This window comes from Symphalangus syndactylus, chromosome 20 (assembly GCF_028878055.3).
Source record: "Symphalangus syndactylus isolate Jambi chromosome 20, NHGRI_mSymSyn1-v2.1_pri, whole genome shotgun sequence".
Taxonomy (NCBI): domain Eukaryota; kingdom Metazoa; phylum Chordata; class Mammalia; order Primates; family Hylobatidae; genus Symphalangus; species Symphalangus syndactylus.
This window is the reverse complement of record NC_072442.2, coordinates 66,514,487-66,658,665: the sequence shown is the minus strand read 5'-3', so window position 1 is coordinate 66,658,665 and position 144,179 is coordinate 66,514,487. Positions and strand designations below refer to the sequence as shown.

The window sequence follows — 144,179 nt, the reverse complement described above, 5'->3', positions numbered from 1 at the left end:
CAATCCTTGCATCTCAGCCTCCCGAGTAGCTGGGACTACAGGAATCTTAGTCCCAGCTATTGGGGAAGGTGAGGCAGGAGAATCGCTTGACTTGGAAGGCAGAGGCTGCAGTGAGCCAAGATCGCACCACTACACTCCAGCCTGGGTGACAGAGCGAGACTTGGTCTCAAAAAAAAAAACAAAACAGACCCGGCGTGGTGGCTCACGCCTGTAATCCCAGCACTTTGGGAGGCTGAGGCAGGCAGATCACTTGAGGTCAGGAGTTTGAGACCAGGCTGGCCAACACGGTGAAACCCCATCTCCACTAAAAATACAAAAATTAGCCGGGCATGGTGGTGTGCACCTGTAATCCCAGCTACTCGGGAGGCTGAGGCAGGAGAATCCTTGAACCTGGGAGACAGAGGTTGCAGTGAGCTGAGATGATGCAGATGATGCCACTCCACTACAGCCTGGGCGACAGAACAAAACTCCATCTTAAAAAAAAACAGCATCTGCAGCCCTGTCTGTCTGAAGAAGATGGGACTGTCAGAGCTTCGGGGCTGAGGGCAGGGCAGTGGCAGGAGTTCTTTCCTGCCTTAGAAGTCATAGTCATTCAGCCTGCATGGGCAGGGTGTCCCGTTCTGTCACTGTGCTTGACAACAGTGTGGTCCAACCAAGATCAGCCCATGTAGCAGGGATCCTTTTGACATCACCAGAAAGAGAAAGCCAAAGCATTGCCACATCTTTTTTCTGGTTATTGGAGGGCATTTGTTTAAATGACATTTAATTTTTTTTTTTTGAGACAGAGCGTTGCCCTTCCTCCCAGGTTGGAGTGCAGCGGCTTGATCTTGGCTCACTGCAACCTCCACCTCCCGGGTTCCAGCGATTCTCACACCTCAGCCTCCCAAGCAGCTGGGATTACAGGCGCCTGCCACCATGCCCAGCTAATTTTTGTATTTTTAGTAGGGACAGGGTTTTGCCATGTTGACCAGGCTGTTCTTGAACTCCTGATCTCAAATGATCCACCTGCCTCAATCTCCCAAAGTGCTGGGATTACAGGCGTGAGCCACTGCACCTGGCCAAAATTTTTTTATCTTTAATAAAATAATATAGGAACAGAGCTTTTAAAGAGTCCAATAGAAGAAAAAGGCTTACAGGAAAGACAGCCGAATTCTGCTCCCCAACTCCCTACCCAAGTCCTGCTTCTCGGATCCAACCACTTTGAACTCCTTTTTAGCTATTTTTTTCTGGTATTTATCCCCATATCTCCAGTAACAGGTTTATATCAGCACTTCTTAAAATTTCAATTGCAGATATTACCCATGGGCTTCCTTGAAGGAACTTGAGGATTTATGAACTTGGAAGATTTAACTGTCTTACCTCACCTCTTCCCCTGCCTTCTCAATGTCTTTTTTTTTTTTTTTTTGAGACGGAGTTTTGCTCTTGTTGCATAGGCTGGAGTGCAATGGCGTAATCTTGGCTCACCACAACCTCCGAGGCCTCCCGGGCTCAAGCAATTCTCCTGCCTCAGCCTCCTGAGTAGCTGGGATTAGAGACATGCGCCACCACGTCTGGCTAATTTTGTATTTTTGGTAGACACAGGGTTTCTCCATGTTGGCCAGGCTGGTCTTGAACATCCGACCTCAGGTGATCCGCCTGCCTCAGCCTCCCAAAGTGCTGGGATTACAAGCGTGAGCCACCGAGCCCTGCCCTTCTCAAGGTCTTTGAATACAATTTTGGCTAAAGCCTTATTTAATGTCTTCCTTAAGATGGCTATGTAGATATCAGTGACAACTACATGTATTTCCCTTTTGTTTTCCCTGGAGTGAATGTCTTCTTTTTTTCATGTGCTCAGCTTTGTTGGAACCTGTGAGTCTTCCCACACTCTCCAGCGACTCTGTAAACCCGTCCTAATCCAATTTTCTGCATAGTCAAACTTGCTGGCTAGTTCCTCAGTTCTGTGTTTTCTTTGTGGACCCCTCTGCGGCCCCTCACCCCACCTGGACAGGCTGCTCTCCTGGCTGCTGCAAGGTTCCCTTTCTGAAACTTTCCTTTGCTGTCCTCCTAGGAATGCCATAGAGAATTGTTTTATAACTATTTTTATACCTTTCAAAAGCCCTACCTGTTCATTGTAGAAAAACTAAAAAGGCACAAGAAAGAAAAATAAAGGTGATACATAATTTTTCTCCCCAAACATAACCATTGACATTTTGGTAGATACCTTCTTGGTCTTTTCCTACACTTCAGTCTACATCAAAGAGGGGAGAGCGTGGGGGAAGCAGCGGGGACATGCTATTTTGAAAACAAAGCTCAGGGGCGCTGCATTCCTGCCCCTGGAAGAGCAGCAGGAAGATTCCGCTGTGGAGGAAAATAGCTTGCTGGGCCTCATCGGTTGATGAATAGCAAAAGTACCGCTTGCCCCAGGACACGGTTAACAGAGCACAGGAGAGAAAATGTTTTTGAAACAACAGAGGAATCAAATGCTTTGCCAGGAGGCAGTGGTAGGAATTAAGACGTTGAAGACGCACAGCACGCAAGGGAAGAAGTGTCTAGAGTCTCACAGTCCACTACGGTAGTCACTGGCCTCACGAAGCGATTTATTTATTATTATTAATTAATTATTATTATTTTTTTTTGAGATGGAGTTTCACTCCTGTTGCCCAGGCTGCAGTGCAATAGCATGATCTCGGCTCACTGCAACCTCCGCCTCCCGGGTTCAAGCGATTCTCCTGCCTCAGCCTCCTGAGTAGCTGGGATTACAGGCACCCGCCACCACACCCGGCTAATTTTGTATTTTTTTAAGTATTTTTAGTAGAGATGGGGTTTCACCATATTGGCCAAGCTGGTCTCGAACTCCAGACCTCAGGTGATCCACCCGCCTCAGCCTCCCAAAGTGCTGGGATTACAGGCATGAGCCACCGCGCCCAGCCTATTTTTTAAAGATAGAATCTCACTCTGTCAACCAGGATGGAGTGCAATAGCACAATCTTGGCTAACTGTAGCCTCCGCCTCCCAGGTTCAAGCGATTCTCCTGCCTCAGCCTCCAGATTGGCTGGGATTACAGGCCCGTGTCACCACGCCCAGCTGATTTTTTTTATTTTTAGTAGAGATGGGGTTTTGCCATGTTGGCCAGGCTGGTCTCGAACTCCTGACCTGAAGTGATCCGCCCTTGAGGTGGAAATATCTTTATTTGACACAGCAGGCATGTGAAAAAATAAATAGGCCTGGCACAGTGGCTCATGCCTGTAATCCCAGCACTTTGGGAGGCGAAGTGGGAGGTACGATTGAGCCCAAGAGTTCAAGACCAGCCTGGGCAACATGGTGAAACCCCATTTTTACCCAGGAGGACGAGGCTGCAGTGAGTGAGCAACACCTGGGCACTCGAATCTGGGTGGCAGAGCAAGACTCTGTCGCAAATAACTAACTAAATAAGACATATCTTCAGGCAAGCGAATGGCAGGTGGTTATTTAGGACAGTGATATCCAATGTTCAGTTTTGGGCTGTATTGCACACTGTAGTGTATTGTGGTTCTCTACCTCAAATCTTCAGTAAAGGCCAGGCGCGGTGGCTCACGACTGTAATCCCAGCACATTGGGAGGCCAAGGCGGGCGGATCACTTGAGGTCAGGAGATCGAGACCAGCCTGGCCAACATGGTGAAACCCCATCTGTACTAAAAATACAAAAATTTGCTGGGTGTGGTGGCAGGTGCGTGTAATCCCAGCTACTCGGGAGGCTGAGGCAGGAGAATCGCTTGAATCCGGGAGGTGGAGGTTGCAGTGAACCAAGATCTCGCCATTGTGCTCTAGCCTGGTGACAGAATGAGACTCCATCGCAAAAAAAAAAAAAAAAAAAGAAAAAAATCTTCAATAAAGTCTGCTGCACACCCGGTTTGAAAGAAATGGTAGAGTATTTTGGAGAAATGAAGGAATGAGGTGGCACAGTGTGGAACAGCATGGTGGGAAAGCAGAATAGGAGTGACAGAGTAAAGACTGAGAACCTCGAAGCATTCAACAATGAGCTAGCTCCTTGAAAAATCTTAGGAATTTTTTTTTTCTTTGTAGAGACAGGGTCTTGCTCTGTCACCCAGGCTGGACTGCAGTGGTGCCATCACAACTCACTGGAGCCTTGACCTCCCGGGCTCAAGTGATCTTCCCACCTCAGCCTCCTAAGCAGCTGAGACTACAGGTGTGTGCCACCACTCTCGGCTAAATAAAAAAAAATTTTTTTTTGTGGACATGGGGTCTCACTGTGCTTCCCAGGCTGGTCTCTAACTCCTAGGCCAAAGCGATCCTCCCACCTCGGCCCCCCAAAGTGTGGGGATTACAGGCATTAGCCACTGTGCCTGTTCTAGGCACACATAATCTATGCAACTGAAAGATTACCAAGTCCCTGGAAGGGCGGGAGGAGCAGACTCAAGGTTTGCTTTCGGGAATGACTCCCAGAACACTCCCAATGGAGTCATTATCTGCCACCCACAGGAACGCTGAGTTGTAGGACATTCTGTCCTAGTGACAATCCAGGTACCAGGAAGCCGGGCCCAAGAGGTTGCTGCCACCCACCGTCCACACCTATACACTAGAATGTGGAATTCTGCCACTGCTACCTCCACAGTGTGCTCTCAATATCCTCAAACCTGGAGACTTGATGTGGGCATCATGTGGCCTTGCCAAAAGCAAACAGCTAAGAACAACAAGAACACTGCATGACCCCCTCCCCTCCGCTCCCCTCCTCTCTTCTCTTCTCTCTTTTTCTGAGACGGAATTTCACTCTTGTTGTCCAGGCTGCAGTGCAGTGGTGCCATCTTGGCTCACCACAACCTCCGCCTCCTGGGTTTAAGTGATTCTCCTGCCTCAGCCTCCCGAGTAGCTGGGATTACAGGTGCCTGCCACCACACCCGGCTAATCTGTGTATTTTTAGTAGAGGTGGAGTTTCACCATGTTGGCCAGGCTGGTCTTGAACTCCTGACCTCAGGTGATCCACCTGCCTCGGCCTCCCAAAGTGCTGGGATTACCGGCCTGAGCCACTGCATCCAGCCCACTTTCACTTTTCAAATCTCGAAGAAATGCATTTATTAATAAGTAGCAACCTAGAACCCAGTTGTGCCCAGAATCCGAGCTGCATGCAATCTGGGAAGTGCAGCTTTCTCCTTCCAGCCTCCATAGCACAGAAAGGCCCGCTGGAATAGCTGCTGAGGCTCCCCCTACGCTCTCCAGCAGAGGCTGGTGGCTTCTGGGAATCTCATGGTCTCTGTTATGCGCAGAGCTAGCTTTGCCCTTCCTGCTCTCTGTAGTCCTTTCTTCTAATAATAGAAGGTTTTCCTTTGAGGAGCCACCTCTCCTACTTGCAATGCATATGGCTGGGTGCGGCTGACCCCAGGCCCTAGTTCCAGGGGAGGGCACATGTACCTACCCTGGGTAACTAGTATACTCCATCTCCTGCCTGTAATCCCAGCATTTTGGGAGGCCAAGGCAGGTGGACCACTTGAGGTCAGGAGTTCGAGACCAGCCTGACCAACATGGTGAAACCCTGTCTCTACTAAAATACAAAAATTAGCTGGGCATGGTGGCAGGTGCCTGTAATCCCAGCTACTCAGGAGGCTGAGGCAGGAGAATCACTTGAACCCAGGAGAAGGAGGTTCCAGGGTGCAGAGTTCGCACCACTGCACTCCAGCCTGGGCGACAGAGCAAAACTCTGTCCCCTAAAAAAAAAAAAAAAAATTAGCCAGGTGTGGTGGCACATGTCTGTAATCCCTGCTACTCAAGAGGCTGAGACACGAGAATCGCTTGAACCTGGGACGTGGAGGTTGCAGTGAGCTGAGATTGCACCATTGCACTCCAGCCTGAGCAATGGAGCGAGACTCTGTCTCAAAAATAAATAAATAAACAAACTGTAGCAGGAAAAGCTGCAGACAAAACCCCTCAGACATCAAGTTAAAGAAGGAAGCGCTTTATTCGGCCAGGAGCTTCTGCAAGACTAACGTCTCCAATAACCGAGCTCCCCGAGTGAGCAATTCCTGTCCCTTTTAAGGGCTCAAAACCCTAAGGGGGTCTGCGTGAGATGGTCGTGATAGATTGAGCAAGTAGGGGGTACGTGACTGGGGTCTGCATGCACTGGTAATTAGAACAGAACAGAACAGGACAGGGATTTTCACAGTGCTTTTCTATATAATATCTGTAATCTATAGATAACATAACCGATTAGGTCAGGGGTCGATCTTCAACCAGGCCCAGGGTGTGGCGCTGGGCTGTCTGCCTGTGGATTTCATTTCTGCCTTTTAGTTTTTACTTCTTCTTTCTTTGGAGGCAGAAATTGGGCATAAGACAATATGAGGGGTGGTCTCCTCCCTTAAAACTAGTATACTCCATCTCCTGTTCTTGCTTGGTGTGTAATTCCTTAGAGAACATGTGAAGGGACATGATAGCATATCCCTGGAGGCAGCCAAGAAGGGCAGGGATAGCCATTCATCTTGGACTGCTGGGATATTTACCAACCTAGAAGCCAGGGGCAGAATACTATGATTCATTGTCATTTTCTGCTCTAAGATTTGGCAATTGTCCGGTCTCAGTGATCCAGATGAGCCAATTATTCAACAGCTATCTTTTAGAATTTGTTTTTTTTTTTTGAGATGGCGTTTCACTCTTATTGCCCAGGCTGGAGTGCAGTGGTGTGATCTCGGCTCACTGCAACCTCCGCCTCCTGGGTTCAAGCAATTCTCCTGCCTCAGCCTCTCCAGTAGCTGGGATTATAGGTGCGCACCACCATGCCTGGCTAATTTTTTGTATTTTTAGTAGAAACGGGGTTTCACCATATTAGACAGGCTGGTCTCGAACTCCAGACCTCAGGTGATCCGCCTGCCTTCGCCTTCAAAATTGCTGGGATTACAGGCGTGAGCCACTGCACCTGGCCTCTTTCAGAATTTCAAATTGTCTACAAAGAAGACAGTCCTGATTTTATTTTTTAGAGGCAGTGTCTCATTCTCTTGCCCAGGTTGGAGCGCAGTGGTGTGACCATAGCTCATTGTAACCTTGAACTCCTGGGCTCAAGCCATCCTCCTGCCTCAGCCTCCTGAGTACCTGTGACCACATGTGTACACTGCTGCATTGGCTAATTTTTTTTTTTTTTTTCTGAGACAGAGTCTCGCTGTGTCGCCCAGGCTGGAGTGCAGTGGTGTGATCTCAGCTCACTGCAAGCTCCACCTCCCGGGTTCATGCCCTTCTCCCGCCTCAGCCTCCCGAGTAGCTGGGACTACAGGTGCCCGCCACCATGCCCAGCTAATTTTGTTTTTGCATTTTTAGTAGAGACAGGTTTCACCGTGTTAGCCAGGATGGTCTCGATCTCCTGACCTCGTGATCCGCCCGCCTCAGCCTCCCAAAGTGCTGGGATTACAGAAGTGAGCCACTGCGCCCGGCCTATTTTATTTTATTTTTGAGACGGAGTCTCGCCCTGTTATGCAGGCTGGAGTGCAATGGCATGATTTCGGCTCACTGCAACCTCCGCCTCCGGGTTAAAATGATTCTCCTGCCTCAGCCTCCCAAGTAGCTGGGATTACAGGCGCCCACCACCACGCCCAGTTAATTTTTGTATTTTTAGTAGAGACGAGGTTTCACTGTATTGGCCAGGCTGGTCTCAAACACCTGAACTTGTGATCTGCCTGCCTCAGACTCCGAAAGTGCTGGGATTACAGACGTGAGCCACCATGCCCAGCCTAATTTTTGTATTTGTAGTAGAGATGGGGTTTCACCAAGTTGGCCAGACTGGTCTCAAACTCCTCGCCTCAAGTAATCCACCCCCCTTGGCCTCTCAAAGTCCTGGGATTATAGGCATGAGCCACCTCGCCAGCCAGGACAAATGATCTCTAACGGCAAAGCTCTGAGATCCTGTCTGAGCTCGTGATCCAAAGTCACCAAGAAGGCGTCAGCCCTAATGTTTTTCTGGGGGGAGTAAATCAGAAGGGAAAGTGAATGCTCTCAGTTAAAGAAGGGGCTGCTCCTGAGATCTTTGGGCGCTTCCTGTATTCATGGAAGTCTTCCTGGCCATTTGTTCCTGTCTTGCTCTCAAACTTAAGGCTTCAGGGCAGGAACTGGCACATGTGAGACCCGAAGCCAGCCTCATGATCAGGACCTTGAATTCTGCTGAGTCTTGCCACAGTTGGAGTCCAAGGGTTGAAGACCAGCCTTTCCCAGCAGCTGATCAGGGCCTTTTACCGGCCCAGCCCAAGCGACTACTTGGCAGTGGACTTTGTGTGATCTATTGTTAGGTGCCCCAAAAGTGACACCCTCATCCACACCAGGCCCCACACCCCACGGGGCCTGTGATCTCTGAGTCTGTCTGTCGTCAAGGGCAACTCTCCTAGGGGATTTTCCAGGCTGAGCCACTTAACAGAGGTGTCACCAGGGCAAGCCTCACTTCTGAAAAGATTGTTGACTAGGGAAGCCTGGTGGGAAGAGAAGAGGGGCATGTGGGAAGAAGCAGAGGCAATGAGTAGGGGAGGAGAGTGAGGAATTCTGGAGTTACCCAAAAGGAAGAAAAAGGCTTGAACTTACGAAATGAAGCAAAGCATGGCTTCCAAGAAATCTAGTTTGGCACAGGCAGATCCTTAAGTGAATAATAGATTAAAACGTGGTTGGGTGAGGTGGCTCATGCCTGTAATCCCAGCACGTTGGGAGGCTGAGGCAGGCAGATCACCTGAGGTCGAGAGTTCAAGACCAGCCTGGCCAACATGATGAAACCCCCTTCTCTACTAAAAATACAAAAAAAATTAGCCAGACATGGTGACACGCACCTGTAATCCCAGCTACTTGGGAGACTGAGGCAGGAGAATCTCTTGAACCCAGGAGGTGGAGGTTGCAGTGCACTGAGATCATGCTACTGCACTCAGTCTGGGCGACAGAGCTTCGTCTCAAAATAGATAAATAAAAAAATATTAAAATGTACAGAATGTCACATCATGTTGTACACAATAAGTACATACAATTTGTTACTTGTTTTGCTTTTTATCTTTTTATTTCTTCAAAGTCATTTTTTTTTTGTTTTTTGTTTTGTTGTTGTTTTTTTTTTTTTTTGGTTTTTTTTTTTTTAGACAGAGTCTTGCTCTGTCGCCCAGACTGCAGTGCAGTGGCGAGATCTCAGCTCACTGCAACCTCCATCTGCCGGGTTCAAGTGATTTTCCTGCCTCAGCCTCCTGAGTAGCTGGGACAACAGGCGCATACCACCACTCCCAGCTAATTTTTGTATTTTTAGTAGAGGCGGAGTTTCACCATATTGGCCAGGCTGGTCTCGAACTCCTGACCTCATGATCTGCCCACCTCAGCCTCCCAAAGTGCTGGGATTACAGCCGTGAGCCACCACGCCCAGCCTTGTCATAATTTTTAATGACTGTATGATATTTGATTATGTGAATGTACTATACATATATATGTATATGTGTGTGTGTATATATATATATATATACACATATGTGTATATATAGACAGAGTTTCGCTCTTATTGCCCGGGCTGGAGTGCAATGGCACGATCTTGGCTCACAGCAACCTCTGCCTCCCAGGTTCAAGCGAATCTCTTACTTCAGCCTCCTGAGTAGCTGGGATTACCGGTATGCGCCACCCTGCCCGGCTTATTTTGTAATTTTAGTAGAGACGGGGTTTCTCCATGTTGGTCAGGCTGGTCTCAAACTCTCAACCTCAGGTGATGTGCCTGCCTCGGCCTCCCAAAGTGCTGGGATTACAGGTGTGAGCCACTGTGCCTGGCCGGAAGTACTATTTTTAACAATCTTCTGTTGCTAGATATTTAAATCATGTCTATTTTCTACTACTATAAACATGCTTCTTTGAACTTCCTGGCATATATATATCTTTGCACATCTGTCCAATTATTGCCTTCAGATAAATTCCTAAAAGTAGAGGTGCTAGGTTAAATTTTTTTTATGCATATTGACATATTGACCACTTTTCCTGCAGAAAGATTGCACCAATTTATTCTCCACCACCATCACTCATGCCTGATCACCCTTTAAGTTAACAGCTTTGGTACTTTTTGTATTAAGACCATGGCTGGCTGGGCGCCGTGGCTCATGCCTGTAATCCCAGCATTTTGGGAGGCTGAAGCGGGAGAATCGCTTGAGGCCAGCAGTTTGAGACCAGCCTGGCTGACATCTTGAGATCCTGTATTTACAATAAGTTTAAAAATTAGCTCAGCTTGGCAGCCCGTGCCTACAGCCCCAATTGCTCAGGAGGCTCAGGTGGGAGGATCCCTTGTGCTCAGGAGTTCCAGGCTGCAGTGAGCTATGATGGCACCAGTGAACTTCAGCCCCTAGGGGACAAAGCCCCTCCTCAGCCTCCGGAAGAGCTGGGACCACAGACGCCAGCCACCACGCCCGGCTAATTTTTCTTTTTTTTTCGCATTTTTAGTAGAGACCGGGTTTCACCATGTTAGCCAGGATGGTCTCTATCTCCTGACCTCCTGATCCGCCCGCCTCAGCCTCCCAAAGTGCTGGGATCATAGGCGTGAGCCACCGACCTTTCTTTTTTAACATCATAATTGCATAAGTTTTACCCTTTGGCTCAGTAATTCTACTAATGGGAAAAATTTTAAAGAAAATATCCACATTACATGCACAAAAAGAGTTTATACTGAGGTTCACTGCAAATTGTAATCACTTTGTATATGAGTATATATACATAAAGAGTTTATACAGTCGTGGTGGCTCAAACCTGTAATCCCAGCACTTTGGGAGGGTAAGGCAGGTGGATTGCTTGAGGTCAGTAGTTCGAGACCAGCCTGACCAACACGGTGAGACCCCGTCTCTACTAAAAAAATACAAAATTAGCCAGGCATAGTGGCTCACAACTGTAATCCCACCTACTTGGGGAGGCTGAGGCAGGAGAATCACTTGAACCCAGGAGGCAGAGGTTGCAGTGAGCCAAGATGGCGCCACTGCACTCCAGCCTGGTCAACAAGGGTGAAACTCCATCTCAAAAAACAAAACAAAAAAAACAAACAGTTTATGCCGATAGACTAGATTTTTTTCTGGCTGTCTGAGCAAGCCAATTGCTTTGGACAATCATCACTGTGTCCAGGTGGATTGGAAAGGCCGCCCTTAATTGTCTGAGTCTGTGCTCCAACTTTCTTACTAGGGAGGAGGGGCGGGCAATGACTTGCAGCTCTGCAGACAGTACCAACCACCGTTGTTCAGACACCCACAGTCCGCACCCTTCTCCTTTTTCACAGGGTGAACCACCTGCCTATGCTGCTGTCTTTACCATCAGCCTCCCCAACCTCACTTTACCTTCCTCAATGACATCAGGTCTTGGCTCATACACAGCTGTCTGCCCCACCCTGTCTGCCAAAGGTCACTGGTGACATGTGCCCAGATATTTTTGCTGCATTATTTATGAGGCAGGATAATAATTCAAGATGATAACGAGTTTCTTCTTTCCCTTTCTCAAAATCCCTTTTAATCCAAGGCCACCATCCCTCCTAGGATAGAACCAGAGCAAAAAGTCAACAACATCTTGGCTTTTAAACTCACAAGCTGTTCATTCAAGAGTGAGACCAAAAGACTCAGGAAGAGGTATGATGGCCAGAAATAATTCTCCGCACCTCCGCTCCAGATAAGGTTTTATTAGAGAGGGAAGACAGGTGGGGCATTGGAAGAGGAAGCAAAAGAACAGGAACTGTGCATCCAGCCTCATCTGAAGTTCAATGAACCTCTTTTAAGTGGATATTGAAAAGATCTTGATTCCTGTGCAAGCCCCAGAGGCAAATCTCCTACCACGATGGCATGGACACTATGGAGTAGAAATGGTAGCTTGGCATGTCTAGGCTTGAGATTAGAAACAGATTCTTGGCCAGGCGCAGTGACTCACGCCTGTAATCCCAGCACTTTGGGAGACCGAGGCAGGTGGATCACGAGGTCAGGAGTTCGAGACCAACCTCGCCAACATGGTGAAACCCCATCTCTACTAAAAAATACAAAAATTAGTTGGGCATGGTGGCAGGTGCCTGTAATCCCATTTACTGGGGAGGCTGAGGCAGGAGGATCACTTGAACCCAGGAGGCAGAGGTTGCAGTGAGCCAAGATCATGCCACGGCACTCCAGCCTGGGCGACAGAGCAAGACTCTGTCTCAAAACAAAAACAAAAAGAAACAGATTCTTCCAGCTTCTACACTCTACTCCTTTAGAGAGGGGGGATCTCATGGCTGTGATAAGAGAATGCCACATGGATGGATGAGGATGTGGCTACACAGCAGGTTATCCACACTCAGGGCAGACCCTTCCTGCCTCCACTCACACATTCCCTCAATGCTGCCTTCCTACCTTCCTCTACCCCAGCCTGAGACAGACAGGGATGGCTCACCTGGTACACCTGGAACAGGAGACCACCATGGAACGAGGCCGACCGAGATTAAGAAGCATGTCCCCTCCCCACTGGCTCTTTGGTGACATTTACATAACTCCCTCAGCAACAGAGAGGTGAGGACTTGAGAACAGCAGAATCTGATTAAGACAGTTTACCTGGGCTGAGCACGGTGGCTCACGCCTGTAATCCCAGCACTTTGGGAGGCCGAGGCGGTGGATCACCTGAGGTCAGGAGTTGGAGACCAGCCTGGCCAGCGTGGTGAAACCCCATCCCTACTAAAAATACAAAAATTAGCCAGGCATAGTGGTGCATGCCTGTAATCCCAGCTACTCGGGAGGCTGAGGCAGGAAAATTGCTTTAACTCAGGAGGCAGAGATTGCAGTGAGCTGAGATCATGCCACTGTGCTCTAGCCTGGGGCGACACAGCAAGACTCCGTTTAAAAATATATATATATATTTTATATATATATATTAAATATATATATATATAAACATATATTATATATATATTAAATATATATTTTATATATATAAAATATATATTTATAATATATATTAAATATATATTTTATATATAAATATATTATTATATATATATAATATATATATATATATTTTATGCCGTGTGCAGTGGCTCACGCTTGTAATCCCAGCTACACGGGAGGCTGAGGCACAAGAATGGCATGAACCCGGGAGGCAGAGCTTGCAGTGAGCCGACATTGCGCCACTGCACTCCAGCCTGGGTGACAGAGTGAGACTCTATCTCAAAAAAAAAAAAAGAAAAAAATATATATATACATATATATATATATACACACACAAACACTGAGTTTACTTGGAAGTGACTTGATTATGTTCTTTGCTTCCAGAGACCTGGGGCTTAAGAAAGACATTTAGTTCAGTTACAGAAAAATAACGTCCATGCAACTGTGAAATTTGAGTCTCCTTTGATGACAGTGAACAGATGGAAAAGCGGGGATCTAGCAATAACCCTGCAGTATTATGCAAGGTTTTTTGTTGTTGTTGTTTTCGTTGAGATGAGGTCTCATTCTGTCACTCAGGCTGGACTGCAGTGGCACCATCTCAGATGACTGCAGCCCTGAGGCTTCCCAGGCTGAAGTGATTCTCCCGCCTCAGCCTCATGTGTAGCTGGGATTACAGGCATGAGCCACCATGCCCAGCCCATGTATTTCTTTTTGCAGGTTGAGTATCCCTTATCTGCAATGTTTGCAACCAGAAGTGTTTCAGATTTCAGATTTTTTTTTCAGATTTTGGAATATTTGCATTATATTTATGTGTTGAACATCCCAAATCCAAAAATTCAAAATCTGAAATGTTCCAATGAGCATTTTCCTTGAGTGTCATGTTGGTGCTCAAAAGTTTTGGATTTTGAAACATTTCGGGTTTCAGATTTTGGGATTTGGGATGCTCAACCTGTAATGAAATGTATGCATAAAATATATATGTATTATATATTTAACATATACATATTTAAATATGTACTTGTGTGTTATTTTAAGCATGGTTTGGCCTAAAGCTTTGAAGAGGCTGGAGAAAAGCAGGGTAAAAGGGATTATGCAGGCCCCGTTTAGTATCGTCCTGCTCAGTCACTCATCAGTTGTCTCCTTCCTCTTGCCTCGTAGGTAAATGTTGGGTGATGTCACAGACAGCACGAACCAAGAAATGGCAGACCGTGATGAATAGGAGCCTTTGTTCATAGCAAAGGCAGGAAACCCACTCACTACTTTACATTTTAAGTCAGCAGTTCTCAAAGTGTCATCCTCAGATCAGCAGCTTCAGCACTGCTTGTTCCAAACGCAACTTCTCGGCAGGGCACAGTGGCTCGTGCCTGTAATCCCAGCTCGTTGGGAGGCCGACGCAGGTGGATCACGAGGTCAGGAGATTGAGACAAGCCTGGCCAACATGGAGAAACCTCATCTCTACTAAAAATATAAAATTAGCCAGGTGTAGTGGCACATGCCTGTAATCCCAGCTACTCAGGAGGCTGAGGCAGAAGAATCGCTTGAACCCAGGAGGCGGAGGTTGCAGTGAGCCAAGATCGCACCACTGCACTCCAGCCTGGGCAACAGACCAAGACTCCGTCTCAAAAAAAAAAAAAAAAAGAAATGCAAGTTCTCTGGCTCCACCCCAGACCCACTGAATCAGCAACTCTGGGGCTGGGACCCAGCAATGTGTATTTAATATTTAATAAGCCTTCCAGAGAATTCTGCTAAAGTTTGACAATGACATTCTTTTTTTTGATCAAGTTTTTTTCAGTAAACTTACTTTTTTCAGTAAACAGTTTTATATTTACAGAAAAATGGCAAAGATAGTAAGTACAGAAAGTTCCATATCCTCTGCACTCAGTTTCCCTATTAACATCTTACAATAATATGGTACATTTGGATAACTGCTTTTCTGATTAATAATCACGGAAGAGCTGGCTTTAGTCACTGGAGTAGATACCACTATGGAGGCTGGAAGGAACTAAGAACTGTGTTTATCACCATTTTTACCATCACTTCTACCATGAAGTGGTGATATATTATATTATTCATATGATTATTTCTATTTTATTTGAATTATTTATTTCATTTGATTCTCAATATATGTCTGTGAAGTAGGCCAAGGAAGTTATCCCCACCTTACAGCTGAAAAAAAAAACTGAGGACCAGAAAGATCACACAATTACTAATAATCATGGCTGATATATTTTTGTCTATTTGATTGTTTTTGTTTGTTTTGTTTTGTTTTGAGACAGGGTCTCATTCAGTTGCCCAGACTGGAGCGTAGTGGCACAATCTTGGATCACTGCAGCCTCAACCTCCTGGACTCAAGTGATCCTCTTGCCTCAGCCTCCTGAGTAGCTGGGACTACAGGTGTGCACCACCACGTCCTGCTAATTTTAAATTTTTTTGTAGAAACAGGGTCTCCCTATGTTGCCCAGGCTGGTCCCAAAACTCCTGGACTCAAGCAATCCTCCTGCCTCAGCCTCCCAAAGTACTGGCATTACAGGTGTGAGTCACTGCGCCTGGCCGACATGGCTGATGTTTATTAAACGTTTCCAACAAGGCAAGTCTTATTGATAATATACCAATAATACGTTAACAATTTCTTTTTTTTTTTTTTTTTTTTTTGAGACAGAGTCTCGCTGTTGCCCAGGCTGGAGTGCAGTGGCATGATCTCGGCTCACTGCAGCCTCCGCCCCCCGGGGTTCACGCCATTCTCCTGCCTCAGCCTCCCGCGTAGCTGGGACTACAGGCGCCCGCCATCTCGCCCGGCTAATTTTTTGTGTTTTTAGTAGAGACGGGGTTTCACTGTGTTAGCCAGGATGGTCTCGATCTCCTGACCTCGTGATCCACCCGCCTCTGCCTCCCAAAGTGCTGGGATTACAGGCGTGAGCCACTGCGCCCAGCCTCGTTAACAATTTCTATGTATTATCTCATTTAAACCTCAAACTAGCATAGAAATTTTTATATAAATAAAAATTTTAAATGGGCCAGTCGTGGTGGCTCACGCCTGTAATCCCAGCACTTTGGGAGGCCAAGGCGGGCGGATCACCTGAAGTCAGCAGTTAAAGACCAGCCTGACCAACATGGACAAACCCCGTCTCTACTAAAAATACAAAATTAGTCAGGCGTGGTGGCGCATGCCTGTAATCCCGGCTACTCAGGAGGCTGAGGCAGGAGAATCGCTTGAACCCGGGAGGCAGAAGTTGTGGTGAGCCAAGATTGTGCCCCTGCACTCCAGCCTGGGCAACAAGAGCGAAACTCTGTCTCAAAAACAACAAAAACAAAAACAAAACAAAAAATTAAAAGGAAATAAAAATAATTTTAAAAAACCTCAAACTAATCTTCAATGCTACTATTACATCTTCATTTTACAGACAAGCAAACTGAGGCCCAGAAAGACTAAGAAACTTACCCTCGGACATATGACTTGAAATAAAGGAAACAAATCAAATCTGAGAAGTCTGACTTCGAGCCCTCCATGCACAGCCATTAAACTATATGGTAATTATGGTGGCTGAATTCCCTTTCCCAGAATCCCCTTTCCCAGAGTTCCCTTTCCTGTGCATTTCCAGTTAGCATGGGCCACAAATGATTCTTGTTTTTTTTTTTTCACCCCTGAACCCAATTGAAGACTACACAAGAGAGTCCTGTGAGAGACTGGAGGGCTGAATTGAAGCAGCAGCCATTCCGCAGCTGACACTTGGTGCTGGTTATCTGATGCCTCAACTCATTGGCAAGAGGCAGCAGCTACACCTGTAATTGCTTCACCTTCTCCTGAATCTTCCTTCACGTCTCTGACTCCTGGACCGGGTGTCAGTGTTTATCTCTGGGCAAAGAGCCCTGGTTTCTCCTGGACGCCCACATCACCACCATTAGAAGCAACAAGAACTGACACGGTCTACAGCCTGCCCTCATGGGCTCCAGTTTATGCTAGTGAGTTCCAGTTCGTTCTCCACTTTACCAACTGCCTGCCCCGGGGACCTCAAACTCCAGCATCAGATGTGAAGACAACAACTGTGAAGAAACTGCTTAACCAGCAGCCTTCACTTTGCATGGCCATGCAGGACCACAAATAGGACTGTGCAAGCTGAAACCATGCAAAGCAAACTTTTTTTTCTTTTTTTTTTTGACACAGAGTCTCACTCTGTCGCCCATGCTGGAGTGCAGTGGCGCAATCTCAGCTCACTGCAACCTCTGCCTCCTGGGTTCAAGTGATTCTTCTGCCTCAGCCTTCCAAGTAGCTGGGATTACAGGCGAGTGCCACCACGCCCAGTTAATTTTTGTATTTTTAGTAGAGATGGGGTTTCACTATATTCGCCAGGCTGATCTTGAACTCCTAACATTGTGATCCACCCACCTTGGCCTCCCAAAGTGCTACGATTACACCACGCCTGGCCTTTTTTTTTTTTTTTTTTGAGACGGAGTCTCGCTCTGTCGCCCAGACTGGAATGCGGTGGCACCATCTCGGCTCACCACAACCTCCGCCTCCCAGGTTCAAGCGATTCTCCTGCCTCTGCCTCCTGAGTAGCGGGACTACAGGTTGGCGCCCCCACGCCTGGCTAATTTTCTGTATTTTTAGTAGAGACGGGGTTTCACCGTGCTAGCCAGGATGGTCTCCATCTCCTGACCTTGTGATCCGCCTGCCTCGGCCTCCCAAAGTGCTGGGATTACAGGCATGAGCCACCACGCCCGGCCACAAAGCAATCTTAATAATCAGTGAGAAAATGTATGATTGCTCTGTGACCTTTAAATATTTTGATCAAAACATTAAAAACTCTCTTACTGTCAGTTGTAAATATATAGGAATTTTTTCTTTGATTAAGAAAAATAGAGATAGAGGTTTCACCATGTTGTCCAGCCTGGTCTCGAACTCCTGAGCTCAAGTGATCTGCCCACCTCGGCCTCCCAGAGTGCTGGGATTACAGGCGTGAGCATGCTTGGCTGGAAAAAATTTTTAACTGCAGCCGATATTTATTTAGGACCTCTTTTCATTCATGATAAAGGTTATTTAAACCTTTTGTCTTTTTCTTGGCCAGGCACGGTGGCCTACGTCTGTAATCCCAGCAATTTGGGAGGCTGAGGCAGGTGGATCACTTGAGATCAGGAGTTTGAGACCAGCCTGGCCAACATAGTGAAACCCCGTCTACTAAAAACAAAATACAAAAGTTAGCTGGGCATGGTGGCACGCACCTGTAATCCCAACTACTGGGGAGGTTGAGGCAGGAGAATTGCTTGAACCCAGGAGGCAGAGGTTGCAGTGAGCCGAGATCATGCCACTGCACTCCAGCCTGAGTGACAGAGTGAGACTCCATCTCAAAAAAAAAAAACTCCAAAAAACGTTTTGTCTTTTTCTTAACCAGCTATGCCAGGGGGTTGGCAATTAGTCTTTTCAAAATACGAGATGCGGTTGTTTTCAGATATATCCACAAATCTTTTTCTTTTTTTTGAGACAGAGTCTCGCTCTGTCGCCCAGGCTGGAGTGCAGTGAGCCACCGCTTCTTACAATATACACCTTAAATATAAGGATGCAGAAAGGCACATCATTCACTTAAAAACAGAAAAAATAATAATAATAATTTAAAACTGGACAAGGCTGGATGCGGTGGCTCACACCTGTAATCCCAGCACTTTGGGAGTCCAAGGCAGGCAGATCACGAGGTCAGGAGATTGAGACCATCCTGGCTAACACGGTGAAACCCTGTCTCTACTAAAAATATAAAAAATTAGCTGGGCGTGGTGGCGGGCACCTGTAGTCCCAGCTACTCGGGAGGCTGAGGCAGGAGAATGGTGTAAACCTGGGAGGCGGAGCTTGCAGTGAGCCAAGATCTGGCCAGTGCACTCCAGCCTGGGTGACAGAGCGAGACTCTGTCTCAAAAACAAAACAAAACAAAAAAAAGAAAAAGGCTTCACAATTCTGTGGTTTGGTATGGCCGGGTGCGGTGGCTCATGCCTGTAATCCCAGCACTTTCGGAGGCCAAGGTGGGAGGATCGCTTGAGCCCAGAAGTTCAAGACCAGCCTGGGCAACATAGTGAAACCCCGTCTGAAAAAAAAACATTGTGTGGTTCGGTGCTGGCTGATCATCAGTGGATGAGTGAAAGCTGCCTGGGCTCTGTTCTCCATGGTCTGTAATCTGCCATAGATGTTCCCATGTGAACTGAAGTGGGTCCTTCTCCAGGGGTCCTATTGAGAGGTGACAGCATGCTGGCAGCCCTAGCTCGTGCTCGGTGCCTCCTCGGCCTCAGTGCCCATTCTGGCCGTGCTTGAGGAGCCCTTCAGCCCGCCGCTGCACCGTGGGAGCCCTTCTCTGGGCTGGCCAAGGCTGGAGCTGGCTCCCTCAGCTTGTGGAGAGGTGTGGACGGAGAGGTGCCGGCGGGAACTGGGGCTGCAGGCTGTGCTTGTGGGTCAGCGTGAGTTCCGGGTGGGCATGGGCTCGGCGGGCCCGGCACTCGGAGCCACTGGCTGGCCCCACCGGCCCGGGCTGTGAGGGGCTTAACACCTGGGCCAGCAGCTGCTGTGCTCGGTTTCTCGCTGGGCCTTAGCTGCCTCCCTGCAGTGCAGGGCTCGGGACCTGCAGCCTGCCATGCCTGAGTCTCCACCCCACCCCCACCCTGGGCTCCTGCGTGGCCTGAGCCTCCCCGAAACAAGCACCACTCCCTGCTCCACGCGCCCAGTCCCATCGACCGCCCAAGGGCTGAGGAATGCGGGCGCAGGGCACGGGACTGGTAGGCAGCTCCACCTGCGGCCCCCGTGCGAGATCCACTGGGAGAGGCCAGCTGGGCTCCTGAGTCTAGTGGGGACTTGGAGAACCTTTGTGTCTAGCTAATGGATTGTGAGTGCACAAATCAGCACTCTGTGTCTAGCTCAAGGTTTATAAACACACCAATCAGCACCCTGTGTCTAGCTAAGGGATTGTGAATGCACCAATCAGCACTCTGTGTCTAGTTCAAGGTTTGTGAACACACCAATCAGCACCCTGTGTATAGCGCAGGGTTTGTGGATGCACCAATCAGCACTCTGTATCTAGCTAGTCTGTTGGGGACTTGGAGAATCTTTATGTCTAGCTAAGGGATTGTGAATGCACCAATCAGCACTCTGTGTCTAGCTCAAGGTTTGTAAATGCACCCCAATCAGTGCTCTGTGTCTAGCTAACCTGGTGGGGACTTGGAGAATCTTTATGTCTAGCTAAGGGATTATGAATGCACCAATCAGCACTCCGTATCTAGCTCAAGGTTTGTAAATGCACCAATCAGCACTCTGTGTCTTCAGGGTTTGTAAATACACCAATCAGCACTCTGTATCTAGCTAATCTAGTGGGGACGTGGAGAACTTTTGTGTCTAGCTCAGGGATTGTAAAGGCACCAATCAGCACCCTGTCAAAACGGACCAATCAGCTCTCTGTAAAACAAACCAATCAGCTCTCTGTAAAATGGACCAATCAGCAGTATGTGGGTGGGGTCAGATAAGAGAATAAAAGCAGGCTGCCTTAACCCGCAGTGACAACTTGCTTGGGTAGTCTTCCACACTGTGGAAACTTTGTTCTTTTGCTCTTTGTGGTAAATCTTGCTACTGCTCACTCTTTGGGTCCACGCTTTTTATGAGCTGTAATGCTCACCACAAAGGTGTGCAGCTTTGCTCCTGAAGCCAGCGAGACCACAAACCCACTGAGAGTGAACGAACAACTCCAGACGTGCCGCCTTAAGAGCTGTTAACACTCACCGTGATAGGTCTGCAGCTTTACTCCTGAGCCAGCGTCAGACCACAAACCCACCAGAAGGAAAAAACTCTGAACAAATCTGAACATCAGAAGGAAACTCTGGACACGCTGCCTTTAAGAACTGTAACACTCACCGCGAGGGTCCACAGCTTCATTCTTGAAGTCGGTGAGACCGAGAACCCACCAATTCTGGACACACTATGATCTCCACCACCTCCTTTTCCTCCTAGGGGAGCATAGGAAACTTAAAAGCATCCTGTAAGAAGGCTGGGCGCAGTGGCTCACGCCTGTAATCCCAGCACTTTGGGAGGCTAAGGCAGGCAGATGACCTGAGGTTAGGAGTTCGAGACCAGCTTGGCCAATGTGTGAGCCGAGATCGTGCTACTGTACTCCCGGCGGGAGACAGAGCGAGACTCCTTCTCAAAAACAAAAAGGATCCTGTAAGAAGAACCCCAGGATTAAGGGCAGATGGGGTCTTGAGTGTGATATTAATTTCAAAACTTCAACTATCCAGAACCTACAGATTTACCTCTCTAAGCACCAAAACTTTATATTTTTACCATCTTGCTTGGAAATTGCTAAATATATTCTATCCATCTCTCCTTCTCTTTCTTCCTAGGTACAGGTTAACAAATCTATGTTCTCTGGCTTTTTCTTCAGAATATAGGGTTATAGTGATAAATATCAGTTATTGTGATGTCAGAGAAGCAGTTGGGGAAATTAAAATACATATAATTATCTGCTCCTATGCCAACTAAATCTTTCCTTTTTTTTTTTTTTTTTTTTTTTTTTTTTTGAGATAGAGTCCTGCTCTGTCGACCCTGAGTGCTGGAGTGCAGGGGCAGGATCATGGCTCATCACAGCCTTTATCTCCCAGGGTCAGTAATCCTCCCACTTCAGCCTCCCCAATAGCTGGAACTACAGGCTCATACCACCATGCCCAGCTAATTTATATATATATAAAATTTTTTTTTGTAGGGATGGGGTTTTATCCATGTTGCCCAGGCTTTTCCAATTTTCTGTTATTTTTGATTTCTCATCTGCCATTAAAATATATATGTATATATATATATATATATCTCTTCAGCTGGACGTGGTGGCTAATCCCAGCACTTTGGGAGGCCGAGGCAGGTGGGTCACTTGAGGTCAGGAGTTTGAGACTAGCCTGGCCAGCATGGCGAAACCCCATCTGTACTAAAAATACAAAAAGAATTAGCCTGGTGTTGTGGTGCATGCCTGCAATACCAGCTACTTGGGAGGCTGAGGCAGGAGAATCGCTTGAACCCAGGAAGCAGAGGTTTCGGTGAGCTGAGATCGCGCCACTGCGCTCCAGCATGGATGACAGAGTGATATGTCTCAAACAAAACAAAACAAAAACAAAAACCTTCTGTATGTTTCAGGGTGTTTTCAGTTATCTTAGGCATTAGGTGTTATTTATTTTTATTATTGTTTGTTTGTTTGTTTGTTTTGAAACAGAATCTCGCTCTTATCTCCCAGGCTGGAGTGCAGTGGTGTGATCTTGGCTCACTGCAACCTCCACCTCCCGGGTTCAAGGGATTCTCCTGCCTCAGCCTCCTGAGCAGCTGAGATTACAGGCGCCCGCCACCACGCCCAGCTAATTTTTGTACTTTTAGTAGAGATGGGGTTTCTCCATGTTGGCCAGGCTGGTCTGGAACTCCTTATCACTCAGGTGATCTGCCCGCCTCGACCTCCCAAAGTGCTGGGATTACAGGCATGAGCCACTGCGCCCAGCCATTTTTTTTTTTTTTTTTTGACAGAGTCTCGCTCCGTGGCCCAGGCTGGAGTACAGTGGCACAGTGGCGCAATCTCGGCTCACTGCAAGCTCCGCCTTCCAGGTTCACGCCATTCTCCTGCCTCAGCCTCCCGAGTAGCTGGAACTACAGGCACCCACCACCGTGCCCGGCTAATTTTTTTTTTATTTTTAGTAGACAGAGTTTCACCGTGTTAGCCAGGATAGTCTCGATCTCCTGACCTTGTGATCCGCCCACCTCGGTCTCCCAAAGTGCTGGGATTACAGGCGTGAGCCACTGTACCCGGCCATTTTTATTGCTTTTTTGAGACAGGGTCTTGCTGTCTTGGCCATATCAATGGCACAATGATAGCTTGCTGCAGCCTCGAACTTCTGGGATCAAGCAATCCTCCCCCCTTGGCCTCTCAAGTACCTAGAATTACAGGTGCATGCCACCACACTCAGCTAGTTGTTTTTTTTTTTTTTAATTTTTTTTGTGGAGACAGGGGTCTCGCTATATTGCCCACGCTGGTCTTCAACTCCTGGCCTCATGCAATCCTCCCACCTCAGGTTCCCAAAGTGCTGGGATTACAGGTGTGAGCCACCATGCCCAGCCTCAGTATTATGTGTTTTTTTAGCAGCTGCTGATCAGACTTTTCTAATCTGCTGCTTCTATTTTCCTGTGAGTTAAGAAAAGAGATAGGGCCGGGTGCGGTGGCTCATGCCTGTAATCCCAGCACTTTGGGAGGTCGAGGTGGGTGGATCATGAGGTCAGGAGTTTGAGACCAGCCTGACCAACATGGCGAAACCCCGTCTCTACTAAAAATAGAAAAATTAGCCAGGTGTGGTGGTGCATGCCTGTAATCCCAGCTACTCAAGCGGGTGAGGTAGGAGAATCGCTTGAACCTGGGAGGCAGAGGTTGCAGTTAGCCAAGATCACGCCACTGCACCCCAGCCTGGGCGACAGAGGGAGATTCCATCTCAAAAAAAGAAAAAAAAAGATTATTTGTGAGCCCAGGAGTTCAAGGCGGCAGTGAGCTATGATCATGCCACTGCATTCTGGTGTGGGCAACAGGGCCAGACTCCATTTCAAAAAGGGGAGGGGAGGGCAGGGGAGATGACTAGGCATGTTAGGATTGTGTGTAAACGCTATAAAGGTAACATGGGAAAATGATATATTGAGATATTGACCATCAGTGGCTCCCACCTATCCACTCATGGTCAGAGAGCACCAAACCACAGAATTCTGAAATCTTTTCCAATCAAAGCCAAATGTCCTCCACTTTGCCCTTGGACTGGGGCCTGCCAGAGGGAGCCCAGAGACACATCAAGGGCTGACACTGGGTGAGAACTGCGCCCCCACCCTCTCTCGCTCTTCCTTCAAGCAAGTAAAAGATCTTGGGCTACTTGTCTCTGGAGGCCTTGTGACTCCTATGGGAGCGTTTGGGATTGAGAAGGGATGAATTTCTTGTGGCCAGGATTTCTTATGACCTGGGGTCCTTGAATATGGATGGGAAAAACAATTACATCTTTTTTATTATTGAGATGGAGTCTTGCTCTGTCACCAGGCTGGAGTGCAGTGGCATGATCTCAGCTTACTGCAACCTGGGCCTCCAGGGTTGAAGTGATTCTCCTGCCTCAGCCTCCTGAGTAGCTGTGACTACAGGTGCCCGCCACCACACCCGGCTAATTTTTGTATTTTTAGTAGAGATGGGGTTTCACCATGTTGGCCAGGATGGTCTGGATCTCTTGACCTCGTGATTCACCCGCCAAAGTGTTGGGATTACAGGCGTGAGCTACCACGCCAGGCCAAAAAATTACATCTTTATATTCACTAATTTGTATCTAAAATATAGATTTCTGGCTGGGCGAGTATAATACAAAGAGGGGTTCTTTTTTCATTTAATGTTTTTTTTTTTTTTTTTTTTTTTGAGACGGAGTCTTTCTCTGTCCCCCAGGCTGGAGTGCAGTGGCGCGATCTCGGCTCACCACAACCTCCACCTCCTGGGTTCACACCATTCTCCTGCCTCAGCCTCCCGAGTAGCTGGGACCACAGGCGCCCGCCAACACGCCCGGCTAATTTTTTGTATTTTTTAGTAGAGATGGGGTTTCACTGTGTTAGCCAGGATGGTCTCGATCTCCTGACCTCGTGATCCACCTGCCTCGGCCTCCCAAAGTGCTGGGATTACAGGCTTGAGCCACCGCGCCCGGCCCTTTCATTTAATGTTACAGCGTACACGGCAAGTCCGAACTGGACCTCACCACGGGAACACAGGTATTTGACTTTTCCGTGCTGTTGATATCTACAAGGCACAGAAGTCTGTAACTAAAGCCAGGCCTTCAGTCACCAGAGAGGCCTCTGTAGCTGCCACAAACTTCAACCCCAAAACTCAGTTGCATAGGAAGTACGTTGGGTTTTGGGGATCCCGTATTTCTATGGGTTGTGTACAGTTTTGGGAGTGCTTCTGTGGGAGGGCCTTATATATGATATATGTATAATATATATCATATATTATATACTATTTATTATATATTATATACTATATATTATATATAATATACACATATATGTGGTCTTATATATGATAAACAGTTGGATAATTTAAAAAAACAAAACCAGGCCGGGAGTGGTGGCTCACGCCTGTAATCCCAGCACCTTGGGAGGCCAAGGCAGGTGGATCACTTGAAGTAAGGAGTTTGAGATCAACCTGGCCAACTTGGTGAAACTGTGTCTCTACTAAAATACAAAAATTAGCCAGGTGTGGTGGCACGTGACTGTGATCCCAGCTGCTCAGGAGGCTGAGGCATAAGAATTGCTTGAACCCAGGAGGGGGAAGGTTGCAGTGGGCCGAGATCATGCCACTGCACTCCAGCCAGGGTGACAGAGCAAGACTCAGTCTCCAAAAAAACAAAAACAAAAGCAAAAGCCTCTCATTGGATTGCTCAGAGGCTGTGATGGAATTGCTGAACAGTGGCTAAGTATGGCCATCTTCATGGCACAGCTGAGAAAGGCCATGGCCCTGGGAAAGGTGTGTCTGGCCTCTTTATTTGTTGCCTCACAGCTCAGGGAACCAAACTGGGACCCCAGACATCTTTGCACTGAGTCCACTCTCCAATGCCTCCATTAGAGGCTACATGGGCAACCTCCACGACAAAGTCAGCTCTCCATCTCATCTCTCATTTCTCCATTTTATACGTAAACTCACAATTCATGGCCTGAAAGAAGGACCAGTCAAAAGCTTCTTCCTCCTCCTCCTCTCTTTTTTTCTTTGAGATGGAGTCTCGCTCTGTCGCCCAGGCTGGAGTGCAGTGGCGCGATCTCAGCTCACTGCAACCTCCGCCTCCTGGGCTCAAGCGATTCTCCTGCCTAGCCTCCTGAGTAGCTGGGACTACAGGCGCCCACTACCACGCCTGGCTGATTTTTGTATTTTTAGTAGAGACGGGATTTTGCCATGTTGGCCAGACTGTAACTCCAGACCTTAAGTGATCCGCCTGCCATGGCCTCCCAAAGTGCTGGGATTACAGGCGTGAGCCACTGCGCCTGGCGCTTCCTCTTCCTTTCCATGGGTTTTTTTTTTTTTGAGACAAGGTCTCACTCTGTCATCCAGGCTGGAGTGCAGTGGTGCAGTCTCAGCTCTCAGCTCACTGCTGCCTCCGCCTCCTGGGTTCAAGAGATTCTCCCTGCCCTAGCCTCATGAGTAGCTTGGATTACAGGGGTGAAGAACTGCACCTGGCCTACGTGGTGTTTTGTTGTTGTTGTTGTTGTTTTTTCTAAGACAAGGTCTTGCTCTGTCACTCAGGCTGGAGTGCAGTGGTGCACATCACAGCTCACTGCAGCCTCGAACTCCTAAAGCCATCCTCCTGCCTCAGCCTCCAAATAGCTGGGACTACAAGCATGCGCCACCATGCTTGGTTAATTTTTAAAATGGTATAGACAGGGTCTCGCTATGTTGCCCAGTTTGGTCTCAAACTCCTTGGCTCAAGTGATTCTCCTGCCTCAGCCTCCCAAAGCGTTGGGATTACAGGCGTAAGCCACTGCACCCAGCCTCTTTTCTATCTTGTCTGCAAATTCATTCCCTGAAATAAAAGACTCTTCAGAGGTGAGAAAGAGTACTAGCCCTGCCCCATTCAACTCTTGCAGAGAACCTATTTTCCCACCCCTGCTTCCCCGATAGGCCTCTTTTAACTTCAACCCACCCCAACCCCTGCAGGGAAAGGGGGTAGGACCTGACAGGGAGGTAGGACTAGTGTCCAACTTCCTTGTTATTCCCCGCACCCTGACCTTTCCCCTCTACAGCTGGGCCTAGTGTGGGAAGTAGAGTCCCTGGCCTCAACTAGTCAAGTTATGCAATGGACCGGCTGACAGGTGAGGCAGGCTCTTCCCGCCCCCAGAGTGGTAGACTCATTAGCTGTTTAGTAGCCAGCATCTTCAAAGGGCTGAGTGTTGAGGCCTTGGGAGGAGCTGGGGCAAGGCTGAACTAGTGGCTGTGGGTCCTCCTCCCTCACCTCTATCCCTCAGGAGACACAGGAGAGCCGGGTTCTGGTCCAAAATCTGCCACGGAAGAGCTAAGCATCCCCAGTCCATCCCAGTCTCCTTCCCACCCTAGCATTAGTTTTTCCATTTTTAAGACAATTAAAACTAGATGGAGATGGACCCAGTGGCTCACATTTAAAATCCCAGCACTGTGGGGCCGGGCGCGGTGGCTCACACCTGTAATCCCAGCACTTTGGGAGGCTGAGGTGGGCAGATCACCTGAGGTCAGGAGTCTGAGACTGGCCTGGCCAACATGGTGAAACCCCATCTCTACTAAAAAATACAACAATTAGCCAGACGTGGTGGCACATGCTTTTGATCCCAGCTACTGGGGAGGCCGAGGCAGGAGAATCGCTTGAATCCAGTAAGCAGAAACTGCAGTGAGCCAGGATCATGCCACTGCACTGTAGCCTGGGCGACAGAGAAAGACTCCGTCTCAAAAAAAAAAAAAAGACTCAGGAGAGCTCTAGGCCGGCTGCTGAGCTTACAAACAATGAGAAAGAGCCAAAGAAGGCTCATCACTAGAGATGCAAAAGGAAACCTAGAGGCACAGCCAGATGTGAGGCTGGAGGATGCAAAAGAGAAACAGTGGGAATGGTTTGGAGGCAGTAGGATAGGAGAAGGTAGATGCTGGAATGACTTGCTTGTCCAAAAATACAGTGTCTCACATAGTCCTGTTGTCATCAGAGAAAAATGTCATATTAGCCAAACATGCAATCAGCTCGGCTGGGAAATGAGGCCATGCCTTCGTGACAGATGCAGGCTGTGAGACACAGACAGGGAGGAGCAGGACAGGGGCTTGTCGCAGTCTGCGTGGTGGAGGCGGAGGTGGATTTTTACAAGCTTCCATTGGCCTCTTGAGGCCTAACATCTTTTTTTGGTTTTTGTTTTGAGACGGAGTCTCCCTCTAATGGCCAGGCTGGAGTGCAGTGGCTCAATCTCAGCTCACCACAACCTCTGCCTCCAGGGTTCAAGAGATTCTCCTGCCTCAGCCTCCCAAGTAGCTGGGACTACAGGGCGTGCCACCACGCCCACCTAGCTTTTGTATTTTTAGTAGAGACAGGGGTTTCACGATATTGGCCAGGCTGGTCTAGAACTCCTGACCTTATGATCTGCCCATCTCAGCCTCCCAAAGTGTTGGGATTACAGGCATGAGCCACCACACCCAGCTGAGGCCTAACATCTTGCTCCCTGGTCCCTAGTGCCTGATGGAGGAGAGATGAGGTACAGAGGGTAAATAAGAGATTCCAGTAGTGACTAAGGAACTTTGTCTTTCTCTCATTTAATTAATTAATTAATTTATTTATTTATTTTTTTTTTTTCCTGAGACGGAGTCTCCCTCTGTCGCCAGGCTGGAGTGCAGAGGCACGATCTTGGTTCACTGCAACCTCCGCCTCCTGGGTTCAAGCAGTTCCCCTGCTTCAGCCTCCCAAGTAGCTGGGACTACAGGCACGTGCCACCACGCCTGGCTAGCTTTTTGTATTTTAGTAGAGATGGGGTTTCACCATGTTGGCCAGGATGGTCTCGATATCCTGACCTCATGATCCACCGGCCTTGGCCTCCCAAACTGCTGGGATTACAGGTGTGAGCCACCGCGCCTGGCCTATTTTTTAATTTTAAAATATTTAACATAGTCAAAAAATACATGTTGCCAGGCACAGTGGCTCACGCCTATAATCCCAGCACTTTGGGAGGCCGAGGCGGGTGGGTCACCTGAGGTCGGGAGCTCAAGACCAGCCTGACCAACATGGCAAAACCCCGTCTTTACTAAAAATACAAAATTAGCTGGGCGTGGTGGCAGGTGCCTGTAATCCCAGCTACGCAGGAGACTGAGGCAGGAGAATGGCGTGAACCCGGGAGGCGGAGCTTGCAGTGAGCCAAGATCGCGCCACCGCACTCCAGCCTGGGCGAAAGAGCGAGACTCTGTCTAAAAAAAAAAAAAAAGTCATGCATATGTAGTTTGTATGCACAATAAGACAAAGACTTGTGAACCCACCACCCAATTTAACAACTGGAATTATTTTCCAGATTTTTGCTGTTTAAATAATTCTTCTGCCTGTAATCCCAGCACTTTGGGAGGCCAAGGTGGGAGGATTGCTTGAGCTCAGAAGTTTGAGACCAGGCTGGGCAACATAGTGAGACTTTGTCTAGACAAAAAGTAAAGGCCGGGCATGGTGGCTTATGCCTGTAATCCCAGAACTTTGGGAGGTCGAGGCGGTGGATCACCTGAGGTCAAGAGTTCGAGACCAGCCTGGCCAACACGGTGAAACCCCGTCTCTACTAAAAATACAAAAAGTAGCCAGGCACAGTGGTGTGTGCCTGTAATCTCAGCTACTCAGGAGGCTGAGGCAGGAGAATTGCTTGCACCCAGGAGGCGGAGGTTGCAGTGAGCCGAGATGATGCCACTGCACTCCAGCCCGGGTGACAGAGGAGACTCTGTCTAAAGAAAAAAAAAAAGTACAAAAATTAGCCAGGTATGGTGGTGTGCGCCTGTGGTCCCAGCTACTCAGGAGGCTGAGGTCCCACAGTAATCCTCCTGTGGGAGGATTACTTGAGCCCAGGAAGTTGAGGCTGCAGTGAGCTACAATGGTACCACTGCACTGCAGCCTGGGCACAAAGGGAAACCCTGTCTCATAAAAACAGAAAAAGAAAATCAGTGCTGCTAAGAGCATCCTGGATGTTTAGGTTTCCTAGACTCCAAGTGTAAGAATTTCTCTGGGATATGTACCCTGGAGTGGAACTATTGGGTCAAATTATTTTTCAGAGTGGTTGGACCCATTTACATTCCCCCCCATCAGTGTTCCTATTGTGCCACATCCTCACCAAGACTTGGTTCTGTTCTCCCAGTTTCCAGCAGCCTATCTCTGCTGGTGACCCTGGAGTGGCTCTCACCTTTCCCAACCACAGCCAGTGGACTTTTTTTTTTTTGAGAAGGAGTTTCACTCTTGTTGCCCAGGCTGGCGTGCAATGGTGCAATCTCGGCTCACCGCAGCCCTCTGCCTCCCGGGTTCAAGTGATTCTCCTGCCTCAGCCTCCCAAGTAGCTGGGATTACAGGCATGCACCACCATGCCCAGCTAATTTTGTATTTTTAGTAGAGACGGTGTTTCTCCATGTTGGTCAGGCTGGTCTTGAACTCCCAACCTCAGGTGATCCGCCTGCCTTGGCCTCCCAAAGTGCTGGAATTACAGGCATGAGCCACTGTGCCCAGCCACCAGTGGACTTTTTAATGCTCCATTGAACATGCTGAGATACTTCTAGTCCTGTAGTCCTAACTGAATGACATGGAGGACAAGGGAGGGGAGGAATTGCCAGATTAGGGAGAGACTAGGGAACTTGGGGTCTTTCTATGTGACTCTCAGAATCCCTGGACTTTCTTAGAGAATGGAAGCCAGCTGGTGGATTTGTTATTCATAGTTCTGTTCCAACCCAAAGCACACTACAGCCTGATCCTCTGGGAACGATTGAAGATGGCTAAGTAACTGTCTTTCCTATCCGACCCCCAACAGCCTCTCCTGCTTCTCAGGTGAACACTGTTTACTTCCCTCTACTCTTGAAGTCAGTGTTTCTCCAAGTGTGGCACAGAAGCCACTTACATTAGAATCAGCTGACGTTAAAAATGCAGATTCTTGGCTGGGCGTGGTGGCTCACGCCTATAATCCTAGCACTTTGGGAGGCCGAGGTGGGCAGATCACCTGAGGTCAGGAGTTTGAGACCAGCCTGACCAACATGGAGAAACCCCATCTCTACTAAAAATAGAAAAATTAGCCAGGTATGGTGGCATATGCCTGTAATCCCAGCCACTCGGGAGGCCAAGACAGGAGAATCGCTTGAACCTGGGAGGTGGAGGTTGCGGTGAGCCAAGATCGCTCCATTGCACTCCAGCCTGGGCAACAAGAGCAAAACTTCATCTCAAAAAAAAAAAAAAAAAAAAAATGCAGATTCCCGGCCGGGCGCGGGGGCTCACACCTGTAATCCTAGCACTTTGGGAGGCCGAGGTGGGCAGATCACAAGGTCAGGAGTTCTAGACCAGCCTGGCCAATATGGTGAAACCCCCATCTCAACTAAAAATACGAAAATTAGCTGGGCATGGTGGCTTATGCCTGTAGTCCCAGCTGCTCGGGAGCCTGAGGCAGGAAAATCACTTGAACCCAGGAGGCAGAGCTTGCAGTGAGCAGAGATCATATCACTGCACTCCAGCCTGGGCAACGAGCAAGACTGTCTCAAAAAAAAAAAAAAAAAAAAAAAGTGGATTCTCAGACCTCACCCCAGACTTAACCTGATTCTCTGGAGTGCTACTTGGGAATCGGCTGTTTAATTATTCCCCAAGTGATCTTCACATTGAGATTTGAGGGCTACTGCCCTAAGCACTGCCATCAAGAAGGGCAGGCCAAGGTCATCTCTAGGCAGCTTCAGACACTCTCCTCTATAAGGGACAAGTTGAATCCCATTTTCCCCTGATGCTTCCCCTACTTCCATTGTCCCCTTAAACTGTAGGATCCGCAGGTACAAGATGTGTATCCCAGCATTGTTTATAGTAGAAAGAAACTAAAAACAGCTGCTTGCTAGTGGAAGCCTGGTAAAATATGTAATGGCGCATCTTTCCAGTGGAATGCTGTGCAGCTATTAAAAGTGGCTTGATGTCCAGCCATGGTGGCTCATGCCTGTAATCCCAGCACTTTGGGAGGCTGAGGTGGGTGGATCACCTGAGGTCAGGAGTTTGAGACCAGACTGGCCAACATGGTAAAACCCTGTCTCTACTAAAAATACAAAAATTAGCTGGGCATGGTAGCGGGTGCCTGTAGTCCCAGCTACTCAGCAGGCTGAGGCAGGAGAATCGCTTGAACTCATAAAAGATACATTCAGTTGTAAGAGAACACCCAACTCAAGCTGCCTTAAACAATAAAATATGTGTTTGAGTTGAGAGTATTTATTTTTTATTTATTTATTTATTTATTTATTTATTTATTTATTTATTTATTGAGATGGAGTCTCGCTCTGTCGCCCAGGCTGGAGTGCAGTGGCGCGATCTTGGCTCACTGCAACCTCCGCCTCCCAGGTTCACGCCATTCTCCTGCCTCAGCCTCCCGAGTAGCTGGGACTACAGGCGCCTGCAACCATGCCCAGCTAATTTTTTGTATTTTTAGTAGAGATGGGGTTTCACTGTGTTAGCCAGGATGGTCTCGATCTCCTGACCTCGTGATCCGTCCGCCTCGGCCTCCCAAAGTGCTGGGATTACAAGCGTGAGCCACTGCACCAGCTTATTTATTTTTTTGAGACAGAGTCTCCCTCTGTCACCCAGGCTGGAGTCCAGTGGCACGATCTGAGCTCATTGCAACCTCTGCCTCCCGGATTCAAGTGATTCTCCTGTCTCAGCCTCCCAAGTAGCTGGGACTACAGGCACGTGTCACGGTGCCCAGCTATTAGTTTTAGTAGAGGCGGGGTTTCACCATGTTGGCCAGGATGGTCTCGATCTCTTGACCTCGTGATTTGCCCGCCTCGGCCTCCCAAAGTGCTGGGATCACAGGCGTGAGCCACTGCGCTCAGCCGAGAGTATTTAAAAACACAACACCCCACATGCATCTTTCCCTCTACTCTTCCAGGGCCTTAGAGACTATCGATCTCCCAGACCCCTGCACACAGGACCCTGGAAGTTATCTGAGAGCCTATTCTGCAGAGGTGCTGGGAAGGACAAGTACATAGTGGAGTGTGAAGTAGGTGCCTAACAGCCAGACAGTCATTTGAGCTCCGATTCGGCCACTTACTGGCCACAATACCTTCTTTAAAATTCTTAATCTCAGCTGTGCGTGGTGGCTCTGGCCTGTAAGCCCGACACTTTGGGAGGCTGAGGCGGGAGGATCACTTGAGTTCAGGAGTTCGAGATCAGCCCAGGCAACACAGTGAGACCCTGTCTCTATTGAGAGAGAGAGAGAGAGAGGAAAAAAAAAAGATTAGAAGAGGTAACATTTGGTAGGCCGGGCGCGTTGGCTCACGCTTGTAATCCCAGCACTTTGGGAGGCCGAGGCGGGCGGATCACGAGGTCAGGAGATCGAGACCACAATGAAACCCTGTCTCCACTAAAAAAAAAATACAAAAAATTAGCCGGGCGTGGTGGCGGGTGCCTGTAGTCCCAGCTACTTGGAGAGGCTGAGGCAGGAGAATGGCATGAACCCCGGAGGCGGAGCTTGCAGTGAGCCGAGATTGCGCCACTGCACTCTAGCCTGGGCGACAGAGCGAGACTCCGTCTCAAAAAAAAAAAAAAAAAAAAAAAAAGAAGAGGTAACATTTGGACCCGGCACGGTGGCTCACACCTGTAATCCCACTGCCTGTAATCCCACCGCTTTGGGAGGCCAAGGTGGGTGGATCACTTGAGTCCAGGAGTTTGAGACCAGCCTGGGCAACATGGTGAAACCCCGTCTCTACAAAACATATAACAATTAGCAGGGTGTGATGGTGGGTGCCTGTAGTCCCAGCTACCTGGGAGCCTGAGGTGGGAGAATGGCTTGAGCCCAGGGAAGTGGAAGTTGCAGAGAGGCAGAGGTTGCAGTGAGCCAAGATTGCACCACTGCACTCCAACCTGGACAAGGGAGCCAGACCCTGTCTCAAGAAATAAATAAAACATGGGCCGGGCGCGGTGGCTCATGCCTGTAATCCCAGCGCTTTGGGAGGCCGAGGCGGGTGGATCACCAGGTCAGGAGAACAAGACCACGGTGAAACCCCGTCTCTACTAAAAATACAAAAAATTAACAGGCTGCAGTGGCGAGCGCCTGTAGTCCCAGCTACTCGGAGAGGCTGAGGCAGGAAGACAGTGTGAACCTAGGAGGCGGAGCTTGCAGTGAGCCGAGATCGCGCCACTGCACTCCGGCCTGGGCGACAGAGCGAGACTCCGTCTCATAAAAAAAAAAAGGAAAGAAAGAAAGAAATAAAACAGTGTTTCAACCAGAGGTTCACAGAAAACCTGTGGGGATTTTTTTTTTTTGGCAGAGTTTTGCTTTTGTTTCCCAGACTGGAGTGCAGCGGCGCGATCTTGGGGCTCACCGCAACCTCCGCCTCCTGGGTTCAAGTGAGTCTCCTGCCTCAGCCTCCCGAGTAGCTGGGATTACAGACATGTGCCACCACGCCAGGCTAATTTTGTATTTTTAGTAGAGATGGGGTTTCTCCATGTTGGTCAGGCTGGTCTCGAACTCCTGGCCTCAGGTGACCCTCCCGCCTAAGCCTTCCAAAGTGCTGGGATTACAGGCATGAGCCACTGCACCTGGCTAGCATTTGGATTTTTTAAAAAGGTCTCCCAAGATTCTGATGTGAACTCCTAGTTGAGACCTGTTGCTCTAATACAAAATTGTTGTTGATTGTGGGTCAATAAAAGAAACACAAATAACTATACAGAGGGCAAATTTGAGTGAGCACCCTAAGAAAATGACAAACCAAATGCTATGGGGCTTCAAAGGAGCGAGAGGTTACATCTGGACGGAAGAATCAAGAAGGCTTTATGGGTTAAGTGGCAATTTGTAATGAGACAAGAAAGTATATGTAGGCCGTGGGACAGTAGAAATTGTAGGAAGGAGGCTGGACATGGTGGCTCACACCTGTAATTCCAGCACTTTGGGGGTCCAAGGTGGGCAGATCACTTGAGGTCAGGAATTTGAGCCTGGCCAATATGGTGAAACCCCATCTATTTAAAAAAAAAGCCGGGCATGGAGGCGGGCACCTGTAATCCCAGGTGGGTGATTCTCAGGAGGCTGAAGCAGGAGAATCACTTGAGCCCGGGAGGCAGAGGTTGCAGTGAGTTGAGATTGCACTGCTACATTCCAGCCTGGGCCATAGAGGAGAGTCTGTCTCATTAAAAAAAAAAAAAAAAAAAAAAAGGAAACTATGGGAAGAAGAGGAGGAGGATATATATATATATATATATATATATATATATATCTTTTTTTTTTTTTTTTTTTTTTGAGACAGAGTCTCACTCTCTCGCCCAGGCTGGAGTACAGTGGCACAGTGGCACAATCTCGGCTCACTGCAAACTCTGCCTCCTGGGTTCAAGCGATTCTCCTGACTGAGCCTCCTGAGAAGCTGGGATTACAGGCGTGCACCACCACGCCTGGCTAATTTTTTGTATTTTTAGTAGAGACGGGATTTCACCGTATTAGCCAGGATGGTCTCCATCTCCTGACCTCATGATCTGCCTGCCTCAGCCTCCCAAAGTGCTGGGATTACGGGCACAAGCCACCGCGCCCGGCCAGGAAACTGGGAAGAAGAGGAGGATGTTTCAGAGAGACTAGTTTGGGTGAAGAGAGATGCAGAAAAGAACATAGAATATGTTCAGAGACCAGATCATAGTGAATTTGGCTGGAAGGTAGTTAAACACCGAAGGAAAAGGTAGGTTGGAACTGTTGTGAATGGTCTTGTACTCTGGGGTAAAGTCTTATTAAATATGAATAGGAGAGTCAATATTGAAGAAATGCCAATCCTCTCAAAATTCATCTACATATATAAAATGTAATAATAAAAAAAATCCCAAAAGGATTTTTGTAGAAAACTTAATAAAATGGTTCTAGAGTTTATTTAGAAGCATCAACATGTGAGTCAGGCAAATTCTGAAAAACAAGATTAACATAGCGGCCTTATGTTATATTATACTGCATAGTAATAGAAAGCTACACTAATTAAAACAAATGTGTACATGTATAGAAATAAGCTGACAGATCAATGAAACAAGTCTAGAAATAAACTCAAGCATATGTGGGAAGTACATGAATTACCAACAGGACAATTCAAATCGATGTGTTAAAAATGGTATTCACGCAGGCCGGGTGCAGTGGCTCATGCCTGTAATCCCAGCACTTCGGGAGGCCGAGGCAGGCAGATCACCTGAGGTCAGGAGACCACTCTGGCCAACATGGTAAAAACCCGTGTCTACTAAAAATACAAAAATCAGCCAGGTGTGGTGGCTACTCAGAGGACTGATATAGGAGAATTGCTTGAACCTGGGAGGCGGAGGTTGCCGTGAGCTGAGCTCATGCCACTGCTCTCCAGCCTGGGTGACAGAGTGAGACTCCATCTCAAAAAAAAAAAAAAAAAAAAGTATTCATGCTGGGTGTGGTGGCTCACATCTGTAATCCCAGCACTTTGGGAGGCCTAGGTGGAAGGAAGGATTGCTCTAAGCCAAGAGTTCAAGACTAGCCTGGGCAACATAGCAAGACCCTGTCTCTAAAAAAAAAAAAAAAAAATTTTTTTTTTTTTAATTCGCTGGATGTGATGGTGTGCACCTGTAGTTGTAGCTACTTAAGAGGCTGACATGGAGGCCAGGCACGGTGGCTTATGCCTGTAATCCCAGCATTTTGGGAGGCCGAGGCGGGCAGATCATGAGGTCAGGAGATCGAGACCATCCCGGCTAACACGGTGAAACCCCGTCTCTACTAAAAATACAAAAAATTAGCCAGGTGTGATGGCAGGCGAGATCCTGCCTTCAGTTTTGGGGGGTATATACCTGGAAGTGGAATTGCCAGATCACAGGGTAATCATATTTTTAATTTTTTGAGGAATTGATCATTTTAGAGTATAATCCCTATTCATTTGGATTCTGTTTTGTCTGTCTGTGGTGCTTGTGGATGAGGCGTGTGTAGTGAACATCATCACTCTTCAGCAATATTTTGAGCACATGGAGGGACTGCAGGCCTGCCCTCTTCCCCACCCCAAGTTAGGTGGGGACATCTGACTTGATTTGGTTGTCAATGATGTGTGTCACTTCCAAGTGGAAGCTCTGAAAAGCCATCCTCTCTCTTTCCTTTTTGCAGGGGTCCTGGAAGCCCATGTTGACATGGTGGTGCCACAGACTGTGGCTATGTGGATCATAGAGTCATCACATGGAGGATGGTTGTCCTGAGCAGCTGCTGAGGCCACAGGAGGCTTTGCTTCCCCTCCAAACTGTCTTTTCCTGCGTAAGTGTCAGGCTGTGTGTGTTTTTTTTTTTTTTATGACAAATTTGATTTTCTCTTCTTTTTCTTCTTTTAAATCTTTTTTTAAATCATACAAATGATGTATGAATCCATTATCATTGTAAAACATTCAAATGATATAGACAAAATTAAAGACTCTCATGTCCCACTTCTAACGTTCCAACCCAGTTTCCCTGAGGTTTCCCTAAGGTAACCGCTGTTCTCAGTCTGGGTTTTTCCTTTCAGATCTTTTTCTATGGCTACTTTTATGCTTTATATTTTCTTTATTTTATTTTATTTTTTTTTGAGACGGAGTCTCGCTCTGTCGCCCAGGCTGGAGTGCAGTGGCGCGATCTCGGCTCACTGCAAGCTCCGCCTCCCGGGTTCACGCCATTCTCCTGCCTCAGCCTCTCCGAGTAGCTGGGACTACAGGCACCCGCCACCACGCCTGGCTGATTTTTTGTATTTTTAGTAGAGACGGGGTTTCACCATGTTAGCCAGGATGGTCTCGATCTCCTGACCTCGTGATCCGCCCGCCTCGGCCATTAACAAATAAACAGGCCGGGCATGATGGCCTCACGCCTGTAAACCCAACACTTTGAGAGCCCACGGCAAGTGGATTGCTTGAGTCCAGGAGTTCGAGACCAGCTTGGGCAACATGGCAAAACCCCGTCTCTACCAAAAACAAAAAACAAAACAAAACAAAACATAAACAAAAAAGAGGTTACAAATATATAAATGGGGGGGATGGTGGGGCATGGTGGTTTACACCTGTAATCCCTTTGGGAGGCACTTTGGGAGGCTGAGGCGGGTGGATCACCTGGGGTCGGGAGTTCGAGACCAGCCTGACCAACATGGTGAAACCCCATCTCTACTAAAAATACAAAATTAGCCAGGCCTGGTAGCGCATGCCTGTAATCCCAGCTACTTGGGAGGCTGAGGCAGGAGAATCACTTGAACCTGAGAGACAGAGGTTGCGGTGAGCCAAGATTGCGCCATTGCACTCCAGCATGGGCAACAAGAGTGAAACTCTGTCTCAAAAAAAAAAAAAAAAAAAATTAAAAAAAGTAAAATCAATGAGGAGGGACGTTTGACCTCCCTAATAAAGAATGTAAATGAAAAGAAATCCCATTTATCAAATATTAAATTAGTACAATACGCTTTTATGATACTATTCCATTTCACTAAGCATACTTTTGTTTTTTGTTTTGTTTTTGAGATGGAGTCCCCCTCTGTCACCAGGCTGGGGTGCAGTGGTGCGATCTCAGCTCACTGTAACCTCCAACTCCCAGGTTCAAGCGATCCTCCTGCCTCAGCCTCCTGAGTAGCTGGGACTACAGGCGTGCGCCACCACGCCCAGCTAATTTTTTGTATTTTTAGTAGAGACGGGGTTTCACCATGTTGGCCAGGATGGTCTCCATCTCTTGACCTCGTGATCCACCCGCCTCAGCCTCCCAAAGTGCTGGGATTACAGGCGTGAGCCACCGCGCCCGGCCTATGCTTTATATTTTCATATTGAAATGTGTTCTGGTTTTAACCTATTGTTTCACAATTTCCTTTTACCTTATTGCATATCCTGGAAATTTTCTGTGTCAGTAGATATAGATTTCCTTTTTTTTTTTGAGACAGGGTCTTGCTTTGTCACCCAGGTTGGAGTGCAGTGGCATGAACATGGCTCACTGTGGCCTCGACCTCTTCGTCTCAAGCAATCCTCCTGCCTCAGCCCCTCAAGTAGCTGGGACTATAGGCACACACCACCACACTTGGCTAATTTTTGTATTTTTTGTAGAAATGGGGTTTTGCCATGTTGGCTTCCTAGGTTGGTCTCAAACTCCTGGGTTCAAGCGAACCCACCTGCCTCAGCCTCCCAAGGTGCTGGGATTATAGGAATGAGCTATTGTACCTGGTCAATTTTTTTTGTTTTTATGATTATTTTGTTTCTTAATCCATATGGGATTATTTTATGTATGGTGTAATTTTAATTTTTTTCCAAGTGGAAAAACATCATTATTGGCTATTCTTGCACATTTTGTTTTCCAGCTAAATGTTATAATCATCTTAAGCTTCCTATAAAAGTTTTTGGCATTTTAGATGGTCTTCCTATTCACCCTGTATTTTTTCAGAGTATCCTCAAATTTTCTGGTGTGTCAATAACACTAATTCTGAATTTTCAGCTCTACTTGAAATTTACTATTTAATTTTTAAAATGAGTACATTTTGTTTTATGAGACTTGGAACAGGAAGCAGGGCAGTAGTAAGATGTACATTTATATCCAATTCTTCCACCAGCTATCATTATTTATTTATTTTATTTTTTGAGACAGAGTCTCCCTCTGTCTCCCAGTGGGGAGTGCAATGGCGTGATCTCGGCTAACTGCGACCTCTGCCTCCCGGATTCAAGAGCCCAGGAAGTTGAGGCTACAGTGAGCTGTGATCATGATGCTACACTCCAGCCTGGGTGACAGAATGAGATCCTGTCTCAAAAAACATAAATGAAAAAGAAAATGTGGTATCTTTCGTGCAGAGGATCAGTTGGGTGGCTCTCTCAGTTACGTAAATGTAAGCTGAGAAAAAAATCATTGTTCTGAGAACAGGATATAACTTTTTTTTTTTACACGTACTCTTGCTCTGTTGCTCAGGCTGGAATGCAGTGGTGCGATCTCAGTTCACTGCAATCTCCGCCTCCTGGGTTCAAGTGATTCTCCTGCCTCAGCCTCTCAAGTAGCTGGGATTACAGCCATCTACCACCCCACCTGACTAATTTTTTGTATTTTTAATAGAGACGGGGTTTCATTATGTTGGCCAGGCTGGTCTAGAACTCATGACCACAGGTGATCTGCCCTCCTCAGCCTCCCAAAGTGCTGGGATTACAGGCATGAGCCACTGTACCCGCCTGGATATAGCTTTTGTGACAACTATAATGGCTATTAGATCCCTGATATGTAAACTTGGTCCTTAAGAAGGAGGTGGATACATTTACATAAGGAAGCTAGGGTCTTCTAAGCTAGAAGAAATGGATACTCAATGATTACTTTCTGAAACACACAGTTAGAGAGACCTGTGGCTGTTGACAGGCTGGCTGTGGCCAAAGGACAGTGACAGGGAAGGGCCACAAATTCCTTGAAATAATTAATTTCAGTAAAGATGGAGTCCAGTCTGATGCCCTCGAGGATTGATTCCAGTCCAGTAGGCAGCTGATGCTGAAAGCAGCTCTGATAACCTGCTAGGCAACATTTCATAATTAGCAGCATTATTCACTGGATGTGCAGAAGCAGTTTACTGCTACAAAGAGGTAGCAAAGGATGTAATTGGCTAATTGGACATCTGCACTGTCCTTGCTGGGGTATGGAAGTTTGAGAGACTTCTCTGACCAATTACAACCTTGGAGATTTGAGGGTAAATTTGGAAAAAGGCAGATGTTGAATATCTTGTTAATCTATTCTGTGGAGTCTCCAGATAATTTTCATTTTATATAAAAAAGTTTTCAAGGATATGTATTTATCATTGTACTACAATATTTGGGAATAGGTCATACCAGATACATTGGAAAGAACCTATGTCCATCCACAGGGGAATCAGTTTTTTTTGTTGTTGTTGTTGTTGGTTTGTTTGTTTGTTTTTGAGACGGAGTCTTACTCTGTTGCCCAGGCTGGAGTGGAATGGCACGATCTCGGCTCACTGCAACCTCTGCCTCCCAGGTTCAAGCGATTCTCCTGCCTCAGCCTCCCGAGTAGCTGGGGCTGCAGGCGCCTGCCACCACTCCTGGCTAATTTTTGTATTTTTAATGGAGACAGGGTTTCACTAAGTTGGCCAGGCTGGTCTCAAAGTCCTGACCTCAAGTGATCCACCTGCCTTGGCCTCCCAGAGTGCTGGGATTACAGGTCTGGGCCACCGAACCTGGGCGCGAATTAGTTTTTTAAAAAGTGGTATATCCAGCTGGGTGCGGTGGCCCAGGCCTGTAATCCCAGCACTCTGGGAGGCCGAGGCGAGTGGATCACGAGGTCAGGAGTTCAAGACCAACCTGGCCAACATGGTGTAACCCCGTCTTTACTAAAAATACAAAAAAATTAGCCAGGCCTGGTGGTGGGCACCTGTAATCCCAGGTACTTGGGAGGCTGAGGCAGAAGAATCGCTTGAACCTAGGAGGCGGAGGTTGCAGTGAGCCGAGATCACGCCACTGCACTCCAGCCTGGGCGACAGAGAAAGACTCTGTCTCAAAAAAAAAAAAAAAGGTATATCCATTCAATGGAATACTGTGCACCTATCACAAAGAATAATATAGAACTATATTGATGGAAGTGGAAGAATCTCCAAGAGTTATATTTGAGTATATGTGCGTGTGTGTGTGTGTATATATATGTAATTACATATATATACGAATATATATTATTATTTGTATAAAAACTATTTGGTTATATATCCTTATGAGATATAGAGGTTTAGTAGTAAGGTTACCCAAATTCGATGGTGCTTGCCTGTGAGTGGTGAGATTTTAGATAATTTTTGTCTTTCTGATACCTTTACATATTATTTAAATTGTTTACAAATTTTCAGTTATTGAAATGTTTTATCTTTATGGAATACTTAAACTGACCAGAGAAGTTATAAGGAACAATATTATTATTATTATTAGGAACTTACTATATACTAGACATTCTGCTGTTTTATATGCATTACCTGATTTAATTCTCACAACCCCATGAGATTATTATTATTATTTTTTATTTATTTATTTATTTATTTTTTTGAGACGGAGTCTCGCTCTGTCATCCAGGCTGGAGTGCAGTGGCGCAATCTCGGCTCACTGCAAACTCCGCCTCCCGGGTTCACGCCATTCTCCTGCCTCAGCCTCTCCGAGTAGCTGGGACTACAGGCGCCCGCCACCATGCCTGGCTAATTTTCTGTATTTTTAGTAGAGACGGGGTTTCACCGTGGTCTCGATCTCCTGACCTCGTGATCCGCCCACCTCGGCCTCCCAAAGTGCTGGGATTACAAGCGTGAGCCACCGTGCCCGGCCAACCCCATGAGATTATTATCCTATTTTGTAATACTGAGCAAACTAAGGCTTCAAGTGTTTAAGCAAATTGCCCATACTCACAGGGTTAGTAAATGGTGGGGGCAGGATTAAAGGCCAGGTTTCCCATCTGCAGTGCTACTAGGGTCTCTCTGGCTGGACCTACAGGTAAACTGGGTTGCTCTTTGGAGCTGACAGAAAGTTACCAATATCTTAAATAAAATGACTTCAACCCCACCAGTCCTATCTCCGAGGCCATCTTTTCTTTTACCTTTCCAGCAGCATGCACAAAATAAAATGCCATAACTAGTATCGAAGCCACTACCAACCAAAGATGGAAAACTTTCTGTGGTAATAGGTTACATTGGTTGCCGAAATGAACCATGCCTTCCAATATTGGAAGGGACCCTGGCATAGTCCCCTACCCTTGAATTTGGGTTGGCCCTTTTACTTGCTTTAACCAAGAATATGCCCGAGGTGCTAGTTCTGCACCTAAGCTTTAAGAAGGCCTGGCAGCTTCCACTTTTGCCCTTTTGGGATCCCTGAGCCAACATGTAAGAAGTATTCTGGCCAGGCGCGGTGGCTCATGCCTGTAATCCCAGTACTTTGGGAGGCCGAGGCGCGTGGATCACCTGAGGTCAGGAGTTCGAGACCAGCCTGGCCAACATGATGAAACCCCCGTCTCTACTAAAAATACAAAAAATTAGCTGGACATTGTGGCGGGCGCCTGTAATCTCAGCTACTCCGGAGGCTGAGGCAGGAAAATTGCTTGAACCCAGGAGGCGGAGGTTGCAGTGAGCCGAGATGGCGCCATTGCACTCCAGTCTGGGCAATAAGAGTGAAACTCCATCTCGGGGGGAAAAGAATATCATCCTACTCTGCTAGACAAATTACATGGAAAGGCCACGTGGACAGGGAGAGAACTTGGACTATAGGGAGAGAGACCCAGTTCTTTCAGCGGAACCAGCCCCCACTTGATGCTATGACCACTGGCAAGACCAGCAGAACGAGTGGGCTAATCACAGCCCAGATTGCAGAACTGTGAGCAAATAAAATGGTGGTTGTTTTAAGTCTTACGTTTTAGGGCGGTTTGTTACACAACAGATTATGAAAACACCTCCTCGGCTTTCCTTGGGTGACTACTGGTACACTCACTTGTGCATAAGGCTGAAGTCTCCATTCCTTAATCCTTACTATCTCCCAATTTTATGGCAATAGTTTGCCAGAAGCGTTCACATTAACGACGAGGACGTAGGCAGGCCTTTTTGTTTGTTTGTTTTTTGTTCTTTGAGACAGAGTCTCGCTCTTTCGCCCAGGCTGGAGTGCAGTGGCACGATCTTGGCTCACTGCAACCTCCGCTTCCCGGATTCAAGCGATTCTCCTGCCTCAGCCTCCCGAGTAGCTGGGATTACAGGCGCCCGCCACCACGCCCGGCTAATTTTTGTATTTTTAGTAGAGACGGGGTTTCACCATGTTGGCCAGGCTGGTCTTGAACTCCTGACCTCAGGTGATCTGCCCGCCTCAGCCTCCCAAAGTGCGGGATTACAAGCGTAAGCCACCGCGTCCGGCCGGACCCTCAGTTCTTTCGCTATAAACGAGAGTACTCTTCCCCACCCCACAGGCTTATATCTCTTACAATTCAGTGAGCCATCGCCTGAGGACACACCTGTTGCACAAAAAGGGCTCACTACACGACATCACACCCGAGTCTCGTACCGTCATCTTCATAACCTGCCCAATCCCAGTGAGTGTGAGAGGTAAGTCTGCAGCAGGGCCCGGAAAACTTGTTTCTTTTTCTTTTAAATAAGTTTTCTCGCGAATTCGAATGCAGGTCCTCCTCCTCCCATACCGCAAAGGACTCCGCTCGTCACCACGCCCCCGCCTCCTGTCAGGAGCAGCAAACCCCAGGTCTCGCGAGGGTTTCTTCCTTCTTCAAGATCAGCCACAGGTCGCGCGATAGGGATGTGTCCAATCACGAGGCTAGATGGCTTCACAAGATGGCGGCGCGCGGGGAGCGTATCATCTGCGTTTCTAGGAGCTTCGCTGTGCGGCTGCTTTAAGATTCTAGGATTCCAGGGTTGTACAGGCCCACGCCAGACACGACGTGTGGCAGGAACCTCGGCCTCAGAGGTGGGTCACTTATATCTCTCATGCAGATTTACTATCATGGGTCACTTAACCCGTGGGTCACACGGGTTCCTCATTCTTGAGTTTTGGGCTAGTGAGGTGCCGACTTCGGGGTCTAGGAGGGGAGACCTGATGTGGCTGTGTGTGCGCGCGCGGGGGTGTTGAGAGTGGATGAGTGGGAGGAGTTGGCGAATAGAATAGAGACTAGGATTGAAGTAGGAAAGACTCCCCGGGGTTTAGGAGGTGTAGAGAGATCCAAAACTGAGGCGGGAAGACAAACTGAGCTGATAAAATGAGGGCGTGGAGAGAATGGAAGAGATGGAGAATGGCAGTGGCAGGACTAGTGGGAAAAGTCGGATTTATGAGAGAAGGCGAAGAGAGAAGATGTAGATTGGTGTTGAGGTGGGAGGGATCTGTGCAGAAAGAATTTGAAGTTCTGAAATTGGAATTTAGACTGTTTTACAGGCTGTGTATCAAGAGAATGGTAGTTGAAGAGGGTAATGGTCAAGAGGAACCACGGAAACAGAAGCATGGAGATGAGAAAGAAAAAAAAAAAAGGAAAGCCTTATTCACAGGGTTCTACTATTAACTTTAGCTTTCTGGACTGACTCAAGTAACCAGGAAGAAAAGTTCCAGTCCTTGGGCTGAGCTTTCTTTGAAATTCAGTGAGGGTGCTTTGTGTCAGTGGTCCAGACAGGGAAGAGTTCCATCGTGCTTTCAATCAACAAATACTTGAGTGCCTACTCTCTCGGGCCCTATTTTAGGCGTTGGGATATGCGGTGAACAAGACAGACAAAATATTTACCGTCTTGAGGCTTATTGACGGGAGATTCTTTAAAGTAAGTAAAATATATGGAATGTCAGATGGGTAAATTCTGTGTAGAAAATTGAAGCTAGAGCCTGGGTAGCAAAGCCAGACTCCCTTTCTACAAAAAATGAAGTAAATTAACCAGGTGCAGTGGCCTGTACCTGTAGTCCCAGCTGCTTGGGAGGCTCAGGTGGGAGGATTGCTTGATCTCAGGAGTTGGAGGCTGCAGGGAGCTATGATTCCACCATTGCACTCTGGGCAACAGAATGAGACCTTGTCTCAAGAAGAAGAAAAAAAAAAAAGAATTGATGCCCAGTTAAACTCTGAAGAATAGGATATATTTAGCTAAGAACTCATTGCCTATATTGGGAGGTTAGTTAGAAAAGAAGTGGTAGTATTGACTCATTCTGTATCTGTTCTGACCAGAAAAGTTGAATAATGTAGGAAATGAATCTGCCATATCTATAATTTAATTTGTTTCACGTATATTCAGAGTATCATGTTGTGTGCGCACTGATGTCAGCTATGTAGTCTGTAGATTTTCCTTAATGTGTTGCAGAGCCCTAACATGCCACCATCTCTTGAAGTCAATGTTAGGATATGGTGACTATAGTCAGCAACAATGTATGTTTCAAAATAGCTAGGAGAGAGAGCTTGAAATGTTACCAATACATACATATAAAAAATACTCAAAGTGATGAATACCCATATACTCTGACTTGATCTTCACACATTCTCTGCGTGTAACAAATACCCCATAAAGGTCACATGTCCTCCATAAATAGGGAAAATATTTTCTATCAGCTTAAAGAAATTACTCTGAGTTTACTTTTCTTTTTTGTTGCTTGCCAGAATCACAAGAAAGGATATTTTCTTTTTCTTTTTCTTTTTTTTTTTGAGACAGAGTCTCACTGTCACCACGGCTGGATGGAGTGCAGTAGCACTATCTTGGCTCACTGCAACCTCCACCTCCCAGGTTCAAGTGATTCTTCTGCCTCAGCCTCCCAAGTAGGTGGGATTGTAGGCACCCACCACCACGCCCAGCTAATTTTTTTTTTTTTTTGAGACAGAGTCTCGCTCTGTCACCAGGCTGGAGTGCAGTGGCATGATCTTGGCTCACTGCAACCTCCGCCTCCTGGATTCAAGTGATTCTCCTGCCTCAGCCTCCCGAGTAGCTGGGACTTCAGGCACGTGCCACCACACCCAGCTAATTTTTCTATTTTTAGTGGAGATAGGGTTTCACTATGTTGGCCAGGATGGTCTCCATGTCGACCAGGCTGGCCTCACGAACTCCTGACCTCAGGTGATCCTCCTATCTTGGCCTCTGAAAGTGTTGGGATTATAGTCGTGAGTGACTGTGCCCGGCCAACACTTTCATTTTGGATATTTTCTTTTTAATAAAGTCTCTTATTTGTATTTGTTTATTTTGAGACAGGGTCTCACTGTGTTGCCCAGGCTGGACTGGAACTCCTGGGCTCAAGCTATCCTCGGCCTCCCTAGTAGCTAGGACCACAGGCACGCACCACCTTGCCCAGTTGATGTTTTCTTGAGAACTGGGGGCCATCCTAGTTTTATGCTCCACTCTTTCCTGATGGTCAGTAAAGGGTATATCAGTGCTAGGAAATTAAAACAGGTATATAGTCAGTTTTAGTCATAGTGTGAGGGGCAAAATGTAGCAACGGTATGCTGAAAAACTTTCAGGTGACTACTAATCTCCTCAAATTCTGCATTGTTTACTCAACAAATATTTATTGTATACAGGTTGCTGGGGGTATAGTGAAGATTAGGATGATATGGTTGCAGGTCTATGTGTGACATATGCAAATTAATTACATACCCGGTAGTAAACTGAAGATCTCTGAGGGAGAAGCAGCATAGGGTGCTTTGAAAGCATGTAGATGGGCATCTGATTGGATTGTGGGGTCAGAGAAAGCCTGCCTGAGTAAATGATGCCTAGGGTGTGATTTGAGTAGCTAGTGGACCTTCGGAGGTGAAAGGCGATGGTGGGAGGTTGAGGAGAGTCTTACAGGCAGTAAGAATAGGAGATGGTGAGACAGACTACCATGCAGCAGAGAAAATGGAAGAAGACCAGTATGTCTGGAAGGGGAAAGTGGCAACAAATGAAGTTGGAGGGACAGATAAGGCCTGGATTATGCCTGCCTTGTTAATGATTTTAGACTTTATTAGCTTAATAGCTTTGGGATGCCACTGAAGGGATTTAATAAGGAAATGTTCACCTTTGCATGGGGGGAGTGGCTTGTCTGCTAAGTGAAAAATGGCTGGTAGAAGGCAAGAGTGATTATGAAGAGATCAGTTTGAGACTCTTAGAGCAACCCAAGAAAGACATGATAATGACCTGGGCCAGAGAGGTGGTGTTGTGAAGGGTGAAGAGTGGGATAAGGTCAAGAAATAATTGGGAGATAGAGTATTCAGGACCTGGTGTGTTGTGAATGGGGGAGGCAGCATGGAGAAGGTGTTGAAGATTTTTGATGTGTTTATCACAAGAAAGATAGCAGTGCATTTGGTGAGATAGGGAAGATGAGGAGGACCAGTTTGGGGTGGGTAGAAGTGATTTAATTTTGCACATATTGTACATGTATTTTTGAGCCCTTCAAGTGAGAAATATGGTAGGCAGTTGGATATGTGATTTGGAAAAGTCTGGAATGAAGACAACCGTTCTTTTTTGAAATTGGTTTAATTTCCAGTGTAGGAAGCTGTCAAAAAACTATCTGAAATAGCATTGACAGATTTATGACTATGTAAAATTATGTCTCTAACAAAGATTGCAAAAGAAAAATATTTATTGCTAGGAGATGTTATAATAGAGGATTTGTCTTAACTGGGGAGATTAGGGAAGGAAGGATCTTCCTGAAGAAGAGATGCTTGAACTGTGAGCCCAAGAATGACTAAGAATTCGCCAACTGAAGAGAGGGAGGAAAAAACATTACAGATAAAAAGAATAGCCTGCATAGGAGGCTGAGGCAGGAGAATCGCTTGAACCCGGGAGGCAGACGTTGCAGTGAGCCAAGATTGCACCACTGCACTCTAGCCTGGTGACAGAGGGAGACTGTGTCTCAAAAAATAAATAAATAAATAAGAATAACCTGCATAAAGGCCGTGTGGTCGGGGTACAAGGACACAAAGGGCAAGGGCATGTGACTTAAACTGATAGTGAAAATATAGGCAAGGCCAGGTCATGTAGGGCCTTGTATGTAGGCTGAAGTGATGTTTCTTATTTTATCCTAAGAGTAAGGTTTTGAGCAGGTGGACATACGAGAAGGACATACCGAGATTTGTGTTTAGAAATGATCACTGCGAGGTGGAAGGAGGGATGGCGAGAACAAGAGTGGATGCAGGGAGACCAATTAAGAGGCCACTGTAAACCAGGTGCGGTGGTGCACACCTGTAGTCTCAGCCATTTGGGAGCCCGAGGTGGGAGGATTGCTTGGGCCCAGGAGTTCAAGTCTGGCCTGGGCAATGTAGTCTCTAATAAAATAAAAGTAAATAAATAAAAAGGCTGTTCTGGCCGGGCGTGGTGGCTTACAACTGTAATCCTAGCACTTTGGGAGGCTGAGGTGGCAGGATTGCTTGAGGCCAGGAGTTCAAGACCAACCTGGCCAACATAACGAAACTGTGTGTCAAAAAAAAAAAAAAAAGGCCTTTGGGCTTGACATTGTTGGGGACAGGGAAAAAGAGTGGATTTAAGAGGTATTTAGCAGGTAAAACCTACAGGAGTGGTGATTTCTTGGATATGAGAAACTATCAAGTGACTCCTAGATTTTTGGCTGATATAATACTGTTTAGAAGAATAATCATTATTTAAAAAGTAGAAAATAAAGATATTAAGAAAATAAAAGTCACTTACCACCCAGATATATATATATATATATAATAGTAAAATATTTTTAAAATTACCAACTACCTGGAGATTTACTAAATCATTATAATAGTTTCTCTTTCAGTTTTTATGTCTTGATAGAAATACATTTGCTTTTATTTCTTGTTGTAATCTGAAAGAAGACAAAATTATGTTTGTTTTCATTTGGTTTTAGCTACCTGGGAATGACAAGATTGAAACTTTAAGTTGGAATCAAAGATATTTTTTCAAACTTTGGTGATGTTATGGTGCACTACCAAATATTCAGTCCTTGTAAGGATACTGTAAAAACTAACCTCCAGGCTCGGTGTGGTGGCTCATGTCTGTAGTTGTAGCACTTTGGGAGGCTGAGGCAGGAGGATCGCTTGAGCTCAGGAGTTGGAGACCAATCTGGGCAACAAAGGGAGACTCTGTCTCTACAAAAAATAAAATTAAAAATAAATTAGCCAGGTGTGGTGGCATGGTGGCACATACCTATAGTCCCAACTACTCGGGAGGCTGAGGTGGAAGGACTGTTTCATCATGGGAGATCAAGGCTGCAGTGAGGTATGATTGTGCCACTGTGCTCTGTCCTGGACGACAGAGCGAGACACTATATCAAAACAAACAAAACAAGACAAAACAAAACACAACTAACCTCTAACTAATATCCTTGGTTATAGATCATATAGACAGACTGTGTTCTGTCACTTTGATGCTCTTAAAGGAATAATTTTCAGCTTTCTTCCCTTGATTTAAAAAAAAAGATTTACTCTTATATTGTCTACATTTTTAAAATCATGGAAAAATATACATAACATAAAATTTATCATTTTAGCTATTTTTAAGCGTACCATTCAGTGACATTAAATGTGTTCATTCTCTTGTGCAACCATCACCTCTATCTCCAGAACTTTGTCATCATTCCAAAGTGAAACTCTGTACCTATTAAACAGTAACTCCTCATTCTTCCCTCCCCCAGCTCCTCATCACCTCTATTCCACTCTCCATCTGTGTAATAAATTTACCTCTTCTGGGTACCTCATATAAGTGGAAGCATACAATATTTGTCCTTTTGTGTGTGGTTTATTTCCCTTAGCATGGTGTTTTCAGGGTTCTTCCATGTTGTAGCATGTATCAGAATTTCATTCCTTCTGGCCGGGCGTGGTGGCTCACGCTTGTAATCCCAGCACTTTGGGAGGCCGAGGCGGGCGGATCACGAGGTCAGGAGATCGAGACCACGGTGAAACCCCGTCTCTGCTAAAAATACAAAAAAATTAGCCGGGCGCGGTGGCAGGCGCCTGTAGTCCCAGCTACTAGGAGAGGCTGAGGCAGGAGAATGGCGTGAACCCGGGAGGCGGAGCTTGCAGTGAGCCGAGATTGAGCCACTGTACTCCAGCCTGGGCGACAGAGCGAGACTCCGTCTCAAAAAAAAAAAAAAAAAAGAATTTCATTCCTTCTTAGGGCTGCATAATATTTATTGTATGTATATACCGTATTTTGTTGATCCATATTTATTGTATGGATATACCGTATTTTGTTGATCCATATTTATTGTATGGATATATCGTATTTTGTTGATCCGTATTTATTGTATGGATATACCATATTTTGTTGATCCATATTTATTGTATGGATATATTGTATTTTGTTGATCCATATTTATTGTATGGATATACCGTATTTTGTTGGTCCATATTTATTGTATGGGCATACCGTATTTTGTTGATCCATATTTATTGTATGGATGTATCGTATTTTGTTAATCCATATTTATTGTATGGAAATACTGTATTTTGTTGATCCATATTTATTGTGTGGATATGCCGTATTTTGTTGATCCATATTTAGTGTGTGGATATACCGTATTTTGTTGATCCATATTTAGTGTGTGGATATACCGTATTTTGTTGATCCATATTTATTTTATGGATATACTGTGTTTTGTTGATCCATATTTAGTGTATGGATATACTGTGTTTTGTTGATCCATATTTATTGTATGGATATACTGTTTTGTTGATCCATATTTATGTCCATATTTATTGTATGGCTATACCGTGTTTTGTTGATCCATATTTATTGTATGGATATACCATATGTTGTTGATCCATATTTATTTTATGAATATACCGTATTTTGTTGATCCATATTTATTGTATGCATATACCATCTTTTGTTGATCCATATTTATTGTATGGATATACCAGGTTTTGTTAATCTATATTTATTGTATGGATTACTGTATTTTGTTGATCCGTATTTAGTGTATGGATATACCATATTTTGTTGACCCATATTTATTGTATGGATATACCGTATTTTGTTGACCCATATTTAGTGTATGGATATACCGTTATTTTGTTGATCCATATTTATTGTATGGATATACCGTATTTTGTTGACCCATATTTAGTGTATGGATATACCGTGTTTTGTTGATCCATATTTATTGTATGGATATACCATATTTTGTTGATCCATATTTAGTGTATGGATATACCGTATTTTGTTGACCCATATTTAGTGTATGGATATACCGTATTTTGTTGACCCATATTTAGTGTATGGATATACCATATTTTGTTGATCCATATTTAGGGTATGGATATACTGTATTTTGTTGACCCATATTTATTATATGGATATACTGTATTTTGTTGATCCATATTTAGTGTATGGATATACCATATTTTGTTGATCCATATTTAGTGTATGGATATACTGTATTTTGTTGATCCACATTCATCTGCCGATGGACACTTGGGTTGTTTCCCACCTTTTCACTCTTGGGAATGATACTACTGTGAACACTGCTGTACAAATATCTGTTTCAGTTCCTCCTTTCAGTTCTTTTGGGAATATATCTAGGAGTGGAATTGCTGAATCAGATCGTAATTCTATGTTTAGCTTTTTAAAGAACCGCCAAGCGTTTTTCAACAGCAGCTGTGTGCCATTTCACATTCCCAACAGCAATGCACGAGAACTCCAATTTCTTTACATCCTTGCAGAACACTTGTTGTTTCCGTTTTTTTAATTTTTGATTTTTGTTTTTTTGTTGACAGCAGCCATCCTAGTGGGTACGAAGTGGTATCTCACGTGGTTTTGATTTGTATTTCCCTGATGACTAATGATGTTCAGCATCTCTTCATGTGCTTATTTGTTGCATACATTTTTAAAATGTAATTTCTACTTTCTCACTTGATCGGCAAAGACATGTTGGCTGTAACTATTAACTTGGCATCCACAGCTTTCCCCACTGATTTTTTTTTTTTTTGAGATGGAGTTTCGCTCTTGTTGCCCAGGCTGGAGTGCAATGGCGTGATCTTGGCTCACTGCACCCTCCGCCTCCTGGGTTCAAGCAATTCTCCTGCCTCAGCCTCCCAAGTAGCTGGGATTACAGGCTCCCGCCACCATGCTTGGCTACTTTTTGTATTTTTAGTAGAGATGGGCTTTCATCCTGTTGGCCAGGATGGTCTCGAACTCCTGAATCAGGTGATCTACTTGCCTTGGCTTCCCAGAGTACTGGGATTAGAGGCATGAGGCACTGCACCTGGCCCCCATTAATGGTTTTTAATAAATATGCTGATTTTCTTTCTCTCTTTCTCTCCTTAAGATGGCTCTGAGTAAATCAATGCATGCAAGAAATAGATACAAGGACAAACCTCCTGACTTTGCATATCTGGCATCCAAATATCCAGATTTTAAGCAGCATGTTCAGATAAATCTGAATGGAAGAGTGAGGTAGGTAACAGATGAAAAATCACTGTATTATTCTTGTGTGATTCAAATGGATATGATATAATAGAAAGCCCACCTGAATGTTAATCTTAGACATTTGATTAAACTTCCCATGCGACCTTGGACAAATCACTTAACCTCTCTTGGTCTCAGCTTTTTAATGTATAACATTAGAGGAATGGACCAAATGCTTTTAAGTTTCCTTCTGGCTTAAAAAAAACATTCTCTTGATGTCCAAATTATTGCTTACCCTACAGAAATCCCAGAGTAACTGCAGAGACTTAGGATTGTGCTCTTCATGATCTAAAACTTAGTGACTGGTGAGGATCTAAAGACTTTTTTTCTTTTTTGAGACAAAATCTCATTCTGTTGCCCAGGCTGGAGTACAGTGGCATGATCTCAGCTCACTGCAACCTCCGCCTCCCAGGTTCAAGTGATTCTCCTGCCTCAGCCTCCTGAGTAGCTGGGATTACAGGCGCCCGCCACCACGCTTGGCCAGTGTTTGTATTTTTAGTAGAGACGGAGTTTCACCATGTTGGTCAGACTGGTCTTGAACTCTTGACCTCGTGATCCGCCCGCCTCGGCCTCCCAAAGTGCTGGGATTACAGGTGTGAGCCACTGTGCCCGGCCTAAAGATATTTTAATAAGTATGTGTTTATTTTGATGTGAGGCAGGAAAATAACAACTAGGACATCAGGACTGATTTGACAGATATTATTATTTAAGATGTTACTAAATTTAAGAAGTTGATTTATTTTTATTTATTTATTTTGTTTTTAGAGATAGGGTCTTGCTCTGTTGCCCAAGCTGGAGTGCAGTGGCACAGTCATAGCTTGTGACAGCATTGAACTCCTGGGCTCAAGCTGTCTTCCTGCCCCGGCCTCCCCAGATAAAAATAGCCAAGCGTGCCCCACCATGCCTAGCTATCTTTATTTTTATTTTTGTAGAGACAAGGTCTTGTCATATTGCCCAGGCTGGTCTCAAACTCCTAGATTCAAGTGGTCCTCCCTCCTTTGCCTCCCAAAGTTCTGAGATTACAGCCACCACACCAAGCCAGAAAGTTGATTTTTTATTTTTACTTTATTTTTTTGAGACAGAGTCTCTGTTGCCCAGGGTGGAGTGCAGTGGTGCAGTCTTGCCTCACTGCAACCTCTGCCTCCCGAGTTCAAGCAATTCTCCTGTCTCAGCCTCCCGAGTAGCTGGGACTACAGGCCTCTGCCACCACACCCGGGTAATTTTTGTATTTTTAGTAGGGACGGAGTTTCACCATGTTGGCCAGGCTGGTCTTGAACTCCTGGCCTCAGGTGATCTGCCCGCCTTGGCTTCCCAAAGTGCTGGGATTACAGGCGTGAGCCACGTGCCCGGCCTTGATTTTTTTTTTTTTTTTTTTGAGACGGAGTCTTTCTCTGTCCCCCAGGCTGGAGTGCAGTGGCGCGATCTCGGCTCACCACAACCTCCACCTCCTGGGTTCACGCCATTCTCCTGCCTCAGCCTCCCGAGTAGCTGGGACCACAGGCGCCCGCCAACACGCCCGGCTAATTTTTTGTATTTTTTTTTAGTAGAGACGGGGTTTCACTGTGTTAGCCAGGATGGTCTCGATCTCCTGACCTCGTGATCCACCCGCCTCGGCCTCCCAAAGTGCTGGGATTACAGGCTTGAGCCACCGCGCCCGGCCGATTTTTTTAAATTAAGAAAATAATAGTATAAATGTTTCAGGAAATGGCAAAATTATGATAATTATATGGGAATGACTGATGTGTCTTTTATACCTCTGCGAAAGAACCGTCTCTAACTGCATTCCTCAACTCTACGAGTTACAGAGGGAATTGGAAATTCCAAGCCTACCTGGAGAGAGGCGTGGTGATTCAGCTGTGGGAAGGAAGAGGAGCAGGATTTGAGGAGAAAAGGGAAGAATAATAGTGGTATATTAAAGTAAAGAATTAGTGGTATAATAAACTAAAGAATAATAGTGGCCAGGCACGGTGGCTCAAGCCTCTAATCCCAGCACTTTGGGAGGCCAGGGTGGGCGGATCACTTGAGGTCAGGAGTTTGAGACCAGCCTGACCAACATGGTGAAAACGTCATCTCTACTAAAAATACAAAAATGAGCTGGGTGTGGTGGCACGTGCCTGTAATCCCAGCTACTCAGGAAGCTGAGGCAGGAGAATTGCTTGAACCTGGGAGGTGGAGGTTGCAGTGAGCCGAGATCGTGCCACTGCACTCCAACCTGGACGACAGAGACTCCATCTCAAAAAAAAAAAAAAAAAAAGATTAGGATCATAGTGCTTGAGGCATTTTCTTGACCTCTTCTTTACTCTAAGCCCTCTCCTTATAGCTTTAGAAATGGAGGCCCTGGGGAAGACTTAACCTGGAAGCCAAGATAACCCTTAAAATCATACAGGAGTTCAAACAAATATTTATGTTCATTTTTCTGGCAGATAATCCTTAGCTTTCATCAGATTCTCAAAGGGATCTGTGAAACTCTCCACCCCCACTCAAGTATACAAGGGTTAAAATCACTTTGGGAGGCCGAGGTGGGCAGATCACCTTAGGTTAGGAGTTCAAGACCAGCCTGGCCAACAAAGCAAAACCCTGTCTCTATTAAAAATACAAAAAATTAGCTGGGCGTGGTGGTGCGCACCTATAGTCCCAGCTACTCAGGAGACTGAGGAGGGAGAATTGCTTGAACTGGGGAGGCAGAGGTTTTAGTGAACCAAGATCATGCCACTGCACTTCAGCCTGGGCAACAGAATGAGACTCTATCTCAAAAAAATAAAATAAAATAAATTGAGCACAGCCTATATGTGAATGCTTGTACTACTTACTGTGTTAATATATTAAGTACATTTGAAAACATTTCAAAATAGAAATTAAAAATATATTTAAATAGGACTTCTGGTATTTTCTTTGGATACCATAAAGAATCACCTTTGGCACCTTACTTTGGAGTCAGTTACCCTAAAGAGATTGAATTGGGATTTCTCTGTTTATAACATCTCTCTCATTGTTTGTAAATCATTGTTTCATAGTGATATATGTGGATGTTGATCCTAGTAGCTTTAGGAAAGATAATATTTTAGTGGGGTGCAACGCTGTGCATCTGTAGTCCCAGCTACATGAGAGACTGAGGTGAGAGGATCTTGAGTCCAGGAGTCTGAATCCAGCCTGGGCAACATAGCAAAATCCTGTAATTAAAAAAAAACAACAGCCAAAAAGAAACACATATAGTTTTGTCATTGTTTGTTTCCTCTGTATACTTACTGCTGTACTTAATCAGCTATTTAACGAAAACCTACTGATTAGCCACATTGTGCTCAGTTCTAGGAAAGCCTTAATAAACAAGAAAGATGTCACTGCCACAGTCACACACTAATTTATACACTAGTGGGGAAAATGGACAAATACATAAGCCGTTAACCTTTTAGTATGGGAGAATCTGGGGGATGTGCAGTGGGATCACATGAAAAGGAGACCGTACCTGACTTTGGGATTTAGAGAATGATTTGAAACCGAAATGGTCTCTTGTTTGTGTTTTAAGGAATGAGTGGAGTGAGCCAGGTAGAAAGAAGAGTATTCCAGGCAGAGGCAGCAGCGTGTGCAAAGAATACTGGGCAGAGGGGAACTGAAGAAGTGAAGCATGCCTGGGGTGCAGTGGACAAGAGACAGGAGGAGGTGGGCTGGGGATGGTTATACTTTGTGGTGCTTTATAAGGCCCACTGAGGAGTTTGAAATTTTTCTTAAGGGCATGGTATGGATGATTCTTGTGCTTTGCCCATCCCCGTCCTCATCCACTAAAGTTTTATATTATTTTCTGAGACAGAGTCTTGCTCTGTTGCCCAGGCTGGAGTGCAGTAATGTCATCTTGGCTCACTGCAACTTCCACCTCCTGGGTTCAAGTGATTCTTGTGATTCAGCCTCCCAAGTAGCTGGGATTACAGGCATGTACCACCATGGCTGGCTAATTTTTGTATTTTTAGTAGAAAGGAGGTTTCACCATGTTGGCCAGGCTGGTCTCAAACTCCTGGCCTCAAGTGATGCTCCCACCTTGGCCTCCCAAAGTGCTGGGATTATAGGTGTGAGCCACTGCACCTGGCCCACGAAGGTTTTAAAGCAAGGGAATAACATGTTCAGAATTGTGTTTAAACACATACATTCTAGGAGCGTTGTGGAGGATGGATTGCAGGGAGAGTTAAGACTGGAGGTCTAGGGAGGTAGGTAGGAAACTGTTTTAGTGATGCAGATTAGATATATCGGTAGTCTAACTAGGTAGAGGCAGCAGGGATAGAGATCACAGGATGAGTTTGAGAAAAATTAAAACAGCAAGACACGGTGGAAAGAAAGGAGAACAGAAGAACCAAGTATGGTACCAAGAGGATGGATGGTAGTGCCATACGCGAAAGTGGGGACAAGGGGGAATGAGCTGGTTTGGAGAGGATGATATTTTCAGTTTTGGGCATATTGGGTCTGAGAAGTCTATGGGGGATTCACATGGAGTATTTCATAGGCACTGGAAAATAGGAGTCTGAAGAGAAGGACACAGCAGTCCAGCAGCGATGGTGGGGATGGTAGTGAAAGCCTGCTTAACTGAGCTGAACACTGAGGGTTGAATAGAAGGGGAAGATAATTCCAAGTTTAGAGAACCATGTTTTGTTTGGTGTGGTAAGTTTGAAGAGCTGCATGTCGCTGGGGCTGAAGTGGATATAGGATAGCAGGCTGAGGAAAAACAGAGGACAAACAGCAGCCACAAAGAGCTTTCATAGCATGCCTGTGACGGTGGACTTGATTCCTTGGACACTGAGGAACCGCAGGAGGGTTTTTAAGATGGTTAGGATTTTTTTTTTTTTTTTTTTTTTGAGACAAAGTCTTGCTCTTGTCCCCCAGGCTGGAGTGCAATGGCGCAATCTCGGCTTGCTGCAACCTCCGCCTCCTGGGTTCAAGCGATTCTCCTGTCTCAGCCTCCTGAGTAGCTGGGATTACAGGCTCGCACCACCACGCCCATGTCATTTTTGTATTTTTTTTTTTTTTTTGAGATGGAGTCTCGCTCTGTCGCCCAGGCTGGAGTGCAGTGGCGCGATCTCGGCTCACTGCAAGCTCCGCCTCCCGGGTTCACGCCATTCTCCTGCCTCAGCCTCTCCGAGTAGCTGGGACTACAGGCGCCCGCCACCACGCCCGGCTAATTTTTTGTATTTTTAGTAGAGACGGGGTTTCACCATGTTGGCCAGGCTGGTCTCGGAACTCCTGACCTCAGGTGATCCTCCCACCTCAGCCTCCCAAAGTGCTGGGATTACAGGCATGAGCCACCGTGCCTGGCCTAAGAGATATATTTTTTAAAAGGCCGAGCGCAGTGCCTCATACCTGGAGTCACAGCACTTTTGGAGGCTGAGGCAGGAGGATTGCTGGAGCCCAGGGGGTCAAGGCTGCAGTGAACCATGATCGCGCACTGCACTCCAGCCTAGGCAACAGAGCTAGAGACCTTGTTTCCAAAAAAAAAACCTATCACTCTGAAGCAGACCTAACAGATCTGTTTTTACAACATATCTAAAGGTACCTGGCAAGTCACAGACATTGAGTTAATATTTGTTGACCGCATGAGAATAATTTCTCTATTAAATGATATGCCAGGCCGGGCATAGTGGCTCATGCCTATATTCCCAGCACTTTGAGAAGCCAGCAAATGGCTTGAGCTCAGAAGTTTGAGATCAGCCTGGGCAACATGGAGAGACCCCGTTCTCTGCTAAAAATACAAAAATGAGCCAGGCGTGGTGGCACATGCCTATAATCCCAGCTACTTGGAAGGCTGAGGCACGAGAATCGCTTGAGCTTGAGAGGTGGAGGTTGCAGTGAGCCGAGATTGTGCCACTGCACTCCAGCCTGGGTGACAGAGTGAGATCCTATCTCAAAAAAGAAAAAAAAAAAAAGAGGCTGGGTGCAGTGGCTCATGCCTGTAAACCCAGCACTTTGGGAGGCCAAAGTGGGCGGATCACCTGAGGTCAGGAGTTCGAGACCAGTCTGGCCAACATGGTGAAACCCCCATCTCTACTAAAAATACAGAAATAAGCCAGGCGTGGTGGTGTGCACTTGTGATCCCAGCTACTCAGGAGGCTGAGGCAGGAGCATCGCTTGAACCCAGGAGGTGGAGGTTGCAATGAGCCGAGATCGTGCCACTGCACTACAACCTGGGCAACAGAGCAAGAGTCTGCCTCAAAAAAAGAAAAAAGAAAAACAACAACAACAAAATGATATGCCATATATAAGTGGCATGAGACTGGTAATTTATAAAGAACAGAAATTTATTTCTCATAGTCTGGAGGCTGGGAAGTCCAAGATCAAGGCCCTGGCATCTGGTGAGGGCCCTTTTGCTGCATCCTCACAGGGTGGAAGGTGGAAGGAAGCAAACCCACTTCTGCAAGCTTTTTTTAAATAGCAGCATTAATCTATTCATAAGGGCAAAGCCCTCGTGACCTAAACCTCTCCCACTAGGCCCCACCTCCTAACACTGTTGGCATTGGGGATTAAGTTTCCAACAAAGGAATTCTGGGGGACACATTCAGATCATAGCACATACCTAAAACGAAATTACAGAGAAATGAAAAGTAAAGGGATGGGCAAAAATAAGTAGGTAAATGAGAGTTCCCCCTAAATCAAATAAAGTAGAAAAGAAGGCAAAAAGTATCAAAATGGAAAATTATATGGATAAATAACTTTCAGTGAAGATGAAGACTTAGCATTTTGAAAAATACAGAAATTTTAAAAAACAAGTTTGACAAGGTATAGTGATGCACATCTATAATCCCAGCTACTTGGGAGGCTGAGGTGGGAGGATCATTTGATCCCAGGAGTTCAAGGCTGCAGTGAACTGTGATTGCACCACCGCACTCCAGCGTGAGTGACAGGGTGAGACTCATGTCTAAAAAATACTGTTTGACATAATTTGGAACTTTTTTTAAGTGTTTCTAACTAAGTAGACAGAAATTTACAGAGAACAATGAACTTAGGGACTTTCAGAGGATCCATGAATGCTTTGAACACAATTAGATAAAAATACTATTTGTGTATGATGTTTTTTCTTTTTCTTTTGTTTTTGTTTTGTTTTATGTGTGTGTATGTGTGTTTTGAGAAGAGTCGCTCTGTCACCCTGGCTGCTGGAGTGCAGTGGCGTGATCTCAGGTCACTGCAACCTCCAACTCCCAGGTACAAGCGATTCTCCTGCCTCAGCCTCCTGAGTAGCTGGGATTACAGGTGTGCACCACAACGCCCAAATAATTTTTGTATTTTTTAGTAGAGACAGGGTTTTGCCATGTTGGCCAGACTGATCTCAAACTGCTGACCTCAAGTGACCCGCCTGCCTTGGCCTCCCAAAGTGCTGGGATTACAGGCTGGAGCCACCACGCCCGGCCAGTCTTCACTTTTAATTCTAGTTCTCTTGCTATTTTCAGCACATCTGCAGTTACTTCCTATGCTGAAGTCTTGAGCCCATCAGACTCATTTATGAGGGCTGAAATAATCTTTTTCTTTTTTTTTTTTTTTGAGACAGAGTCTCAGTCTGTCACCCAGGCTGGGGTGCAGTGGCCGGATCTCAGCTCACTGCAACCTCCATCTCCTAGGTTCAAGGGATTCTCCTGCCTTAGCCTCCTGGGTAGCTGGGATTACAGGTGCACACAACCACAACTGGCTAATTTTTGTATTTTTAGTAGAGACAGTGTTTCACCATGTTAGCCAGGCTGGTCTCGAACTCTTGACCCCGTGATCTGCCCACCTTGGCCTCTCAAAGTGCTGGGATTACAGGCGTGAGCCACCGCACCCAGCCGAAATAATCTTTTTCATATTTGATTAATGTTGATAATGACCTCCTCCCATCAATCCCAAATGTTCTTTTATTTTTTATGTTTTTGAGACAGGGTCTCACTGTGTTGCCCAGGCTAGAGTACAGTGGTATAATCATGGCTCACTGTAGCCTCAACCTCCCCAGGCTCAGGTGATCCTCTTACCTCAGCCTCCCAAGTAGCTGGGACTAGGTGTGTGCTGCCACACCCAGCTAATTTTTTGTGGTGGTTGTTTCACCGCATCTGGTCTCGAACTCCTGGGCTCAAGTGATTTGCCTCTCTTGACCTCTGAAAGTATTGGGATTACAGGCATGAGCCACCATGCCTGGCCAGTCCCAGATGTTTTTTTTTTTTTTGAGACGGAGTCTTGCTCTGTCGCCCAGGCTGGAGTGCAGTGGCGCAATCTCGGCTCACTGCAAGCTCCGCCTCCCGGGTTCAAGCCATTCTCCTGCCTCAGCCTCTTGAGTATCTGGGACTACAGGTGCACACCACCACGCCTGGCTAATTTTTTGTATTTTAGTAGAGATGAGGTTTCACCATGTTGGCCAGGATGGTCTCGATCTCCTGACCTCGTGATTCGCCTGCCTCAGCCTCCCAAAGTGCTAGGATTACAGGCGTGAGCAACCACGCCCGGCCTTGTTTTTCTTTTTTAGAGAGAGAGTCCCTGTCGCCCCGGCTGGAGTGCAGTGGTAGGATTATAGCTCATTGTAGCCTCAAATTCGTGGGCTCAAGCAATCCTCCTACCTCAGTCTCCTGAGTAACTAAAACAAAAACAAAGATACACACACAAAAAAACAAAAACAAAGACCACTGATCATAAATCACCACAACAAAGTTTGAAATATTGTGAGAGTTACCAAAATGTGGCATAGAGACATAAAGTGAGCATGTGCTATTGGAAAAATGGCGCCAATACACTTGCTAGATGTAAGATTGCCACAAACATTTGATTTGCTAAAAATACAATGTATATCCCATATACCCCCTAAATATATATACCTACTATGTAACCACAAAAATTAGTAAATCTTGACTGGGCACAGTGGCTCACGCCTGTAATCCCAGCACTTTGGGAGGTCGAGGTGGGCGGATCACTTGAGGCCAGGAGTTCGAGACTAGCCTGGCCAACATGGTGAAATCCCGTCTCTACTAAAAATACAAAAATTAGCCTCCCAGTGACTCAGGAGGCTGAGGCACGAGAATCGCTTGAACCCAGGAGATAGAGGTTACAGTAAGCCAAGATTGCACCACTGCACTCCAGCCTGGGCGACAGAGCGAGACTCTGTCTCAAAAACAGAAAAGAAATTAAAAGTAATAAATCTTTAAAAAGTTTTTTAAAAAGACTTGTTACAGGGAAAAAGAAATGTGTCTGTGAGGGGATGGGAAGAGGATACGGCAGTCTTGAGGAGAACTTCCTTGTTTTTCTTTTAGAGATGAGAGCAATGTGAGCCTGTCTATAGTTGCACCCTGGCATGGTTCGCAGGAACCTGTGGGAGACATTGGAGAGGGGAGATGCGCTCTCAGTGCAGATGACCTGGCGGCTCCTAGAAATCTTCCCCCTTCCTGCTTAGGTAGGAGTTGCTGATGATTGTCGGCACTGGCAGAATGTTCTTCGTTTTTACAATGGTTTTTTTTTTGTTGTTTTTGTTTTTATTTATTTATTTTTTTTGAGACAGAGTCTCACACCATCACCCAGACTGGAGTGCAGTGGCCCGCCCTCGGCTCACTGCAACCTCCACCTCCTGAGTTCAATCAATTCATGTGTCTCAGTCTCTTGAGTAGCTGGAATTACAAGCATGCGCCACCACAGCTGGCTAATTTTTGTATTTTTAGTAGAGATGGGGTTTTACCATGTTGGTCAGGCTGGTCTCGAACTCCTGACCTCAAGTGATTTGCCTGCTTTGGCCTCCCAAAGTTCTGGGATTACAGGCGTGAGCCACTGCACCCAGCCTACAATGGCTTTGTATTTAATTCTGTGAGTTGTATTAAAGAAGAATCACCGGGCTGGGTGCGGTGGCTCATGCCTGTAATTCCAGCACTTTGGGAGGCTGAGGCGGGTGGATCACGAGGTCAGGAGATCGAGACCATCCTGGCTAACATGGTGAAACCCCGTCTCTACTAAAAATACAGAAAAATTACCTGGGCGTGGTGGCATCCACCTGTAATCCCAGCTACTCAGGAGGCTGAGGAGGAGAATGGCATGAACCCGGGAGGCGGAGCTTGCAGTGAGCCGAAATCGTCTCAAAAAGAAAGAAGAATCACCAAAATATAAACTCAACTAATGACGGAAAAGAAATGTCGCACAAAACGTTAGACCTTCAGTGGGTCAGAGTCACTTATTTGCTTAACTCCTAAGTGCTCTCTTAAGGGAATCACGGGTGTTTTGGAAAGAGGGTACATTTCTAAGTTAGTCTTGTTAAGTATCAGTCTTGAGGGTGCCACTTCCAGCTGTGAGTTGTTTTTTTGTTGTTGTTGTTGTTGTTGTTTTGAGATGGAGTCTTGCTCTGTTGCCCAGGCTGGGGTGCAGTGGCGTGATCTTGGCTCACTGCAACCTCTGCCTCCTGGGGTTCACGCAATTCTCCTGCCTCAGCCTCCTGAGTAGCTGGGATTATAAGTGCCCACCACCACACCTGGCTAATTTTTTTATTTTTTATTTTTAGTAGAGATGGGGTTTTACCATGTTGGCCAGGCTGGTCTCGAACTCCTGACCTCTTGATCCACCCGCCTCGGCCGTCCAAAGTGCTGGGATTACAGGTGTGAGCCACTGAGGCTGGCCTTAGCTGTGAGATTTTATGCAATTTTCTTAGCTTTACTGAGACTGAGTCTTCTCCCCTGAAAAGGAGGGATGAGAGGACATCCTCGGACGGTTGTCATGAAGGTTAGCAGTAATGAGTGTAGAATGACTAGCATTCTATAGACACTGAGTTCATGGTAGGTGCTCGTATTGTTGTTAAACCTGGTATAATTAAGGTGGCAAGGATTGCTACTCTGATACCTTGTTTTTCTTCCCTGCATGTGTCACTGCTTTGTTATAATCATATCTGACCATTGCAATTAGATTTTAGTTTGTGTTTTTTCACAATAATCAGTTCCATAGGGACAGCCTACAATTTAGTTCAGCGCTGTCACTTCAGCTTGACTAGAATGTGACACTTAACCGATTTGTTTTTATTATTTATTTATTTATTTATTTATTTATTTATTTATTTATTTATTTTTGAGACGGAGTCTCGCTCTGTCGCCCAGGCTGGAGTGCAGTGGTGCTATCTCGGCTCACTGCAAGCTCCGCCTCCCGGGTTCACGCCATTCTCCTGCCTCAGCCTCCCGAGTAGCTGGGACTACAGGCACCCGCCCCCATGCCTGGCTAATTTTTTGTATTTTTAATAGAGACGGGGTTTCACCGTGTTAGCCAGGATGGTCTCGATCTCCTGACCTTGTGATCTGCCAGCCTCAGCCTCCCGAAGTGCTGGAATTATAGGTGTGAGCCACCGTGCCCAGCCCTATTTGTTTTTATTTTTATTTATTTTAACTGATTGTTTTGTTTTGTTTTTTGTGAGACAGAGTCTCACTCTGTCGCCCAGGCTGGAGTGCAGTGGCATGATCTCGGCTCACTGCAAGCTCTGCTTCCCAGGTTGACCCCATTCTCCTGCCTCAGCCTCCCAAGTAGCTGGTACTACAGGCGCCTGCCACCACGCCCGGCTAATTTTTTGTATTTTTAGTAGAGACGGAGTTTCACCATGTTAGCCAGGATGGTCTCGATCTCCTGACCTCGTGATTCACCCACCTCGGCCTCCCAAAGTGCTGGCATTACAGGCGTGAGCCACCGTGCCTGGCCAACTGATTTGTTTTTAAACCAAAGACCCAGCATTGAAGGGCTTTATCATGCAGGTAGACTGTACCATTTTTAGCACCTCAGTGACCATCTAAAGACTAGAAACCAACCTTGGAGTAACGCTGGGAAGCTTTTGGCTTTCGTTGTTGTTATATCAGGTTCAGCTTCTACAGGATTAGAATGATTGTTATTTTAACAATGGATTACAGAAATGTGACTGTTCAAAATCCATCTGTAATGGTAATACTGTATTCATCAGTGGTAGAGCAGGAGTCATTCTGGGGAAATCGGCCATGAGCCTGTTGACAATAGGCTATTTTGGGAAGCTGGATGTGTTAAACAAACAACAAAGACTGAAAATGAATAAACTGCTGATTTTCACGTGAGAGCTAATTATAGTTCCTGGGCCTCCCTGTGATCTCTGAAATGAGAATGAAAAAAGATCTTGCCTGTATTCAGGATTTTTGAATGTCCCAGGGTGCTAACATGACCTAGATACTTCACTAGTGAAGTCGAGTGACTTGACTTTGCCCTGCAAAAGTATTTCTGACACTCAGACTAGTGTCTGGATCTTTTCAGAAATAGAAAATAAACAACAAAGTCTAAGAATCAGCTCTTCATTGGTGTTCACTTTATTTCCTTCCATTAAACTAGCCTCAGCTTAATGTCTTGTACTTTTTTAGGATATAGTTCCTTGTGAATAAATTGTGTGCTCTAGTTCATCATTTTGTAAGTTGAATATATATATATATTTGAATAACAAGAATTGTTTATGTAAGCAACAACTTTCTTTGAAGGCCCTCGGAAAACATTATATTGTTCTCTTGCCCAAAATGTCTCTTGAAGCTGTATGATGAGCGCTACAGCTGCAGCACTATCTTTTGGTGATTGCTGTCACAGTGTTATGGAGAGCAAGTATTCTAGAACCAAAGACCCGTTTTCCGGTTTTCGAAAAAGGAATTATTTTTTGCTGTACAGACATTATAGACCCCTTAATGGGAAAATTAGAGAAATATATTTTTCCTAACTACATTTATAATGATAATGTCACATATGTACAAAAAGTCACAGTTCTTTCGCTCTAAAAGATGAAATTAGTCCGTAATCTCATCTTTCTAAGCCCTTGCCTTTATTCATACGTAGGAATTTTGTGGTTGTAGTTATAGTTACATACAATCATTCATCTTCTCCCCCATTTGACATTATACTGTAAGCATTTTGCATAAAGTTACAAAAGCTGTAATACATCCACCCAAGCGAGTGCAGTTCAGTCATTAAAAAGAATAAGACCAGGCTGATCCACATATACTTCTATGAAGAGAGTTTAGATATTTAGTAAAAAAAAAAAAAAAAAAAGTGGAATTATGTAATTAAATGTGTTTAGATAATACAGAAATGTGAGGTGAAGGAAGTCTCCACCCGACTCTCTACCCACCTGCATGCATATCGAGTCCCTGTCTACCCTTCCAGACTTTTCCTCTGCATCTGTTTATACGGGTCTTTTTGTTTTGTTTTTTGCCAGAATGCAATCAGAATGTACATATATACTTCTACTCAACTTCTTTTCAAACGTAACGTATTGAGGAGCCCTCTTCATACAAGTGTATGGAGATCAGCCTAATCCTACTCTTTCTAGTAACTGCATAGGATTTTCTCGCATGGATATATTATAGCTTATTTAGCCAATTCCATATTGATTACTTTTAGGTTGTTCCTAAATTTTCTGTAGTACAAAACTTAAATTTAACAGTTCCTCTTTTATCACTGGACTTTTTAAATTTTTTTTTAAGCTTCACTGAATTTAGGGTAAGTCACTGGGCATTGCTAAGAAATCGCAGTATTCCTTTTTTTTTTTTTTTTTTTTTTTTGAGTCTCGCTCTGTCGCCCAGGCTGGAGTGCAGTGGCGTGATCTTGGCTCACTGCAACCTCTGCCTCTCAGGTTCAAGCGATTCTCCTGCCTCAGCCTCGTGAGTAGCTGGGATTACAGGCACATGCCACCACGCCCAGCTAACTGTTTTTGTATTTTTAGTAGAGATGGGATTTCACCATCTCTATTAAATGGCGATTACAGTCACCCACCACCACGCTTGGCTAATTTTTGTATTTTTAGTGGAGACGGGGTTTTACCGTGTTGGCCAGGCTGGTCTCAAACTCCTGACCTCAGGTGACCTGCCTGCCTCAGCCTATCAAAGTGCTGGGATTACAGATGTGAGCCACTGCGCCCGGCTGAAATCGCAGTATTCTTAACTATGCCTGGAAAGGGCAAAGAGGTGTTTGGATGACTAGATTTTTCTTTTCTGTTAGTTGCTCTTTAGTTAGCATAGGAATGGTCATTTAAAGATCAGCCTGAAAGCCCGGCTTCAAACTGCTTTATGCTTGTAGTCACACCATTTTGGGAAGCTATTGCTTGAGGCCAGGAGTTCAAGACCAGCCAGTCAATATAGAGAGACCCCTTCTCTACAAAAAATAAAAATTAAAAAAAGAATGAAAAGTTTAACTTGATTGATCGAGGTACAATTTCTTATTTTGCCAGTAGGATTTTGGATTCTTTGGTTAATTTAGGGTTATCAGTAATGGTTGTTTCCATTGTTTCAGGATCTGTGTTTCTGTATATTACTATCTAATTGCTTATTTGACCCATGAGAGTGCTTAAAAAGTGGACATTTTCTTCAATAAGTCTTCTGTATCAGAGAGTTGAAAAAGTAGGAAGGATATCAGTACAGTACTTTAATAATTTAAGGCCACTTAATTTTTTTTATTGCTGTGAGAAATGCAACATAGAATGTCCCATCTTAATCCAGTTTAAGTGTACAGTGTGTCAACTCTGCTGCTTGTTGTGCAGCAGATTTCTAGAACCTTTTCATGAGTTCGACTACTTTAAATACCTTTACCCTAAAGTAGAATCATGCAGTATTTGTTGTTTTTGACTCACTTATTTCACTTAGCTTGATACCTCAAAGACTTATCCATGTTCTAGCACGTGACAGGATTTCCTTTTTTTTTTTGGTGGGGGGCGGGGGGGCGGTGTGGGGACGGAGTCTCGCTCTGTTGTCCAGGCTGGAGTGCAGTGGTGCTATCTCTGCTCACTGCAACCTCCGCCTCCCGGGTTGAAGTGATTCTCCTGCCTTAGCCTCCCGAGTAGCTGGGATTATAAGCGCCCACCACCAAGCCTGGCTAAATTTTGTATTTCTAGTAGAGATGGGGTTTCACCATATTGGCCAGGCTGGTCTCAAACTCCTGACTTCAGATGATCTGTCCACCTCAGCCTCCCAAAGTGTTGGGATTACAGGTGTGAGCCACTGCGCTGGGCCGGGATTGCTTTCTTTTTAAAGGCAGAATAGTATTCCATTTTGTGTATATACCACATTTTCTTTATCCATTAATCTGTCAGTGGACATTTAGGTTGCTTTCACCTCTTGGCTGTTGGGGTTAATGCTGCAGTAAATATGGGTGTGCAGATATCTCTTTGAGGTCCTGTTTTCAAATCTTTTGAGGTTTTTTTTCATTTTTTGGAGTTGAAATTGTCTATATTTAAGGTGTACAGCATGATTTTTATTTTATTTTTTATTGTATTGTATTGTATTGTATTGTATTGTATTGTATTTTTTATTTTATTTGAGACTGGGTCTTGCTCTGTTGCCCAGGCTGGAGTGCAGTGATGCAATCACAGCTCACTGTAGCCTTGACCTCCTGTGCTCAAGTGATCCTCCTGCCTCAGCCTCCTGAGTAGCTAGGATTATAGGTGTCCGCCACCACACCTGGCTAATTAAAAATTTTTTTTTGTAGAGACAAGGTCTCTCTTTGTTGCCCAGGCTGGTCTTGAACTCCTGGGCTCAAGCAATCCTCCTGCCTCAGCCTCCCACAGTGCTGGGATTACAGGTGTGAGCTTCCACACTCTGCCCTCATTTAATCTTTAGCTGATTCCAGGGTGGTTTCTAACTGTACCACTACCAAAGCAGCTCTTTAAAAGGTCTCCAGCAGCCTCATGTCACTGACTCTGATTTTCAGTGCTCCGTTGCCTTCTGAGCAGCAGGTCACTCTGCTGGTTGGTTTATCCTTCATGGATACCCTCTTGCCTTGGCCTCCTCGGCACCACACTGGAAAACTGTGGTTTTCCTTCTTCCGCTTGGGTGTTCCTTTGTCTCCTTGTGGAACTTCCTCTGTAATGACTGTGCATACAGCTATTAAGGGAGTTTTCAAAGCTTGCTCTGCAGCTCTCTTTCCTTCGCACTTTATATTTTCTCCTTCATCGCTGTCATCCGTGCCAGGGCTTCACTTGTTTGTTTGCAAATCACTTACATGTTAATTTCTACACACCTCTTCTCTGGGCTCCATCTCCACTTAAATGTCTCAAATACAGCTCAGATTTATATTTCTCTTCAAAAACGATTCTCTGCCAGAGTTACTAACTTCAGTTAAGGTGGCACTGCCTATCCTGTTGAACAAGCCAGAACCTTTGGAGACTCATGTGAAACACAGCATCCCTTAGCTCACATATCATTTCATTGCTAAATCTCACAAATGTTCTGTCCAAAATATCTCTAATTCCTTTCACTTTTCCCTATCTCTGCCACTGCTACCTTTATCTAGATCTAGCCTTTTTTTTTTTTTTTTTTTTTTTAGGCAGGATCTCACTCTGTTGCCCAGGCTGGAGTGCAGTGGTACAATTTCAGCTCACTGCAGCCTCCACCTCCCAGGCTGAAGTGATCTTCCCACCTCAGTACCGTGCCCCACCCCTACTCCCCCGCCTAGAGTAACTGGGACCATAGGTGCATGCCATGCCACCACACCACCACTCTGAAACTTTTCTGAAAGTGAAAGTAAAAATTATTAATAATCACACCAGGATACAATTATATTCTTTTTTTTTTTTTTTTTTTTTTGAGACAGAGTCTCGCTCTGTCACCCAGGCTGGAGTGCCTGGGTGTAAAACTATAAAACTGCGACAAATGCTATAAAAGACAGGTAAAAGATACTACAATACTTTTACAATACTACTACAATATCCCTAGCATTTTGTGTCATTTTTGTATATTTTGTATTAATAGGGTTTCACCATGCTACCTAGGTTGATCTCAAACTCCTGGACTCAAGCCATCCACCCACCCCAGCCACCCAAAGAGCTGGAATTACAGGCATGAGCCACCATACCCAGCCTTTATCTAGCCTCTTAACTCAGGTATAGCAGTAGCTTCCTAATTAGAGCCTTTGCTTCCACTTTGTTCCAACTTTATTCTATACCATACCTAAATCCTTAACATAGAATATAGTTTTATCAGCCGGGCGCAGTGGCTCTTGCCTGTAATCCCAGCACTTTGGGAGGTCGAGGCGGGCTGATCATGAGGTCAGGAGATGGAGACCATCCTGCCTGACACGGTGAAACCCCGTCTCTACTAAAAATACAAAAAATTAGCAGGGCGTGGTGGCGCATGCCTGTAGTCCCAGCTACTTGGGAGGCTGAGGCAGGAGAATTGCTTGAACCCAGCAGGCGGAAGTTGCAATGAGCCGAGATCGCGCCATTGCACTCCAGCCTGGGTGACAGAGCGAGACTCTGTCTCAAAAAAAAAAAAGAATATAATTGTATCCTGGTGTGATTATTAATAATTTTTACTTTCACTTTCAGAAAAGTTTCAGACTGGATATGATAAAATTATATGGTCACTCTAATTATAATGCCCTACATAATCTGGAGCCTGCCTTCCTCCCCAGCTTCACCTTGAACTATATACGCTTACTTTGCTCTCTGCGTTTGAGACACAGTGACTCTCTCTTAGTACCTGGAATGCTCCAGAAGTTCTGCCTTAGGGTCTTCGTACTTGCGGTTTGCTTTACCTAGGACCCTAGAATGCCACGTTCCCTTCCCCTCGTTCCTTCCTTTGTGAATTTTTCTTCCATTGTCAGTTCTTAGCTCAGTTGTCTGTGTGGGGAAGCTTTCTCTGACCTTCCTAAGGCACATCCATTGATTAGGGAGGGTCAGTATCTTTTACCTGTCTTTTATAGCATTTGTCGCAGTTTTACAGGTATTTAAGTGATTTCTGGATAATACCTATCCTCTGCCAGACCGTCTGCTTCAGAAAGGGAGGGATTGCCTGTGTTTGCTTACTGCATTATCCCTAGCATTTTGCGTAATACCTGGCACATAGTTAACACTTAATAACTATTTGTTGAATGAATAGAGGAATGCAGGCCAGCTGTCACAGTTTCTTAAAAATTCTGACCTATTGTGTATACCTCAGTTGAACAAAGCACTGCTCAAAAGATGCATTTTTATATTTCACTTTTTAAAGTAGAGCAGCCAAGCACCCCAACTTTCTTTACAATTCTACTATTTACAGTAGAGCAGAGCAGTGGTCTCCAACCTTTTTAGCACCAGGGACCAGTTTCATGGATGACAATTTTTCCATGGACCTGTGGTGGGGGAGGGGTGATTTCGGGGTGATTCAAGCGCATTACATTTATTGTGCATTTATTACATTGTATTATTTCATGTAATGAAATAATTATACAACTCACCATAGTGTAGAATCAGCTTGTTTTCCCGCAGCTTGTTTCCCCTCAGCTAGACGGTCCCATGTGGGGGTGATGGGAGGCAGTGACAGATCATCAGGCATTAGATCCTCAAGGAGTGCTCAACCTAGATCCCTCACGTGGAGGTTCCCAGGAGGGTTCATGCTCCTATGAGAATCTAATGCTGCCGCTGATCTGACAGGAGGTGGAGCTCAGGCAGTAATGCGATCAACAGGGAGTGGCTGTAAATTCAGATGAAGCTTTTCTTGCTACTCACCTCCTCCTGTGCTGCCCAGTTCCTAACAGGCCAGGGACCAGTATCAGTCCATGGCCCAGGGGTTGGGGACTCCTGTAATAGAGGGTGCAGCCCATTAGCCTGTGAATTGTATAAGGCTTGCAGTTATTATTTATTGCCCATATTAATTTTAAGAATCAGATCCATTTCATATGAAAACATAGATCACTGGTTTTGTTTGAAAGTATTAGAGAGCTGGCAAAACCGGGCTAGCAAATCCACATGACATTAACTACTTAGCACAGAGTGGTGGTTGCCAGGTGCAGTGGCTTACACCTGTAAAAATCCCAGCATTCTGGGAGGCTGAGGCCGGCAGAACACCTGAGGTCAGGAGTTCGAGACCAGCCTGGCCAACATGGCGAAACCCCCATCTCTACTAAAAATACAAAATTAGCCAGGCATGGTGGTACATGTCTGTAGTCCTATCTACTCAGGAGGTTGAGGCAGAAGAATCGCCTGAACCCGGGAGGTGGAGGTGGCAGTGAGCCGAGATTGTGTCATTGAACTCCAGACTGGGCAATAAGAACAAAACTTCGTCCCAAAAAAAAAAAGAACAGAGTAGTGGTCATAACCTTTGAAATGGTCATTTGTGGCGTCTGGCATAGTGCTACTAAAAGTGGTTATTGAACTGGCTGCTTAACCACAAACTATTTGTTACTGTCCACAGAGATAAGGACCTTGTGCCGTATATTTAGGTTACCTCACATTTCTTTGGTTTAATTGACTTTTTAATGTGTTGTTTACATTCTGGCACAAGCTCCTTATCTTGTCAGGGACTGGCATTTTGAGTAGTACCAATAGCTATTCCTTATAAATGTTTTGAAACCCCGATTTTCACAATTACTTTGAAATGCTAGTGCAAAATAGCAATACTTTTGTTAGTATTTACTGCCCTTAGATAATACTCTTTATCAAGCTTATTTTATAAAGTATCTAAGTTACTAAGTTTCTTTAATAGAGATTTTCTGAAAACTGTTTTCTCCTCAAATTCCTTTTACCATGAAATTTTACATTTGAGATGTTAAGCCTTTGAACATAGACATGGGATATTTTTCCTTTTGTGTGTTTAGCAGTGAAATTTAGTTAACAGGTCAGGCTACCATTCTCGAGTTAAAGACACGAATGTGTTTGAATGCCTTAGCATGGTACTTAGATGTGAACTTCTTCCTCATATGTAAAACTTGACTTTCATTCCTGTGTCATTGAAGAAAATGGAATTGGCCCATCTTTCTCACACACTTGACTGATTTCACAGGAATAAAATATTCTTGTTAGAAGTAAAACTGAAGTTTCTATAGATTTTATACCTTTTTATTGCTCATCATTTATCTTATTGATCCTGAGTTTATACTCCTTTTAATCGAGTAAGAAATACAAAGATAGTGCAAGTCTTTTTTTTTTTTTTTTACATGAAAATTGATTGAGGCCATTGCTGTGCTATTGAGTAAAGCAGAAATCTGTTCGTGGTTGTTGCCGCTGGATTAACCCTCTTTTATTAGCCCCCATAAATGACAAAATTAATACATATCCAATTCTGATGTCTAAGAATAAACTTAATACCCTTTTAAATAGACTTAATGTATTTTAATGAGACTTTTAATTGCTAGCATATATTTACTCAATAAACTTCTGCTTCCACTGTCCTATAGAAGCTGTTCTTTAAAACCAATACCCACAGAAATGGAAAGTCAGTCACTTTTTAAAGTTATTATCCTCTTGACGTCCATCAGCATTTTATATTTTTAACCCATTCTACATAGTTGCTCATTTAATCCTTTTGATCCAAAAATTAAGGTTGTCTGTTGTAAAATAACTCCTATTTTCATTTTTATTTGTAGTTGTCTGGGATACTTTTGGTTAAGCTTTTATTTTCAACCTTTGGCTCATTTTGGTTTAGCTGTAGTTTTTGTTTAAAACAGTTGATTATAATTAGTTGGGTTTGGCTTTTGTGATCTAATCTGAGATTATTATGAGTTTACTATTTACATTCATTTCACATTCATTTTATATCACGCTTTGTTCTTGTTGCTTTTTTTTTACACTATATAATCTGATTTTCACCTATCTTTCCTTTACTGCCCCTGATTTTATTTGATTATGTTATTTATCTTCATTCTTCTACTGTTAATATTCTTTTTTTTTTTTGAGGCAGGGTCCCACTCTGTCACCCAGGCTGGAGTGCAGTGATGGGATCTTGGCTCACTGCAGCCTTGACCTCCTGGGCTCAAGTGATCCTCCTGCCTCCTGAGTAGCGGGGACCGCAGGCTCACACAACCACCATACTCCACATCCAGCTAATTTTTGTACTTTTTGTAGAGACAGGCTTTCGCCGTGTTGCCCAGGCTGGTCTCAAGCTCCTGAGCTCAAGCAGTCCGCCCACCTCGGCCTCCCAAAGTGCTGAGATTACAGGTGTGAGCCATTGGGACCAGCCAATTTATCTTCTTAAATATGTGTTTCTATCTCTGCTACTTAGTTTATCAGCTTTAAATGAAGTCTTTTGACCCTGTGTATAAAAGCTGAGGAACTCCCTCTCCCTTTCCTGTTTCCTGTCCTGAATTGATTGTGTGTATGTTGTCATGGTTTGTAAACACTTACATTTTATTATGTAGCCACGGTTCACAGGTGTTTTCATCTTAGCTCTCTGGTTAAAGTGGCTTAAATGCTCAGTGCCAGTTGTTTTGCTATACAGTAAGTCCTCACTTAGTGTTGCCAGTAGGTTCTTGGAAACTGTGACATTAATGAAGTGATGTATAGCAGTTCCTCTAATAATGTCATTTCCTTATAAGTGATGAGAAAAAAATTGATTTTGTTATATATGGTTTCGCTTAAAGTCAAAGAACCTATTGTCAATGTTAAGTGAAGACTTACTGTAATTCCTTAATTTATCTCGATTGATTAAACTTTTTCCATTAGGAATTTCTTCACAAAGACCTCGTGAAAACTCTACTCCTTGAGTTCCTGTATACTCAAAATGTTTATCTGTTGTCATTATAATCAAAGTAAGTTTGGCTGAGCATAAAATTGTGTCACAGTTTTTTTCCTCTAAGGGCTTTGTAGTCAGTGTTCTTTTGTCTTCTACTATTGAATGGTGCTGTGTGGACATCTAAAGGCAGCCTCATTTACCCTACTGTGTCCCTGACCCCAAAATCAATTGTTTCGCTTATTTGCCTAGGTATCTAAAGGATTTTTTTTTCTTGTAAGCCTTGAAGTCTGGGAATTTTTCTAGGTGCTCGTATTGCTAATTCTGTATCTTTTCCTAGAAACATAGTGAGCCTTCTATTTCTGGAAAGTTATCTTGAATCATATCTTTGAATATTTCTTTATTCTAATCCTTTGGTTCTCTTATTCAAAATCCCCAGTTATATGTAAGGAGGTCTTCATTATTGACCTCTCTTATGTTTACTACTTTTTCTTTACTTTTTAAAACTTCTTGCTCCTTTCCATTTCATTTGTTTATTGAGATATAGTTCACATACTATAAAATTCACTCTTATAACTCAGTGGTTTTTAGTATATTGACACTTGTACAACCATGACCATTATCTGTTTAATTTTGCCTGCTTTTTTGGGTCTTGCTTGCTTTATCCCTTTCTCCTCTTCTCTGTATCATTGAAGCATATAATATCAGTTTGTTTCATGATTGGGGTGTTAACTTTGGTCACTTCGTTAAGGGAGTATCTGTCAGATTTCTTCATTTTACTGTTGTTTTATCCTTTCATAATCTGATAATTGATATCATTAGCAAGGTAATTGATAATTTGTGGGGAAGTACGTTGTGACTGTGTAAATATCCTGGGGTTTTTTTTCTTTTTTTGTAGTTTCTTTTTTTTCTGAAACATGGTCTCACTCTGTCATCCATACAGGAGTGCAGTGGCTTGATCTAGGCTCACCGCAACCTCTGCCTTCCAGGTTCAAGCAATTCTCCCAGCTCAGCCTCCTGAGTAGCTGGGACTAAAGGTGCGTGTGCCACTATGCTCGGCTAATTTTTGTATTTTTTGATAGAGATGGGGTTTCACCGTGTTGGCCAGGCTGGTCTTGAACTCCTGACCTCAAGTGATCCATCTGCCTTGGCCTCCCAAAGTGTTGGGATTACAGGTGTGAGCTGCCGTGCCCAGCCCAATATCCTGTTTTTCAACAAACTTTTTACTCATTATTTTTAGCATCTATTGATAATTCTTAATTGAAACAATTATTAGCATGGTGATTGCCAAATATAATTATCTAACTCTTTCATCACTTCTACATTTAAGGATGGACTCATGTTTTTTATTCTATGGGCTATAATCCCTTGTTAGCCTTCTTCATTCACACTGACACAGATTTGGCCAAAGGGAGCCCCATCAAGCAGGGTCTAGTGTACTTTTAATTTGTTCCTATCTTCCTTTCAGCATGTCCTGTTTTCTAATACGATAAAACGCTTCGGGTTTATCTCGTACTTCCCTATCCAATTCTGGAATAACCATTTATCCAAGGAACTCTGATTCCTTTGGGGAGTACTATTTAGAAACCAAGGTCTGGAGCTCTAGTTATGCTCATAGCAATGGGAGCTAGGCTCTGGCTGTGTCTCTTCAGAGTCCATTATAGTCATCCTATTTCTGTCTGCTGTAGATTACATTAAAGTTTCATTCTTCATCCCTTCCATTTTCCTCCCTGTAAGTTAGTATCTGGAAGCATTCTTAGAGGTCACAAGAAATCATTATATTCAGGTATGGAATGCAATTTTTGTATAGATAACAAATCTATATTCATGAAATCTGATTCTGCCCATCATCCATCTTTTTGCAAGGTCTTTTCCTACGAAAGGTATGTTTTTTCTTTTCTTTTTTTTTTTTTGAGACAGAGTCTCTCTCTGTCACCTAGGCTGGAGTGAAGTGGCACAGTCTCGGCTCACTGCAACCTCTGCCTCCCGGGTTCAAGTGATCCTCCTGCCTCAGCCTCATGAGTAGCTGGGATTACAGGCGTGTGCCACCATGCCGGGCTAATTTTGTATTTTTAGTAGAATCGGGGTTTCTCCATGTTGGTCAGGCTGGTCTCAAACTCCCGACCTCAGGTGATCCACCCACCTCAGCCTCCCAAAGTGCTAGGATTGCAGGCGTGAGCCACTGTGCCTGGCCAAGGTATGTTTTTTTCTGAACAGTTTTTTGAAAGAGTAGGTCATGTTATCTAACAACCACTGGCTGTCTATTCTTTAATATGTGTTCAATTGTGTTATTGTATGTTTGGCATCATATAACAGAGGAATAAAGAATTTTTCATCATATCAGACTGGAAGGTAATGGAAATGTTTACTGTTTGTTTATTCTGTTTTCAGTAACTGTTTCAACAGTTCCATGTCTATAATTTGCTCGACAAATATTTGATGACTACCATTGTACTAGGTCATGATATTCCTCATGGTCATAAAATACCAGCAAGAAGGACCCTTAGCCTATTGAGTCAAATCGCTTACTTTTTTTTTTCCTCCGAGATGTAGTCTCCCTCTGTCACCCAGCCTGGAGTGCAATGGCGCAATCTCGGCTCACTGCAACCTTTGCCTCCCAGGCTCAAGCGATTCTCCTGCCTCAGCCTCCTGAGTAGCTGGGATTATAGGCACCCGCCACCATGACCGACTCATTTTTGTATTTTTTGTGCAGGTGGGGTTTCACCATGTAGGCCATGCTGGTCTCGAACTCCTGACCTCAGGTGATCCACCTGCCTCAGCCTCCCACAGTGGTAGGATTACAGGCGTGAGCCACCACGCCCAGCCGGTCCTTTACTTTTATAGGTGTAGAAACTGATACCTAAGAACTGAAATGACTTACTTACATCCATGGCTAATTGATTGCAGAGCCAAAAGTGGAGTCCAGATCTCCTAACTTCCATACTAGAATATTTTTGCTGCGGGGAGTGGAGAGAGATTGGGTTGATGGTACCTGCCTGAAGTTTCCATGGTTGCTGGGTGGAAACAGCACTCTTCCTTCTGTCTTGGCACTCAAGCATCCAGAGGGACATTGAATTTTTCCAGTGATTGGTCATTTGATGACCAGGCAGGGGAGCAGAAAAGGAGATGGTCCAGACCAGAAGCTGTTTGAGGATGTGTTGTTGCCTGACCAGACACCTTAAGGCCAGAATTCTAAGTAGTTTCAAAACCCGTCCCTTTCATAGCCCCATCTACTGACTTTCTGCTTTCTTCAGAATGCTCTGTTGGCCAGGTGCAGTGGTTCACGCCTGCAATCCCAACGCTTAGGCTGAGGCGGGAGGATTACGTGGGCCCAGGAGTTCAAGACCAGCTGAGGCAACATAATGGGCTGGGCCCTTTTCTCTACAAAAAAAAAAAAAAAAAAAAGCTGAGTGTGGTGGTTTGCACCTGTAGTCCCAGCTACTTGTGGGGCCGAGACAGGAGGGTCACTTGAGCCTGGGAGGTTGAGGCTGCGGTGAGCCATGATCACACCGTGCATTCCAGTCTGGCAGACAGTGAGGACCTGTCTCAAAAAAAAAAACACAAAAACCAAAAAAAGACCCTGCTCTGTTTATAAATAAGGTTTGTGGGTTTTCTTTTTTAATATTTTCAGTTTAGCAGTATTTTGACATCAACATAGTTATATTGGTACAAGTTTCTTAAAAAGTTAAATACAAATATATCTTATGATCCATTCCTGACTGTCTACCCAAGAGCAGTGAAAACGTGTGTCCACACAAAGACTTGTATGTAAATGTTCATGGCAGCATTGTTCGTGATGGTCAACAGTCCATCATGACCGTGATGGAAACAACCTAGATGTTCAGGAACTGGTGAATGGATGAACAAAACGTAGTTATTCTTACTATGGAATATTATTCGCCCACAAAAAGAAGTGAAATACTGACAAGTTATAAAATGGATGAACCTCACAAACTTGTGTGAGTGACCAGAAGACCTCATTATGATTTCAGTTACTCGAAATGTTCAGAAAAGGCAAATCTATAAAGCTAGAAAGGACATCAGTGGTTGCCTCAGGCTAAAGTTGGAAATGAGGAAAGACATGCAAATGGTCATGAGTTTTCCTTTTTGGGGTGATAGGGTGTTCTAAAAGTGGGTTTTGGTGATGGTTGCACGACTCTGTTAATATACCAGAAACTATTCAATCGTACACTTACAGGTGAATTTTATAGTATGTGAATTATACTTCATAAAGCTTTAAAAAGTTACATTTAAAATTTGATGTCTGTAATATTTGTGATATTTAAGTATCTTATCCTGTGTTCATTATTAAACATTTTTATACTGCTTTCCACTTTTAAGTAGGATTTTCAAGGAATGCTAATGTCAGATGATGTTAATGGTAACAGTAAAAATAGCTAGCATTTGTAAAGTAGTTACTATGCACCAGACATTATGCTAAGTACTTCTCAGGTTATCTCACAGTAGCATTGTGATATTGGTATTACTATCCTCATTTTACAGCAGAGGAAACAGTTTCATAGAGGTGAATGACTTGTTCAAAGTCACACAGTGAGGAGACAATGAGACAGGAATTTGAGCCAAGTCACTTAATCTGTTTGCTCCATATACGGATATGCAGTGTTTTTGGTGGAGGATTGTACTGCTTTTCTTTTTTTTTTTTGTTTTTTTTTTTTGAGATGGAGTCTTGCTCTGTCGCCCAGGCTGGAGTGCAGTGGCGCGATCTCGGCTCACTGCAAGCTCCGCCTCCCAGGTTCACGCCATTCTCCTGCCTCACTCTCCCGAGTAGCTGGGACTACAGGCACCCGCCACCACGCTCGGCTAATTTTTTCTATTTTTAGTAGAGACAGGGTTTCACCGTGTTAGCTAGGATGGTCTCGATCTCCTGACCTCGTGATCTGCCCGCCTCGGCCTCCCAAAGTGCTGGGATTACAGGCATGAGCCACCGTGCCCGGCCAGATTGGACTGCTTTTCATATGGTGTGACTGTGTTAAACACTCATGTATATATGCTCTATATAACTGTTTATGAATAGGTACATTCATGCTCTAACTGATGAGATGAATGCTCTATATAACTATTTATGTGTGATCTCTCTGGGAAGTTCAGATGGGCATTTGGTTTTGCCTGTTTGCCATAGAGCTTGTACAACATAGTGAATCTTACTGATCAGTTTTACTTCTTTTTCTCTATTCTTCAGCCTTAATTTTAAAGACCCCGAAGCAGTCAGAGCTCTGACTTGTACTCTCCTAAGGGAAGATTTTGGACTTTCTATTGATATTCCGTTGGAGAGACTAATTCCCACAGTTCCCTTGAGACTCAACTATATTCACTGGGTAGAAGATCTGATCGGTCACCAGGATTCTGACAAAAGTACTCTCCGAAGAGGAATTGACATAGGTATATAGTTTTAAATTCTTTTTTGGCTAAACATAGGTTTCATAAGTTTTGCAAGATCAAATTCTTTGTAAACTTTTCTACTGGGTATTTGTTGTACGAAAGAAGCTGGCTACAGATACAGGTTGAGCATCCTTAATCCGAAAATCCGAAATGCTTCAAAATCTGCAAGCTTTGAGCACTGATATGCTGCTCAAAGGCAATGCGCATTGCAGCTTTCCAGATTTGGGGGTTAGGGATGTTCAGCCTGTAAATATAATGCAAATATTTCAAAATCTGAAGAAAAAAAGTTGAAATCCAAAACACTTCTCATCCCAACCATTTTGGATTAGGGATCCTCAACCTGCAGTACCGTTCTTATTTACTACACCTGGCCTTTTCTCCCGCTGATTTCTCTTGAGAAGGGATTGTCAGTCCAAACAGGGAGCAAGAGGTTAAGGGAAGTACAAAATGAAAATGAGGCTCTTACTTACGTGGCTTTTCATTTTATTTTTTTAATTTAAAAAATTTTTAATTTTTTTTATTTTGAGATGGGGTCTCATCCTATTGCCCAGGTTGGTCTTGACTCCTGGGCTCAAGCAATCCACCTGCCTCGGCTTCCCAAAGTGCTGGGATTACAGGCATGAACCACTACACCTGGCCCTACTTAGCTTTTCAGATTACCACATTGATGTCTGTGTCTGTTGGGCTTTATTTTTACTCTGGATTATCTGATGTTTTTGTATTGTGATTTTTTTTTTGAGATGGAGTTTTGCTCTTGTTGCCCAGGCTGGAGTGCAATGGCACGGTCTTAACTCACTGCAACCTCCGCCTCCCGGGTTCAAGCAATGCTCCTGCCTCAGCCTCCCAAGTAGCTGGGATTACAGGTGCCTGCCACCACCCCTGGCTAATTTTTGTGTTTTCAGTAGAGATGGGATTTCACCATGTTGATCAGGTTGTTCTCAAACTCCTGACCTCAGGTGGTCCGCCTGCCTCGTCCTCCCAAAGTGCTGGGATTACGGGCGTGAGCCACCACGCCCAGCCTCTGTTTCTAACTGAGTAGAATTAATAGCAGTCCTAATTTCTAGATAGTAGTAAATGTTTAACTTTGATATTTGCATGCATTTTCAGTCCTCATCCTGCATGATCTTTTCAGCGGCATTTATTAATCCCTCCTTTCTCTTTTGTTCGCTCTCCGTCATTTGCTTCCATGACACCAGACTGCTGGTTTCCTCTTTCATTTCTATGCACTGTTCTCCACTTTTCAGGCATACCTTCCTGTAGCTGGCCACTAGATATTGATATTCCTTGCATAAGGCTCAGCCTTTAGCTCCTTTCTCACTTAGCACCCTACCCTGGCAATTGCATTCACTTCTATGACGATTTCCCACCTCCATGCAAATAAATCACATATTTATATGTTCCTCCCACTCAGATTACTTTCCTTGACCTCCAATCTCATATATATGAGAAACTTGGGTTTCTGAAAAACATCTCAGACTTGCTGTGTCCAAGACCAAACTCATACTCTATTTCCCTAATCCTGGTTCTCTTTGTTTCTTGTTTCAATGAGTCTGCCATAGCCCACCCTGTGATCCTTGATGCTTGTTTCTCCACACTCAGTTCAAAAATGTCTATCACTGTTTCCTTTTGACTTTGTCTCTTAATACTTCTGAAATCATCTACTTCTCTCCATCTCCACTGCCATCCTAGCCAAGTCATCATCTCTCACCTTTCTGCATTTCTCACCTCTTCTGCTTCTCAGCTAGTTTGCTTAAAAAGCTTGACAGCCTAGTTGGTACTAATTTGATTTTAATTATGCCCCAAACCCTCTAAAATAGCACTTGGGGATAGAGGAGGTTAATGGATTTTAATTCTTCACAAGGGGCACTACCTAACTGCAATCACATCCATTCTAATTAGGATTTTATATAAATTCTTCCCCCAGACTCCATGAGTTTGCTCTAATTCTACGATTACGTACTTTCCATTTTTATTTGTCATTACAAAGATTATTACCCATTTAAAAATGTCATTTGGCTTTCTGAGGGGATTTCGTTCTGTCCTATAAAGGACTAGTAGAGAATCTGTTGCATTCTATTAGAGTGCAAGTCTTTGGGTCTTAAGAATTAAGAAACTTTTTTTGGCACTGACAAATCTTTTATGTATATTTATTACCCTGGAGGTAAGTGTACTTTTTTATCTTTTAAATGAAATTGAAGTTTGAAGAGAGTGGCAGTTGTGTAAAAGTCAAGGATCTGGTCTGGATTTTTTTCCTACAGAGTCGAAAGTACAACTGACATGTTCTTATTATGTGTGTGTTTGGCTTACTAGAACGGCTAGCAGAGCTAAAGAACTGTGGTTTCTGACAGGACCTTGAATACCCTTTACCACGCCTTCCCTCACCGCCCCTCAGGTATCCAAGGAGGTGCTTGTCCAGTAGCACTGGGGCCAGGATACTCTCGGGCAAACATGGTAGGCAACGCAGCATTCACCGTGACCGTCAAAGAGCTTAAATGTTATGGCCATCATCTTTTACTAGCCTGTTCAGGATGCGTAATGAGGAAGCAGTATGACGAGCCTGGATTTCCTCTGGGTTAGGAGTATCTAGCCTCTGCTTCTTCCTGGCAAATCCTTACAAGGCTAGACCAGAATTGGGATATGGTCAGATGAGAGCAGCCCTAGAGTGGCTGGTAGAGGCTGACTGCTTTAGGCCTTTGGGAGAAACACTCTTCTCTTGAATATACTCTTTAGGATCTAATTGGCCAAGATAGTCAATATTGTAAAAGAGAGAGAGAGAGAGACTTGCTCTGTCACCTAGGCTGGAGTGCAGTGGCACAATCTCGGCTCACTGCAGCCTCCGCCTCCCAGGTTCAAGCGATTCTCCTGCCTCAGCCTCCTGAATAGCTGGAATTACAGGTACCCACCATCATGCCCAGCTAATTTTTGTACTTTTAGTAGAGACAAGGTTTCACCATGTTGGCCGGGCAGGCCTCGAACTCCTGACCTCAGGTGGTCCGCCTGCCTCGGCCTCCCAAAGTGCTGGGACTACAGGTGTGAGCCACCACGCCCGGCCTATAAAAACAATATACATGGTTAATATACAGTCCAGTCCAGGGCTAGGGGTTCTACATAATTTAGTACCAAACCCTAGTGGTCAGAGAGTGTTTTTTTTGCCTGGAGTGTTTGCCTCTTGAATGCCTCCCTTGAAACTGTGGTGGGGCTAGCCAGTGACTCTGATGTCTTGGCTCCCAACCAAATATTTTCCCATGTCTCCACATCTGAGAGATGAGTTATCTCTTTAGTTTTTTTTTTTTTTTTTTTTCTTCTTGTTTCTTTCAGCTGACAACTTACAGATATTTGGGTAATTCAGCAGTTTAATATAATAAACATTTTATACCCTACATATTTTTTCCTGTTTTTGGAGAATGGAACATACCTTGATCCGTTTTAAGATATTACAAAGGCATTTTAACAAATAGCATTGTTTTCTTTTAAGAAAATTGAGTTTTGTATGAAATTTAAAATGAAGACTCTTTACAAAGTAAATCAGCTGAGTTTTGAGCATTTTAGGTGAATTAGTCATGTATTCCTTGACCTCTGCTTGTGTGTTCTTCATTTTTTATACAACACACGGAAGAGGAGACCAGCAAGGTTTCGATCCTTTAGGAAGTTTGAGTCTAATTAGGAGGTAAGACTAACATACATGAATGACTAGGGAACCCAGTAGCCATAACATGTATGAAATCAGGTACCAGCTTGTGATTTCTCTACCGAAAAATACAAAAATTACAGAAAATACAAAAATCAGCCAGGCGTGGTGGCATGCACCTGTAGTCCCAGGTACTCGGGAGGCTGAGTGGGGAGAATCGCCTGAGCCCAGGAAGTTGAGGCTGCAGTGAACCATGATCACACCACTGCACTGTAGCCTGGGCGACAGAGTGAGACCCTGTCTGCAAACAGAATTCTGAGAAGAATGGTGTTTTCATGATTATCGTAACCTTTCCCTCTGGTGTGTAGAATGTGTTTTGAATTTTTATTTTACTAGGCACAGGGGCATCCTGCATCTACCCCTTACTCGGAGCAACATTGAATGGCTGGTATTTCCTCGCAACAGAAGTGGATGATATGTGTTTCAACTATGCAAAGAAAAATGTGGAACAGAATAACTTATCTGATCTCATAAAAGGTTAGTGCCGCAGAATGAGTACCTCCAAACTTTGTCTTCACTTGCCTTTTTAATTTAACACATTTCCTTTTTCTTTAATATGCAGACTTCGGTAATTTAAAAAAATCTGGCACTTTGTAATTGGGTTTGCTGTCTTGATACCAGAATTAACTCAGAAAGAAAATAGTAACTACAGTTGATCCTTATTATTTGTGGATTATTTGTGAATTTGCCTGTTTGCCGAAATTTATTTATCCATTCATTTATTTTAGTAGATTTTCTTGAATAAATGTTTCTTCATTCGCTATAACCCCTTAGAAACATTTCCAGAGACTTTAAGTGGTGGTTTTGTTTGTTTGTTGAGTTTATTTTTTAGGGCATTTTTAGGTTCATAGCAAAATGAAGTGGAAGGTTCAGAGATTCCCTGTATATCCCTGCCCCCACACACACATAGCCTTCTCCATTATCAGCATCCCCCAACAGAGTGGGATATTTGTTACAGGTGATGAACCTATGCTGGCACATCATTATCACCCGCAGTTCATACTTTACATTATGGTTTCGTCTTGGTGGTGTACATTCCGTAGTTTTGGATGAATGAAGCTGACATGTGTCTCCCAGTATGGTATACACAGAATCGTTTCACTGCCCTGCTGTCTTCTGTGCCTCAACTGTCCATCTCTCACTGCCCCCAACCCCAGGAAACTACTGACCTTTTTACTGTCTCCATAGTTTTACATTTTCCAGAATGTCATATAATTGGAATCATACAGTATACAGACTTTTCAGATTGGCTTCTTCCACTTAGTGACATTTATTTAAGTTTCCTAATGTCTTTTTATAGTTTCATAGCTTTTTTTATTCTTCTAATTTATTTCTTTTCCGCTGCCTCTCTAATTACAGAAAGCTGATTTATTTTTAGCACATTTCATTTTGATATTCCATTATCTGGGTGTACCAAAGTTTCTCCATTCACCTATTGAAGGACATCTCGATTGCTTTCGAATTTTGGCAATTACAAATAAAGTGAGAAATATCTGTGCACAGCTTTTTCTGTGCATGTAAGTTTTTGACTCCTTTAGGTAAATACCAAGCAGTGTGCTTGCTGGATGGTACAGTAATAGTATGTTTAATTTTGTAAGAAACCACCAAACTGTCTTCCAGAGTACTGTTTTGCACTCCCACCAGCAATGGATGGAAGTTCCTGTTGCTCACATCCTTGCCAGCACTGGGTGTTGGGTGTTGTCAGTGTTCTGGATTTTGGCCATTCTAATAGGCGTGTAGTGGTATTTCATTATTTTAATTTGCATTTTCCTGATATTCACGTGGAGCATCTTTTCATGTGCTTATTTACCATCTGTATATCTTTTTTGGTGAGATGTCTGTTCAGGCCTTTTGTCCTTTTTTTTTTTTTTGAGACTTAGTTTTGCTCTTGTTCCCCAGGCTAGAGTGCAGTGGCATGATCTCGGCTCACTGCAACCTCTGCCTCCTGGCTTCAAGCGATTCTCCTGCTTCAGCCTCCCAAGTAGCTGAGATTATAGGCACCCGCCACCACGCCGAGCTAATTTTTGTATCTTTAGTAGAGATGGGGTTTCACCATGTTGCCCAGGCTGGTCTCAAACTCCTGTCCTCAAGTGATTCTCTTGTCTGGACCTCCTAGACCGTTGGAATGATAGACATGAGCCACTGCCCCCAGCCAAGCCCAGCTTATTGATCCCTTCTTATTTTTATTTTTTATTTTTTGAGATGGAGTCTCGCTGTGTCGCCCAGGCTGGAGTACGGTGGCGCGATCTCGGCTCACTGCAAGCTCCACCTCCCGGGTTCACGCCATTCTCCTGCCTCACCTTCCGAGTAGCTGGGACTACAGGCGCCCGCCACCATGCTTGGCTAATTTTTTGTATTTTCAGTAGAGACGGGGTTTCACTGTGTTAGCCAGGATGGTCTCGATCTCCTGACCTCATGATCCGCCCGCCTCGGCCTCCCAAAGTGCTGGGATTACAGGTGTGAGACACTGCACCTGGCCATTGCTCCCTTCTTTTAAGGAGTGATATACAGTACTTTTGGTATTATATCCAAAAAGTGCTGTAATCTCAGCATGCTGGGAGGCTGAGATGGGTAGATCCTTCAGGTCAGGAGTTCGAGACCAACCTGGCCTATATGATGAAACCCCATCTCTACTAAAAATACAAAAATTAGCCAGCGTAGTGGCGCATGCATGTAATCCCAGTAACTCAGGAGGCTGAGGAACAAGAATCAATTGAACCTGGGAGGGGGAGGTTGCAGTGAGCCGAGATCACGACACTGCACCCCAGCCTGGGAAACAGAGCAGGACTCTGTTACTTTCTAGGAGTTTTATAGTCTGGCATTTTGCATTTAGGTCTGAGATCTGTTTTGAGTTAAATTTTGTGAAGGATATAAGGTCTGTGTCTAGATTCATTTTATGCATGTGGATGTCCAAGTGATGTTCCAGTGTCAGTTCTTTTTTTTTTTTTTTTTTTTTTTGAGACGGAGTCTCGCTCTGTCGCCCAGGCTGGAGTGCAGTGGCACAATCTCGGCTCACTGCAAGCTCCGCCTCCCAGGTTCACGCCATTCTCCTGCCTCAGCCTCTCTGAGTAGCTGGGGCTACAGGCGCCCGCCACCACGCCTGACTAATTTTTTTTTGTATTTTTAGTAGAGACGGGGTTTCACCGTGGTCTCGATCTCCTGACCTCGTGATGCGCCCGCCTCGGCCTCCCAAAGTGCTGGGATTACAAGCATGAGCCACCGCGCCTGGCCTGCCTCTTCTCTTTCAATATTGTGTTGGCTATCCTGAGTCTTTTGCGTCTCCAAATAAACTTTACAATTAATTTATCCATAGCTAAAGTGTATGTATATATGTTTTTATGTATGAATATATTTACTTATTTAATTTTCGTGACAGGGTCTCACTGTCACCCAGGCTGGAGTATAGTGGCTCACTGTAGCCTCAGCCTCCTATGTTCAGGTAATCATCCAGCCTCAGCCTTGTGAGTAGCTGAGACTTCCAGTGTGTGCCACCACGCCTGGCTAATTTTTGTATTGTTTTGTAGAGATGGGGTCTTGCCATGTTGCCCAGGCTGGTCTTGAACTCCTGGGCTCGAGTGATTTTCTGGCCTCAGCCTCCCAAAGTGCTGGAGTTACAGGCATGAGCCACCGCCCCAACTTAAAATTTATTTTTAACTTAAAATTGACATTCATGGTACTTTTGTGGTCATTCACAGACTAGTGCATAGTGGCAAATAATTGGAGTTGCCCCAGTGTGCATGTTCCCAGCTGAGGCTCAACAAGGCGATGCTCTGCCTTCTTATTCCAGCTTCCATACTGTGAACCAAGCGTCCTTTTCTTGGTCTATTTAATACCACGTTTTGGGTTTTTTTTTTCTTTTGCATTTTTGTGCTTTCTCTTGGTGATTTTGCTGTTTAAAATAGTCCCTAAACATGGTGCTGAAAGGCTGTCTTATGTTCCTCAGTGCAAAAAGGCTGTGATGTGCCTTACAGAGAAAACATGTGTTAGATAAGCTTCCTTCAGACACAAGTTGAAGTGCTGTTGGCCATGAGTTCAGTGTTAGTGAATGAGTGACGTATATTCGATAAAGTGTCTTTGAACAGGAACACCATAAAACAACGTTGTGTGTCTATCAGTTGATGAAAATGTGAAGAGAGACCTGTAGGAACCTAACCCTGTATTTCCCCTGGGAATCAGCGGTTCAGTATTCACTCATTGACTGTTTGTGGCTACTTTGTAGAACATAACTAGCACAGATAATGAGAATTGACTATATATGAAGTAACTTAGTCACCAAGATTTTAAAAGGAAGGAAACTCTACTGTTGATTAACTATACCATGTTTTTAATTTCAGTACACAGTCCGGGTGCGGTGGCTCACACCTGTAATCCCAGCACTTTGGGAGGCTGAAGCAGATTGTCTGAGGTCAGGGGTTTGAGACCAGCCTGACCAACATGGTGAAACTCCATCTCTACTAAAAATACAAAAATTAGCGGGGCGTCGTGTTGGGCATCTGTAATGCCAGCTACTTGGGAGGCTGAGGCAGGAGAATCGCTTGAACTTGGGAGGCAGAGGTTGTAGTGAGCGGAGATCGCGCCACTGCATTCTATCCTGGTCTACAGAATGAGACTGTGTCTCAAAAACAAGTAATAATTTCAGTACATAGAACTGTGCTAGAAATAGTCAAATCCCCTTGTGATTACTTTTTATTTTTGTGACCATTCTGTGTATAAAGCAGTGTTAATTTTTTTTCCATGAAAGAGATTTTATGTCTCTTTATGTAAGAAGTAAGACTTTTCTTCATAGTATTGAACAATCTTTGTAAGGGGAGACATTAATATTATTAGTGCATTTGTTTTATTTCTCCATTGTTGTGTAACAAAGTATTCCAAAATCTAGGAGCCTATTTATTTATTTATTTATATTTTTCATTTTTTGAGATGGAGTCTTGCTGTGTCGCCCAGGCTGGAGTGCAGTGGCACAATCTGCTGCTCACTGCAACCTCTGTCTCCCAGGTTCAAGTGGTTCTCCTGCCTCAGCCTCCCGAGTAGCTGGGATTGTAGGTGCCCGCCACCACACTCGTCTAATTTTTGTAATTTTTTTAGTAGAGACAGGGTTTCACCATGTTGGCCAGGCAGGTCTCGAACTCCTGACCTCAAGTGATCCACCTGCCTCGGCCTCCTGAAGTGTTGGAATTATAGGCATGAGCCACCATGCCCGGCCCTAGGAGCCTTTAAAAAAACAAACAAACAAACAAATAAAAACCATTTTTTTATTAGAGACAGGGTCTCACTCTGTCATCCAGGCCGGTGTGCCGTGGCTTGATCATGGCTCGCTGCAGCCTCAGCCTCCTGGGCTCAAGCAGTCTCTCACTTTAGCCTCCCAAGTAGCTAGAATTACAGGCTCGTACCACCATGCTCAGATAATTTTCTTATTTTTAAAATTTTTGTAGAGATAGGTTCTTGCTATGTTGCCCAGGTTAATCTGGAACTCTCAAGCAGTTCTCCCGTCTTGGCCTCCCAGAGCATGGGATTACAGGCATGAACCATCACACTTGGCCCTAGCAACTTTAAACAATAAACATTTATCTCATAGTTCCTATGGGTCATAAATTTTGGCATGGCTTAGTCGAGTGGTTCTAGTTGAGACACTCGGATGCATTTGCAGTCAAGTTGTTGGCTAGAGCTACAGTCATCTGAAGGATGTACGGGTGGTAGAGATTTGCTTCCAAGATGGCTTACTCATGGCTCACTCACACGACTCTTGGAAGGAAACCCTAGTTCATAGCCATGTGGATCTCTCCATGAAGCTATTTGAGTGTCCTTAAAATGCAGCCTATACTCAAGGGGAGGGAAATTAAACTCCATCTCCTGAAGGGAGTACTGTCAAAGAGTTTGAGGACATACAGTCACACCTTACTTAACAGCAGGGAATATTCTGAGAAATGCATTGTTAGGTGATTTCATCGTAGTGTGTGCTCACACACACCTGAATAGGGTAGCCTACTACACACCTGGGCCTATATGTAATAGCCTGTGGCTCTTAGGCTATAACCTGAGCAGTATGTCACTGTACTGAATACTGAAGGCCATTTTAGCACAATGGTATTTGTGTATCTAAGCATATCAAACATAGAAAAGGTACAGTAAAAATGTGGCATTATAATATTACGGGACCACCATCATATATGCAGTTGACCAAAGCATCATTATGCAGTGCATGATTATACTTTAAAACCACTGCAACATTAACATGAGTTCACAGTCCTGTTTTTTCTCCTAGTGGTGAAAGTGCCACAGAAGACACTCCTGATGGACGCTCTTAAAGAAGAATCGGAGATCATCTATGACTTTTGCATGTGCAACCCTCCCTTTTTTGCCAATCAATTGGAAGCCAAGGTAAAATGTCTTCTGCTTTAAAATAATTGAATATAGGCTGGGCACGGTGGCTCACACCTGTAATCCCTGCACTTTGGGAGGCCAAGGTGGGTGGATCATGAAGTCAGGAGTTTGAGACCAGCCTGGCCAACATGGTGAAACCCTATCTCTACTAAAGATACAAAAAATTAGCCAGGCGTCATGGCCCATGCCTGTAATCCCAGCTACTTGGGAGGCTGAGGCAGGAGAATCGCTTGAACCCGGGAGGCAGAGGTTGCAGTGAGCCAAGATTGCGCCATTGCACTCCAGCCCTGGCTACAGGGCAAGACTCTATCTCAAAAAAAAAAAAAAAAAATCTAAATTTGCCTTATTTGCACAGATAAGAGCAAAGAAAACTTTTAAAAATTAACTTATTATTTTTTAAATTAATATATTTGAGATGAGGTCTCGCTGTGTTGCTCAAGCTGGTCTTGAACATCCGGACTCAAGCAGTCCCCCTCCCGTCAGCTCCCCTAGTAGCTGAGGTCATAGGCGTGTGCTGCAATGCCTGGCTTTTGAAAGCTGTGTACCAGTTAGGGGTCTTTTGGTTTGAAGTACTTTCGGCTCTGTATCTATAGGGCCTACACCTGTGGGTTCCGCATTGTGGATTCAGCCAACCACGCATTGAAAGCATTGGGAGGCTTGCACAGTGACTCACACTTGTAATCCCAGCACTTTGGGAGGCCGAGGTGGGTGGATAGCTTGAGCTCAGGAGTTCAAAACCAGCCTGGGCAATGTGGTGAAGGCCTGTCTCTACAAAAACTACAAAAAGAATTAGCAAGGCACTATGGCGTGTGCTTGTAGACCCAGCTACTTGGGAGGCTGAGGTGGGAGGAAGGCTTGAGCCCAGGACGTGCAGGTTGCATTGAGCCAGGATCGTGTCACTGCACTCCAGCCTGGGTAACAGAGCAAGACCCTGTCTCAAAAAAAAAATATTTGGGGAAAAAAAGAAAACAATAAAAAATAACAATGTAACAATGAAAAATAATACAAAAATACAGTATCACTATTTTTACATAGCATTCACATTGTATAAGGTATTATAACTAATCTAGGAATTATTGAAAGTATACGAGATGATGTGGGCAGGTGAAATGCAAATCCTACCCCATGTGATAAAAGGGACTTGAGCTTCCTTGGATTTTGGTATCTAAGGCAGATCTTCCTCAGATACCGAGGGAGACCTGTACCTAAAAACCCAATTTAGATTGACTTAACGACAAAGAAAGTTCATTGGCTGACATATTTGAGAAACCCAGCAGTAGTTGGGATTTCATAATGATTTGATTAAGGTGTTGGCAGTATTAAGAGCTCCGTTTTTCTCTTGGCTGTGACTTGGTCTATGGTTGTTTTTGTTCATAAGCTGGTTTACTTGTGGTACAGCAATATTTAGAGGGCGGGAGGGTGAGGAGAGAGCTCTTTTCTTCCCTAAGCCATTGAACATTTGATTTTCTTTTCATTGGATCAACTTAGGTCATAGTCCACTCCTGGACTGAGCTTCTTGGCTTAGGAAGGAAATCAATGTTTTTACTGTTAAGTGGCTTTTTTTTTTTTTTTTTTTTTGTGACAAGAGTCTTACTCTTGTCACCCAGGCTGGAGTGCAGTGGCGTGATCTCAGCTCACTGCAACCTCCACCTCCCAGGTTCAAGTGATTCTCGTGCCTCAGCCTCCTGAGTTGCTGGGACTCCTGGTGGACACCACCGTGCATGGCTAATTTTTTTTGCATTTTTATTAGAGACAGGGTTTTACCATGTTGGCCAGTCTGGTCTCGAAATCCTGACCTCAAGTGATCTGCCCACCTTGGCCTCCCCAGGTGCTAGGATTACAGGCGTGAGCCACTGTGCCCAGCCTGATGTGTCTATTTTTTTTTTTTTTTTTCTTTTTGAGACAGAGTCTTGCTCTGTTGCCTAGGCTGGAGTGCAGTGGTGTGATCTCGGGTCACTGCAACCTCTGCCTCCTGGGTTCAGGTGATTCTTCTGCCTCAGCCTCCTGAGTAGCTGGGATTACAGGCGTGAGCCACCACGCCCGGCTAATTTTTTGTATTTTTTTTTTTTTTAGTAGAGATGGGGTTTCACTGTGTTAGCCAGGATGGTCTTGATCTCCTGACCTCGTGATCCGCCCGCCTCGGCCTCCCAAAGTGCTGGGATGACGGACGTGAGCCACCGTGCCCGGCCTGATCTGTCTTTTTGATTATAGCCATCCTAGTGGGTATAAAGTGGTACCTCATTGTGGTTTTGATGAGGATTTCCCTGATGACTGATGATGCTGAGCATCTTTTCATGTGCTTATTGGCCATTTGCATATCTTCTTTGGAGAAGTGCTTATTCATATCCTTTGCTTATGTTTAAGTTGGTTTATTTTTCTCTTTATTATTAAGTTGTAAGCATTCTTTATATATCCTAAATACAAGTTCCTTATTAGATAGTGATTTGCAAACATTCCCTTCCTGTGGGTTGTCTTCTCACTTTCTTGACGGTGCCCTTTGCAGCTCAGAAGTTTTTAATTCGGATGAAGTCCAGTTTATCTGTTTTCTTTTGTTGCTTATGCTTTTGTTGTCATGTCTCAGAAACTGTTGCCTAATCCAAGGTCATGAAAATTTTTCCTTAGGTTTTCTTGTAAGAGTTTTATAGTTTTAGCTTTTACTTTTAGGTCTTTGATGAATTTTGAGTTAACTTTTCATATGGTATGAGGTAAGGGTGGATTAAATATTTAAATGTGAAAAGCAAAACGATGAAAATGCTAGGAAAAAACGTTTGTTTAATCTTTGGGTGGATTTTCTGTACAGGAAAAAGAAAGCATAAAGAAAAAGTGACAGATTGGGCTTTATAAAAAGGTAAACAATTTTCATGTTTAACCACAAAAATGGAAAGTAAAAGACCTGGGAAGAAATAGTTGCAGAAGTAGCTGTTTGAAATAAAATATTTTAGTGGCTGTGATTTTAAAATCCTAAATCTAGCATACTATTTGGAAAGTAAAAATTGCAACTAAACATTGTAACTTAGCGATAGATGACATGCAAACCCGGTTCTTGGGGTGTGCACATTTTTCACTAGGGTTTTTGGTTGTCGTTGTTCAGGGAGTAAACTCACGGAATCCTCGAAGACCTCCACCTAGTTCTGTTAATACAGGAGGTATCACAGAGATCATGGCAGAAGGAGGTGAATTAGAGTTTGTTAAAAGGATCATCCATGACAGTCTACAACTTAAAAAAAGATTAAGGTAAGTCTGTTTTTACAACATAGCGTCCATTTTTACAACATAGGAATATTGTACCCCTATGTAGTTCTCTTTTTTTTGGTGGGGGGACAGAGTCTTGCTCTTGTTGCCCAGGCCGGAGTGCAGTGGCGCGATCACAGCTCACTGCAACCTCTGCCTCCTGGGTTCAAGCTTTTCTTGTGCCTCAGCCTCCTAAGTAGCTGGGATTACAGGCACCTGCCACCTTTAATTTTTGTATTTCTAGTAGAGACGGGGAGTGGGGGGGGGGTTTCACCATGTTGGCCAGGCTGGTCTGGAACTCCTAGCCTCAGGTGATCTGCCTGCCTCGACCTCCCAAAGTGCTGGAATTATAGGCATGAGCCTCCGTGCCCGGCCTCCCCTATGTAGTTCTAAAACAAACTATGTCACTCAGAGGAAAAGTAATCCTACTGGTCAGAAGAACAAGCAGATAAAGATTGCAGGCTGGGCGCAGTGGCTCACGCCTGTAATCCCAGCACTTTGGGAGGCCGAGGCGGGCAGATCAGAAGGTTAGGAGTTCAAGACCAGCCTGGCCAATATAGTGAAACCCTGTCTGTACAAAAAATATAAAAATTAGCCAGGTGTGGTGGTGGGTGCCTGTAGTCCCAGCTACTTGGGAGGCTGACACAGGAGAATTGCTTGAATCCAGGAGGCAGAGGTTGCAGTGAGCTGAGATCACGCCACTGCACTCCAGCCTGGGCAAGAGAGTAAGATTCCTTCTCCAAAAATAAAAATAAAAATACAGATTGCAAAGGTAGTGGCTCCTACAATCTGTGAAGACCGTGTTTCTGAAGATGTTCCATGCCTTTAATTGATTAGTGTTTACTGTAATCATGTATATTACATAGATAGGAAAGAGGAAAATACCATATGATTGTATTGCTCCCATTAGGATGGTCATGTGGTGGAACAAAACTGATTCAAATATGGCTTTTGATTAGAAAACAGATGGGTTCAGTTCTGTCCCATGAACCAGAATAAATTTGTTGCCTTGTCCTTTCAGCAATTTAGGTTCTTGGAATCAGTCTCCCAAACAGTGACAGATGTGAGGACATTGAGCTGTCAAGAACTTAATGAAGGGAAACTGAGATCACTAACCAGTTGCAGAGGAGGGTTAAGGCCATTCCTTTTGAAAGCTAATTATTTTGGACAACACACCTGTCATTAAGCAACATAAGGTACTCAAAAAGAGCTATTTGTCTCGCTTGACTTCTCACCCTGCCACATGTTGTTGAAATGATGGATAATATGGTAGTTTAAAAATGAAAAGAGCTTTCAATCCAAGGATTTAGCTTTGGGACATAGGGAAGGTTTTATTTATTATTATTATTGTGTTAAATACACATAACAAAATTTACCATCTGTATTAGTCCATTCTCACACTGCTATAAAGAAATACCTGAGACTGAGTAATTTGTAAAGAGAAGAGGTTTAATTAGTTCACGGTTCCACAGGCTGTACAGGAAGCATGGCTGGGGCAGCCTCAGGAAACGTACAATCATGGCAGAAGGTGAAGGGGAAGCAGGCACATCATTATGTGGCCAGAGGAGGAGGAAGAGAGAGAAAAGGAGGAGGTGCTACACACTTAAACAACCAGATCTAGTGAGATCTCACTCACTATCACCAAAACAGCAAGGGGAAATCTGCCCTCAGGATACAGTCACTTCCCAGCAGGCCCCCTCGCCAACACTAGAGATTACAGTTTGACATGAGATTTGGGCGGGGACACAAATCCAAACTGTATCACCATCTAAAACTTTAGAGTATAGTTTAGTAATGTGAAGTACATTCACATTGTTGCGCAAGCAGTCTCCAGAACTCTTCATTTTGCATAACTATAACTCTGTACTCGTTAAATACCTCCTCATTCTCTCCTTCCCTGAGCCGCTGGCAACCATCATTCTGCTGTCTGTCTCTATGAACTTGACTACTCTAGGTACCTCATACAAATGGAATCATGCAGTATTTGTCCTTTTATGACTGGCTTTTTTCACTTTTCATCATGTTCTCAAGGTTCTTCCATGATGCAGCATATTTCAGAATTTTCTTCCTTTTTAAGGCTGATATGCCACATTTCATTTATACATTCATCTGTTGATGGAGGATACTTAGGTTGCTTGTACCCTTTGGCTGTTGTGAATAATGCTATATGAATGTGGGTATATAAATATCTCCTGGAGACCCTGCTTTCATTTCTTTGAATGTAGACCTAGAAGGGAAATTCCTGGATAGGGAAGATTTTTTTCCTATATGATATTGTCCTCTTTTCCGTCTATGTAGTATGATGATTATAGGAAACAAAATCACTTAATGACATGAGAAGGCTGGGCACGGTGGCTCACACCTGTAATCCCAGCACTCTGGGAGACCGAAGTGGGTGGATCACCTGAGGTCAGGAGTTGGAGACCAGCCTCGCCAACATGGTGAAACCCCGTCTCTAGTAAAAAATACAAAAAATTAGCCAGGCGTGGTGGCAGGCGCCTGTAATTCCAGCTACTGAGGAGGCTGAGGCAGGAGAACTGCTTGAACCTGGGAGGCAGAGGTTGCAGTGAACCAAGATTGTGCCACTGCACTCCAGCCTGGGTGACAGAGCGAGACTCCATCTAAAAAAAAAAAAAAAAAAAAAAGGAGAACATCCTCAGAAATGAAAACATCCTCAGAAACAGGGTCTTTGCAGGCTACAGGAGCTACTACCTTTTCAATCTTTGTTTATTCTTATTCTGTAAATCTTTCCTATCTCCCAAAGGTGGAAAGCTGCTTATTTTATTAAAGACCAATTCCAAAATCATCAAATATCCTGTTTTTTTGAGACAGAGTCTCACTCTGTGACCCAGGCTGGAGTGCACTAGGGTGATCTTGGCTCACTGCAACCTCTGTCCGCTTCCCAGATTCAAACAATTCTCCTGCCTCAACTTCCCGAGTAGTTGGGACAACAGGCACGCGCCACCACGCCTGGCTAAGTTTCTGTATTTTTTTTAGTAGAGTTGGGGTTTCACCATGTTGGCCAGGCTGGTCTCGAAGTCTTGACCTCAAGTGATTCTCCCGTCTCAGCCTCCCAACATGCTGGGATTACAGGTGCGAGCCACCGCACCCAGTCTAGATTGACTTATTTAGACACATTAGACTATCTTGAAGAAGAAATAAACTAAAATTATACTGAGCGTTGAGAAAAGTCTGAGAAAGTAAAGTAAACTTAAAGAAGGTAACAGCACTGAAATTCACAGAAAAGAGGTAACCAAGTCATGTGACCATTTCATTATGGCTTTTATTTTATTTATTTATTTTTTTGAGACTGAGTTTCACTCTTGTTGCCTAGGCTGGAGTGCAATGGCGTGATCTTGGCTCACCGCAACCTCTGCCTCCCAGGTTCAAATGATTCTCCTGCCTCAGCCTCCCGAGTAGCTAGGATTACAGGCATGCGCCACCACACCAGGCTAGTTTTGTATTTTTAGTAGAGACGGGATTTCTCCGTGTTGGTCAGGCTGGTCTCGAACTCCCGACCTCAGGTGATCCACCCGCCTCGGCCTCCCAAAGTGCTGGGATTACAGGCGTGAGCCACCACACCCAATCCCCATTATGACTTTTGAGGGAACTAGAGCCAGCCAGGAAAATGGGGAACTGTAGGCGGGAAAATGGGGAACTGTAGGCGGCTCTTCTAGGCTACAATAATATTGGGGCTGTTTTAGGAGGCTTTTAAACAGTACGTTTCTGTTATTTCCAAAGTCCCATTTGAACTACAAAAATACGTTTGAATAGAACACCATTCTAAGGGGTAGAAATTGACTCAGTATGTTCCTAGTCTGCTTATACTTGGCTCTGTGGCAGCCTGCAAATTGAATAAAGGGTGTAAATTTGCTAGGAAGGATAAAATGCAAGAGCCCATCCCAGCTCTGGAGAGCTGGCCATTTTGTGCTTGGTATCATGTATGGGAAACACTGCCCTGTGAGGATTTATTTAAAACAAGGTGCAACTGTCTTCTCTGTGAGGACTCAAGCAGTTTGAGAGTTTAGATGAAAGAAAGGAAGAAATGAAGTGATTTTTACTGAAAAGAAAATAGAACAGTGTTTCGTGAAAGGGTATTGCTTGCAAATATTGTTTCCAATCACATCCTACCATGATTACTTACATTTGTACAATTACCAGTTCGTGTCCCCATGCATACACACACACACACACACACACACACACACACGTTTTTTGAGATGGAGTTTTTGCTCTTGTTGCCCAGGCTGGAGTGCAATTCTGCATTCTCAGCTCACCGCAACCCCCGCCTCCTGGATTCAAGCGATTCTCCTGCCTCAGCCTCGAGTATAGCTGGGATTACAGGCATGCGCCACCACGCCCGGCTGATTTTGTATTTTTAATAGAGACAGGATTTCTCCATGTTGGTCAGGCTGGTCTCAAACTCCTGACATCAGGTGATCTGCCTGCCTTGGCCTCCCAAAGTGCTGGGATTAAAGGCATGAGCCACTGTGCCCGGCCCCCATGCATATTTTTATAGTTGACATCATAATGTTTATACAACTGTGTGACTCACATTTCAGAATGCTCTGAAAATTGTGTATTTTGAAGCTCTAAAAAATAAGAGATTATAAACAAGTATGTTAACCCTATCATCTGTTTCTTATCCCTCTAGAATGTTTTTCTCCTTGTCCCTGAAGAAATGCAGGAACTAAGCAGAATTTGCAGCGTTATGGGGTGAAATAAGTTAAATGTGTTGGACTGACCTCAGGATGGCGCTTGTGATGCCTCGCCTCCCCTGGGAGGTTCATGTCTCACCTCTGTCGTGCTCAGCAGCAGTTACAGTTTTGTTTTGTATCTTAAGGAATTTTGCAGCTGGAAAGACCTTGAGAGGTAAAGTTATCCAACCTCTTGGTTTACAGACTAGAAACTTAGAACTCAGATATCCTCATTCTAGTCCAGTGGTCTTTCCGCCACCCCTTGCAGCCTCTGCAGCTCTAAGCTGCAGTTGGACTCTGTGAAGAACCTTTCTATCGTTGATGAAGATTTACAAGTGCTTGTCACCCTTACTTTGGCTTTTTGTGCCTGTGGCTTGAGCTTACTTAATAGCTTTTTTTTCTCTCAAGTGACTCACCCAGGCTGGGCACAATGGCTCACACCTGTAATCCCAACACTGGGAGGCTGGGTTGGCGGATCACTTGAGCCCAGGAGTTCAAGACCAGCCTGGGTCACAGGGTGACACCCCTTCTCTACAAATAATACAAAAATTAGCTGGGTATGGTGGCACGTGCCTGTAGTCCCAGCTACTTGGGAGGCTGAGGTAGGAGGATCACTTGAGCCCAGGAGGTCAAGGCTGCAGTAAGCTGAGATTGTACCACTGCACTCCAGCTTGAGTGACAGAGTGAGACCCTATCTCAAAAAAGAAAAAAAAAAGGGACTCACCCATCTAACCTTCTAGATAAATTACCAGACTTTATCAAACTCCTTATGGTCTGAATTGTGTATGAGTGTGAATGAGTGTGTGTGTGTGTGTGTGTGTGAGTCAGAGTCTTGCTCTGTCACCCAGGCTGCAGTGAGATGGAGTGATCTTGTCTCACTGCAACCTCTGCCTCCCAAGTTCAAGTGATTCTCCCATGTCAGCCTCCCAAGTTGCTGGGATTTCAAGTGTGTGCCCCCACACTCAGCTAATTTTTTATTTTTATTAGAGTCAGTGTTTCACCATGTTGCGTAGGCTGGTCTTGAACTCTTGAGCTCAAATGATCTGCCCGCCTTGGCCTCACAAAGTGCTGGGATTATAGGTGTGAGTCACCACACCTGGCCCTGAATTTTTTTTTTTTAATTTCTTCTCCACACCATAATTTTGTATGTTTTGGATTCTCTCTTGTCATTGGTTACCAGTTCTATAACTGATGCCCTTTATGGCAATGATTTTAGGCTTTTCTTAGGAACCGGAGATCTGTATTCTACAAAGCACCAGCGTGTCCCCTGCCAGATGATGGATACTGCTTGGATTTGGATGTAATCCACGTAGTTGGGGATGGGTAATAAATTTAATAATCTGGGCCTAGGCCTGGCACAGTGGCCCATACCTGTAATCCCAGCACTTTGGGAGGCTGAGGCAGGATGATCATTTGAGCTCAGGAGATTGAGACCAGCCTGGGCAACATAGCAAGACCCTATCTCTACGAAAAATTTAAAAATTAGCTGGGTATGGTTGCACATGCCTGTGGTCCCAGCTACCCAGGAGGCCAAGGTGGAAGAATTGCTTGAGCCTGGCAGGTTGAGGCTGCCATGAGCTGTGTTTATGCCACTGCACTCCAGCCTGGGTGACAGAGCAAGAGCCTGTCTCAAAAATTAATAATAATCTGGGCCTTTTGAATGTGATTCTTTGGTTTGAAATTTTGATTTATCATTGGTAAAATGTAAGGATAGTAGCTATCTCGTAAAGTGGTTATAGAATTAAATGAATACGTATTTGGCATAATAATAATAGTGGATATTAAATAGGGTGACTTTTAACTCTTTTTTTTTTTTTTTTTGAGACAGAGTCTCGCTCTGTCATCCAGGCTGGAATGCAGTGGCACGATTTTAGCTCACTGCAACCTCTGCCTCCTAGGTTTAAGCAATTCTCCTGCCTCAGTCTCCCAAGTAGCTGATATGAAAGGCACGCGCCACCACGCCCAGCTAATTTTTGTATTTTTAGGAGAGATGGGGTTTCAGCATGTTGGCCAGGCTGGTCTCAAACTCCTGACTTCAGGTTATCCGCCCTCCTCGGCCTCCTAAAGTGCTGGGATTACAGGCGTGAGCCACCGCGCCCAGCCGACATTATTATTTTTATAATTTTGTTATCTCTTAAACAATATAACCACACTTACAGGAAATTAGAAAATGGAGAAAGCTGCTTTGGCATAAAAAAAAAAAAGTCCGGGTGCAGTGGCTCACGTCTGTAATCCCAGCACTTTGGGAGGCCAAGGCGGGTGGATCATGAGGTCAGGAGATCGAGACCATCCTGGCTAACACGGTGAAACCCCGTGTCCACTAAAAATACAAAAAATTAGCCAGGTGTGGTGGCGGGCACCTGTAGTCCCAGCTACTTGGGAGGCTGAGGCAGGAGAATGGCGTGAACCCGGGAGGCGAAGCTTGCAGTGAGCCGAGATTGCGCCACTGCACTCCAGCCTGGGCGACAGAGCGAGACTCCATCTCGGGGAAAAAAAAAAAAGACACTGGGCGTGGTGGCTCACGTGAGCCTGTAATCACAGCGCTTTGGGAGGCTGAGGTGGGTGGATTGCGTGAGATCAGGAGTTTGAGACCAGCCTGGCCAACATGGTGAAACCTCGTAACCCTGTCTCTACTAAAAATACAAAAATTAACTGGGCATGGTGGCATGCACCTGTAATTCCAGCTACATGGGAGGCTGAGGCAGGAGAATCACTTACCTGGGAGATAGAAGGTTGCAGTGAGCTGAGATTGCGACAGTGTACTCCAGCCTAGGCAACAGAGCGAAACTATGTCTTAAAAATAAATAAATAAATAAATAAATACAAAATAAGTAGCTTGACAGTCCGGGTATGGTAACTCATGCCTGTAATCTCAGCACTTTGCAAGGCTGAGGCTGGAGGATGGCTTCAGGCCAGGAGTTCAAGACCAGCCTGGGCAACATAGCAAGACTGTGTCTACAAAAAATCAGCCTGGTGTGGTGGCATGTTCCTGTAGTCCCAGCTACTTGTGAGGCTGAGGTCTGAGGATCACTGAAGTCCAGGAGATCAAGGCTGCAGTGAGCCATGATCACACCACTGCACTCCAACCGGGGCAACAGAACGAGACCCTGTCTCAGTCAGTCAGTCAGTAGCTAGTGAGCTTAACAACAGTCCATAATTAACTAATTCTTTGTTATTGGGCATTCAGAGTTTTTCTTGTTTTCACTGTTAAAAAGAACATACCACTTCTTGTTTCTTACTGAACTGCCATCTGTTGAGGCTGTTAGGAATGGCTACGTTTGACCCCTGCTTTCATCTTTGATTGGCACCCAAAGTAGGGTTGTCATTCAATGAAGGCGTTTTGGAGTATCATTACAAAGAATTGTGCCCCTCAACTTCCTACACAGATACCAGAGATGGAGAAGTGTTGGGGGGCAGATGGTGTGCCAGCTTGCTCTCCAGGTAGTGCAGTGTTTTCGCAATTACAACACGAAGGAACATTTCTCAATTGTCAGCTCCACAGCGGGTAGATGCTGCTATTTTGATATTTCCTTCATGCTAAGGTAGGAAAAAGAAGGATAAGCAGCCTGAAAGATAAGGGACTACTCTATTTTAATTAATTTATTTATTTATTTATTTTTGAGACAAGGTCTTGCTCTGTCGCCCAGACTAAAGTGTGGCTCACTGCAGCCTTCACCTTCTGAGCTCAAGCAATCCTCCTGCCTCAGCCTCCTGAGTAGCTAGGACTACACGTGCACAACACCATGCCTGGCCAATTTTTGTATTTTTTTGTAGAGATGGGGTTTTGCCACGTTACCTAGGCTGGCCTCAAAGTCCTGGGCTCAAGTGATTCCGTCCCACCTTGGCTTCCTAGAGTTCTGCGGTTACAGGCGTAAGCCATTGCACCTGGCCTTACCTTATTTTCTTTAATGAACTAGGTTATGTGCATTTCATCATTTTAACTCAGGTATCATGCTTAGTTTAATCCCTTTCAGGATTGATATGGCAGCCTTGTTGATTGGTGTCTGCTCTAAGGTCTCAGGGAGAAAAGATTGGATCCAGCAGCTTGCGCCACCGTGAGCTAGCTGTGTCAGCTTACCTGGCATTTCTGACTACATGACATAGTCACTGCTTGGTTCTGCATTAGCTGGTGAAAGAAGAGAATTCTTAAAATCAACAAGCATGTATTTTGAGTTCATGTAGCAGTCTACAAAGGAATAACAGGTTGGGTGCTGTGGCTCACGCCTGTAATCCTGGCACTTTGGGAGGCTGAGGTGGGTGGATCACCTGGGGTCAGGAGTTCAAGACCAGCCTGGCCATCATGTTGAAATCCTGTCTCTGCTAAAAATATAAAAAGTAGCTGGGCAGGCCAGACATGGTGACTCATGCTTGTAATCCCAGCACTTTGGGAGGCCAAGGCGGGCGGATCATCTGAGGTCAGGAGTTCGAGACCAGCCTGGCCAACATGGTGAAACCCTGTCTTTATAAAAATACAAAAAGTAGCCAGACATGGTGGCACATGCCTATAGTCCCAGCTATTTGGGAGGCTGAGGCAGGAGAATCACTTGAACCTGGGAGGCGGAGGTTGCAGTGAGCCAAGATAGTGCCATTGCACTCCAGCCTGGGCAACAGAGTGAGACTCCGTCTCAAAAAAAAAAAAAAAGTACCTGGGCATAGTGGCACGTACCTGTAATCCCAGCTGCTTGGGAGGCTGAGGCAGGAGAATCGCTTGAAACTGGGAGGCAGAGGTTGCAGTGAACCAAGATTGTGCCACTGCACTCCAGCCTGAGCAACAGAGCGAGACTCCATCTCAAAAATAATAAATAAATAAATAAATAACAAATTAAAAGCCTTGGTTCCACTTGCTTGTTATAAGGTAGTCTTTAGGCTGGGTGCGGGGGCTCACGCCTGTAATCCCAGCACTTTGGGAGGCCAAGGTGGGCAGATCACCAGAGATCAGGAGTGCAAGATCAGCCTGGCCAACATGGTAAAACCCCGTCTCTACTAAAATACAAAAATTAGCTGGGCATGATGGCGGGTGCCTGTAATCCCAGCTACTTGGGAGGCTGAGATGGGAGAATTGCTTGAACCCAGGAGACAGTGGTTGCAGTGAGCTGAGATCACGCCATTGCACTCCACCCTGGGTGGCTGTGCAAGACTCCGTCTCAAAAAAAAAAAAAAAGAAAATAATAGTAATATAGTCTGTCTTATCCATGTCAAAAAGTGAATAATTAAAATCACTTATTAATAAGAGCATAGGATAAAAGTTTATTTTTAGTTATATGGATTCGAAATTTATGATAGTTTAAATAGTAAATTTTGAGATCAGATGGACATTAGGGCTGCTCCATTGAATATCTAGGGGCATTTGTTCTGGTAATTTATTATAGGCAGCAAGATGTTGGATTTTACTACTTAGAGAACTTTTTAGGTAAGGTTCATTGCTTATACCCCTAACCTCTGCTTTCCTGTTTCTCTATATTATACTTCACTTTGGTTTTTAATAAGTTTCTAAATAGCCATTCCCCACTAAGGGGAAAAAAAGTTTTTTGGAGAAATGGTAAATTCCACTTCTGAGTTAGGGTAAGTACACAATGAGCCTGGAATATCTTCTAGTACCAGAAAGTAATGACGTACTCAAAAAATGACGTGTCAGAAGAACCTAGAGTGCGCTCAGGGCAAAGTTGGGACAACATGAGTTTCAAGATGAATAATGACAATAATGACTTATAACCCATTGAATAAGATAAACAAAATATATACAGGGGATAGAGTGAATGCCGATGAATAAATATAGAAAGAATAATAAACTTAGACTATTATATTACTTATTTCTAAAATAATGTAATAGCATTTTTCATACTTTTAAAATTAAGTTTTTCATTTATGTTACTTAGTGTATGAGGTTGAAATACCGGATTGCCAGTCTTCAGTAGTTTCTGACCTATAAAACAGTTTTTGACATATAAAAATGTCAGTTTCTGGGGTGGGGGGAGGGGGGAGGGACAGCATTAGGAGATACACCTAATGCTAAATGAGGAGATAATGGGTGCAGCACACCAACATGGCACATGGATACATATGTGACAAACCTGCACATTGTGCACATGTACCCTAAAACTTAAAGTATAATAATAATAAATGTCAGTTTCATACGGTTTTAACCTAATTGGTGATTTTAGAGGCTCTTAAATTTTGCAACAATCATAGTAATTGATTTGTGAACACTTGGCAAAGGGAAATTTGAAATGGAACAGGATAATTACCTAGTTTCAAAGAACCACCCCCCCCTTTAGGTTACTTACAGTTACAAAGAGAAATGTGGGAGTTTACAAAGTAAAGAGTTTGCTAGGCCGGGCGCCGTGGCTCACGCTTGTAATCCCAGCACTTTGGGAGGCCGAGGCGGGCAGATCACGAGGTCAGGAGATCGAGACCACGGTGAAACCCCGTCTGTACTAAAAATACAAAAAAATTAGCTGGGCGTGGTGGCGGGCGCCTGTAGTCCCAGCTACTCGGAGAGGCTGAGGCAGGAGAATGGCGTGAACCTGGGAGGCGGAGCTTGCAGTGAGCCGAGATCGCACCACTGCACTCCAGCCTGGGTGACAGAGCGAGACTCCGTTTCAAAAAAAAAAAAGAGTTTGCTTTGGAGAAACCACAGGCCACCTCCCTGACCAGGTGCTCATCTCCTGATGTGATGCACCTGGAAGGACAAGCAGCGCCTCCGTGCTCTTCACACCAAAAATGTGTAATCTGAATCTAACAACGTGGAAACTTCAGACACACCAAATTGATGGATTTTGTAAAATCAGCTTCTCAAAAACATTAAGATCATGAGAGTAAAAGAAGACTGAGAAACGATTCCAGATTGAAGGAGGCTAAAGAGACATGACAAGTACATGAAATTCGCAATCCTAATGGGCCTTGCATTAGGGGAGAAAATTGGGATAAACAGGTGAAATTTAAGTGTGGACTGTATTCCAGATATTAGTATTGAATGAGTGTTAAGTTTTAGCAATTTGATAATTCCTCTGTGGTTACAAAAATGAATACACTTGTTTCCGCCGGGCACAGTGGCTCACACCTGTAATCCCAGCACTTTGGGAGGCCGAGGCAGGTGGATCACCTGAGGTCAGGAGTTCAAGACCAGCCTGGCCAACATGGTGAAACCCCTTTTCTAGGAAAAATACAAAAATTACCCTGTTGTGGTGGCACACGCCTGTAATCCCAGCTACTCTGGAGGCTGAGGCAGGAGAATCGCTTGAGCCTGGGAGGCGGAGGTTGCAGTGAGCTGAAATTGCACCACTGCACTCCAGCCTGGGAGACAGAGCAAGCCTCTGAAAAAAATGTCTTAAAAAACAAAAACAAAAAACAATACCCGCTTTTAAAATGAACATGCCAAAATATTACACTTAATGAGACATGATGATGTCTGTAGCTGATTCTCAAACAGCTTAGGAAAAAACACACACAGAATGAAGGAAGATGTAATTGGTGAATCTGGGTGAAGGGTATACTGGAGTCATTTGCACGAATCTTGCAACTCTTCTGAAAGTTTGAAATTATTTCAAAATAATTTTTCTTGAAACATACCATCTCAGAGGAATTCCTAAATGTTGTAATAAGTAGAGTGCTACTTTCATCATTAAAATAGTTTAATGGATTCAAAGTCTCTTGGGTGACTAGATCTTCCTTTTCTTCATTTTTTTTTCCACTTGCATTTTGATTAGTTGTCACAAGATGCCTGTTGAGAGTAGCTAGGATCTAGTGGGTAGGCATATTTAAAATGTGCAGCTAAAATAGGATTTTTAACACATCCAATGACTTCTGCTTTTTCCATAACAAATACAACTGTTGCTGAAAACAGTGTATATGTGACATTCAATCTGAAATGATTTGCAGTGTGATATTCAGTTTAGTGCAAAGGTTAAAAGAAATATGAACTCCCTCCTGAGTGTCTATTAAGTACCAGTGGTATGTTTACCTATTACTAGCCTTTCTTGTCTTTTAAATATTTCTTATCCTTCATCTCCTGAAGAACCTTACAGTATCTCTTTTTTTTTTTGAGACAAGGGCTTGCTCTGTCATCCAGGCTGGGGTACAGTGGTGCAATCACTGCTCACTGCAGCCCTGACCTCCCAGGCTCAAGCGATCCTATCACCTCAGCCCCCCTATAGTAGCTGGGACCACAGGCATGCACCACCATGCCCAGCTATTTTTTGTAAGAAATGGGGTCTTGCCGTGTTGCTCAGGATGGTCTCGAACTGGGCTCAAGTGATCCACCTGCCTCGGCCTCCCAAAGTGCTGGGGTTACAGATGTGAGCCACCAAGCCCAGTCAGTATCTTTTTTTGTTGTTCTAGGCCACTTGGCTTCTGATAGCTCTGATCTATCTAATCTGTTGAGGAATGCTAGTTTTAAAGGAAAGTGTTAATTAACCTGTTTTATACCGTGTCAGCACTAATTGCTCCTGATTTCTCTTCCTTCATGTTGTTCATAATATACCCAAGGCTTTAAATTCCTGGTTAATGATTCCTCCATTTATATACTTTTTTTTTTTTTTGAAACAGAGTCTACCTCTGTCACCCAGGCTGGAGTGCAGTGCCACCATCTCAGCTCACTGCAACCCCTGCCTCCTGGGTTGAAGCGATTCTCCTGCTTCAGCCTCCTGAGTAGCTGGGACTACAGGTGCGCACCACCACACCAGCTAAATTTTTTTGTATTTTTTAATAGAGACAGGGTTTCCCATGTTGGCCAGGGTGGTCTCGAACTCCTGACCCCAAGTGATCCTCCCACCTTGCCCTCCCAAAGTGCTGGGATTACAGGCGTGAGCCACTGTGCCTGATGATACTTACTTAAAGGGAACATATTATTTTTCTTCTAAACATTTTTAAACCACCAAATGAAATTTATTATCCTTTAAATTGGTTTGTTTAAAGTAGTTTAGCTATAACAATTATTTCTTTATTTTCCAAGGGAAAAAGGATTGCCTAAACAAAAATAGGTGCAGTTACCTCTTGTTGAATTCACAGTGAAGACAAAATATTTGTTGATGCCCACTATTTCTAAAGTAATGTAATAGTATTTTTCATACTTCTAAAATAATTAGATTTTTCATTTATGTTATTTAATGTATGAAGTTGAAATACCAGATTGCCAGTCTTCAACAGTTTTGGCCTATAAAACAGTTTTTGACGTATAAAAATGTCAGTTTCATACAGTTTTAACCTAATTTGTGATTTTAGAGGCTCTTAAATTCTCTTAGAATTTTAGCCACTTGAAAATTCATCTTTATAGTAGGCATTTTGTATATAAACAATTAAATATTGAATGTATATCCCTTAATCTGAAATTTCCCTTTTAATGCAATTAGGTGAATTTTGAATGACACAGGTGATTATAATGCTTAGTGAGAAAAGCAGGAGACAGAATATGTATTGTTAGTTTGGCTAAACTGTTACAAAACAAGAAGGAAACATGTAAAACATTACGATATGGTTAACCTTATTTTATGTGTATTTGAAGGTATAAGATAATCACATTTATAAATTTATATATTTCAGTCAGTCGTACTGAGGTAAACTTGAGTAACTCCCATTTAAGTGTGCAGTTGGATGAGTTTAGACAAATGTGGAACATTTCCATCACCCTAAAAAGTTTCCTGTTCCCCTCTGCAGTCTGTCTGCACTCTGCTCCCAGCTTCCTGTAGCCCCTGATGTACTTTCTGTCACAACGGTTTTGTGTGTTCTAGACTTTTCGTACAAATGGAGTCATAGAAAATGTAGGTTTTGATTGTCTGCTTTCTTTCATGTAGCTGCATATCCATGCTTTTTTTGTGTCAGTGACCTGTCCCTTTTGTTGCTAAATAGGCTGAGTATACCACAGTTTGTTCATCCATTTGCCAGTTGAAGGACATTTGGGTCATTTCCAGGTTTTGGCTAGTAGGAATAAAACTGAACATTGGCTTTTAATTTTTTGTGTGTAATTAAATTTTCCTCCATCTTAAGTAAATACCTGAGAGTAGGACTCCTGGTCCTGTTGTAAGTGTTTATGTTTAACTTTATAAGAAGCTGCTTTTCAAAGTGACTATACAGTATTTTACATTCCCACCAGCAATATCTGAGAGTTTCCGTTGACACCATTTGGTACTGTTGTCACCTTTTTAAAATGTATCTGTTCTAATGGGTAGGTAGTGGTATCTCATTATGATTGGAATTTGCATTTCTCTGGTGGCTGGTGATAGGGTGCATCTGCATGTGCCTATTGGCCATTCCTGTATCTCCTTTTTATTGGTTTATTAATCTTACTGACTGGTAGGTCTTTCTAGATTCTGAATACAGTCCATTGTCAAATGCGTTTTGCAAGTATTTCCTCCCAGTCTATAGTTGCCTTTCCATTTTTATAAATCTCTCTTAAAAAGACCAAACCTTTAGTGGACTTTGTTTAAAATCAACTGACCATGTAAGTGAGTTATTTCTGGACTCTGTTCCATTCTGTTAATTTGTGTCTATCTTATGTCAGTACCATATGTTCTGAATTATCATAGCTTTGTAGAAGTCTTGAAATCCGGCAGTGTAAATCCTCTGTTTTTTTTTTTTTTTTTTTTTTTTTTCAAAATTGTTTTAAGCCAGACATGGTGGCTCACGCCTGTAATCCCAGCACGTTGGGAGGCTGAGGCAGGAGGATTGCTTGCATCCAGGAGTTTGAGACCAGCTTGTGCAACATAGTCATACCCTGTCTTTATGGAAAAAAATTTATTTTAGCTACTTGAAATCTTTTGCATTTCCATGTAAATTTTAGCATCAGTTTATCAATTTTCATGAAAATTTGTGGTTGGGATTGTGTTGAATTTATAGGTCAAGTTGGAAAGAATTGATACCTTAACAATAATGAGTCTTCCATTCCAACCTGGTTTAGCTGTTCATTTATTTAGGTCTTCAATATCTTTCAGCTTTACACACATTATACGAACTTTATTCCTAAGTATTTTATGTATTTTCATGCTACCATAAATGGCATTTTAAAATTTTAATTTCTAGTTATGTATTGCTACTGTAAGAAAATGCAGTTGATTTATTTTATTAGTATTTTACTTTTTTTTTTTTGAGATGGAGTCTCGCTCTGTCGCCAGGCTGGAGTGCAGTGGCGCGATCTCGGCTCACTGCAACCTCTGCCTCCCAGGTTCCAGTGATTCTCATGCGTCAGCCTCCCAAGTAGCTGGGACTACAGGCGCGCATCACCACACCCAGCTAATTTTTGTATTTTTAGTAGAGACAGGGTTTCACCATGTTGGCCAGGATGGTCTTGATCTCTTGACCTTGTGATCCACCTGCCTCGGCCTCCCAAAGTGCTGAGATTACAGGCATGAGCCACCGCACCCGGCCCCAACAATTGATTTTATGTTGACCTTTTACTCTGTGGCCTTGCTGAACTCACTTATTAGTTCTAAAAGGTTTTTCCTAGATTTCATGGAATTTTCTGCATAGAAGACCATGTCTCCTGTGATGTAAAGGCAGAAGTAAAGGCAGTTTTACTTCTTTCATTTCAGTTTGTATGCATTTTATTTCTTTTTCTTGCCTTACTGTACTGCGCCCGGCCATTAATATTTTACTTTTTAATCACTTTTATCTTTCCTTTTTACCAAAAATTGATTTTTATTTATATTTATTTTTTGAGGCGGAGTCTTGCTCTGTCACCCAGGCTACAGTGTAGTGGTGTGATCTCGGCTCACTGCAACCTCCGCCTCCTGGATTCAAGCAATTCTCCTGCCTCAGCCTCCCAAGTAGCTGGGATTACAGGCCCCTGCCACCACGCCTGGCTAATTTTTGTATTTTTTAATAGAGACAGGGTTTCACCATATTGGCCAGGATGGTCTCGATCTCTTGACCTCGTGATCCACCCACCTCAGCCTCCCAAAGTGCTAGGATTACAGGCGTGAGCCACCGCACCCGGCCCCAACAATTGATTTTATGTTGACCTTTTATTCTGTGGCCTTGCTGAACTCACTTATTAGTTCTAATAGGTTTTTCCTAGATTTCATGGAATTTTCTGCATAGAAGCCCATGTCTTCTGTGATGTAAAGACAGAGGTAAAGGCAGGTTTACTTCTTTCATTTCAGTTTGTATGCATTTTATGTCTTTTTCTTGCCTTACTGTACTGACTAGGATCTCCAGCACAATTTTGAATGGAAGTGGTGAAGAGTGGCCATCTTGCATCATTCCCAATCTTAGGGCAGTTTTATCATACTTTGACCATTACGATGTTGGCTGTAGTAGAGTTTTTTGGTTTGGGGGTTTGGTTTGTTTGTTTCTTAGATTCACTTTATTAGGTTGAGGAAGTTTTCTTCTATTTCTAGTCTGTTTAGAGTTTTTATCATGAATGATGAGTTTTGTCATGAAAAAGTGCTGACTTTTTCCAAATGCTTTTTCTGTGTCTATTGAGGTGATAATGTGGTTTTTCCTTTTTAGCCCATTAATACAGTGACTTATAGATATTGATTTTTGAATATTGAACCAGCCTTGCCTTCTCATAGTAAACACCCTTTGGTTATAATGTATTATTCTTTTTATATATTGCTGGATTAAATTTACTAGTATTTTATTAAGGATTTTAAAACCTTTTTTATATACCTTTTATTTTTCATTAAATTTTTTTTTTTAAGATAGAGTCTTACTCTGTTGCTCAGGCTGGAGTGGAGTGGCACCATCTCAGCTCACTGTGACCTCTGCCTCTCGGGTTCAAGCAATTCTCCTGTCTCAGCCTCCTGAGTAGCTAGGATTACAGGCGTGTGCCACCACACCTGTCTAATTTTTGTGTTTTCAGTAGAGGCAGGGTTTTGCCATATTGGCTAGGCTGACCTCAAACTCCTGACCTCAAGTGATCCACCCACCTCGGCCTCCCAAAGTGCTGGGATTACAGGTGTGAGCCACCACTCATATAAATCCCTGGCCTTTATATGCATTTTATTTTTAGTTGACAAATAATAGTTGTATGTGTTTTTGAGGTACAAGGTGATGTTTTAGTATACAGTCATATGTTGTTAAATGATGGGGGAAATCTGAGAAATGCATCATTAGGTGATTTTTTTTGTTATTGTGTGAATGCCATAGATGGTATAGCCTACTGCACACCTAGGCCTATAATGTAATAATAGCCTGTGTTTCCTAGGCTACAAACCTGTACAGCATGTTACTGTATTGAATACCATGGGCAGTTTTAGCACAATGGTAAGTTTTGTGTATGTAAACATATCAAACATAGAAAAGGGACAGTAAAAATTAAAGATAAAAATGGGCCGAGCACGGCAGCTCACACCTGTAATCCCAGCACTTTGGGAGGCCAAGGTGGGTGGATCACAAGGTTAGGAGATGGAAACCATTGTGGCTAACATGGTGAAACCCTGTCTCTACTAAAAATACAAAAAATTAGCCTAGCATGGTGGCATGCGCCTCTAATTCAAGGACTTTGAGAGGCCTAAGTTGGCGGAACACCTGAGGTCAGGAGTTCACCTGGCCAACATGGTGAAACCCCATCTCTACTAAAAATACAAAAATTAGCTGGGAGTGGTGGGGGGGGTGCCTGTAGTCCCATCTGCTCGGGAGGCTGAGGCAGGAGAATTGCTTGAACCCGGGAGGCAGAGTTTGCAGTGAGCCAAGATCATGCCACTGCACTCCAGCCTGGGCGACAGAGCGAAACTCCATCAAAAAAAAAAAAAAAAAAAAGGCCCACCTGCGTAGGGCACTTACCATGAGTGGAGCTTGCAGGACTAGAACCTGCTCTGGGTGAGTCAGTGAGAGAGTGGCGAGCAAATGTGAAGGCCTAGAACATCACTGTATAGTATTGTAGACTTTATAAACACTGTACACTTAAGCTACACTTTATTTTTAAAAATTGTGCTATGATGTTGCAACAGCTACGACATCACTAGGCAATAGGAATTTTTCAACTTCATTTTATTTTATTTTATTTTACTTTATTTTATTTTGAGGCAGAGTCTCGCTCTGTAGCCCAGGCTGGAGTGCAGTGGCGTGATCTCCGCTCACTGCAACCTCCACCTCTGGGGTTCAAGCTATTTTCCTGCCTCAGCCTCCTGAGTAGCTGAGATTACAGGTGCCCACCACCACATCTGGCTAATTTTTGTATTTTTAGCAGAGACAGAGTTTCACCATGTTGGCCAGGCTAGTCTCGAACTCTTGGCCTCAAGTGATCTGCCGCCTTAGCCTCCCAGAGTGTGAGCCACCTTGCCTGGCCTCAACTCCGTTTTAATCTTACGGGACCCCGTGTTGTAAGTGCCGTCTGTTACTGACTGAGATGTCCTTATGTGACTCATGGCTGTATGTGTTTATTGTTAAATGATTCAAACTAACTTATTCCTCACCCAATTTTTTGTGTGGTGAGAACATTTTAAGTCTAATCTTTTAGCAATTTTGAAATATGCAATATGTCATTGTTAACTATAGTCACCATGCTGTGCCAAAAACTAAAACTTATTCCTGCTGTCTGACTGAAACTTTGTGCCCTCCCACCAACATCTTCCCTTTTCCCAGCCCACCCTCCCTGGTTAAGGATTTTTATATCTTATGTTCATGAAGGATACTTGGTCTATAGTTTTCTTATCATTATAAGAAATAAGGCTGGGCGCGGTGGCTCACACCTGTAATCCCAGCACTTTGGGAGGCTGAGGTGGACGGATCACAAGGTCAGGAGATTCAGACCATCCTGGCTAACACGGTGAAACCCCGTCTCTACTAAAAATAAAAATAAAAAAATACCTGGGTGTGGTGGCGGGCGCCTGTAGTCCCAGCTACTCGGGAGACTGAGGCAGGATAATGGCGTGAACCCAGGAGGTGGAGCTTGCAGCGAGCCGAGATCGCACCACTGCACTCCAGCCTGGGCAACACAGTGAGACTCTGTCTCAGGGAAAAAAAAAAAGATGATATGATTTGTCGATGTAATACTGGCCTTGTAAGATGAGTTGGGAAGTGTTCGCTCTTTTAAAAATTTTTGGAAGAGTTTGCATATAATTAATATTGTTTCTTCCTTAAATGTTTAGTAGAATTCACTAGTGAAGTGACTTGGGTCTGTAAAGTTTTTAATACAAATTCAGTTTCTTTAATCGATAGAGAACTATTCAAGTTATGTATTTCTCTGTCGGGCACGGTGGCTCATGCTTGTAATTCCAGCACTTAGAGAGGCAGAGGCGGGTGGATCACCTGAGGTCAGGAGTTTGAGACCAGCCTGGCCAACATGGTGAAACCTTGTCTCTACTAAAAATACAAAAGAAAATTAGCCGGGTGTGGTGGCACACGCTTGTAATCCCAACTACTCAGGAGGCTGAGGCGGGAAAATCGCGTGGAGCCCGGCAAGTGAAGGTTGCAGTGAGTGGAGATCGTGCCACTGCACTCCAGCCTGGGCGACAGAGTGAGACTCCGTCTCAAAAACAAAATATTAGTTGGGCGTGGTGGCACACACATATAATCCCAGCTACTTGGGAGGCTGAGGAAGGAGAATTGCCTCAACCCGGAAGGCAGAGGTGGCGGTGAGCCCAGATGGTACCACTGCACTCCAGCCTGGGCAACAGAGCAAGACTATCTCAAAAAAAAAAAAACTATTCAAGTTATCTATTTCTTCCTGAGTAATCTTGGGTAGTTTGTGTTTTTGAAGGTATTTGTTTCATCTAAGTTGTGAAATTTATTGGCAAAAAGTTGTTCTATACCCTCTTCACACCCTTTAATACCTGTAGGATCTGTGGGACGTCCCCTCTTAATACCCGTAGGACCTGCGGGACATCCCCTCTTAATACCCGTAGGACCTGCGGGACGTCGCCTCTTAATATCCGTAGGACCTGCAGGACGTCCCCTCTTAATACCCATAGGACCTGCGGGACGTCCCCTCTTAATACCCGTAGGACCTGCGGGACGTCCTCTCTTAATACCCGTGGGACCTGCGGGACGTCGCCTCTTAATACCCGTGGGACCTGCGGGACGTCCCCTCTTAATACCGGTAGGACCTGCGGGACGTCCCCTCTTAATACCCGTGGGACCTGCGGGACGTCCCCTCTTAATACCCGTGGGACCTGCGGGACGCCCCTTCTTAATACCCGTGGGACCTGCGGGACGTCCCCTCTTAATACCCGTGGGACCTGCGGGACGTCCCCTCTTAATACCCGTGGGACCTGCGGGACGTCCCCTCTTAATACCCGTGGGACCTGCGGGACGTCCCCTCTTAATACCCGTGGGACCTGCGGGACGTCCCCTCTTAGTACCCGTGGGACCTGCGGGACGTCCCCTCTTAATACCTGTGGGACCTGCGGGACGTCCCCCCTTAGTACCCGTGGGACCTGCGGGACGTCCTCTCTTAATACCCGTAGGACCTGCGGGACGTCCCCTCTTAGTACCCGTGGGACCTGCGGGACGTCCCCCCTTAGTACCCGTGGGACCTGCGGGACGTCCTCTCTTAATACCCATAGGACCTGCGGGACGTCCCCTCTTAGTACCCGTGGGACCTGCAGGATGTCCTCTCTTAATACCTGTGGGACCTGCAGGACGTCCCCTCTTAATACCCGTAGGACCTGCGGGACGTCCCCTCTTTCAGTTCTGATACTGAGAGTTCACGTCTTCTTTTTTTCTTGACTTCAAGAAAATTTGTTTTCATAGAACCAGCTCTTGGTTTCATTATTCTTCTCCATTGTTTTCCTGTTTTCTCTTTCCTCAGTTTCTGCTCTAATTTTATTTTTTTTTCCTTTCTTCTTCTTACTTGGGTTTCATTTGCTCTTGTTAATTTGCTTTACAAATCGTAACTCCGTCAGCATCTCTGAACTTTGATCTGTGTCTCATCAACTCAGCAAGACGTTGGACTGTGTTTGAATTTCTTTTCCCTGTAGTGCAGTCTGGGAATTTCCTTCTAGGAAAGCTCTAGCAAATGCAGGCTCACTTTGTTTGTTTCTGAGACCATAGGTCTGCACTGCCACTTGTCCAGTGTCTGAAAAACAGCTATTTTATATGTTTTGTCCGGTTTCCTGGTTGTTTATGGTGGAAGGGCAATTCCCATAGTAACTAATCTTTCACGGGCTAAAGCAGAGGCCCTTTACACACTTTTTAGAATAATCAGAAGCAATACATTCTATCCCTTTACCTTTTAATCAGTTCAGTCCAACTTCTCCACATTCCTTCTTCTGGATTTGTTTTTACTCAAGAGCAAATTGATTTCGTGATCTGTTGAAACTCAAATGCATTATCTATCCTTAAATTACTTACAGATGAGGACATCTCACAATACAGGTTCATGCTGGATCTAATTTTAAGTTCTCTTAGTATGATGTTTTTGTTGTTCTTTATTTTCTAATTTCTGTCCTAGAGCTAAACGGCCTTCGTCGTAAGCATGACAGATGAGACTTCTTTACTCTTTTTCCAAATATTTAATATATAGCCCTGAAGCGTTGGAGAGGCTAAGTACATTTATTTATTTATTTTTTTTAAGTTGCCTTGGGCTTGTTTTCCATCATTAGATTTGGTCTTTGTCAAAATACATTGTATGTAATTCTTGTTATTTTTCACTTGTGACCTTACTCAATGTTTGTTTGTTACTGTTCTCATCTTATTCACTTGAGCAATGCTTAGTTTAAAATTTTAACCACATAAACAGTATTTACTTGTCTGATTTTTTTTTTTTCCTAGATGGTATAGCTGTATGCTGGGAAAGAAATGCAGCCTGGCACCTCTGAAGGAAGAGCTTCGCATACAAGGGGTGAGGCTTCGTCATTACTATTCTTATGTAGCTACTTCTCTTTGTATCCATGGGGCACAAGTACAGTTTTGCTACATTGATATATTGCATTGTGGTGAAGTCAGGGCCTTCAGTGTAACTGTCACTGGAACAATTCATGTCCTTGTGCGTGTCCTACCCACCAAGCAACCTCCCATCACCCGGTCTCCCACTCCCCAACCACAAGTCTCCCTTTGCCTATCATTCCATATTTTGCTTCCATGTGTAGACATGATTTAACTCCTACTTAGAAGTAAGAACATGTGGTATTTGTCTTTCTATGTCTCAGTTGTTTCACTTAAGATAATGGCCTCCAGTTCTGTCCATGTTGCTGAAGACACAATTTCATTCTTTTTTATGGCTGAATAGTATTCCATTATGTATATATACTACATTTTTTATCCAAGCCTTCGTTGATGGATACTTAAGTTTATTCAAGTCCAGATATCTTTTCTTTCTTTCTTTTTTTTTTTTTTTTTTTTTGAGACCAAGTCTAGCTCTGTTCCCAGGCTGGAGTACAGTGGTAGGATCATGGCTCACTGTAACCTTGGACTCCTGGGCTCAGCCCATCCTCCTACCTCAGCCTTCTGAGTAGCTGGGACTATAGGCACATGGCACCATGCCTAGCTAATTTTTTTTTTTCGTTACTAGTGATGGGGTCTTGCTGTGTTGCCCAGGCTGGTCTCAAACTCCTGGGCTCAAGTAGTCCTCTCACCTCAGCCTCCCAAAGTGCTGGGATTACAGGTGTGCACCATTGCACCCCACCTAATGATTTCTTTTCCTTTGGAACCAAGTCTTCTAGTATTTTTTATACTTTCAGGTCTTATATTCAAGTCTTTAGTCCATCTTGAGGTTATTTTTCATATATCTACTTTTTTTTTTTTTTTTTAGAAATGGGTTCAGGCTGGACACACTGGCTCACGCCTGTGATCCCAGCACTTTGGCAGGCCGATGCGGGGCGGATCATCAGATCAAGAGATTGAGACCATCCTGGGCAACATGGTGAAACCCCATCTCTACTAAAAATACAAAAATTAGCTGGGCATGGTGGCCCACACCCGTAGTCCCAGCTACTCGGGAGGCTGAGGCAGGAGAATCTCTTGAACCTGGGAGGCAGAGGTTGCAGTGAGCTGAGATCGTGCCACTGTACTCCAGTCTGGTGACACAGCGAGACTCTGTCTCAAAAAAAAAAAAAGATGGTGTCTTGCTCTGTCAACCAGACTGTAGTGTGGTTATACGATCATAGTTTGCTGCATCCTCAAACTTCTAGGCTTAAGCAATTCTCCCACTTCAGCCTCCCAAGTAGCTGGGACTGTTGGCACACACCACCACGCCCAGCTAATTTTTAAATTTTTAGTAGAAACAAGGTGTCTCTGTGTTGCCCAGACTAGGTCAAACTCCTGTACTCAAGTAATCCTTATGTTTTATAAAGATAGGGTCTCGCTGTGTTGCCCAAGCTGGGCTCAAACTACTGGCCTTAAGCGATCCTCCCACCTTGGCCTCCCAAAGTGCTGGGATTACAGGCGTGACCCACGCACCTGACCTATATCTACTCTGATGGTAGTTTTGAGTATAGAATTTTTTAGTACTCTAAAACTCTAAATATGTTTTTTGTTTTGTTTTCTAAGTTCTATATTTTTAGGGCTAAAATATATTTTTTATAGATTATTAAAACAAGGCCTTTTTTGACAATTATAGAGAAAGGTGGAGAAAAACAGGATGAGTAGAATGTCAGAGAGAAACCAGAAATCAAAAAACCTGGTATCTACCACTGACCTCACGTCAAACTCCTTTTTATTTTTAATTTTTTTTTATTTTTATTTTTTACCATGCCTCCAAGACAAGTTCAACTCCTTTATAGATCCAGAAACTCAAGCTACATAGGTTTAAGGGCTTGTTGTAGGCCATGCAGTTAGCTCTGGGGGAACAGCACCGGAACACAGTCTCGGTCCCATATGCTTCCCACTAGGATGACATTCCACAAGAGCAGAGCCCTGTGCTCCTGTTTCAGAAGGCAGGTCGCAAATAAGTACTCCCAGGCCGGGCAAAGTGGCTCATGTCTATAATCACAGCACTTTAGGAGGCTGAGGAGGGCAGATGGCTTGAGCCCAGGAATTCAAGACCAGCCTGGGCAACACAGCGAAATCTCATCTCTACAAAAAAATACAAAAAGTTAGCAAAGTGTGGTGGCGCGTGCCTGTAGTCCCCACTACCCAGGAGGCTGAGGTGGGAGGATCCACTGAGCCCGGAAAGTCGAAGTTGCAGCAAGCTAAGATCACGCCACTGCACTACAGTCTGGACGACAGAGCGAGACCCTGTCTCCCAAAAAAATTTTCTTTTAAATAAAATGAATACTCCCCCCGCCACTTCCACTTTCCTCCCAGTTTCTGGGGTTTGGTGTGAGTCAGAGGACTTCTCAGCGAAAGGGTCAGATGCAAGGCAGTGGGAGGAGCAGAGTTTCTGGTATCTGGTTTCTCTCTGACATTCCTCCTTTTTTCCTCACAATACCATTTCTTGGGTAAATTGTGAGAGCTACAAACTAGTTCCTTTACCTTTCCTAAAACCTGATTGATAAAACAGATTACCTACCTGTTAGTCTAGCCAGACTTTGGTTGACTTTCTTTCTAAAAAAGAAAACAAAAAATCACTTGAGGCTGGGTGTGGTGGCTCACGCCTGTAATCTCAGCACTTTGGGAGGCTGAGGTGGGGGGGATCGCCTGAGGTCAGGAGTTCGAGACCAGCCTGGCCAAGATGGTGAAACTCCATCTCTACTAAAAATACAAAAATTAGCTGGGCATGGTGGCGGGCACCTGTAATCCCAGCCACTCGGGAGGCTGAGGCAGGAGAATTGCTTGAATCTGGGAGGCGGAGGTTGCAGTGAGCCAAGACCACACACTGTATGCCAGCCTGGGTGACAGAGCAAGACTCTGTCTCAAAAAAACAAAAAACGAAAAAACTCACTTGAGTCATATGACAAATAATTCTCTAAAGAGCTGTGTTTTCAGTGTTTCATATATTTGAACCTTCAAGTCATATCTATAAATTCTCTTATGTTTTATGTGAGGAAAAAATATGGCTGTTGAGAGATGATTTATTCATTCATTATTAGGCAGCTATCTATAACTGTTGTTTGATAATATTGTTTGTTAACTGATTAAAAAGAAGGATCAACATAATATAGCATGACGCAGCAGCCGGAAACATATTGGTAGAATGATTTCAGTTTGATGAGCTGCCGTCTTTGTTGGTTTCAGGTTCCTAAAGTCACCTACACTGAATTCTGTCAAGGTCGGACAATGAGATGGGCCTTAGCTTGGAGTTTTTATGATGATGTCACAGTACCAGTAAGTACAGACCTTGCTCAGCTTCACCACCTGCCAGCACGTGGTGGGTTTTGGTCCGTCATAAGTGAACTGAATTGGTAGCGTCCTGTTTAACTGAAGTTTGTCCCAAATGCTTATGTCAAAATGGAAAGGGGTTGTAACCAAGACGCAGTCCTAGAAGGCTGGTCCTGGAGACCGTGGAGCCTTCCTCTGTGAGTCTGTACAACACAGTGATTTTTGCTCAGCAGACAGAAATGTATCTTTTAGGAATTAAAAATTTGGCTGGGCATGGTGGCTTATGCCTGTAATCCCAGCACTTTGGGAGGCTGAGCTGGGCGGATAACTTGAGGCCAGGAGTTTGAGACCTGCCTGGCCAGCATGGTGAAACTGCATCTCTGCTAAAAATACAAAAATTAGCTGGGCGTGGTGGCACACCTGTAATCCCAGCTACTAGGGAGGCTGAGGCATGAGAATTGCTTGAACCCAGGAGACAGAGGTTGCAGTGAGCTGAGATTGTGCCACTGCACTCCAGCCTGGGCCACAGAGCAAGACTCTGTCTCAAAAATCTTAAAAATTAAATAAATAAAATTTTTTTTAAAAAACATAAATTCAGGTAACATAACCTGTAGAAACATTTTGCAGGTATAATTACGCTGGTGGACATTCCTCAAGAATTGAAAGTGAGGTCTCTTTCTTTTCCTTACCACTGCCGCTTTCCTAGAATAGCTGCCTCCTGGGGCTCCTGGAGAACGTAGAAGTTGACTTTTTGGATTGCAGGCTTTTGATGTGTAACACTTGGGGATCATTCTAATGAAGGGTTCTATCTTGGCTTTCAGATTAGCACTAGAATATTAACCATTTTTGAAGCTGGGTGATAGATCATTATCTCTTTCTATTTTGTGTATGCTAGAACATTTTCTGGAATAAAAAGTTTAAAGAAATGATTTGTGGCCAGGCCTGGTGGCTCACACCTGTGATCTCAACCCTTTGGGAGGCTGAGGCAGGCAGATCACTTGAACTCAGGAGTTCGAAGCCAGCCTAGGCAACATGGTGAAACCCCGTCTCTACAAAAAATACAAAAATTTTTGTATTTTGATGGCACGTGCCTATAGTCCTAGCTGCTGGGGAGGCTGAGGTGGGAGGATCACTTGAGCTTGGCAGGCAGAGGCTGCAGTGAGCCCTGATCGTGTCACTGCACTTTCTGCATTTCAGCCTGGGGCAACAGAGTGAGATCCTGTCTCAAAGATTTGTTCACAGTTGTCTCTTTGTCCTCAGTGCTGCTATAGGTAAAGGAAAACCACCTCTGAGCTGGCCAGACTGAATGATTTTCCGGGCAGTGCTGAGAGGCAGTGACAGAATAGCATCTCTTGCTTCTCACAGTTCCCTCCCAGGTGTGGTTGGCTTCTTGTTGCCTAGAGATTCCCAGCTGAAGTGTCTGCACACACTGCCCAGCACGTGCTGTTCCTTTCTTAGTATGTGCGGGGACCTGACACATGCTGCTTGGCGTCTCTCCTCAGCCCCTACAGCGGGCTTGTTCTGGGTGCTGTTCTTCCAAGCTCTTGGCTCCTCTTGGTCTGTAAAGTCATCTCACATGTTGCTGTGTGTGTGAGTCTCTTTTCCTGCTCTTGTAGGGTAGATGAGACACAAGGGAACAATTTGCAGATACTACCATGTTTCTGAAAACAGGAGCTGAAATTCGAGGTTGAGCCCGTCCTTCTACTCTGCAGCTAGAAGTGCTGCCGGGTTCAAGTACACTCCCCAGTGCCATTTGAGTGGCCCTTCCCATGAAGCTTAGACTCCTGGACAGTGCAGTAAGGTATCTAGAGGTTTGTGTTTGAAATAATCTCTGGTTAAAAAGATGCCTCTCCTTTTTTGACACCCCTCACCACCCCGAAGGATTATCCTTCCTGTCATTTTCTAGAATACCAGGGCCCTCACACCACATGGTTAAAATCGTTAGTAATGCTCTGAGTTATCCCCGTGGAGACACTAACAGCTGCAGCAAAGTGGAACTGCACCTGTTTTCAAGTGCTTTCTGCTTCACCCGCCTCCCACATGTGTCGGCGCTGCAGGTGGAAGAGCGGATAACTCGCCCTGGCACTCCACACCAGCTCCGAGACCGAGTCCTCCTGGCCCTCCTGGCCCTCCTGCGTGAGTAGCCTTGTCAGGTCCGTGTAGTAAAGGACACTGCTTCTGTGTTAACAAAACCAGCTTATTTTGAAAAGGAACCCCCTAAGCTTCCCTCTCCTCCTCTCCTCTGTTTCGGGGCATCCTTCAGCCCCGTTCATAGTTCTCAACCATCAGAGAATGCTGAGGGCCCCAGATTCACCCCCTGCCAGAGTCTTCCTCCCTCCCCACCACTACCCCAGCCCCAGGCCGCTAATAATGCACTCCCAAGTGTTCCATTAGACGCACTTCAGCCGTACAGGAAAAAACGGCAATTCCTGATTTGTAGTAACCCAGCAACAGTTTCTTAGCGCTGCTGCCCTTGATCAGCAACTGCTTTCCCCAGGGGGTCGTCCCAGGGTGCTCACGAGGTTTTTATTTGGCCGTCCCCTTGGTTCTCTTCCCTCTTCCTAGACCTCTCCCCACCCTCATCTTTTGAAAAGCCCATCTGACTTTCCCCCTCTTGCTCCTGTTAGGGGTGAGGAAGGAGGAGGATGCTGCTTTAGACAAGGAATAGAGCTAGTTAAGCAGAAACATTGACCTATTTCCCCACCCCCACTCCCGCCATTTTAGGGTAAATGTGCAAGTTACTATGGCAACTTCTGTTTTCACTTATCTCAGGCCTACTGACTCGTTTCTGTTGGTGCTGAATGCTGAAAAATTCTAATTCACTGGTGATTCAAGTGCCCACACTCAGCCCATTCCTGTTGTCTGGATTTATTTTAGCAACAAAAAGACAGGTCCTAATGTTGATAGAATTTTGTTCCGTAATTTCAACTAATGAGGAATATAAGGAAGCATGTTCTACAGACTGTTCTCTGCAGAATTCTAACAAGCCACTTACCTCTTTGTTCCAGCTTTCCTCTAATTGCCCAAGGCATTATTTTAGCTTTGTTTTGGTTTGCTTTAAGGAAATCTGACGTTTGTTAAGAGAAAAAGGGGAAAGGGTAGCCCTAGTGAGGTGTTCACTCTTGGTGTGAGCACTGCTCAGAAACTCTGGGCTTCTAAAGGATCCCCTGCATTGAAGACATTACCTTTAAGCCTGGGATGTGGCTGTCTAGGGAGTAAGAACTAGAGGGCTTTTTGGAGAGCAGATGGAGGAGAGGTGTCAAATTAATTAGGCAACTTTGTGCGTGTTGGAGCTGGGTATCCTGACAGTGCCCAGCTCCCTTCTCCTTAGGTTTTCAGTCGTGTCCACATAGCTGAGGGATGCTGTGTAGGTGCCCCAGGATGGGGCAGACATCAGGCTGGTACTTGAGGCCTCCCTCTCATTTTAAAGAGCTCATCTGCTTTTATCAATGTTATGTGTTGATTTATTTGTTGAAATAAATCCTGCTGTTAAGAAATGGTTTGGGCGGCCGTGGTGGCTGACGCCTGTAATCCCAGCACTTTGGGAGACCAAGGTGGTGGATCACCTGAAGTCAGGAGTTTAAGACCAGCCTGGCCAACATGATGAAACCCCATCTCTACTAAAAATACAAAAGTTAGCTGGGTGTGGTGGCGCACACCTGTAATTCCAGCTACTGGGGAGACTGAGGCAGGAGAATCACTTGAACCTGCAAGGCGGAGGTTACAGTGGGCAGAGGTTACAGTGAGCCGAGGTCACGCCACTGCCCACCAGCCTGGGTGACAGAGTGAGACTCGCTCTCAAAAAGAAGAAAGAAATAGTTTGAAAACCAGTACTGTACGAGGCTGTGCATTATGCTACAGAATTGATGTGATGGCCAGGGGCTGAGCTCTTGAGCAAAACCAAAGCTTAGGACCCTCTTCTTAGTTACTTTTCTTCTTAAGTGTGGTCTTCATTGTGACGATAAACAAATCAGACATTGTTTTCTGTTACTCACAATGATCAGTTTTATAGGAAAGAAAAACACGTGGAGCTGTTGATGCAGATTTGCAGCAGATTTGCATATAAGTAAGTGCTGCCGTGAATGGTAGGGGCAAGAGTGGCCAGGAGTTGAGAAAAGGAAATGGCTCAGGCTGGGGCTAGTCAAGGACTGCTTTATGGAGGAGGAGTCGCCGGCGTCTGACTCGTAGGTAGGTGGGTGGTGTTCCCAACGTTTGTTGAATGTTTAAAGGAATGGTGTAGGACTTGCATTAAAGAGCAACATCGTGCACAGGAACCGGTAGATTTAGTAGATTTGAAGCACTGGATATAATATTTGTTGTTGTTTGAATACTTCACATACATTATAGTCTCATTTTATTTCCACCTGACAGCAATCGAGTGAAGTAGATGGTATTACTGTCCGTCTACTGGAGGCTCCAAAAAGTCAGGTTAGGGCCCAGATGAGTCTGATTTCACAGCCTGAGCACCTAATGTCACTCTGACACTCTGCCCGCCATGGCCCTATGTTGTTCCTGGCCTGGCCAGAACCTGCTCATGTTGGCCCTCACATCTTGCTTATGGACCATCCTAGCAGCTTCTCATCTGCGAGTGACTTGGATTCATCCTGCGGTCAGCATCCTGCTCACCCACTCCTGAGTGGCCGCCTACCACCTGCGGGAGGAAGCACAGCTCCTCGTTTGGCTCCTTGGGACTCCCGGATCTGTCCTGACTTTCCATCCTAATCACTCCCAGTTGTCCTGACTGTACCGTCTCCACAGCCTTCCCATGGTGCCAAAGTCAGAGCTGACTTTGTACAGCCTTTGCTTATACCCCGTTCTGATCCTTCCCTCTGACGTCCTCCACTGCAACCCAGCCCAATTCCAACTTACTTGCGTAAAGTTCCCGTAAGCATTCAGCCCACAGAACCTGGACATCTCTCCCTTCCTCGGGACTTAACTGCATTGATCTCTTTCAGTTATCTGTACTCTGCATAAACTTCCTTGTGACATACTTGACATTGGTGTTTTGTTTAACTGAAGTACTGTGGATAACACCAAAACCTTCTTGCATAGATGTGGAAAAGGCTTTTTGTGAGCTGGTCCCTGTCTGGCTTTACATAGAACGGGCTACTTAACTTTGCTAAACTTCAGTTTCCTCATCTGTAAAATGAGGAATGATCATAGTATCTACCACATAGGGTTGTTCTGAGGATTAAGTGTACTTAACTTAGTGCCTGGTATGTAGCAATGCTCAGTAAAATGTATTGTATTGTCATTTCCCACCATTTCTTCCCCGCTGCCCCTGTATTTGATGCTCCAGTAATGTTGAGCTACAGCTCTAATCCCTCCGCCTGGAGAGTCCCTCCTGTGACCGTTAACCCATTTATGCCGGAAGTTGCAAGTTTTTTTTGTGATAACTCAGACCTTGGCGATGACCTTGAGCGGTCGGATATAAATAATTCCACCAAGCTTAATTTTTTTTTTATTTTGAGACTGGGTCTCACTCTGTTGCCAGGGCTGGAGTGTAGTGGCGCACTCATGGCACACTGCAACTTCGACCTCCCAGGCTCATGTGATCCTCCCCTGTCAGCCTCCCTAATAGCTGCGCCTACAGGCATGTGCCACCATGCCTGGCTAATTTTTGTATTATTTTATAGAGACAGGGTCTCCCTAGGTTGCCCAGGTTGGTCTTGAAGTCCTGGGCTCAAGTGATCCACCTGCCTCGGCCTCCCACAGTGCTGGAATTACAGGCATGAGCCACTGCACCCAGCCTAAAATGCAAACTAATTTAATATTGAGTCACATTTAGGCCGGGTGCAGCGGCTCACGCCTGTAATCCCAGCACTTAGGGAAGCCGAGGCGGGCGGATCACAAGGTCAGGAGATCGAGACCATCCTGGCTAACACGGTGAAACCCCGTCTCTACTAAAAATACAAAAAAATAGCTGGGCGTGGTGGTGGGCGCCTATAGTCCCAGCTACTCGAGAGGCTGAGGCAGGAGAATGGTGTGAACCCAGGAGACGGAGTGTGCAGTGAGCCAGAATCGTGCCACTGCCCTCCAGCCTGGGCGACAGAGCAAGACTCCATCTCAAAAAAAAAAAGAAAAAGAAATATTGAGTCACATTGACCTTCTGAGAAGATACCTGGTATTTATTACTTGCTCCGTTGTTATTTCTACAAAGTATGGCAAATAATAAGGTTATTTTTAAACATTTAATTTTAAACCATCTGTTCCCCAAAATGCAGATTGCAGACTTCCCAATTCACAGGCATTTTGTTTTATTTATGTATTTATTTTTGAGTCAAAAGATACCTAAAAGGATGTTAAATCTCATTAGTTATTAGAGAACTGCAAATTAAAAACATAATGGCATACTGGATAGACCATCTAGTGTTGGCAAGGATGCAGAGCAATTGCCGATCCTCTCAACGCGGCTGGGTGTCAACTGGTAACATTCAGGAGAACATATCTTTAGGAAGATTTACAAGAGTTGAGCTTGCTCATACCCTGTGACCCAGCAATTCCACTCCTAAGTTTACATCCAACAGAAATGTGTATCCACACATATCACAACCATTGTACAAGAATGTTCACAGCAACATTATTCATAATAGCCCTAAACTAGAAGCAGCTGAAATGTCTCTAAATAGTAGAAAGGGTAAATAAGTTGTAATGTGTTCAGAAGATGGAAACTACACAGTAATTCTGTTCCAGTGAATGAACGTGCCTTCACAACAATATGAATGAATCCCACACACATGATTGACATGAAAAGGCTGGGCGCAGCAGCTCACACCTGTAATCCTAGCATTTTGGGAGGCAGAAGCAGGTGGATCACCTGAGGTCAGGATTTTGAGACTAGCCTGGCCAACATAGTGAAACCCTGTCTCTACTAAACATACAAAAATTGGCTGGGCATGGTGGCACATTCCTGTAATCCCAGCTAGTCGGGAAGCTGAGGCAGGAGAATTGCTTGAACCCAGGAGGCGGAGGTTGCAGTGAGCCGAGATCACGCCACTGCACGCCAGCCTGGGCGACAAGAGGGAGACTCCATCTCAAAAATAATAATAATTATTATTATTATTTAATAATTTACATGAAAGAAGTCAGATTCTGAAGACTGCAAACAGGTATAACCCATGGTGATAGAAATTGGGATACTGAGAGAGGGGTTGGTAATGGCGAATGAGCATGAGAGGGAATTGGGGCTCCTGGTAAATAAATTCTTAAGACTTAACGTTTATAGGCCGGGTGCGGTGGCTCACGCCTGTAATCCCAACACTTTGGGAGGCCGAGACGGGCGGATCACGAGGTCAGGAGATTGAGACCATCTTGGCTAACATGGTGAAATCCCGTTTCTACTAAAAATACAAAAAATTAGCCGGGCGTGTTGGCGGGCACCTTTAGTCCCAGCTACTCAGGAGGCTGAGGCAGAAGAATGGCGCGAACCCAGGAGGCGGAGTTTGCAGTGAGCTGAGATCGCGCCACTGCACTCCAACCTGGGGGACACAGCGAGACTCTGTCTCAAAAAAAAAAAAAAAAAGACTTAACGTTTATAACAGATATGCTTTTCTGTATGTATATTTCAATTTTTAAAAAAAATTCTAAAAATATATCTAGCCCGGGTGCGGTGGCTCATGCCTGTAATCCCAGTACTTTAGGAGGCCAAGGCCGGCGGATCACGAGGTCAGGAGATCAAGAACATCCTGGCTAACACGGTGAAACCCCGTCTCTACTAAAAAAATATAAAAAATTAGCCGGGCGTGGTGGCGGGGCCTTGTAGTCCCAGCACTCAGGAGGCTGAGGCAGGAGAATGGCATGAACCCATGAAGCAGAGCTTGCAGTGAGCTGAGATCGAGCCACTGCCCTCTAGCCTAGGCGTTAGAGCAAGACTCCGTCTCAAAAAAAAAAAAAAAAAAAAAAAAAATTCTAAAAATATATCTGAATAGAACAGAATTAAGGCAACTGAAACTGTCTAAAGTCGATAATTCAACTTTAAATACAGATAGAAGCATATTGTTAGGTACAGCAGCGCTGTCTCTACGAAAAAAAAAAAATAGCCAGGTCAGGCGCGGCGGCTCACGCTTGTAATCCCAGCACTTTGGGAGGCCGAGGTGGGCGGATCACAAGGTCAGGAGATCGAGACAACGGTGTAACCCCGTCTCTACTAAAAATACAAAAAATTAGCCGGGCGTGGTGGTGGGCGCCTGTAGCCCCAGCTACTCGGAGAGGCTGAGGCAGGAGAATGGCATGAACCCGGGAGGCGGAGCTTGCAGTGAGCCGAGATCGCGCCACTGCATTCCAGCCTGGGCGACAGAGTGAGACTCCGCCTCAAAGAAAAAAAAAATATCCAGGAGTGGTGGTATGTGCCTTTTGTCCCAGCTACTTGGGAGGCTGAGATGAGAAGATCGCTTGAGCCCAATAGTTTGAGTCTGCAGTGAGCTATGATTGCACGACTGCACTCCAGCCTGGGTGACAGAGCAAGACTTTGTCTTAAAAAGAAAAAAGTGGGGAAGTGGGCAGATGGCTCATGCCTATAATCCCAGCACTTTGGGAGGCCGAGGCAGGTGGATCAGCTGAGGTTAGGAGTTTGAGACTAGCCTGGCCAACATGGCAAAACCCATGAAAAAAATTAGCCAGGCATAGTGGCGGGCGCCTGTAATCCCAGCTACTCAGGAGGCTGAGACAGGAGAATCACTTGAACCCGGTAGGCAGAGGTTGCTGTGAGCCGAGATCGCGCCACTGCACTCCAGCCTCCGCGACAGAGCGAGACTCCGCCTCAGAAAAAAGGAAGAAGGGGGGGGGGAAGGGGAGGGGGAGGAGGAGGAGCTTGATCAATACAGGGTTGATTTTTGTTTTTTTTGCTTGGGGAGGGGGGAGCAAGAATACTTTGCAGGTGGTATGTGGTATATACTACCGTCTGGAGGCACATGTTAGATTGTGTCTTCGTGATGTGAGCAGTCACTGATGATCATTGCCTAGATCCATTAATTCATTTAGAGTTGCAAATAATGATATTCCAATTCTATTTGTCCCTTCATTTATTAGCTGAGGTACTTCTATGAAAGGAAACTTCTCCTTATTAGTTATTAGTAACTTTGAAGTACAGTTCATCAGGTAAAGCAGGATAAATGTTTGATTCTTGGCCGAGCACAGTGGCTCATGCCTGTAATCCCAGCACTTTGGGAGGCTGAGGCGGGTGGATCGCCTGAGGTCAGGAGTTCGAGACCATCCTGGCCAACACAGAGAAACCCCATCTCAGGGGCCGGGCGCGGTGGCTCACGCTTGTAATCCCAGCACTTTGGGAGGCCGAGGCGGGCGGATCACAAGGTCAGGAGATCGAGACCACGGTGAAACCCCGTCTCTACTAAAAATACAAGAAAAATTAGCCGGGTGTGGTGGCGGGCGCCTGTAGTCCCAGCTACTCGGAGAGGCTGAGGCAGGAGAATGGCGTGAACCCGGGAGGCGGAGCTTGCAGTGAGCCGAGATTGCGCCACTGCACTCCAGCCTGGGCGACAGAGCGAGACTCCGTCTCAAAAAAAAAAAAAAAAAAAAGAAACCCCATCTCTATTAAAAATACAAATTTAGCCAGGTGTGATGGTACACATCTGTAGTCCCAGCTACTTGGGAGGCTGAGGCAGGAGAATCGCTTGAACCCAGGAGGCGGAGGTTGCAGTGAGCCAAGATCGTACCGCTACACTCCACCTGGGTGAGACTACATCTCCAAAAAAAAAAAAAGTTTCATTCTTTTGCTTTATCAGTTTTAAAAATAATGAGTTGGCTGGGCGCAGGGGCTCATGCCTATAATCCCAGCACTTTGGGAGGCCAAGGCAGGTGGATCACCTGAGGTCGGGAGTTCGAGACCAGCCTGACCAACATGGAGAAACCCCGTCTCTACTAAAAATACAAAATTAGCTGGGCGTGGTGGCGCATGCCTGTAGTCCCAGCTACTTGGGAGGCCGAGGCGGGAGAAACGCTTGAACCCAGAAGGCAGAGGTTGTGATGAGCTGAGATTGCGCCACTGTACTCCAGCCTGGGCAACAAGAGCAAAACTCTGTCTCAAAAAATAAATAAATTAAATAAATAAAAATAAATAAATAAAAACAATGAGTTGGTGGTTCCCTAGCATCTTCCAAAAGTGACCAAAGAGGGTGGTTTGGTTTTCCTTTGTAGTGTCTTATGAACTCATGGATGACTTTTTTTTTTCTTTTTATTAAATAGAGATGAGGTCTTACTCTGTTGCCCATGCTGATCTCAAACTCCTGGGCTCAAGTGATCCTCCTGCTTCTGCCTCCCAAAGTGCTGAGATTACAGGTGTGAGCCACTGTGCCCCACTGGATTACAACTTTTTTTATTTATTTTTCAATTCATTACACTTAGTATCTTTACTGAGGCACAGTTAACCGTCTTTGGCCATGGGGAATTTATTCAGCTTGGCTCGTGAGTCTTTTTTATCATATCCACTGTAGTCTTTGATGGCTTCCTTGCTTTCTGGTATCACAGGTTGTTCTAGGCTCATATTTTTTCCTCTCTCAGATCTGGAATCAACCATTTCTCCCAGGAGACCTGGTTTATTTTGCTGGGAAGTCGTATTGAAAAGTTCATCTGGGCACTAGGGATGGTACCAGGTTAGTCATTGTTTCTAGAAGCTTTTGCAGCAGAGCTAGGAATTACTATTACTATTCTTAAGATAGTAAATACTATTACTATTCTTAAGATAGTAAATACTATTACTATTCTTAAGATAAAATATGTTGCAAGTTCTTATTGATTCCTTTCCTTTCTTTTCCTTTCTTCCTCTCCCCTCCCCTTCCTTTCCCATCCTTCTCCTTCCCTCTTCCACTTCCTCCTTCCCTCCCTCCCTTCCTTCCTTCCTTCTTTGCCACCCCACCCAGCTAATTTTTTTTTTTTTATTGGGTAAAGATGGAGTTTTGCCATGTTGCCCAAGCTGGTCTCAAACTCTTGGGCTCAAGTGATCCTCCTGCCTCGACCTCCCCAAGTGCTGGGATTGCAGGTGTGAGCCACTGTACCCAGCATATACTTGCTGATACTTTATTCAGTTTCACATCTGCAGGTTTTTACTTAATTTCATGAATTGTCCATCTATATCTGCCATTCAAAAATCTTGTGACTGCAGTGGTGCACACCTGTAATCCTAGCTACTCAGGAGGCTGAGGCGGGGGGATCACTTGAGCTCAGGTGTTTGAGGCCAGCCTGGGCAACACAGAAGACCTTATCTCTTAAAAAAAAGAAAAAAAATCCCTTGCCAAAAAATCCAGTCCTCAGCCAACATATTACTCATTAATTTTATCTCACAATATGCCCCAAGAGTCTCAAAACTAACATTACCATCAACAAAGTGATTTCTGAAAATAGCTGTTTTTTACTCTTACATTTCTTTTTTGTCCTTGGAGACTCTCATGATGGATTTCAAAGTCATTTGGAACGTTTCCATTCTGAATTTTCTGCATGGAGTCAGGACAGAGGTTCGTTTGTTTCATCTTACTTCAGATTTTTAGGGAGTGCCTTTTTTGTTGTTAATTTTGTTTTGTAATAAAATATATTTCTAATTTCTCTACCTGTGAAATGAAAAAAAATCAAATCTCAAAAGAATAGTCAGAAGTCTAACTTCTTTCTTCTATCTCATTCACCCTAATCCTTTACTTCCTCATGGGTTACTATTTAAACAATTTTATAATTTATCATTCCTTTATTTGTATTTATATTTTCGAGCCAGGGTCTTGCTCTGTTGCCCAGGCTGGAGTGCTGTGGCACAATGTCAGCTCACTGCAGGCCCTGCCTCCTGGGTTCAAGCTATTCTCCTGCTTCAGTCTTCTGAGCAGCTGGGATTACAGGTGCATGCCTCCATGCCCGGCTCTTTTTTTTTTTTTTTTTTTTTTGTATTTTTAGTAGAGATGGGGTTTCACCATGTTGGCCAGGCTGGTCTTGAACTACTGACCTCAAGTGATCTGCCTGCCTTGGCCTCCCAAAGTGCTGGGATTGCAGGCGTGAGCCACCGTGCCCAACCCATTTTTTCAAACTCAAGGAAATACACATATGTATTTATAATCATTCCTTCTTAAATAGGTAGCATTCTGCAATAAGTTTTCTTCCCCTTGCTATTTTTACTTTTTTTTTTTTTTTTTTTTTTTTTGAGATGGAGTCTTGCTCTGTCACCCAGGTTGGAGTGCAGTGGCACAGTCTTGGCTCACTGCAACCTCCAACTCCCTGGTTCAAGCAATTCTTTTGCCTCAGCCTCCTGAGTAGCTGGGATTATAGACATGTGCCACCATGCCCAACTAATTTTTGTATTTTTAGTAGAGACGGGGTTTCACTATGTTGGCCAGGCTGGTCTTGATCTCCTGACCTTGTGATCTACCCGCTGTAGCCTCCCAAAGTGCTGGGATTACAGGCGTGAGCCACGGCACCCGGCTGCTGTTTTTACTTTTTACTGTTTTTACATAATCCTGGGGATGATTTCAGGACATTTTAAACAACGACCTGTCAGATTAAGATGAAAGAAATGGGCTGGGTGTGGTGATGTGCACCTGTAGTTGCAGCTACTTGGGAGGCGGAAGTGAGAGAATCACCTGTGCACAGGAGTTCAAGGCCAGCCTGGGCAACATTGTAACTCCCTATCTCTTTTAAAAAACAGACGGCCACTGCACTGGGGTGTCCCTCTCTGTCCTGTCCCCTTTCCTCTTGAGGTTTTTCTAGAAGCTGCTTTGCCAAAACAAAGAGGTTGTGGCTTTGTGCGCATCAGATTTCTCTGTAGAATGGCTCTTCTCTTCCTGCAAATACTAGAGAGAATTTAATGATTTCATTCAGCCTGTGGCTTTTTTTTTTTTTTTTTTTTTTTTTGCCTTAGCTATAGTTAGCAGAGACATGACATGCTACACTGGTCTGTGTCAAGCTACACCACATGTGAAAGTTTCTTGGCTGATGACATCATTGAGATCTAGAAATTAAAGTGAAGATTCAAATTTGTACCAGCCTGGGTGACATGGCAGAACCCCATCTCTACAAAAAATACAAAAATTAGCTAGGCACGGTGGCACACACCTGTAGTCCCAGCTACTCAGAAGACTGAGGTGGGAGGATCACTTGAGCCTAGGAGGTTGAGGCTACACTGAGCCATAATTGCACCACTGCACTCCAGCCTGGGCGACAGAGCATGAACCCCTCTCAAAAAAAAAAAAAAGACGAGAAAAGAAATTTGGAGACCACCCTGCTACGTAGCATATTTTAAAATTTAAGAACTGGCTTTTGGTTTGTTTTTTTGTTTGTTTGTTTTTGCCTGATTGATGGCTTCTGGGATCTAATGTGTTTTTAACGCTTGCAGTTCCTCTCATTGATGATCATTCCTTGACTGCTTGGAATTCAAAAGATATAAAACCTGTGTTCTCTATGGACCTACGACTCCTCACCAGGCTTCTCTCACACTGTAATTCCAGCAGTGCATCTTCAAATCCAAAATCAGCCGTAAATTCACCTAGTTGTTTGCATTAAACTGGATTAGCCATTGTAAATGATTGGTTTTGGGGTAGACTGTAAAATGTTGCATTATTTATGTACGCCTTGCCTGCTAAACTAGATTATGACAGTTTGAGTGTAGCACTCTTCATTTAAAATATTTGTGTTTTGCAATTATAAGGATATTAGCAAAATAAGATCATTTCAATTGGGGGAAAACTGACAGCTTCTATGTACTAGTGTTTGCAGCAAAATGTAAAAATTGCCTACAATCAGAGACCTGTGGTGTTGAATTTAACTATTAATTTCTTAGAACTTGATCCTATATTTTACTGTGACCCTGCCCACTAGGAATTTTCATGATAAATAAGAGGGGGACTGAACAACTGCTGTGAGCCATACTTAAGTTAATCTTTCATCATTTAAAAGCCTTGCTTGAGAACTCCTGGAGTATGAATTATCTGTCTTTTTTTTTTTTTTTTTTTTTTTGAGACGGAGTCTCGCTCTGTCACCGAGGCTGGAGTGCAGTGGTGCGATCTCTGCTCGCTGCAAGCCCCACCTCCTGGGTTCACGCCATTCTTCCACCTCAGCCTCCTGAGTAGCTGGGACTACAGGCGTGTGCCGCCACGCCCAGCTAATTTTTTTGTATTTTTAGTAGAGATGGGGTTTCACCACGTTGGCCAGGATGGTCTCGATCACCTGACGTGTGATCCGCCCACCTCGGCCTCCCAAAGTGCTGGGATTACAGGCGTGAGCCACTGCGCCCGGCCTGTCTGTCTCTTAATGTCTAGTTTCTATAGGAGAGCAAAGCCAGATTGAAGACAGTCCTGAGATGATGTGTGTGCATGTGCATAGTAGAGCAGTTCATTAGAAATCTTCCGAATGCAGCTGGCACGGTGGCTCAGGCCTGGAGTCCGAACACTTTGGGAGGCTGAGGCAGTTGGAGGGCTTGAACCTACGAGTTCCAGAGCAGCCTGGGCAATCAGTATAGCAAGACCCCTCTCTATTTAAAAAATAAAAATAAAAGGAAAATTTTAAAAAAAGAAATCTTCAGAAATATCAAGTTTGTTGACTGACCATTATATATGGGAAAGTTGGGTCAGGATGCAGGTGAAGGAGCCATATTTGAGAGAGGGAAGTTTTCATTTTAGTCCTAAGATAACTGGGTAATAAGTTGTCGATTTTGTGATTTCTGACTTCCTCAGAACTCTGAAAGTATCCCTGATAGAGTTCTTGACAGGTTGGTAAAGATGTATTTTCTTCTTTTCATCTCTAGAAATGATGAAGCCCGTCCTTATTTTGGAGAAAGAGTGTCGCAGGTCAGCTTTAGCGTAATGAGAAACAGCAATATCCTTACTTTACTGGTCAGAATTTGTGAGCAAAATGATTCCTCTTGTGAGAAGAGATGGGAAGTGCTGCCCTTTTAGCCACGCTTGTAGATGACCTTTGCTGTGCAGGGTGGGCTGTTGGGGAGGGCCAGGTTGCAGTAAGCTCTCCATGGTCATGGGCTTTGATGTTGGGACGGGGAATGGGGAGTCTGATTCTTGACCCCCATCATCCTCCCACACACCAGCTTAATACGCTTCTTCCCCAGCTTAATACTCTTATTGTAAGCTCCTTACTGCAAAGCGTTAGCCTCTCAGTAGACTAGAAATTATGTTTCTCATGCAGGATGATTGAGTAATAACAATATGACTGTCTTAATGTCAATATGATTTTGTCTCATCTTGTCTGAAACATAATTGAACAAGTTCAGGTTCAGACAGGTCTTAAGAGTCCACTATTTCTCAAGAGCAGGTTCTTCAAACACACACACACACACACACACACACACACACACACACACACCCTTTGTTTTTTTATCCTTTCTTAACAGTTTCCTAGTATAGAATAAAGTGGCTAGGTTTTTGTGTATGTATGCAGTGTGAGGCCGCTGGTTAGTTCTTGTTAGAGGACCTCCCCCAGTAATCAGAACCTGTGGTGTCTGCGTGTGTGCGTGTGAGCTGTCAGTGTTGCCAGGTACAACCGGAATGATCAGTAGCAGTCATCAGATTCCTTTTAGCAGAAAAAGATCTTCAAACCTGACTTGGTGTTTTTTCTTTTTTATCCTTTTTGTTGTTGTTGTTTTTGAGACACAGTCTCCTTCTGTCTCCAGGCTGGAGTGCAGTGGCACAATCTCATCTCACTGCAACCTCCACCTCCTGGGTTCAAGTGATTCTCCTGCCTCAGCCTCCCGAGTAGCTGGAATTACAGGCGCCTGCCACTACACCTGGCTAATTTTTGTGTTTTTACTAGAGATGGGGTTTCACCATGTTGGCCAGGCTGGTCTCAAACTCCTGAGCTCAATTCATCTGGCCGCCTCGGCCTCCCAAAGTGCTGAGATTACAGGCATAAGCCACCACACCCAGCCTAAAGTTTTTACTTTAAAGAAAGAAATTTTCAGGCTGGGCACGGTGGCTCACACTTGTAATCCCAGCACTTTGGGAGGCCGAGGTGGGTAGATCATGAGGTCAAGAGATTGAGACCATCCTGGCCAACATGGTGAAACCCTGTCTCTACTAAAAATACAAAAATTGGCTGGGCTTGGTGGCGTAGTCCCAGGTACTCGAGATGGCGCCACCGCACTCCAGTGACAGAGTGAGACTCCATCTCAAAAATAAATAAATAAATAAATTTTCAATACAGTGGTGGCATTGTTTTATTTTTATTTTTATTTTTTTTCTGAGACGGAGTTTCACTCTTGTTGCCCAGGCCCAGACTGGAGTGCAGTGGCATAATCTCGGCTCACTGCAATCTTTGGCTCCTGGGTTCAAGCAATTCTTCTGCCTCAGCCTCCCGAGTAGCTGGGATTATAGGTGCATGCCCCCATGCCCAGCTAATTTTTGTATTTTTAGTAGAGACGGGGTTTCACCATGTGGGCCAGGGTGGTCTTGAACTCCTGACCTCAAGTGATCTGCCTGCCTTGGCCTCCCAAAGTGCTAGGATTACAAGCATGAGCCACCGCGCCTGGCCAGTGCCACTGGTTTTTAAAGTGGAACTTGAGTCCCTCTAGTGGGTAGGGTATAATTCACCTTCCCAGCTTGAGATAGAATGGAAGATGCCAGTCATGATTTTCTTGGAACCAGTTTTCAAATCCAGTCTTCTCATCAGCGCCGGTGTCACCCTCCCCAGCTAAAAGGCAGTGCTTGGCTCGCCGCTGGCTTGGTCCCAACATCAGCCACAATTCAGGAGTCCTCCTCCTCTGCCCATGTGATCTTAGTGGCCCTGATCCTTCCTTGCATGTAATCTCACGGCTGTGGTTCACCAGCTGCTTTATCTCAAGCCTCAGCAAATATAAACTCAAACTACAACTTGATGATGTTTATGCCATGCAGTTCTTTCTAGCAAAGAACACAGTGCCCCCAGGGTCCTTGAGTTGTCATGAAATAAATAATTGTGCAGGTCTGCTTTGGGTACCACGGGTACATGAAGGACGTTTAGCAGTTGGAGGAGTTACATCCCGATAGCCAGAACAAAGGCAGTGTGGTGCGGCTGGAAAGAACGTGGGTTTGGCATTCAGTCCTAACTGCAGTTACTGTGTGACCTTGAGCTGTGTGACATAGCCTTTCTGTGTCTTCGTTTTCCCTTTTGTAAAATAGGGAGATGCCTAAACTATCTGGTGGGGCTCTTACTTTTTTTTTTGAGACGGAGTCTTGCTCTGTCGCCCAGGCTGGAGTGCAGTGGCGCAATCTCGGCTCACTGCAAGCTCCGCCTCCCGGGTTCACGCCATTCTCCTGCCTCAGCCTCCTGAGTAGCTGGGACTACAGGCGCCCGCCACCACGCCCGGCTAATTTTTGTATTTTTAGTACAGACAGGGTTTCACCGTGGTCTTGATCTCCTGACCTCGTGATCCGCCCGCCTCGGCCTCCCAAAGTGCTGGGATTACAAGCGTGAGCCACCGTGCCCGGCCTACTTTTTTAATTAAAAAAAATTTTTTTTTCTTAAGAGACGGTCTCACCCTGTTTCCTGGACTAGATTGCGGTAGTGCAATCAGAGCTCACTGCAGCCTGGAAGTCTTGGGCTCAAATGATCCTCCCTCCTCTGCTTTCAGAGTAGCCGGGACCACAGACGTACACCATTGTGGCTGACTAGTTTTAAACATTTTTTTAGAGATGGAGGTCTTACTATGTTCCCCGGGCTGATCTCAAACTCCTGGGCTCAAGTGATCCTCCTGCGATGGCCCCCCAGAGTGCTGGGATTATAGGCGTGAATGACTGCACCTTGCAGGGTTGTTTTAAGTGCTGGAAATAACACACACAAAACCCTTTGTGTTTTCAGTGCTCTATGATTGGTAGCAGAAATTGTGGAAATTTTCTCTGAGTTCATTACAATGCATGAGGTTTAATTATTCGGATAACTTTCTCCTCTTTTCCATGCTTCCTTTTTCTTGCAGTCACCACCAAGTAAGCGAAGAAAATTAGAGAAACCACGGAAACCCATTACATTTGTGGTGCTGGCGTCTGTGATGAAGGAACTGTCCCTCAAAGCATCACCTCTGGGCTCGGAGACGGTGGAAGGCATAGTCGTCGTCACGACATGGATTGAAAAAATTCTCACTGATTTGAAGGTACCTGCTTAACCATATTGACGAAGTACTCGCAATGATCCTTCTCTCTTTTTTCTTTTTTTTTTTATTGAGAGTTTGGAGAGAGGGGAAAAGTGATTTCCCATAAAATTCTGTTTTTCCTCCAAACAGGTCCAGCATAAACGAGTTCCCTGTGGAAAAGAGGAAGTTAGCCTTTTCCTAACAGCCATAGAAAACTCCTGGATTCATTTAAGGAGAAAGAAAAGGGAGCGAGTGAGACAACTGAGAGAAGTTCCCCGAGCTCCCGAGGACGTCATTCAGGCCTTGGAAGAGAAAAAGGCCACCCCCAAAGAGTCTGGCAATAGCCAAGAATTGGCCAGGGGCCCCCAGGAGAAGCCCCCCTGTGGGCCTGCTCTGCAGGAAGGCGAGCCTGCCACTGTGGAGGGCCCGTGCCCGAGCCAGGAGTCCCTGTCCCAGGAGGAAAACCCGGAACCCATGGAGGATGAAAGGAGTGAGGAAAAGGGAGGGGTGGAGGTTTTGGAAAGTTGTCAAGGCTCTAGCAACGGAGCACAGGACCAAGAGGCTTCTGAGCAGTTCAGCAGCCCAGTGGCTGAAAGGGGGAAACGCCTCCCAGGAGTGGCCGGACAGTACCTGTTTAAGTGTTTGATAAACGTTAAGAAGGAGGTGGACGATGCCTTAGTTGAGATGCACTGGGTTGAGGGCCAGAACAGGGATCTGATGAACCAGCTTTGTACCTACATACGTAACCAAATTTTCAGGCTTGTTGCCAGTTAACTAGAAAGTTCTCGCACCGTTGGAAATGTGTTTATAGTAACTTGCTTTGGAGTGGCCTGTGGGGTGGCAAGAGGAATCCTAGCAGCGGCCCGTTAGTAGCACGATGTGGAATTATCTTCGAAAACAAAAACCTATGAATCTGTCCCCCACCTCCCCCCACCTCCTTCCCGCTTTTGGAGTTACAGGGAGTTGTAGTGCGGCCGTTTACAAGGAGGAATTGTGGTCATCAGTAACAACAAAAAGCCCTCAGTAAACTCCCGAGGGATTGCAAGTTGGCTCAAGCTGGCCCCCTCAGCTTTGGACTGCCTCTGCAAGGCCAAAAGGGTTGTTTGTGGAGTCTGGGCTGGGCAGCACTGCCTAGAATATCATGCTCTCTCTGTCACCCAAGGGTGTTTCTTGAGGAGGGGGAGCTCTCTGCCTCCAGTTGGAGGTCCTGTTCCAGTTGGAGGTACCCTCTTCTAGGTCACTCTTCAAGATGGGGCCTACCTTGCATCAGTCCCACAAAGGGAGCCGTATGGTGGGGGGTGGGGAATCGGGGAGAGAAACCTTAGTAATGCTGGGAAGGAGGAGCAGAGTCTGGGGACCACCCGGTAAATGGCACATTCCTGACACATGGCTGTTTTGATGTTGCTTATTTCAGGAGCAGAATTAGGTAGGCAAAACTCCCAGGCGTGACTGAGGCACACAGAAGGCACCCATACTCCCACCTCCAGCCTGTTGACAGTACCATTTTGTAGCAGTTTTACTACTGTATGATTTTTGTTCGGACATTTGAAGTAGAGCCTGTTTTGTTTTTAATATAAGAATATTCACAAATTAAAAACCCGCGGTCCTATTTGAATCCTGGGGTTAGCTGATGACAGAAATGAGAAATGGAACAAAATAGTATGTGCTGTAGGTAGCTTAAGAAAGTCTCAGATATTTTGTTGCTGATCAAATACTGTTTTTTTGTGGCTTCACTTGTAATCCCCCCTGTACTTAACCTACTCACATTGGAGAGTTCTGAGGCCGGGGTAACCATGTCCTTAAAACACGTTTCTAATTGGAATGCCAGGGTTCAGTAGCAATCCCCCCAGAAAAGGGGTGACCTTCTGCTGTGCTTGACTTTAACAGCTTGATGTTGCATCAGCAGCTGAGGGTTCTATTTAGACTAAAATCTTTGCCAGAGCTTCTTGCCATCTGCTAAGAAGACTGAGTAGTTAAGCCAGCCTTCTGAGAGGTGGCTGTTGGTGAGGACAGGAAGCTGGTGACCTTGGCATATCTTGGCAGCACTTGGATCGGGCCCTCGGCAGAGACACAGGAAGTGGAACTACTGTGCTTTAATTTGGCTGTGGAGCTGGAGCTAGAGAAGACAGCATACTGGCCAGTGGCTTTTTGATTGATTGATTGTTATGAGATGGAGTTTCACTCTTGTTGTCTAGGCTGGAGTGTAGTGGCGCAATCTCAGCTCACTGCAACCCCCGCCTCCCGGGTTCAAGCAATTCTCCTGCCTCAGCCTCCTGAGTAGCTGGAATTACAGGCACGTGCCACCATGCCTGGCTAATTCTGTTTTTGGTAGAGATGGGATTTCACCATGTTGGCCAGGCTAATCTTGAACTCATGATCTCAGGTGATCTGCCCACCTTGGCCTCCCAAAGTGCTGGGATTACAGCCGTGAGCCACCACTCCCAGCCTCTGACCAGTGTTCTTAACCTGGTCCGTGGACCTCCAGAGAGTCCATATACCTCCTAGAGTTACTTCTAAAAGCTCTGTGAGCGTGTGTGTGTGTTTTTCCTGGAGAGAGGGTTCCCAAAACCCTCAGACATAGACAAAGTGGTCAATAACCCACTAAGGATTAAGAATCATTATTCTAGTCCAAGCATTCACGTGTCAGGCTGCAAAAAACAATACCCAGGGTCACACAGAGCCAAGACTCAATTCAGGACCGTGGATTCCGCTGGTCTAGAAATTTTCTACTGTGCTAGCCCACACCATCCCACTATCCTTACCTCGAGTGAATATCACATTTGAGTCATTTGCTGGACCCAAACGTAGTTTCCTTGGTATAATTTTAGGATAATTGTTTAAGTGGCAACTATTCATTCAGTAAGTAGTAAGTACTTATTGTTTGCTTGTTTCATTATGAAAGAGTGGCACATGCTCATTAAAGATTTGGAAAAATGAAAGTCAAAACAACAAAATCACCCCAGTCCCAACCTTCTGTGACATAACCACTTTTGGTATTGGCGCATTGCTTTCCAGTCTCTCTGTAGACAGGGTGTGTGAGTGTGTGGGTTTAACTGGTGGTACTCATGCTGCATATTCAGTTTTATATTCCGGTCCTTTTTTCATTTAACATCTTACAAGTATTTTTCCGTGTTCTAACACTAATGTATTGACTTACACTCCTTGCCTGTTCAAAATGTCTTTCAGGCACAGCACTGGCCTTTAAGTCTGTGTCTTAGGGATTTCCAGAGAATGCTCTGTGTATTGAGGCACAGAAGGTGTTTCTGTGTCTTAGTGTGTTTCTGTCCCTAGGTTTAAGGCTTCCTGTCATGGAGGAGATTTCATAGATGTTAAGCTAATGACCTTAGAGTTTTAAAAAATCCATGACAGTGGCTGGGCGCAGTGGCTCATGCCTGTAATCCCAGCACTGTGAGGCTGAGGTGGGCACATCACATGAGGTCAGGAGTTTGAGACCAGCCTGGCCAACATGGTGAAACCCCATCTCTACTCAAAATACAAAAATGAGCCAGGCATGATAGCGCGCACCTGTAATTCCAGCTACTCGGGAGGCTGAGGCAGGAGACTCATTTGAACCTGGGAGGCAGAGGTTGCAGTGAGCCGAGAACGCCACTGTACTACAGCCTGGGCGACAGAATGAGACTGTCTCCAAAAAAAAAAAAAAGAACAGAACCCGTGAGCAGGCCAGCTTTCAGTCTGGAGCCGAGTGCCTTCTGTGCATTTAGATGTTTCCATTTCCTTCCCTGAGAAGATTTTCTTAGGCTGCCTAGTGAGAGAACATTGAAAATATTTTTAAAGGACATCTAAACATTGTTTTGGTCATGCATATGCTTTATAATTGTGTGTTGTTTCACAGCATATACCTTTGGCACAGGTGGGCAAGTTTTTCTTTGAAGAAATAGGTTATTGACTCATGTCATAATCTTGAGTGTTACTCTCCTGAAGTGTCCAGAGATCACATTCATGTTGTTGGGTTGGTATGAAATTAAATCTTTGTGGTGTGATCCTAAATTCTCTTCTGGTCCCTAGAATCGGCTTCTGGTCTCCTGATAACTGAAGTGGAGACAGAAGCTGACAGAAGCTGAGCCTGTTTTCCAGGCAAACTAAAGCTGCTTTTGTGCTTCGGAATCTGCTTTGCCTCCGTCAGCCTGGTTCCTTCCCCACACATGCTGGCCGCACTGTCCCCACTCCAGACCTCTGCTGCGTGTCCTGGCAGGGCCGCGGCTCTGCAGTGGCCTTTCAACTCATCCTAAGCTTCGTGTAGATTAGTATATATTTTTTTATAAAACATAAAGCCTTTCCTCTCGATGGAAATCAAAGCTTACCATGTGAGCACTCGAACTTCTAAGTTCTGACAGGAATAACAAAACTGCAAGGAGTGGAAAAGATGGAAAAGCCTGGGGGAAATCCGAGGCCTTTTGAAAGAAGGGAGCTGATGACTTCATGACCAGCTCCTGGAGCCCCGCCTTTCTGCTGAAGCCGCGGCATTTCCCGCCGTGGCCACACGAGGGCACCCTTGGCCCTTTTATCAAAGCGCCTTCACTTCCCCGTGGGAATGGAGACGATTCTGTCCATGGTGTTTGCTTGAAATACCCAGTTGCTACCTAGATTTGTATTTTTATGTAAACAAATACATTTTCACAGAAATAAGATTTGAAAAATAAAAGTAGAAAGAGAAAAAAACACTAGCCATGGTCTCTTTACCTGGTATAATCTCTTTCGACCTTTTAATGTTTTTTTAATGGTCCCAGCTGACTATTTTTTCTATTCTTTCCAGCTGTCCTACCCTAGAATATATCCAGGGCCAGTCCTTTGGATCAAGTTTTTCTTGATATCTAGTTAATGAAGATACTGGAGAGGAAATGCTGAGTGATCTTCAAACAGTAGTTTTCCAAAAGCCTTATGTTCCAGGAGTAATACCAAGATCTCCAAGAAAGCAGCTGGGTTCAGAAGGCAGGGCGCGGTGGTTCATGCCTGTAATCCCAGCACTTTGGGAGGCAGAGGCGGGTGGATCACAAGGTCCAGAGTTCAAGACCAGCCTGACCAACATGGTGAAACCCCATTTCTACTAAGAATACAAAAATGAGCTGGGCGTGGTGGTGTATGCTTGTAATCCCAGCTACTCAGGAGGCTGAGGCAGGAGAATCGCTTGAACCCGGGAGGCGGAGGTTGCAGTGAGCCAAGATTGTGCAACTGTACTCCAGCCTGGGCAACAGAGTGAGACTCAGTCTCAAAAAAAAAAAAAAAGCAGCTGGGTTCAGTGTTCTTTTGTTGACCCTTGTTTGGGGTTGCTCTGGTTGGCTGGCTAACATGCATGTTGTGTGTTGCTTATATCAGAAGTTGAGGGTTCTGTGTGGGGTAGATGCTGTCGGTTAGCCAGGCCTTGCTTCTCACAAGGGGCGTTTCTGGGGAGAACATGGATCTTACTAACCCTGGGGTCTGTGTGGGCTCAAGGAGGATCCCATCTCCCCTTATGTTTGTGGTACAGGATCAGATGTGGCCACCAGCAGTTGTGCACCTTAGGGTGAGGAGGGTCCAGGTAGGAAAAGTCAGTCAAGAGCCCTCTGGAGGCCGGGCGCGGTGGCTCACGCTTGTAATCCCAGCACTTTGGGAGGCCGAGGCGGGCGGATCACGAGGTCAGGAGATCGAGACCACAGTGAAACCCCGTCTCTACTAAAAATACAAAAAGTTAGCCGGGCGTGGTGGCAGGCGCCTGTAGTCCCAGCTACTCGGAGAGGCTGAGGCAGGAGAATGGCGTGAACCCAGGAGGCGGAGCTTGCAGTGAGCCGAAATTGCGCCACTGCACTCCAGCCTGGGCGACAGAGCGAGACTCCGTCCCAAAAAAAAAAAAAGAGCCCTCTGGAAGAAGGAGCATTTCAAAGGTGCAGCAGGTTTATGGCGATAGAGGGGGTTCCCTCAGGAAAGGGTCATGGCCTTTTTAGGGAAGTTGGTGCACAGGAGACTTGGTTTGCTGAATAGGCACTAACCTCAGTAAAACCCAGAAGAGGCTGAATAGAATGAATTGGCTCCTGCCTCCTGCAGGCAGCACTGATGTGTTGAACCTCTCTAGTAATTCCGAGTACACAGCTCTCGGTGTGAGTGCCAGCGCAGTATTAGAGGCCCGTAAGGCGCCCGCCCCACTGATGATGGGTGTCACACGTGCCCCGGCGTTCCTGCTCTGCTCTGTGACATTCACATCCTCTGCTGTGACTCAGCCAAATGACTAAAACAGCGGTTGATGTTTTAAATTGCTGGTTGGAGCAGCTAATGCTGCCTGGTGGAGGAGGCTGTGCTTTGTACTCCAGGGACTATGTTGTGACTACGGAACGCCCTTGCCCCTCGAGGTGCCCTTTGAGGTGTAGCCTGTCTGCCAGTCTCAATCCAAGCAGAAGCGTGGGTTTCCTTAGGGAAGAGGAAGATTATGGGTGCTTCCCTCACAGGGGAACTGAAAGGAGAAGGGGTAGAGGAAAAGTACAGCCGGACTTGGCAGAACTGGCTCACGAACGGTGCTCTGAGAGGGCCAGGCAGGTGTAAACCCAAGACCCTTTTCCACCCACCCCAGGGGAGCGAGAGGCAGGAAAGAGCAAGACTTCGACGTTCAGACCTGGGTTCCCGTCCAGGTCCATTCCTTGCACGGATTAAGTCCGTTTACTAAGCCTTGTCTTCCTTATGCCACAGATGAGGAATTCTCACTTCACAGAGTTAGAGCAGTGCTTAAGTGTGAGAAGGACTGAGATCTCAGCAGAGGGTGGAAACACTTGCTCCTCTTCTGATTCTTTGAATTTTCAATTTCCATTCAGAAAACCTTCTACCAGTAGACTCAGATGAAAAGGCTGAGACCTCACGTGTATGCCTGCAGGTGTAAAGTACCACTGTTGACAAAGAGCAAAACCCATACTTGATGTGATGGAGGGAGGACCGGGGGCCAACATTGATGGTCCACCCTCCACACACACTGTCTCATTTAGGAACCCCGTCAGCCTGTGTGATGTGCCTGCGTGGTGGCTGAAGGAAATGGAAGCTCAGAGAGTGTCAGTGACTTGCTGTAAGGTTATCTACGGAGCTCAGTCATAGAAATGGGATTTGAACTCAGGTCCAAGAAGCCAAGACTGGGATCTTGTGCCACAACTCAAAAGTCTATGGCAAGTGCTGCACTTCATGTGGAAATGTACTTCCAGGCTCGTCTGACCCACCTCTAGGGATGGAGACTGCAGTGATACGACACGGGGAAGGAAAAAAGCATCTTTCACCTTCAGAGTTTAGCCCTTTAAGGTAATATTATTTTCCAGCCTATGATGAATGAGTGACATGTAGTCAGTGGGATTACTTAGAATTCTTCATTTATGCTACCAAATCTTCACGGAACTTTGTATTTGGCAGTAGTGCAGATAATTAAGTAGTTAGTGAAAGCGCAAAATAAAATATCTAGTGAAAGCAGATGTTGGGGCCAGACGCAGTGGCTCACGCCTGTAATCCAAGCACTTTGGGAGGCCGAGGCGGGTGGATCACCTGAGGTCAGGAGTTTGAGACCAGCCTGGCCAACATGGTGAAACCCCGTCTCTACTAAAAATACAAAAAATTAGCCGGGCATGGTGGTGGACACCTGTAATCCCAGCTACTTGGGACGCTGAGTCAGGAGAATCGCTTGAACCCGGGTGGCGGAGGTTGCAGTGAGCCAAGATCATGCCACTGCACTCCAGCCTGGGGGACAGAACGAGAAAAAAAAATTATGCTATCAAATCTTCACAGAACTTTGTATTTGGCAGTAGTGCAGGTAATTATGTAGTTAGTGAAAGCGCAAAATAAAATGTCTAGTTAAAGTACATGTTGGACCAGAATCAATAGGAAATAACTGATTATTAGGTAAGTTATTCTTTGGCAATACATAATTGTATAATGAAAGAGAGGTTTAATTATTTTTTTTAAATATGGCAGCTCCAAATATTTCACTTACAAAACAACACAA

The 144,179-nt window shown here is 44.8% G+C and overlaps 1 protein-coding gene across 1 annotated transcript; it reads left to right on the top strand.

Annotated features, from left to right (window-relative positions):
- Positions 1-43,762: 43,762 nt before the first annotated feature.
- Positions 43,763-143,485, top strand: METTL16 (methyltransferase 16, RNA N6-adenosine). The gene is made up of 10 exons (XM_055258429.2): positions 43,763-43,928; positions 52,206-52,333; positions 78,908-79,107; positions 83,132-83,272; positions 89,058-89,173; positions 92,268-92,410; positions 114,754-114,823; positions 118,096-118,185; positions 136,064-136,237; positions 136,367-143,485. Exons 2-10 carry the CDS (start codon positions 52,206-52,208, stop codon positions 136,988-136,990), a joined length of 1,686 nt encoding a protein of 561 aa, XP_055114404.1. The 5' UTR covers positions 43,763-43,928; the 3' UTR covers positions 136,991-143,485.
- Positions 143,486-144,179: the final 694 nt, after the last annotated feature.

Coding starts and splice junctions, on each gene's coding strand:
- METTL16 (XM_055258429.2), top strand. CDS start 52,206: ATGGCTCTGAGTAAATCAATGCATGCAAGAAATAGATACAAGGACAAA. Junction 52,334..78,907: donor AATCTGAATGGAAGAGTGAG/GTAGGTAACAGA, acceptor TCTATTCTTCAG/CCTTAATTTTAAAGACCCCG. Junction 136,238..136,366: donor AAATTCTCACTGATTTGAAG/GTACCTGCTTAA, acceptor TCCTCCAAACAG/GTCCAGCATAAACGAGTTCC.